The sequence below is a fragment of the Elgaria multicarinata genome, chromosome 9, assembly GCF_023053635.1.
Source record: "Elgaria multicarinata webbii isolate HBS135686 ecotype San Diego chromosome 9, rElgMul1.1.pri, whole genome shotgun sequence".
NCBI lineage: Eukaryota > Metazoa > Chordata > Lepidosauria > Squamata > Anguidae > Elgaria > Elgaria multicarinata.
This window is the reverse complement of record NC_086179.1, coordinates 54,792,441-54,936,619: the sequence shown is the minus strand read 5'-3', so window position 1 is coordinate 54,936,619 and position 144,179 is coordinate 54,792,441. Positions and strand designations below refer to the sequence as shown.

At 41.1% G+C, this 144,179-nt stretch overlaps 4 protein-coding genes across 7 annotated transcripts in view; 3 read left to right on the top strand and 1 right to left on the bottom strand.

Moving 5' to 3' along the window:
* The window catches only part of NUP107 (nucleoporin 107), a 33,110-nt gene extending 5,077 nt beyond the window's left edge, over positions 1–28,033 (top strand). Inside the window, exons 6-29 of the mRNA XM_063133887.1 lie at positions 139–242; positions 796–923; positions 3,055–3,103; positions 3,560–3,631; positions 5,109–5,197; positions 6,565–6,643; positions 8,519–8,632; positions 11,272–11,362; positions 12,194–12,270; positions 14,312–14,371; positions 15,929–16,074; positions 16,182–16,230; positions 17,379–17,448; positions 17,832–17,950; positions 19,212–19,250; positions 19,569–19,719; positions 20,645–20,751; positions 22,757–22,859; positions 23,200–23,360; positions 23,900–24,025; positions 26,137–26,250; positions 26,969–27,136; positions 27,696–27,837; positions 27,889–28,033. Coding sequence (XP_062989957.1) covers positions 139–242; positions 796–923; positions 3,055–3,103; positions 3,560–3,631; positions 5,109–5,197; positions 6,565–6,643; positions 8,519–8,632; positions 11,272–11,362; positions 12,194–12,270; positions 14,312–14,371; positions 15,929–16,074; positions 16,182–16,230; positions 17,379–17,448; positions 17,832–17,950; positions 19,212–19,250; positions 19,569–19,719; positions 20,645–20,751; positions 22,757–22,859; positions 23,200–23,360; positions 23,900–24,025; positions 26,137–26,250; positions 26,969–27,136; positions 27,696–27,803 — 2,324 coding nt within the window. The 3' untranslated portion in view covers positions 27,804–27,837; positions 27,889–28,033. The remainder of the gene's footprint in view (positions 1–138; positions 243–795; positions 924–3,054; positions 3,104–3,559; positions 3,632–5,108; positions 5,198–6,564; positions 6,644–8,518; positions 8,633–11,271; positions 11,363–12,193; positions 12,271–14,311; positions 14,372–15,928; positions 16,075–16,181; positions 16,231–17,378; positions 17,449–17,831; positions 17,951–19,211; positions 19,251–19,568; positions 19,720–20,644; positions 20,752–22,756; positions 22,860–23,199; positions 23,361–23,899; positions 24,026–26,136; positions 26,251–26,968; positions 27,137–27,695; positions 27,838–27,888) is intronic.
* A 4,791-nt stretch (positions 28,034–32,824) lies between these two features.
* Positions 32,825–45,367, top strand: SLC35E3 (solute carrier family 35 member E3). Its single transcript, XM_063133886.1, has 5 exons — positions 32,825–33,251; positions 35,810–35,920; positions 38,172–38,330; positions 38,967–39,049; positions 41,055–45,367. Exons 1-5 carry the CDS (start codon positions 32,862–32,864, stop codon positions 41,239–41,241), a joined length of 930 nt encoding a protein of 309 aa, XP_062989956.1. The 5' UTR covers positions 32,825–32,861; the 3' UTR covers positions 41,242–45,367.
* Positions 45,368–57,874: 12,507 nt separating this feature from the next.
* MDM2 (MDM2 proto-oncogene) lies at positions 57,875–70,437 on the top strand. 4 transcript variants are annotated; one of them, XM_063133885.1, is made up of 11 exons: positions 57,875–57,998; positions 58,547–58,634; positions 59,837–59,911; positions 60,541–60,674; positions 61,732–61,781; positions 63,376–63,443; positions 63,571–63,631; positions 65,664–65,827; positions 67,248–67,403; positions 68,291–68,368; positions 69,704–70,437. In XM_063133885.1, the coding sequence occupies exons 2-11, from the start codon at positions 58,551–58,553 to the stop codon at positions 70,253–70,255; spliced, it is 1,422 nt and encodes a 473-aa protein (XP_062989955.1). In that variant the 5' UTR covers positions 57,875–57,998; positions 58,547–58,550; the 3' UTR covers positions 70,256–70,437. The 4 variants fall into 4 exon arrangements, with proteins under 4 accessions (XP_062989955.1, XP_062989952.1, XP_062989954.1 ...); XM_063133882.1 differs by having other exon boundaries at positions 58,544–58,634; XM_063133884.1 differs by lacking the exon at positions 57,875–57,998 and adding an exon at positions 58,057–58,414.
* A 5,016-nt stretch (positions 70,438–75,453) lies between these two features.
* CPM (carboxypeptidase M) lies at positions 75,454–119,313 on the bottom strand. Its single transcript, XM_063134769.1, has 9 exons — positions 119,275–119,313; positions 118,914–119,070; positions 100,068–100,165; positions 85,579–85,751; positions 84,678–84,862; positions 82,047–82,217; positions 79,952–80,104; positions 77,288–77,436; positions 75,454–75,912 (listed from the first exon to the last, which is right to left on the bottom strand). Exons 2-9 carry the CDS (start codon positions 119,065–119,067, stop codon positions 75,688–75,690), a joined length of 1,308 nt encoding a protein of 435 aa, XP_062990839.1. The 5' UTR covers positions 119,068–119,070; positions 119,275–119,313; the 3' UTR covers positions 75,454–75,687.
* Between the last annotated feature and the right edge of the window lie 24,866 nt (positions 119,314–144,179).

Below are 144,179 nucleotides of genomic sequence, written 5' to 3'. Positions count from 1 at the left end.
AAATGTGCTTCGAAACATAGCACATACTGTGTAGTGTTATAAAAAGTCTAATTTAAATGTGAGCCTGTCTCAAGCTAGAATCATTTGAAGGCAGGCCATTTTAATATCCCTTTTTTTCTTCTTCTCCTGGGATTCTAGCTACTAGGAGCATGTACTCTGATTTTCTGCATTCCTTGTTAAAGCACACTTCAACTACCATCTTTGAACTTATAGATGAGTATGAAGATACTTGCAATAACCAGGTATGTTCAGTTGTAGTCTTTTACTCATTCCTGGTTTAACCAAAATCATTTTCCTTCATTGAATAAGGGTTGAACATTTGTAGTGAATTTGGCATCCAATAAATGCTGCAGTATGTATGGAAGGATGCTTAATTTTTCAGCATGGGGGTGTCTGTAGTTCATCCAGAGAGTTGCTGTGTCCTGACTTGCTTAGGTTAAAGTTAGTGTCTTTCAGTTTCATGTGGTAGTTTGGGATTTACGGCTGAATAGGAAGGATTAAATAATGTGCTCAGCAATAATGCCTAGTGTTGTTCCGGATCCACAAACATAGTCTGTTTAACTGCCTTTGCTTGCATTAATCCCTTGTTACCCAAACCTCTTCCGTTCCTCATATCTGCTTGAATTCTCCTCACTCTTACACTTTTGATTGTAAGCTTCCTTAGACATGGACTAGCCTCACTTTCTTCTGTTTATGAAATAAAGATGCCATTATATGGAAAACTTAACAAAACATTTGTGTATTAGAAGAAAAGAAGATATAATTTTTAAAAAGGTGTTTGTTTTTTTAAATCAGGTAAACATGCTTCAAAAAATAGTGTACCGAGCAACTCCTGGACAGCAGAAATTTTCAAAAACTGCCAGTGTGTTGTGGCTTCTCAAGCAAGAGATGGTAACATGGAGATTACTGTCCTCAATTTACAGGTAACTCTCCTGAAAGGCTGCTTGGTTCCTTTTTCAGCTCATTAATTTACTATATTATGGTTTGCTAGATTGTAGATCTGGACACTGAAAGAAGACTAAATATAGTTGCTTGCATAAATCATATACTGTATGTATTATAAAACATACATTATAAAACAGTGCTGAATAAATTAATGTGGAACAGCAAGAAAAACAGAAATAGATATTTCCTAATGAAGTGAATGGCTTCTCCCGAGTTAGTTTGTGAATTATTTTTTACACTATTCTTTTTTGAGATATTGAGTAGTATGCCTGAAAACAAAACCTAATAGTGTTTCCACAGTAAAATTAGTTAATACTATCCATTGAACGTCAGTTTTTTCATGTTGCCTTTTATGGAGCCTGTTGTCTCAAGGGTCCTTGGTGAGGGGTGCACTTCATGCGCCCAGCCAGCCAGCCATTTTTCATGCTTTTTTCTCTCCCTGTATAAGCCTATGGCGCAATTCTGTATAGGCTTGTATAGGGAGTGAAACAGCACCCTGCTGAAAATCAGCTGGAGGGAGTGGCAAAGTTCACCCTCCACCAAGGACTCTGCTGCCCCAAGGGGTGGGGAAATAGCTTGGCGAATGCCTCAGTGTGGGCATGAGGGGCTTGGAAGACACGCATGAACTCATGCAGGGGCGATAGTTGAATGAATATTGTAACGTCATGTGAGTGATGCATTGTCAAAGAAAACATTCAAAAATATAAAGATATGACCCACCTGCACTGAGTAGTACCTTGCATGGAGGATCCTACTAGGATGCTTGAAAGCCCTAAATAGAACTTGTAGCACAAATATCTTGACAGAGGGAGGCCTGAATGGGAATTTAGGAAGCACACACAGATTTTGCAATTTCCCTAACACTGTATATGTATAGGTTGGGGTAAGAAGAAACCAGGCCATCAGGATCTGTGCATGAGTTCTGTATCCGTAGTGAAAGTGAACCATGCCAGAAACACAGTGATGTGGGTTTCCCAGAAAAAATTGAATTGGGAAATTTCCTAATGTAAATTAGATTGATTTGCGTGGGAAAATTTTCAGTTAGCATTGGAAAATATTCTGATGTCCTATGAGAGCTAATTTAGCATGTTTATTTTACTTTTATTTAGTAAGCAAGGCTAAAATAAAGTACCCCGTGTTTATTTTTTATTCCTCCAAGTATTTGACCTGAAATAGTTGAGAGGGGGAATTAAAGCACATATTTAAATGTTAAATTTTGTAGAATTTTTTTATTAGAATTTGTAAAAAATAAATAAAGAAACCTGATTTACACAGTCATCATAGGCTAAACAAGCGACAGTGTATGCCTGGTGCAATTTGCATAATCACCCAGCCTGCCTGGCTTGTCATGTCATCCAAAAATCCCCGTCGGGGATGGCTTGTTTGAGGGGGAACCAAAGCCATGTCACCTGGGTTCGGACAACACAACAAGCCATGGTGAGGCGGGTGATTATGCAAATTGTGCCCAGCATGCATCACAGCTTAAACAAGCTGTTGTGGCTTGTTTAATCTACCATGATCATGCAAACGAGGTCAGTAGCATGTACTTCCCTTACATTGTTTAAATTTAAGGGGAAAAATCAAAGGTACTGAAAACTGACAGACAAATTAATTTTAACAACCCAAAGAAGTGTGCATCATTATATGTTGACAACCCCTCTTCTATTTCAGCAGAGTTTTGTTCTCTTCCACTAAGGTTGTTGGGGCAACTTCAGTTTCTCTGTCACTATTTATTTGTTTCATTTCATTTTGATGTACGTATGCATGTATTTCAATGGCATATATGTATGCTAGGAATAATCACTTGAAAAACAGTAATTACAGCTTGAAATTGCCAAACATACCCAATATTGTATTGGTAAATTCATTTTTACTAATTAACTTAAGAAATAGATTTTTTTCCACAGAAACTAAAGCACTGGGGAGGGCAGAATCCTGTTTTGGAAACTTTTCTGCCCTGTATCACTGCCTAAATGTTTAAATAGCATGGTGTATACTTTTAATTTTAATTAGCATAATGCATATTCAATATCAGTAAGATATGAGTAGTTATTAAGAAACAACAGTTAATCCTCAATACTGTTCCCCCCCCCTTTGCTTTAAATTCAGGGATAGAATACAGTCTGCTTTGGAAGATGAGACCATGTTTGACGTTGCAGTAAGTTTTGTCATAGCCATTTTCTATTAAGGAATATCTAAAGATATCCACATTGCTTTTTATCCTAATGTTGTAATGCTTGAAATACATAATAGAGATAAAAATCGTAGCTTTGGAACAACATACTTAAATAACTTTAAAATGGTCAAGTACTGTATAAGTGTCCAAAAGGTTTAGAAGGTGGCATCCAATGTTGCACAAGCAGACTTCAACTCACATGATGGAACTTTCCCTCCTCCTCCTTGCCCTTTTATCCTTTCATGCCCATGTAATCTACTCAGCAGCATCCCCTAATCCTGTGGAGCAGATCTTGGCCAGGGTGGGTGGGAATGGGAATATGTTCTGTTGATGGATCTTCTTCCGTGGATTGATCAACACAACAATTGGATATAATCCATAATTTTTTAAACCATTTTTCAATGATTTGAAGATGGACTTATTTTTTTCCCTCCATAGATTATAAATGCTAGTGAAAAGACTGTTGTTAACAACCTGTTCCAGAGAGATTCATTGGTTCGACAAAGCCAGGTATGACAAACAAGTTAGGTTGCAGTCTGAAGCATGTTTACTTGGAATACGTCCCTTGAATCCCACTGCAATTTGCTTCCTTAGTTCAGTTGTGAGCTGAATGGTTTTGCCTCCTTCCTAATTTAGACTGCCTTGTCAGTCACACCTCTATGAGAAGGATATTCTGCAGTCAGGGGACCACTGCAGACAGAGCTCTCTCCCTCTTCATTGCACAGTGCACCTCCCTTAGCAGGGGGACACAACAAAGGTCCTTCCCTGAATATCTTGAGGCAAAGGCAGGTTGGCATAGGAAGATATGCTCTTTCAAGTAATTGGGTCCCAAGCCATTTAGGGCTTTAAAAGTCAGCGCTAGCATCTTAAATGAATAGGCAACCAGTGCTATTCACACGAGAACTGGTGTTATGTGATTCCATCTGGTTGAACCACTTAAAATGCCATCAGTTGCATTTTCCACTAGTTTAAGCTTCCAGGTCATTTTCAAAGGAAGCCCCATGCATAATGCAGTATAGTAATTCAGTAAGGTGGTTACCAGAGTATGGTCCACCTTGGCCAGTCAGTCCCTGTACGGGAATTAACATGGCTGGAAAACCGGCTGAAGCTGTTAAAAGATACTCCAAGCCACTGAGGCCACCTGGGCCTCAAATTACAACCTGTATCAGACAGTGCCCTCAAGCTATTTACCTGTTCTTTCAGTGGGAGTGCAACCCCATCTAGAATAGGTGGCATATCTATTTCCTGGGCATCAGAACTAGCTAGCCACAGTGCCTCAGTCTTGTTAGAATTCAGATAAAATGTATTGGCTCTCATTCAGCGTGTTACCACGCCCAGATACTGGTTCAATATTTGCATAGCCTCAGAGAATGTATAGAGCCCCAAACATTCAGATGACTTCACCCAGCAGTTTCACATAGATATTTAAAAACAACCATGAGGGATAAGGTAGAATCTTTCAGGGACCCCGTAAGTGCCGTGAGGTTGAGCAGAAACTTCCCCAATACTGCTTTCTGGAACTGATCTTGCAAATAAGAGCGGAACCACCGTGTCCCTGATAATTAACCTACAGAGTCGGTCCAGCAAGTTTGCCTGATTGATGGCATCAGATGCCACTGGAAGGGCCAACGAGAATCAGCAGGATTCCATTCTCCCTGTATCTCTAATCAGAGATCATCCTTGAAGGCTACCAAGACTGTCCATCTGCCAAACCTGGGCCTAATTCCAGATTGAAATGAATGGATGATTGTTATGTGTACATCTTGAGACACTGACAGATGAATCTGACTTAAGCTGCAGTCCTATCAATATGAACTAGGGATCCAATGCCATTGAACCTAGTAGAACTTGCCTCTAAGTAAACCTATACATGTTTGGGCTGAAACATCTTTTGATTGCCCTATAGTGGAAGAGGGGTTGAAGGGGGTTAAAAGAAAATGTTTCATCTTCTTTTGTGTTTATATCTAACTTTTAATTTATTTTTCAGCTGGTAGTAGACTGGCTAGAGAGCATTGCCAAGGATGAAATTGGAGACTTCTCTGATAATATTGAATTTTATGCAAAGTCTGTGTATTGGTAAGTACATGACTACTACTGAGTACTCAGGATGTTGGTGATACTTCATATTACTTTATTTATTTATTTATTTATTTATTACATTTCTATACCGCCCAATAGCCGGAGCTCTCTGGGCGGTTCACAAATTCATAAATGTTTGTTATTCATAAACATTTCAAGCAATTGATTTTTCTCAGCCTCTAGCCTTGCTGTTTTTCTCCCCTCAACCTCTTTTCTTCACTGTTTCTGCCCCCTCCTAGCTTCTCTCCTCTTTCTCTCCCCTCTACGCCTTTGCCTTGCTTTCTCTTCCTGCCCACTGAAAGGCTGATCAGCAGCAGGTTCTGGTACAGGAAGGAGAAAAGTTAAAATTTTTCAATTTTTTAAATACCTTTTTTGGGGAAGGGGGCAGAAGGGAAGAGCTGTGTGGGTGCTGTTGGGAGATCCTACGGATTGGAGACCCCTGTTTAAAGCATAATTGCTGGGGATGCAGCAAGGAAAACCTCTTATTTCCAACCTGCCCCAATCCAGAAATAATTTTTTTTAGTTGTTTTCAAGCTTCTTCTGGGAAGTATTAAATTTCTGCTGTGCACAATGGAATCTGCAGGACCCAATGCTTGTGCAAGAGAATCTGCGGGGCATAAGAGGATCAGCAGGGGCAGGTGCACCTCATTGGCTCCAGCCCAACAGGGTTTTTCCTGCCTTGGTAAAGGGCACTGCATTGAGAAGAAGCTGGTGGGACAGATGGGGAACCTCTGCATGCCTTTTCTGTAGAGATTGTAGTAACTCGGGAGCTGCTGTATCTCCCAATGTTTCTGAGCTGAATTTAGATGGGAACAGAGTCTGCATTGAGAGTCCTGCAGTTGAGCCGTCAGGCTGCACTCCTACACAAGCTAATCAGGGAATAAATCCAACTGAACTTGGTAGAGCTTACGTATGAGATTGTGCAGACAGTTGTTTAGATCTAGGTTTGTTTTGAGCAACTCCAAGATGGTTTAGTTGCTGTCAGACTGCGGAAATGGGAGGAGGAGAAGAAGACATTCTGGCCCCTGCCACCGCCCAGAGGAACAAATGCCACTGGAAGGTTACACCCCACCCCAGGAAAAATACCACGGCAAGAAGACAAATGATCCTGCCTTCAGCCATTGACCACAGAATGAACTGGTTCTAGGAGCCTTCTTCCATCTCTGTTCTAAGTAGTCAGTTGCCCTGGGGCCACAGAAGTGTGGTGGTGAATGCTGACTTCTGCCGCTTGATAGAGACTGTTATTTGTATCGTTATAATATGTTGGTAGCCACCTCAAAGATCGGCGCATAAGAGTTTTAGCAAGAGAATATTAAATCTAGTAGCCACTGCTGATGAAATATTGGCATACCTTGTATTTTCAGGGAGAATACTCTGCACATCCTGAAGCAACGGCAGTTAAACACCTTTCCTGGGAGCTTACGGCCACTAGTGACAGAACTAGTAAGCGTGATTTACTCATTCTTGGCTTTACGTTTCAAAGATGAGGGAGCAATTACTGGTTTCCTATGTTTGATGAAACTTCCTCAAAATTCAGGGAACCTTTTTTTCTTTAAATAGAGAACTGTTGCCTTACATTACCAGGCTGTACTCCCTTTCCAGTCAAGCTCCAGTCACTACAGTGTGTTCTGCTTATACGGAATTTGTCTATGCAGCTGCTTTTTATTTATTTATTTATTTATTTATTTATTACATTTTTATACCGCCCAATAGCCGAAGCTTTCTGGGTGGTTCACAAAAATTAAAACCAGGAAAAGCATACTAAAACAAACAACAGTCTAAAAACACAAATACAAACTACAATATAAAAAGCGCAACCAGGATAAAACCACACAGGATTTTTAGACAGGATTAGCAGTTTGTTGGTCAAATATTGACCAAATGTTGTCGTAGTCAAGTTGTTGTTTTTTAAAGAATTGACTTTTTTAGAACAGAAAAGATAATTTAATCAACAGGTTCAGTACTTATGCTAACTATATAAACAAATTGGTTAACCAACGTTAAGAAACAATAAAATTCACTTTTTAACAAATGTAATGAATGATTAGTTTAACAATGTTAGGAAAGGTTTATATAAATATGAAAAATCCACTAACTCTTATGGAGTCTACAAAGGTCAGCCTTCGGTTGTAAATATATATATATATATATATATATATATATATATATATATACACACACACACACACACACACACACACACACACAGTAACAGTCACTCAGTTTTTAAAGGTAGTTGTACTAAGAAGAAGCCATGGCGCTTGAAGACTTGGGTTATGGAATATTTGACAATAGCTGAACATGTTCATATAGCAGTTGGTCAATTGACATAATTGACAGATGTGCCCACCATAGTTTGAGCCTCAATATTATGGCAAGATGAATTAGAAACATACACAGTAGGAAAAAAATGAAAAATTGTATCTTTATTCACATTTTTGCAGAGGTACTTGCCATGAAAGCTTTTACATTTTCTCAAACAGAATCTTGTCCAACAGAACATTGTTTTGCTTTTATTTATTCAAGAGCATCGTACTAATGTACTTCACTGTATCAGTGCTTTTCTAATGTTCTGTCCCTGGGGATCATTTTTCCACCCTTTCTGGCTTTGGGGATGTAACAGAAGAATACATGGAGGAATGATTGACAGCAGGGGCCAGAATGGAATGATGTGTGAAGTTAGTCAGTTTAAAAGGTCAGTTAGAAGGAGGAGTGGGAAGAGACAGTTGGTTAAAAGACAGAGTTGGTTGAGTTAGGATGGAGAGAGACGTTGATGGATTCAGTCAACACGTTATGGCTCATTGTGGGTTATTAACCTATCTGTGCCACCAATGGGTGCCATGTCGCATGTCCAAACCCCACTTGGGATGTCATATCGTGCAAAGCCAGCAAGTGTGGGTTATGCGAGGATTAAGCAACCCTCACATAACACACGCTCACTAGGTTCGCATGACATGACAAGCACAAGCCAGGGGGGTTGGCAGTCTGGGCTAAGCAGATCTTTAAGTGAAATAGAAGGCATTTTTAGGACAAGCAGGGTTATTTTGTGACTGTCTAGTGATGAAACTGAATACTTGAGTTTCAGGTAGAGCTTATACAGAAGTAGAGATTGTAACTGGTAAATAGGTTTGTCACAAGAATTAAAAAGGTATTATATGGCTTCTCCAAAATGAAAGAGCAAAGCAGAAAGGTATGGCAGAAAAGGAAATAAAGAAGAGCTGGCAACAAGAAGTTACTATAATTTTCAATTACTTTCAGTATTGTAAGGGAATATACGCTTTCACAATCGTGAAGAATCAGTGCTGTTTTTTTATTTAGGATCCAGATGCGCCAATAAGGCAGAAAATGCCACTTGATGATTTAGATCGGGAAGATGATGCACGTTTGCTTAAGTTTCTTTTTACTCTTATTAGAGCTGGAATGACAGATGAGGTAAGTCCCTTAAACCTTAAATGTCTCTCCCTTTCTTTAAAGATGTACATGTATGAGCTGACTGCATCTGCTGGACTTCAGCTAGTTTCAAAATAGGGTTTGGTTGTTAGACAAGTTCTTTGCCCTCGAGGACGAGATCCAATTCAGCCCTCAAGAACGACACCACACTTACAGCGACAGAGGGTCCAAAGCGCTTTATTGATTATAATCAAGATCTGAGCGTATTGAAGCAACAGTCAGACAAAGAATTGGAAATTCAGCAGGGCTTTTCAAGCCTGAAAGGGGGCAGTGCCCCACAGCAATATTATCCAATTAGAATGTAACATCAGAGCCCCCCTTATGTCCTGTAAAACATTCCCTTCGCAACAGTAAGCCAGAGCTCCCTTATCTCCTGCAAAACATTCCCTTTGCAACATGGTAGCACCATTGTATGTGTTGTAATTACTGTTGGTTCACGATGTAACCAATATGCATGTGCACAGTTTAGTTATCCCGTTGTACCCCACTATCTTTTTAAATTCTCACTAACTTGCTTAACAGTAATGTTGACAATATGGAAGTGTTTAAGCTTCTGGAAGATTTTTCATAGGCAATATGCATCTCTCCCTTACTCATATATTAGACCAGAAGGAATTTGGAATATAGTGTTCTATTTTCCAGGTGTGTGTAAATACTTGGAAGCACAGAGAGTGGAGCCTCTATAGGATGGAAACATTTGTGCATAGCCCTTTGATCCACAAAATACCTCCTAGGTTCCTTTTAAAGTACCTTATTAGTCAAGGTAGTATGAATTATGATCAGTTCGAAAGAAAAAGTACCCAAAATAAAAGCATAAAACAATGGCTGAGGCTGCAATATGATACACACTTCTCCAGGTTGGTGTGCGGAAGGCATCCCACAATGGGTTAACTCCCCCTATCGCCCAGGTGACTGAGTTTTAAGCCCTCTATCGGTCTGAAGCTCCTCCTAGCCAGTTCCTCCCTGCTTTTCGCCCAGGACAGAGCTACTTCTCATCTCCTCCTATCTCAAGCCTATACTTATCTATTTCTAACATTTTTAAAACTTCTTACCTCTTTTACTTTCTTCCTTACAACCAGCCTTTATTTTTTCCTCCTCTCGTACCAAAAAACAAAACAAAAACAAAAAAACGCTTTCCTACTTCTCTGCCGCTTGCCTATCATTCTCCATGACCCCTCCGGCAAAGAAAACCATTTCGAAGCCTCAAAAGAAAAAAAGAAAACAATGACTCATGTGAGAGTCGTTAGGAAGCCATCAGCAGACAAAAGGATGACCTGCCAGAAAGGTCAGGGAGATAACCAGTTTGCTGGCTTAGGCGGCCTACTGAGTTGCCCAGCCACGGAGGATCAAAGAGATCACCAGCCCGGAGGCCAAGGCCCCTCGCTGAGTCTCGTAGACACTCTCCACTCAGAACACTAGGAGGAAGCCACGGAGCAGCTAGATGCTCCAACAGCAACAAGGGTGAGATCAAATCCGTTTTTTCTCCCCCACGTGGATACTTCCTGCCAAACAAAAGGGGCGGCCATTTTGAGTTGCAGTTTCGATTCCAACTTGCAAAGGGAAGCCCCTCCTCCTTCCACCTCCTCCATTGCTCAGACACAGATAGCCGCGACGCCTATCCCAAGCATGGCTCAAATAGATAAATCTGTTTTAGCACAGATCACTAAGGCAGTACTGGATAGTCTGACTGAGCATTTGTTAGATAAGCAAACCTTGAGATCAAGCCATTCTGCAAAACGCACCAGAAGCTTGCACACTTCTGAGTCTGCCTCCTCTCCTCCTCCACAATTAGAAAACAAAAATAAAAACAATGATAAAACAAAAATAAGGCTTTCAGGTCAAAACAGCCCAATTCTTCCCATAGTCTGCACTCATCAGCAGGCTCTGGGGATGACTCTCCAGACCCACACTCCATAGCCAAAGGTCGCTCTTACAAATCCAAGACCCCCTTGGCTGAGCCCCACCATGACAGTGATTCCTCCATAATGTCACTGCAGGAGTTCTTTTCAGAAGGGCAGGAGGGTCGATGGTCAGACATAGAAATTACAGACCATATCTCGGCTGATTGATTCTTTAACAAAGAGGATTTTTTACCTTTATTGTCCAAAGCAATTGTCTCTCTAGTTTCCTAAACCAGCATGGTCCAAAATAATGGATTATTTTGCCTAAAATGAAACAATTATTTAGACAGAATGAAGAAATTCGCTTTGCACATGCAAAAAGCTCTGCTGCTATATAATCTATTACAAGAACAAGCCATGGCGACCCTTGGACTTGCATATTCCCTTCTTTACGCATGTGGAAAGGAAATCGAAAGCTTCATTTTTTTACTTTTTATAAACCACAATTTCCCATTACATCTGAACTCAGGAAACTGTAGTTCATTCTAATTGTGGTTATTTAGCAAAGCATAGTTTGATACTAATCTGTTTGAACATCCAAGCCCTGAAGGCGCCTGTTCCAAACTGGCTGGAACCCTGAATAATAACACTCCTTCTTGGGGCTTGGGATGTTCTATTGCATTTTGTTTCAGGACCCCACATGTCGTGTTATTTTAAAATGAGTGGAATATGAGTGCTTTTCTCTCAAAACTAACTGAACTCCCCTTGGTTATTTTACAGGCCCAGCGATTGTGCAAAAGATGCGGACAGGCTTGGAGAGCTGCAACTCTTGAAGGGTGGAAGCTATATCATGATCCTAATGTAAATGGAGGTAATGCAAAACACGACATAACCATAGAAATAAGATGCAGGGTGTTCTGCTTGTATATTTCTTCGCCTTGTCAAGTTTCCCCCAAACTGTTCCAGAACTGCATGTATTCAGAAAGGGAAAATAACAGGTATTAAATTAAGTGGGTAGTGTCTGTCTAGCAGCAACTAGTGCTACTACTGTCTATCCCCTCTGGGAATTTTCTCTGAAATAAAAGTCGAGATTTCTTGGATATAATATGTTGAATACCAGTTAGGTCATGATCTTCGGACACTGGCTGCATTCAGACTTAATGTTTCTGTAAGTATCCCTGTGCTCATGTACTTCCTCTTCTTCTCACACACTCGATGTAATGAGTAAACTTTTGGTTTGACCATATCATAGTCTGGTTTGACTATCATAGTCATAGTTTGACCATATCAGATGTAATGTCATAGTTTGACATTACATCTGAACCTGCAGACTGTGGGCATGTCTAGACCAGGGTTTTTTTTCCAGGGTCGTTCCCTCCCTCTACACCCTTAGGTGTAGATGTGCCTTCCAATTTGAGTGAGCCTCTGATACCAGTACTGCAAGGCAAGATTAAACCATAGTTTGCAATCCTGGGTAGAGTGTTCACTCAACCCAGTCTGCTAATTCAGATGTAATGGCAAATTATGACTATAAAATCAGGTGGTTTTCCATTAAGTATTATATCCAAGAAATCTGGACTCTTAACTCCAGAAGTTTCAGAGAAATTGAAATTGGAACTTTTGATGGGACAGCACAGTTCACCTAAATTACTAAACTCTAAATGTCGTGTTATCTGCTTTATAAAATTATGTTGTACAATAGGGACAGAGCTGGAGCCAGTGGAAGGGAATCCATATAGATGCATTTGGAAAATAAGTTGCTGGCGATTAGCAGAAAAGGTAAGAAATGTGTACCTGCAGTAGATTCTGTTCACAAAAATCTTCTGTCATTCGCTTCCATTAAATATTTGTATTTTATTTAATACAATTATATACTACCGACTACTTAAAAACATCTCTAAGTGATTTTTGTCATTAACCTTTTAAGAATATTGTTAATAGTTACTGCAAGGACATTGCATATATGGTACTGAGATAAATGGTTAATTTATGAATGACTATAAAGAACTGGACAACATGCTCTTTGGTACTGTAGACACCTCCTGCACAAAACTTTAATTGGTTAGTCTTACATCTTGTTTACTTCATTAAAATTTTGCCTAACTAATTATATTGGTGGTGGCTGAATTAGATGATTAACTAACAAATGGTATAGATGGGTGTTCTCAGATATTTTTTCAAAGCGGGGAAAGGATGCAGAGAGATCTGATGACTAATCAGTGAGGAGGCCTGGGCACCAGGTCTACTGAGCTAGATAAATCTGGATCCTGAGAAATGCTCAACCCCTTCCTACATGCTAAATGGATATAACACTGAGCTACTTTACAGGTTGGCGTGACCCATTTAGCCTCAACCATAGGCTCACTCTGTGCAGTATGGATATAATAATGGACTGTATTTGCCTTGCTAGGATAACATTTTAAATGATTACAAGTCCAGGAAAAAGAAACATTTTTGTATGAAAGAATATGTGAGTTAGAGCGTGGATTCCTGTCTTCGTTGCCACTTTTGGGGGTGCTGGGGGTGGAGCACAGACATCCTATTGCCCAATCGCAGCTACATTAAAATCTTGGATTTCGGAATTGTTTTCTATGAGGAAGTAATCATTTCTCCACCAAGGAAGAACATTTCAATCTGGCTTCAGGCTTGATTATGGACCAAGACTGCACTGGTTGCCTTAGTAGACTATACACTGGGAACTGGATAGGGGAAGTGTCTCCCTATTGGTTCTGCTGGAACGCTTAGCAATTTATTAACTACTAGCTGTACCCTGCCACGCGTTGCTGTGGCTCAGTCTGGTTAAATTGAAAAGAAAGAAAAGACAAAGCGGATGTTCACTCTCAGCCTGTCGCGTTCATTCTGTTGAGAACAAAGCAGATCTGAAGCTGTAGAACGCGATTGCCGTGCTCGCAACCATGCATCCTCAAGTCTGGCTGAACGTTGCTTGGCTGGTTCCTTGGCATGTATTTGAGGCATTCTTTTTCTTTTTTTCTCGTTTGCTGATGCCCGTTCTTCCTCAGTCTGATTTGCAATTTCTCGTCGCAGTGCTTCCGCTCTGCGAGTACGACAACCTAAGTGTGATCTTCTGTGAGGCATTATTTGGATGAAGTAAAGCAGATTGTTTGGTTTTTAAAAAAGGATGTTTTTACAGTGAGGAGGTTAGTGGAAACTCCTGGCAGTTACCTTTCTTCAGAACGTGTAACTGTCACAGGTGTGACATCTATATTTACTCAGCCAATTGTGAGAGAACATGCAAATAGGAGAGGAGGCAGAGGCAGTAGATTGGCCTACTGGTTGGCGATGTCACAATGACCTATAAGAGCAAATAGGAGAGAAGGCAGAGGCAGTGGATTGGCCTACTGTTTGGCGATGTCACAATGATCAGCAGGAATGGTTTTGAGGAGGCCTATTTCTTCGATTTTAAGACAAACTTTTGTCGCCATATAGAACATAGTTACATAACAACGCTCTCATATTCGAATGCAACGTTGTGTCAAAATTTCAAAGCAATCGGTGAAGAACTTTCGGAGATATAACGTCTGTTTCGAACGAACATTTACATTTTTATTTATATAGATTAACTATGATATCTTTTAATAGTGCTTGGAAATTTTTATGTCTCTAGGGTTCTATGTGGACTAGAAACTTGTTTGTTTTATTTAAAATGAAAGCTTAGTAATGAAACATCACCCAGGTTGCTCCCATTATTAATTGTCTTCTGATCCTTTCAAAAACTAAGAATAGTGAAGTAGCATGTAGACATTTCTCAAACGTCTATAGAATTGAATATAATGACCACAAATCTACTGAATAATTTTAGGAGCAGTTTGACAAGTATGAGAGAGCAATCTATGCAGCACTCAGCGGGAACCTTAAACAGGTATGAAATATTTTATAAAATAATCTCTTGTCAATAGAGCTTAACAGAATAGACTTAGAATGGCCATCACAGGCTGCTTTGCCATCTGGGGCAATTGTTGTATAATAGTGCTGGGACCAGGAAACCCTAAATACAAAGAGTAGCATAGGTCTGGCTATTCCAAGGCTTCCCAAGCAGGCAGATACGTTATATACTCTTTTTTGAGGAAGATCTGATGGCTGAATTTCCTTCTTTTATCTTCATTTCCACAATTACCTCCTTTTTCTTTTTCTTTTTTAACCAGATGATAGCACTCAGAACTTACTAGAACTACACTTTTGCTCACTTGAAATGACAGGCAATAAGCCATTACAGAATAGAATCAGCTTTCTGTGCAGCCTCACAAACAAGTTAAGCTTTATTCATGCTCAAAACTGTTCATTTCAATGAGAATTTGGACATGGTTCTTTTGGATTTCCTCTCAACATTTAATCTTAAGGACAACAGTGATTTCATAAAGGTATAAATAAAATACCTTGAAGACTTTGCAGCCAAAGAAAAATGTTCACAGTTTTAGAACATAAATGTAGTTGTGTACTTGATTATTAAGCTGTTTATGTAATAAGGAATCATGACTTTTTTTAAAAAAAATCAGTTTGCACACATACATAATAGCATAGTAAGCCTCTTGACATGCAGCTGCACGCAAACAGCTCCAAATTGCAAATCATTGTGTGAAGCAGCCCCCTGGACAGCTCAAGCATTCTAACCAGGGCAATACAAACTGAAAAAAGGTGTTGTGTTGGTATTCAGAAAATTGCCTGATCTCTACAGGGAACACTACTCACAAACGGCTTTTTGGATGGAGTTCTTCTGTTCAATTGCTTTTGAAGTGGCTTCCTACATACTGTGTCCATGTATACATGTGCCCTTAGTAATACTCCTTGTAGGCGAAATGTTTTATAACATAGGCGCAGTTTGGGCATCACCCCAAGCAATGTTTTAGCATGATGGGAATGAACTGAGCCTCTCCCTGTACTTGCATGTTCCTCCTTCCCCTCTCCTGCTCTGGCATGGCCATGAGGAGGAGCTCAGAAGCTTCCTCTTTTTATTAACTGCAGCTTACAGTGTCATCTGAACCAGGTAAGCTGAGGCAGATATTAACTGTGGTTAGTTTCAAACAAGCCAGCATTGTACAACATAATTTGAAGTTGTCTTCTTTGAAACTAACCATAATTAACATTACCCACAGTTTGCCAGTTTCGGATGACAGCAAATTATGGTAAAGCAAAAGCTTCTAAACACCTCTTCATGGCCATGTCAGAGGGGAGGGAGGATTGCGCAAACCTGATTCTCACTACAACTTGTTCCTGTCACAATAAACCATGGATGACATGACTGCCTGGGCCATTAATTAAGGAAATGGTGCCCTACATGCACCAGAGATTGAAAGCATGACCATTTCAGCTCTGTGAAATGTCCCACTGTGTCTTAGCTAACTCAATTTTTTTTTAGAGTACCAAACTTTCTCTAGATGTATTGCTTTAGGCTTTTTTTCTTTTCTTTGTATACCTAAAGCTTCTTCCAGTTTGTGACACCTGGGAAGATGCAGTTTGGGCGTATTTCAGGGTCATGGTTGACACACTTGTTGAACAGGAAATCCGTTCATCAGTGATGACCACAGAAGAGACCGAAGAACTCCCTAGGGAGTATTTAGAAACAAAGTGAGTTGTTTATTCGATAAATAGCCATTATGAAATATTGGGAGCCGTCCCTATTAACTGCTGCTTCTCTTCTGTCTTTGCACTTTCTCCCCCCTCGTATTTTGCAGCTGGACTCTAGAGAAAGTGTTTGAAGAACTTCCGGCAACAGAAAAAAAGGTAATTTTGAGGCTGACTCAAAAGAGAGGGAGGATGGACTTCGAACTTTCAGAAGATACCCATCCAGGTTAAAATTGGGATGTGTTAGGCTCCAAGGAAAGAGTGCCTAGCTCTGCTCACCTGAGAGGCCTGGGCTGGGTTACTGTTGCCATCAAAGAGCAGAAAACTGGGCAAGTCGCTGACTGCCATCTGATGTCAGTGCAATCTCAAGGACATTTCTTAGGGTCAGCTGGGAAGCGTAGTTGTGTCACCTGAATTCTTGCAGCAGTACTAAAGTCCTATAGAGAATCGGGAGGGAAGGGGTGAGTCTGCTGGCACGGTTGTCAAAAGGCAGAACAGCATTTGGTCTGTGGGAGGGGTGGGGTTGCTGGGAGGTGTGTGGTAGAAATGTTATGGAATAGGGATGCTGCTGTAGCCCTTGCTATGGTAAGAGAGCCCCCATGGACCTCAGGGAAGAATATAGATTCCACAGTCACCTGCAATAAAAAAGACAAGGTGAATTGTTTATATATGGATGGGCATGGCTTGACTGTGCCTCCATTGGCTACCAGAGGTAGACTCTGCATACTGACTATCCTTGTGTACTGAGAAATTCTTATTGTTAGTGAATGATGTTGCACTCCTGAGAAAGGAATAAGGAAAAATGTATTCATTTATTTATTTACAATATTTATATACCACTCCCCATCCAAGGATTTCAGAACAGTGAACCGCCCAGGGAGCTTCAGCTATTGGGCAGTATGAAAATGCAATAAATAAATAAATAGAATAAAACAAAACAAGGCAGAGTAAAAACATATTAAAATTACAATTTTTAAAAAACAAAGTTCAGGTAAAATTGTGGCCAGTCATTTAGGGAAAGTTTCCTGGAACAAAGACGTGAAAGGGAGTCCTCGTGAATCTGCTTAAGAAGCACTTTTTAGTTTTTCCTCCCCAAGTCGTGAGCAAAGGCAAGAGCCCCTCCTGTTTGTTTCAATACTCTGTGCATATCGTTCAAAAGATAATGTATCTTTGTTTGCTGCGCAGAAATACTGTCCTTCAGCGTAACTGGTGCAGCATCAGCTTTCTCAAACCTACAATAAATGCCTTGAATGAGTAATTTTGTATGGCTATACAGTATGTCATCACAAACTTATAAACTGTTTCAGAGAGTTTTGGAAGAGAACCACGAACATTATCACATGATTCAAAAGTTTGTTATCCTGGGAGATGTGGATGGTAAGTTTGCTTTGGATTTTTTTTTCATATCCCAATTTAGAGCATTTCTTATACTAGCTCTGTAATAGCTTAGATGTATGTATCCTTCCCATCTTCAGTGGCAGACAACAGTGGCAGGGTTTCTAGGAAATGGCTATTTATACTATGTGGGAGAAGGGATATGTAGGTATTTCAAACATTCCTAAATTATACATAAAGAACGGGATTGCAGTTGTTTGATAGCAGGATGTAGCTGTCTCCCCCCTCCCCTTTTGCCTTATGAAGCCTGATGCTATATACTGTATGATTGCAATGCCGGCACAGTACAAATAATGAAACCAGCCCAGAAGACCACTTTAAATATTTCTCACTGCTAAAGCAAATTAGGACTTGTATTTTCTCAGGTTTGATGGAAGAATTTAACAAATGGCTCTCCAAAGACCGAAACATGCTCCCAGGGCACCTCCTTCGGTTCATGACTCACCTCATTTTATTTTTCCGCACTTTGGGACTCCAAACCAAAGTAAGTTCATTTTATAAAGACTTACTCGGCTGTCCTGGGACTGGAGCATATGAATAAGCAAAGGAATCCTCTTCTCTCGCTTGTGCACTCCAGTCATTCCCTTCCTCCAAACTAGTGAGCTGAGTTTAGGAGCTAGAGGGAAAATAGAACAAAGCATATAAACAAGCAGAAGGTTCTTGCTGATGGAAACCTGTGGTGATTTCCTCCTGTCTTCAGTTTGCTCGTAGATAAGTCGAAAGCTGAACCACATTCTGCAAGCCACTGCAGTTTAATTAAAACAGAACGAGCATTAAATATAAATATAATGAGGGGATGGTGGTAAACATTGATATATTTTTGCTTACAGTGTAATCTGTAGATCTGCATTAGGAGTACTCCCTTAGTTAAGGGAATTTCAGGTTCTGTAATATGAATAAAAGTCCAGAAAATAAGAACTGGCTCATTCTTGTCTATAAACGAACCATATGCTTGGGCATGAGCTGGCTTCATTTTCCTGATAGTATTCACCTTTTTCTCCTGTGTCTGAAACACGGGAGCCTAATGTAACAAACATGTTTTTAATTTGACTGTAGGTTTAATTCTATTTTAACTTTTGTAATATATATTTATATGTTGTTTTAATCTCGTAAACCTCCTTGAGTCCCAGTACTGGGGAAAAGGCGGGAAATAATAATAATAATAATAATAATAATAATAATAATAATAATCTTCCAGCTTCTGCTGACAAAAAACTATTTCCCCTCCAAAATAGAGGCTGTTTGATGATCAAAGGTCTGCCTGGCTCCTACACTGTACTCCTTTCGTCGCCAGCTGAAGACCTTTTTATTCACTCAGTATTTTAACACTTAATTTTAACTCAAATTTAAATTACACTGTTTTAACTCTGTATTTTAACCTTATATCAATTGTGCTGCAACTTGTTGGTTGTTTTATGATGGTTTTAATTTTTGTGAACTGCCCAGAGAGCTTCGGCTATTGGGCGGTATAAAAATGTAATAAATAAATAAATAAATAAATAAAACAAAGGTCCCATGCGAATAGGGTTACCTGTTGAGCAAGTGGCTTTGCATTCTTTGTCCCTCATGATACAGGCATGAACAATGCTCAGTTCTAAATCCCTTGGTTCTCATTTAGGCTTAGTCTTAAAAAAATAATATGAAAAAAATGGTTACAACTAGCAATTTTCAGATCTTATACAAAATGATAAAAGAATTTTAGTTGGTGTTAGGTTATTAAACTGAATGCCTGTTTACCCCTTTAGGAGGAAGTTTCAGTTGATGTTTTGAAAACCTACATTCAGGTAAGTCTCTAGACTCATCATATACCCTATGTACTAGAACAGTTTTTCTTTAGCTAAATAGAAATGCAAGCAGTTCAGAAAGGGCAAACAGTGACATTTCGTCACTGTTTTCAGCGCACTTGCATAATGGTGATCAATGTCTGAATAAATAGCCAATGAGTGGTCCTGTTAGTGCAGTGTGTCTGTCATCAAAGTAACTGTTCAAAGACACATGCCCAGAGATGTATTCTGGTTCTCTTTCATGGGAATGCACATGTACATGGGCTCTAATGAAGCAAGCGCCTCATACTGTTGTCTTTAAACCTCTTTATGCTGCAGCAATTAATACTCGAGAAGCACACAGATCTTATAGCATTTTACGTCAGCCACTTGCCTCAAGATGTAGCTATTGCTCAATATGCTGCCTTCTTGGAAGATGTCACGGAGACCGAGCAACGTCATCATTGCTTGGAGCTAGCAAAGGAGGCAGGTAAGGAGTATTGTGTGGAGGAACCCGAAAGGGCAGGTTCCCTTGGTTCGCTGAGTGGCGGTCAAAGACTCTCAAGACACAATTTCTCTCATCTTGGAAAAGTCTTGGAAAAGCTGCAAGGTGGCAAACCCTAGAGGATCTGAAGGACTGCCCACTAGTTGTAGGCAATGCTAAGATACTTATAGGGTAACATCCTCAGAAGCAACAACAGAACTTCCTCATATAATAAACCAATCATAATACAGTTTTGCAATACAATAACCAATGATAAACAAGGCATTTATGCATGTGCAGAGTGGAGATAATTCTAAGACTAGAAAAACAACATGTAGATGGGTATTGCAACCCTGAAACATCTGTTCCTTTGTGGTTACTACTCTTCCTGTCCTCGCTGGGAGGCTCACACTCTGACTAATGTGTCAACACTTCTTGTTGGTTGAACAAGTGTTGCTCAATATATTTTCCATTACAGTTTGGGTCAAATTGCTATAGGACTTAATTTCTAATAGAAAGGGCTCACATCAAAACAGGGTGGGCACAGATAAAACAGCCCATTCACACATTTCCTCGACAATTGAGGTTAATTAATTATTAAGTGTGGCATTGTCCTAGGAAACATTTAATTCACTTTTCAAGGTTGGCAAATAGTTTTAAGCAGCTTACTCACAACAGTTCTAAACATAGTACTTATTACAGCTAATTAAATTTGATCAAGATTGAAATGACTTCTGTGACACCTGACCCTGAAACATACCCATTTAACTAAACTGGGGTTGTATTGACATTTCCGATTAACTGAAAAGTACTGGTAAGACCATTGTGGTCTTTTTTCTTTTTCTTGTGACTATTTGAAGCCAAATCATCTTCCATGTAAATCCCTCCTGTTTCTTCATATCTAACTGCAGTATATTCCTTTCAAATACAGGTTTGGAAGTTGCAACTATAACAAAAACTGTTGTTGAAAATATTCGCAAAAAAGATCCTAGCGAGTTCACTCATCATGATCTTGCAATAGATACAGGCACAACAGAGGTGAGTGAGCAGTGGTGCTAAACGTGTTTTGCTGCAATGCAAACTTTGCTAGATGGAAAATTCAGGCACCAAGATTCTTTGCCTGGAGTTTGTGATCTTTTTTCCCCCCAAATGAAGGTGGCCAGGGAGAATTAGCAATAGATGCCCACTCAAGTTTTTAAAATTACATCCTCATATCATTACGGTAGTATGAGCCTAAATGCTATACTTGTGTGATAAGTAATTAGTCAGTTTGAAAGGTTATCTGGAGGGGAAACAGGATCTCAGTTTAACAAAATTAAAATGCATCGTGAGACCTTATCACCAGGAAACGGATGCTGTTGAATTGTATTTATAACACTCAAAAGGAATACAAGAACCCCAAGAATTTGTAGTCAGATTGCTGATCCTGAGACAAAAAGTCCTGTTTGCCCCACAAGGAGCAAATCTGGCCTTCAGTATGACCCCAGCCTCGTACAGAACATGCTGCTCCAGTCCATTCTTACATGTCTGCAGAGTAATATATGATGCAGCCTTAATTAAATGGCAGACAGGTCACAGATGATATCTTAGTTGAAAAATTGAACATGGTTGTCAGAAAAGAAAGCGAAACAGAAATCCAGAAACAGCCTACACACACACACACACACACACAGAGAGAGAGAGAGAGAGAGAGAGAGCATAAGCTGACCAAATATGTGTCTAGAGATTACTGTTTGTAATAAGCTGCACATTTAAATGTAGAAAGGGGAGTAAGATGCTCAGTCCACTGTAGAATTGATGGGATCGACTTGAACTTCCAATTTTGAAATATTTCCCCTTCTTTTTTGCTCTCAAAATCTATTTTCCACTCTCTGATGACTTGTGTAAACTTCGTAATGTCTAGTAATTGTTTATGTAGACAAATTAGTCATGTCTAGTAATTGTTTATATATCCAAATTGTAGCCTTCTTAATGTGTGGTAAGGAAATGAATTCCTCTTAATTTTTTGGGTGTTGTAACAGCAGCTGATGGGCCAAAAAATAGTATTTGGCATTTTACATTTGTAATATAAGTTTGAATAGGAGAGAAAATCTCCATTTGTTTCTAGGAGTTGACCCAAGATATATATTTGTGGGAAGAGTGCTTTGCTTTGGTGCACATCCCTAGTAATTAGAGCCTGTTTTATTTTTCTGTGAATGTACAGTCTGCTTTAAGTTCTGCTTTTTACTGATGATTAATGTTTTTGGTCCCTTTAAATAAAAACCAGGTTGAATTGTGGAGGACATGGGGAAAGAGGCAGACCCCAGGGCAATTAAACTTGAATTATGTGATGGTTGTACTCTGTTTCTGTTTACCACTGAAGTGGGTCTCGGTAATTTTTTAAAAACTTTTTTCGTATCTCCCTAGACTGGAGTGTACTATGAGGTAGGCATTCAGGCCAAAGCAGTGGCAAAAATATATGGAGACCTGTTTTGTGGTTAACATCAGCTTTCTACTCTCATTTAGCATTTCTTGCTAGGGGGGGGGGGGGGGGGACACTTACTGTTTTATACCAACTGCCAAAAAATATAGTTACATTCAGAATGAAATGTGGGTGATTCTGGGTAATGGTGAAGTACTAGTACTTCTAGTTTTGCAGTTGAACCTGTTTAGTATAGATGTTGATGCCTTGTCATATATTGTCTGAAGAAGACTACAAATGTAACTTTTTACATATGTTTCGATTATTCCAGAGCCACAATCCAGAAAGCTAACTCGGGTGTACCAGAGAGCTTTTGCATGCCCAATGGGACTCTTTGTTCTTCTTGGAACAACAGTCCCCATGACATATTTACAAATTGCTCTTGAAACTTTGGAGACTCAAAAGCATTTTGTCATGTGAGACAAATCCTATTACATAAGACCAGTGCACTGTTGGTCATGCAGAGCTGGTCACAAACTTCTCTAGATTTTGACCAGTGTCTTCAGTTTCTGTTGTATCCTCAAAAGCTGCCTGTAATAAATGTGTTTTTTATGTACACTGACTATGGTATTTTATTTTCAGGACGATCGCTTGAAGATTGATGTGATTGACTGGCTGGTATTCAATCCTGCTCAGAGAGCTGAAGCACTTAAGCAAAGCAATGCTATCATGAGGAAATTCTTGGGTAATGTAATGTTGTCAATTTGAAACTAGAGGGGGGAATGGAGTGTGGTATAGTGGCTAAAGTGTTGGATTAGGAGTCAGGAGACCCGGATTCTAGTCCCCACTCGGCCATAGAAACCCACTGGGTGACTTTGGGCCAGTCAGAGACTCTCAGCCCAACCTACCTCACAGGGTTGTTGTTGTGAGGATAAAATGAAGAGGAGGAGTATTATGTACGCCTCCTTGGAGGAAAAAAGGTGGGATATAAATGCAATAATAAATAAAGTGCAACGAGTCTTTTCCGTTATTTAATTGATCAAAGTGATGATTTACTGATATTCTTTAATTATTATCTTTTGCAGCATCTAAAAAATACGAAGCAGCCAAAGATGTGTTCATAAAGATTCCACAAGACTCTATAGCAGAAATATACAATCAGTGGGAGGAGCAAGGAATGGATAGTCCACTTCCAGCTGAAGATGACAACGCTATTAGAGAACATTTGTGCATTAGAGCATATCTGGTGAGTTTGTGACTAAATTCCAAAGAGAGGTATCTGGAAGACCTGCCTCCTAATCCCAGATATGTGGGGGTGGGCTGATATCACCCAGACATGCGAGACATACACTCTGTTCCTGCATATGGACTCCTTTTTTAAAATTACCTAATCTGGTAGAGCTAAGACCTATTACTATAAACCAGTCTCATTCTGGGACTGAGCCTTGTCTCAGATTAAGCTCTGTTGAATGTCAATCCTAGTCCTTAGGGTTTTTTGTGTGAATTGACTTCTTTTTTAATTGGCCAGTCTTATTTAGATTAGTATCTTTGAAATATTTCCTCTTAAATATAGTTGAGAAGTGAATTTTGATGGAGTTAGCTTTATGGATCATATTCTGATCAAGTATTGAGAAATGAGGGACACAAGTTATCTGAACTGGCTAGATGTTCAAAATGTTTAATAGCAGTTGAGAATCAAGATGTTAAAACACTCCGTCAACACCCTTTAGATGTAACTATTTTTCCAGTGACCTACGTGAAAATGATACCTCTAACCCAATTTAGGAAGCCCATGAAGCTTTCAACGAGTGGTTTAAACACATGAACTCAATGCCACAGAAGCCTGGTCAACTTGTACAAGCAAGTTTCACTGAAAAAGTAGCACATGAACTTAAAGAGAAGAAATACGAGGTAAATATACACGAGAAGATTTTTTTTTATTGGATAAAAGATACTGAAATATAAAGTCTTCGCCCCAAATGTCATATTTTCTCAGCCATGTAGATTATCCAGCCAGGTTGCATATAATTAGTGTTCTCCTACCTGCTGTCCTCTGGATGTGTTGAAGTACAACTACCAGCATTCCCAGCCAGCATGGCCAGTGGAATGACATGTGGGTTATCCCATCTGCATCACCAAATGTGGAAAAACCACATAGGTTTTTCCCATCACTATTCCCTTTTTAAAAAACCTTTGAGACATGGGTCTCTGGAACTCCCTGCAACAAGTTTTTTTCTCATCTATAGTCTCAGTTATAAAACCTGTAACTGTTGCCACCAAAAATCAGTACTCTATACATATTAGGAACCCAGTAACCTGATTCCCATGACATAGGCATGTGTTTACATCACCACTAGAGATGAAATAAACAATACTAATATATTTATTAAGGAACTTATACAAGGCAGTAAACTAATGCTCTTTAATTCGTAGAATCATAGAATAGTAGAGTTGGAAGGGGCCTACAAGGCCATTGAGTCCAACCCTCTGCTCAATGCAGGAATCCACCTTAAAGCATCCCTGACAGATGGCTGTCCAGCTGCATCTTGAATGCCTCTAGTGTGGGAGAGCCCACAACCTCCCTAGGTAACTGGTTCCATTGTCATACTGTTCTAATAGTCAGGAAGTTTTCCCTGATGTCCAGCCGGAATCTGGCTTCCTCTAACTTGAGCCCGTTATTCCGTGTTCTGTATTCTGGCTCGCCTCTGTGTGACAACCTTTCCAGTACTTGAAGTGTGCAATCATGTCCCCCCTCAGTCTTCTCTTCTCAAGGCTAAACATGCCCAGTTCTTTCAGTCTTTCCTCATAGGGCTTTGTTTCCAGACCTCTGATCATCCTCATTGCCTTCCTCTGAACCCCATCCAGTCTGCATCCTTCTCAAAGTGTGGTTATGGTTGCTTAAATGTACTTTATTTGAATATATTTGGTTGCTATGTGCAATAGGAAGAGAGTGTCTTCCCCAGTTAATAAGTTCTCATTAGTTTTCCCCTCAGACCAGACTTCCCTAAACTTCACCCCATTCAGTCTTTTACAATCAGGAACTGATGCTGTACAGTAGACTTCCTGTAGCCCCGACTTCTGATATAGAATGGTTATGTTTCAGGGGCTATTTGTTGAAGTTCCCTTGGTTAGACCTTTTCATGAAACCTTCTGGTGCTGGGCTTTGCTACCTGCTTGAAGCTTCACCACAATCTCACAGCACAGCTTCCTGCCCTCCTCAACAACCAGCTTCGGTCTTTCGATTGTCTTCCAGTAGGTTCTCAGACTGACTCCAAGCCTTTCTCCTTCCTCAGCTCTCCTTTCCTCAGCCATCAGCTGTCTTCCCAATTGTCTCTAACTGACTCTTTTTTTAATTCCCCCGGCCAGAACCTCTGGGGCAGTCATATTCCTTATGGAATTTTTAACTGACAACCACATTTGCGGACCCTCATGGCCAGTCCAAACCAAAGTAGTTTCTCCCCCTAGTTATTTTCAAAGTCTGTTTGGAGACTTAATTCTCTAGGAACTGCAACTAAGTCAGACACAACTGACTTTTTAAATTACTTTTTTTATTGTAAATTGCAACAAACAAATCATAAAAAAGGAGAAATAAAGGAAAAAATGAAACAAGATATAGATAGATATTACATGTGTTAAAAGTGTCAATTTCAATTGGCTACAGCCTTCTAGGAAAAGTGGATTGTACATAAACATCAATAAAGGTAGACAAAATATCTACATTTGTGTCCATTTGCGAGTGGCGCTTACATGCCACCCTTTCAAATGTTGATAGGATTGTTCAGATACAACTGACTTAAATCCCATACAGAGTTGCAAAGCTAGGCTTCTGGCCTATGCAATTACATTAAGCTTACTCAGATGCTACTTAAAAATATACAAACATAACAAAATATAAACCAGCAGTGTTTCTTCACACTCCCCCTTTGGGATTGTACATATATTAATGCCATAAAACATAGTTTTAAAAACTCTGGTGTTGTGTTTAGCATTTTGGATTATTTACTTTGATTTGTCTTTTTCAGGTAGATTATAGTATTTGGAAAGGTCTTTTGGATGCCCTTACAGCTGATGTGAAAGAAAAAATGTATAATGTCTTACTGTTTGTCGATGGAGGATGGATGGTGGATGTCAGAGAGGTAGTACATACGTATTTCAATTAAACTTGTAAAGCTAGTCCTACACAGAAATAACTGGTAAACAACTGCTACTTTCTAACATGCTGCTATGCAATTGCTCACGTTGTTACTTAACTACAAATGGACAGATTGGCTCTAAGCCAATGAGGCTCGCCTGGCGCCAACATTGTTATCTTTCAGGCGCCAGGTCAAGACTTTTCTCCCAGGCATTTGACAAGGCTAAGTTTGTTTTTTAACAGCCCCCAGAACTGTTCTTTTTAAATGGATACTGTTGTTTTTATGTTTTTGATGGTTTTTAAATTTTGTAATGTTTACTGTTTTTAACTTTTGTAAACCACCCAGAGAGCTTCGGCTATGGGGCATATAAATGTAATAAATAAATAAGCAAGCTTAGGAATACTTATAATGTGAACACTGCCTATACAGAGAGAATGAGATGAAGTAACCGAGTGGTCATGAATCCTCTGGTTTTCAAGTACAGCATTAGTACCTTACATTATACTGAAAGGCCAAATTTGAATATTGGGCTAATGTTTGGTGGTCAGGGTTGAGTTGGAATGGCTGTAATGTTTATTATTTTCATGTTTTATTATTTGTGTGCATGTGTGTTTGTGCATATGGTTTTAAAGTATGCACAAACATACAGTTGTGATACAGTTGTACTTAAAATTAATCCACACTTCCTTTTCTTGAAATTAATCCACACTTTCTAATCAAGGATACTGAAGATGACCCTGAGCGTACTCATCAGATGACCATGCTGCGAAAACTCTGCTTGCCAATGATGTGCTTCCTCCTCCATACAGTATTGCACAGCACAGGACAGTATCAGGAAGACCTGAGGCTTGCCGATTTGATTGCATCAGAACGGCACAAACTTTACAGGGTAAATTAAGACCAGGGAGCTCTAGTATATTATGTGGTTTGTGTTTTCATTGCTCTGCTTTTAGTTGAGAGAGTCCACACTGCAACAAGCGTTTCTTTGGTCTCACTGTGTGTATATATTTGGTCAAAAAAACCAAACCACACAAGACGGCTGTCAGAACAGGAATATATTACGCAAAGTTCATTGGGTTAGGGTTTTTGTGTGGTGGGAAGTGTTGAAATAGAGAATATTGTGAAGGAGGGCTGGAATAATGTAGGGCATTGGTAGCTGACAGCATGAATGAACAGAATTACCAACATGGTTAGTGTGGCATTCATGAGAGCTAAGAATCCCTGTGATGACCAGGGTGAATTATTTTCTCTGTAGAGAAGGCACTCAGCAGGGGAGATGGATAGGTTTTTTAAAATCTCCCTTGAACTAGGTTGCTGCAAAAATCCATGTTTTGGGATTATTGTAAATGAATATCATGTCTCTTTCCCATACTTAAACTTGCTTCTCACATAATACTTACAAAGCTACCTCTAACTTAAGTGATGCTTATCTTTTCCTTTTCCTTCAGGTATTTTCTAAGGATGAACTACGGAAACTATTACAGAAGATGAGGGAGTCTTCGCTCATGCTTTTGGATCAGGGTCTTGATCCTCTTGGATATGAAATTCAATCTTAGTGCATCATTCTGAGTAAATAAAATATGTTGAACAGTGGTGCAAGCAAATATAAGGCTGGATCCAAAGTTTCCCTTCCTCCAATAGGAGGTGGAAGGGAACCTTTGGGTTTAACGCCACAGTGTTTGGTTTGGAAATTTTTGTTTTTAAAAATGTTTCAGTGCACTGATGCTAGTAAAATTAATTTTTGTATATGTAAAATGACATGCCACTTTGATAACATTTGTATTTTTCTCAATAAAATTGCAAATGACAGTTTAGTTTAATATAAAATAATATATTTAGCACTTAAATGTACAAAATGAATCACTTCAAGTAGACGCCTGTGGTTTGGCAGGTTGGTAGGGTTGGTCCTAGTTATGTGCTCAAATATGGGTCCATGCAGCACTACAGCAGGAGGAAACATTCTGGTTAAAATCCTGTCTTCTGAGTACCTTTCATTGCAGGTCTCCAACTTGTAAAGTTATCAATATATAGCATTTAGACTAGCTGAACAAATTCCAGAGAGCTTTTTATCATTTGCCTCCCAAAGTGTGTAAGCTGTTCCTTCTTATGCTCCCTAGAATATGTTGATGCTAAGCACCCACTTAGAATTCTGGCATCCCAAAGTTAGTAATTTAGAAAACAGTGCTACATGAGCCCTTCCTTTCACTCACAACTGTGCAATTACAACCTACACACTCCTATACACTCATTCACAGAGAGAACTTAGCCCCTTGACAAATGGCTTGTCTCCCAATGAAGTATTGAAAACCATGGGTTTTAAAAAATAAAATAGGACCATACTTGTTACCATCCTATACCACTGCAGCACAGTCCATCTTGCCCCCACCCATGTTCTTTTGTGGGAGTTGTAGGCATAAGCCTTGGATTTTTATTAAATTCTTTAAAAATATTTTAAATCCAATATTTCACGTTTTTAGATTTTTCTGGTACATTGTACTACCAGACCTATCAGCATGCCAAATTTCAAGTTTCTACCTGGTGTTGCTCGGGCCCCCTAAGATATATGTCTGTGTGTGATGTAGTGGCTAGTGTGTTGGACTGGGATCGGGAGATCCGGGTTCTAGTCCCCACTCAGCCATGGAAACCCACTGGGTGACTTTGGGCCAGTCACAGACTCTCAGCCCAACCCACCTCACAGGGTTGTTATTGTGAGGATAAAGTGGAGGAGGAGGAGGATTATGTACGCCGCCTTGGGTTCCTTGCAGGGAAAAAGGCGGGATATAAATGCAATAATAAAATAAAAAGTAATCATCTTAAAGTAGCAGGCTGGTGCTAAGCAATTAAATTCATTTCTTTTTTTCCTCTCTTACCCTCATGACAACCCTGCAAGGTTGGCTGGTCCTAGGCCTGTGAGGTAATGTTAAAACAAATTAGTTTCTTTTCTCTCTCCAGGCGCTCTCCCTTCCTTATTCACAGACAGAGCAATAGCGGGCAAATCAGCTAATCTATCTATCTTTCTATCTCCTATCTTCTATATAAATAAAAATGTAAATGTTCGTTTGCTCCTAATCTAAAATCTCCAAAAGTTCTTCACCGATTGCTTTGAAATTTTGACACAACGTTGCATTCGAATACAGCGTGATTTTATGTAACTATATTATATATGGGGACAAAAGTGTGTCTTAGAATCGAAGAAATAGGGTATATAAAAGCCCAGAGGCCTCCTCCAAGCCACTTATGCAAATAAGAGAGAAGTCATTGTGACATCACCAACCAGTAGGCCAATCCACTGCCTCTGCCTTCTCTCCTATTTCCATGTTCTCTCCTATTTGGTGCCATCTAGCGATGTTTCTCAGAACTGCGACCTATGGAAGGTCCAAGTTCTGAAGAAAGGTAACTGCCAGGAGATTCCGGCCTAGCAGAGGGGCCAAAACCCACTAACCTCCTCACCACACCTGTGACAGGTAAAAACATGCTTTTTTTGAAAAACAGCGCCATCTGTTGGACGTAAAAGAAACGAATGCTGGTCAGGCTGGAAGATACATAAGCAGCAATGAAGCTGTATGGCGAATTCTTTCATTTCCCATACATCAACGAAGTCCAGCTGTTGTTCACTTAGCAGTACATCTAGAAAATGGACAACGCATTTATTTCACAGCTGCAAATGTGCAACAAATAGCCCTGAATCCACTGGCTACAACGTTAACTGCTTTTTTCACGTTATGTCAAAATGACGTGTGCGTTCGATGTAGAATTGAGTCGTGAACAAAATTACAACACGGGTGATCTTTTGTCGTATGTGCAATCAAATATTCCTAAGCTAAGGCTTGAGCAAAATGGCATTTACGATCAAATAATGCAAACTGTCAATAACGGGGTTGGAGAAATCTTCTTAGATGCGCCAGGAGGAACTGGTAAAACGTTCCTAATTACATTGATTCTGGCAGCAATTCGTTCCCAAAATGACATAGCCTTAGCTCTTGCGTCGTCCGGAATAGCTGCGACATTGCTACCAGGTGGAAGAACTGCTCATTCCGCTTTGAAATTGCCATTGAACATGCAATTCATTGAAACTCCCACGTACAACATTTCCAAAGCATCCGGTATGGGAAAAGTATTGCAAAAATGCAAACTTATTGTTTGGGATGAATGCACAATGGCGCACAAAAAATCGCTCGAGGCTCTTGATCGATCATTGCAACATTTGCGCAGAAACATCAGACCATTTTGGAACGCATTAATATTGCTTGCAGGAGATTTCAGGCAAACATTACCTGTAATTCCTCGATCGACACCAGCAGACGAAATAAATGCTTGCCTGAAATACTCTACTTTGTAGCGACACGTAAAGACGTTAAAATTAACTACAAATATGCGTGTCCAGCTGCAAAACCATCCATCAGCTGAGATATTCTCACGTCAATTGCTGGAAATTGGGAACGGAAAGGTGCCGGTTGATCTGACCTCAGGACGAATTTCATTGCCTCATAACTTCTGCAATTTAGTGACGTCAAAAGAAGAATTGGTTGAAAAAGTATTTCCCAATATTCAAACCAATTATAAGAATCACGATTGGCTGAGTGAACGAGCTATTCTTGCAGCCAAGAACAAAAACATCTACGAACTTAATATTATTCAGTCTAACATTCAAAGCGAGGCAGTCACATACAAGTCCGTCGACACTGTTGTGGAAGCAGATGAAGCGGTTAATTATCCAACAGAATTTTTGAATTCACTCGATCTGCCAGGGATGCCACCGCACGTACTGCAATTGAAAATCGGCGTGCCAATTATCATGTTGCGAAATATCAACCAGCCAAAACTTTGCAACGGCACGCGGCTTGCAGTAAAAAAATTACTGAGCAATGTTGTAGAAGCAACAATCTGGACAGGACCTTTCAAAGGTGAAGATGTCCTCATTCCTCGCATTCCTATGATTCCAACGGATATGCCATTACAATTTAAGAGATTGCAATTCCCTATTCGATTGGCGTTTGCAATCACCATCAACAAAGCTCAGGGCCAATCTTTAGAATTGTGCGGTTTAGATCTAGACACAGATTGCTTCTCACATGGACAATTATATGTTGCGTGTTCTAGAGTCGGCAAACCAGACAATCTCTATATCTACACAGACAATGGAACAACAAAAAATATTGTATATCCACAAGCATTGTGAAATTAAAGATATTAGAAACGTCCGCTTTGTCTTTTCTTTCTTTTCCATTTAACCACACTGAACCACAGCAACGCGTGGCCGGGTACAGCTAGTATACTAATAAAAGACGCTGCCTCCAAGCGCAAGCCAATTGTATTTCCTTTGCCCTTTAACAACTGCATCAGCCTGGTGGTCCCACACATCTACAGTTAAGACAGGCACGTTCAGTGCTGGGGCAGATGGCATATCACAGCCTCCCACCATTCCTTGCCATTGGCCATCCTGGCTGGGGCTGATGGGAGTTGGCCCAACATTTCTGTAAGGCTGGCGTAGCTAATTCAGCTCATTCCCTGCCACTCACATAAGCCATTCCAATTTTCCCTCCTTACCCTTCCTCACACTAAAGTGTGAGGAAAAAGAGAGGGCTAAAGTGTGTGTGTGTGTGTGTACGTACACGCACGGGCACACACGCAAGCTGCAGACGGCCAGCCTGTTCCATCCATGTCCTTTGAGAGACATATTACTGTTTTTGTGGTATTTTAAACTGTTGCATATACATTCTCAACTCTGCAAGTAGCCCAGAGAAGCACATTGATGGACGGCAATAGAACTACGATAAATAAGTAGCACTGCAATCCTATCCTTGTCTACCCAGAAGTAAGTCCTACCGAGTTCAGTGAAGCTTACTTCCAGGTAAGTGGATATGGAGTTGCAGCCTGAGTGCCGCTGCACACCCGATAGCTGGAAAGCGTCTCTCCAAAAGGAAACTCAAAAGACCTCCGCAGGTTCCCGCCGGCCGTCGTGGATCCTCCTCGCTCACTGCTGAGCCAGCGGCCCCCGGACTTGTGCTCCAAAGTCCACTCCTCTTTGATCTGCGTTTCCAACGATCAGAGTTGTAGACGCTGGGTTGAACCCAGGCTTAGTCCTTCCTAGAGCAGAGCCATTGAAATCAATGGAACTCAAGTTAGTCGTGGCTTTGTTGTCCCATTGATTTCAATTGGAGTATTTTAAGCGTAACCCAGTCTGGATCTAACCCAGCGCCTGCGGGGCAGAGGGGGGAGCCTTTCCCCACTCGCCGACTCCTCAAATAACTACAGGACAACGCTTTCCCCAACCTGGTGTCCTCCGAATGTGTTGGACTGCAACTCCCATGTGGGCTGGGAATGTGGTAGTTGCAGTCCAACACACCCGGAGGGCACCAGATTAAGGAACACCGCCCTCCGGAGAGCGCTCCCATTTCTGCCTGGGCGGACCCGCCTGCTCGCGTCACCGGAAGATCCTGCGCTCAGCCACGTGGGCAGGCGACGAGGAAGAGGAGGAGCAGGCGGTGGTGGCGGCTATTGCCGGTGCCGCCGCCGCCGCCGCCGCCTACCAGCCAGGAGCAGTGGCTGCTCCGGCCCCTGCCCCTGCCCCTGCCCCGCTTGTGGTGGACGAGGAGCTGGGTCTGGCGCCCGACATGGGCTGGCTTCCGGAGCGGGGCCGGCTGGCGGCGGGGCTGCTGGTGAACTTGGCGGCCTCCATCTGCATCGTGTTCCTGAACAAGTGGCTGTACGTGCGGACGGGCTTCCCCAACCTGAGCCTGACGCTGGTGCATTTCGCCGTCACCTGGCTGGGGCTGTACGCGTGCCAGGCGCTGGGCGTCTTCGCGCCCAAGAGCCTGCGGCCCCGCCAGGTGCTGCCGCTGGCGCTCAGCTTCTGCGGCTTCGTGGTCTTCACCAACCTCTCCCTGCAGAACAACACCATCGGCACCTACCAGCTGGCCAAGGCCATGACCACGCCGGTCATCGTGCTCATCCAGAGCCTGGCTTACGGCAAGACCTTCCCCACCCGCATCAAGCTCACCCTGGTGAGGAGGGCAGGAACGGGCGGGGGGCGGGGCGCACGAGCCTGCCTGCAGAAAGGGGAGGAGCCTGAAACGTGCCCTCAGCCAGGGGGAGCTGCCCTCGCAGGTACACGCCCCAGCCCGGTGCCTTCCAAATGGGTTGGACTACAAGGCCCATCAGTGATCATCCCCAGCCAGCATGACGTTGTGAAGGTTGTAGTCCAATACATCCATAGGGCACCCGTTTGGGGGAAAGCTGCGCTAATGTTTCCCTGACTAATATCCGCTGTTACCCACCAACAGTGACTTCGCTTCTAAATGGAGAGGTGCTGGGGCTCTCCATTTAGAACGTCCCAGGAAGTCTTGCGCACGCTGGCTGGAAAGCCCTTTTCTTTACTGCCTTTGCCGACCTGGAACTCTCCAGATACGTTGGCTTGCAGCTAGCCACTGCCCATGGTGGCTGTGGATGATGGCAGTAGTACTCTGTACAGCACCATGTACATTAATGGTGCTATATAAATTAATAATAATAATAATAATAATAATAGGCCAACACATTTGGAGGACTCCAGGTTGGAGATGGCTGCATGTTTAAGGGTAAGTAAAGGCACTTAGAGGGACTTAGTATTATTACTGGATATGCCCCCAATGCTGGTACTGAAAAAGGTTCTGGGGCTTGACACCTTGCACAAAACAAATTAAAATCCCCACAGTTTTTTCTGTTTGTGGGGCGAACAGATGCTGCCTTTCTACGTAAGAGAATAGGATACTTTATTTAAAATGCAGTTATGTCCTATGAAGAAGACAGTGTGTTCTGAGATAATAAGGTCCAACTCTATCAAATAAAGGGGAAACTAGAGACTCACCAACACTATGCACACTTAAAATCCTATATTGGCTTCTGAATAAGTTACATTAACGGAATTTTAGAGTGCTGCCAGATCCTAAATGTTAAAGCGATCGGTGAGTCCTGGAGAAGTGTCAGAATCTTTCTGGTCTAACTTTTCTGTTATTGCACAGTCTTCTGGTTCAAATTTATATAAAAGAATGTATCCAGGAAAGTTACTGCTTTAACACTCTTTCTGGTGTAGTTTATCAAAGAATTGCAAGAGGCTGATCGTTCTGAAACTCACTAACATAAAGCCAGCACCAGTAAAGTAAATATAACCCTTGTGTTCAGTTTGCTTTTGATGTTTTCCCTCCATTTCTGTAGTGTTTCATCATTGTATAAAGTATTTTACAATCCGTAGCTTGTTTATATCTTCTTGGCAACCTTGTGAGGTAGATGAGCTTGAGAATAGTCACTTGACTAAGGCTGCCTATTGAGCTTCATAGCTGAATTGGGGGTTTGATACTAGAGTTCTCACAGACTTGAATAGACGCAGGTTTCTAATTTTAGCTGCATGTCCCCATTTTTCATCATACAATGATACTCTGATGCTATATGTTTGGAGTTCCTGCTAGTATACTGGTAGAACCACCTCTGAGCACTATTTTGAGTGGGAAGATGGGATATGTTTTTAATAAATAAGAACCATTCAGTCATCATTTGAGCAGGCCACAGTGGAAATCTGTGTGAGCTGTATGAGAGAAGAACCTCAGAAGAACCATGCTGGAATCAGACCAAAGGAATCTACTTCAGCATTCTGTTTCTACAGTGGCCTATAGGAAGCCCACTAACAACATCCTCCCACATGTGTGATGTAGTGGCTAAGGTGTTGGACTGGGAGTCGGGAGATCTGGGTTCTAGTCCCTTCTTGGCCATGGAAACCCACTGGGTGACTTTGAGCCAGTTACAGACTCTCAGCCCAACCTACCTCACAGGGTTGTTGTGAGGATAACATGGAAAGGAGGAGGGTTATGTACGCTGCCTTGGGTTCCTTGGAGGAAAAAATAAATAAATGTGTTCCCTGCACCTAGCATACAGAGGCATTGTGCCCTTGATGCTGGAGGTAATTTATAGTCATCATGACTAGTAGCCATTGATCCTCCAGTCCCCTTTTAAAGCCATCCAAACTGGTGGTCATCACTACATCCTGTGGTAGCAAATTCCATAGATTGTGCTACGTGAAGAAGTACTTTTATCTGTCCTGAATCTCCATGGAATGACCCCAGGTTCTAGTACTATGGGAGAGGCCTGTTCACTTCCCCACACCATGCCAGTCACTGACACAGTACAATTGTGCAAACAGGTGGTTCTAGCTAAAATCCAGTGTCAACTGGGTGAACTTTATCCTTTCCTCCCCTCTGTGGTCCCCAGATCTACTCCAGAAAGTCCCCCCCAACCCTCCAGGTTTGAGGGTACATAGGGACTTAATTGGATGCAGTCTTCTCCTTCTGTTAGCATCCTGTTCTCTAAACTTGTGTGGCTTTTCTTGAGAAAAATCATGTACCTCATTAAACTTGCCCGTGGTTCTGGATGGAAGTGTTGTGCAGTTAGCAATATCTCTTAATGCAAGTGTAGAAGTTTCAGTTTTCAGCCCTTTGGATAAGATGCGGTGGATAAGAGTTATACATTCTGCTAAATTGTGGTGGCAGCAAATACATAGAAAATGTAACATCATTTTTTTTCTCTTTTACAGATTCCTATCTCATTAGGCGTTTTCTTAAATTCCTATTATGATGTGAAATTTAACTTGCTTGGAATGGTATTTGCTTCTCTTGGTGTTCTAGTTACATCTCTTTATCAAGTGGTGAGTAGAAATGGTCTTTTACCATATACAATTTTAACTTCAAACCATTTTGATGTAATGTTTGTAAGTCTCATCCGCTCTCCCTGCCTTTGTCCAGTCTATCTCTGTTTGTCAGCCTTTTAGGCAGGGACTGTAAAACTAAAAAATGCTTGTAGCATGTAGCACTCTTTACAACACTTAACATATGAAATCGTAGTAGCTGAAAATAACCAAAACAATTTCTTGTCTGCAAGCAGTGGGCAAATCTGTTGTGTTTATATGTCTTTCTTCATTTGGGGTATAATATGCACCCTTTACTTTTTAAGGAAGTACTCTAGGATTGTTGTACAATCATCTGATAAGTTATGAAACTGCAGCTATGCTTGTTTTCTTTTGTATTTCACCAAGAGATGCCAACTGTGCATGCACATAAACCTGAAGGACGTTGATAGCACCCATAATGAAATATTGCATTGCAGTATTGGGGAATGTCTTTTCTTTGAATAGCCTGTTCAAAACCATGGTATTTTCTCTCCATTTGAGGCGCTCCTTATCCCAGTTTGTCTTTGTTTTCATTTTCACCTGTAACAGCTTTTGTGAGGGAGATGGATGATATTACCAGTTTTACAGAATGGGAAATAAATAATGAAATGAAAAGACTTCCACAAGACCTCTCTTCCGTGACTAAGCAGGATGTTTTAATCCAGGTCTCTGCAGGATAAAAATCAATTAAAGTTAGAAATCGTGTTTTTATTTATTCTTAAATATGTATATATAGCAGATGTCTCTTTTTAAAAGAATATTGTTCAAAATGAAAAATCTGGGTTTTAACATAAACGTGATAAAAGCCTTGCTTCCCTTGTCTCCCTCCGTTGCAGCAGGGCTCCTTGACGTAGCAAGTTAAAATCTCTCAGAACTGCATTATGACCATCTCTTAAACTCATTGAATTAAAGACTGCTGTTCTGTGTAAAAAGGAACTATGGGGGAAATATCTGACTGCTAAGGTTGTAATCCTAAACATACTTACTAGGGAGCAGGACCTGTAGGATTCAGTGGAACATGGATCAGAACGAGCTGCAAATCAATTCATATGGGATAGGATAAGAGTATATGACCCATATGGGCTGTCTGGGTGATTCTAGCGGTACATAGAATGGCATTTCCTGGATTGTAGCACCTGTGAGGGCTTGCTAATCTCTAGGTCAATAGGAATACCACAATATGAATACTGCATTTCCTGGGAGTAGTAAGTCCTCACTGGTGCAATGATAATTGTTGGGGGTAGGCAGAAGGTAGATCTCCAGATGTTTTGGGTCATCCAACTCCCAGAAACCCCTGCCAGCATAGTCAATGGTCAGCAAAATATCTGTAGGTCTAATTTCCTGCTATAAGAGATATTGTTCTCTGTATCACTGTAATCATCCATGGAGCACCTATGGGTGATGTTATATTCTCTCTTCTTGATAGCCTCCAACTCTGAGCATTGAATGTGCTCACTTCTCAAATTATGGATATTTATGTTCTACTAGCCAAACATGGTTATTTACTTTCCATTTCATTGAGAAACACCATTCCCCCAATAAACTGCACAGATAGAGCCCAGTTCTATGCATATTTACTTAGAAGTGAGTCCCATTTTGTATGCACAGGATTGCAGCCTTTGCTTCCTAGTAAGATGCTTTAGGGTGGATTCCTGCATTGAGCAGGGGGTTGGACTAGATGGCCTTGAAGGCCCCTTCCAACTCTGCTATTCTATGATTCTATACCTTGCTTAGTGTCTTTTGCATATGTATAGAGAGACTAAAAGAGACACAGATTTCTGATCTCTACATTCAGTTATGCAGCCCATATGAACTGCAGGATAAAAGTTTTTTAGATTACACTCCTAGATAGTATAACAGCTCTAAAGTTGCCAACTAATAGAGTTAATTCTTATATCAACTAGTTCATATGCATGCTTGTTCAGGAAAATATTTGAACCAGTGATTTAAATTGGCCATTTTTCTTGGAGATTTAAATCAATCCACCCTGCATCTCTTAGCTAGGTCACAGAGGTTTTTAATGGTATTGTAAATCTGAGCTGCATTTATTCAGACTTCTGAATTTCCAAATGCTTTAGCTCTCCCCACAAGAGATTTGGATAAAGGAGGCTGTTCTGTTCTGTGCAATAGAGACTTTGATTAAAGTACATCTCAACACAATAATTTAATAGAATATTACGTGTAATTTTCTGGATGTCACAGATGATTAGTGTATTCCTCTTGGTTTCAGTGGGTAGGAGCAAAGCAACATGAGCTACAGGTAAACTCTATGCAGTTGCTGTACTATCAAGCCCCAATGTCTTGCGGTATGCTGTTGTGTGTTGTACCCTTCTTTGAACCAATATTTGGGGAAGGTGGAATTTTTGGTCCCTGGACGCTTTCTGCTGTGGTAAGACTTTTTAAATTATTTTTCATTTTCATTTTGTTTTCAAGTCCTCTTAAAAATTTGGGCATGTGTATTTGAGTAGCATTATTGAAATGAAACGAAGTAGCAATTATGGGAAATACCTCGAAAGTGGGAAATCCTCAGCCAAATAGAACATCTGGAGCAACCATTTCAAATAAAGGCAAATAAAGAAATCCAAACTTGGAAGCACTGATTTTATTGGATACCATGTTCTGAACTAAATCAGTGCATCCAGATGTTAATTTATTAACCACTGGGTTTTGCAGGTATCAGATGGAGAAACATGGGGAATTGGATGATTCTATTCAATAGATTCTAAGGCTAACACTTACTGAACATATTAAGAATAATTGGTCCAGCAAGTGACTAATTACACTGGGCTGGGAGGGGTCGCAAAGAATCCAGCAGCCTTCAGCAACTGTTTATACCCCTTTAAAGAGGATCACAGTACACTTTGAAAACCAATTTGGAGGGATTGTTTCAGAATCCATATTTGCTTATTGGATTGCCAGCTCGTTTTGTTCCTTTGCATTGGGCCTTAGCAGTTCAGCATTTTTAAAGTTGCAACACCTTGAAATGCATTGAAATGCTCATATTTTCTGTTTTATTACTCCACAGTTTATGGTGCTGCTGTCTGGAATAATAGCCTTTATGGTGAACTTGTCTATTTACTGGATCATTGGGAATACTTCACCAGTCACGTATCCTTTTCCATCTCCTTTCACTTGCTTTCGGTCAAAAAAATAATTCTGTAGTATTCAGACTGATATCTCTAATGAAGTAAAGAAAATAGGGTGCAAGGCAGCTAATAGTTAATAATTAGTATTGCCCTAAATATAGGACTGGAAAAACATAATTGCTTTATTGTAATTATCTATTCTGACTGGCAGCATCTTTCCCATGTTTCAGCCAGAGGCTTTTCTCCCATTTAGTTATGGCAGTACAGATACAAATACTTACAAACGGTCAGTCAATACAGCTCACATGAGGGACATGGAAGTTATACATGCACTTGAAAATACATTTACTTTTATAGACAATCTGTACAATGATGCAACTCCTTGCAACCTTTAATTGAAGACAATCAGTTAGACAATTATTCAATTATGACACTCAATGTCCAGGTGTAGAGTTGACCTTTAAGTTTCTGCTGAGTCTTCTGTTCCTCCAGATCCTCAGCAATTAACAAATCAATGGAAAACATAACCAGGATCCATTCCAGGATCCAACAGGGAGGGGTTGCCCACACCCGCTTCCACCCTGCCCCCATGCTTGGCACCCCTGCTTCCTCAGACGAAATGGGGTGCAACTGAGAAGAAATGGGGTGGATGGAAGAGTTTTAAAGACCCACTTCCCAACAGAATCCCCCTTTGTGCTGGGGTGTGGGGACACCCACAAAGGTCCCCCCACTTGGGCATCCCTTTCCTCCCCTACCCCACACCTCCCTACCTCCAAGTAAGCCATTTCCCATGGATCATGAAAAAAGGATTCCACTCGCAGCTTGACTTTTAAAACCAAGGAGTTTACCAGCGTGTAAAAATGTCCTGTAGCATTTTCCAAAGAAAACCGGTTTAGTGAAGGCTATGTCATAAGTACATTACAAGAGTCATGATGGAACAGGCAAAGGGTTCATCTAGTCTAGCATTCAGTTCATAGTGTCCAACTACTAACTAGGAATCACCAAGAAGTACACAAGTTCAGCAGCATCTTCCCACCCATGTTCCCCAGCACCTGATGTACATAGGCCTACTGCCTCTGCTACTGGAGGCAGCACATAGCTATCAAGAATAGTAGCCATTGTTAACCTCCTCCAGGAATTTATTTAACCCCCTTTTAAAGCCATCCAAATTGGTGGCCATCACTACATCTTGTGGTAGTGAATTCCATAGTTTAACTATGTGCTGTGTGAAGAGATACTTCCTTTTATCTGTCCTGAATCAATTTCATGGGATGACCCCAGGGTCTAGCATTATGGGAGCGGGAGAAAGATATCTCTCCCTATCCACATTCTCCATACCATGCATAATTTTGTACACCTCTATCATGTCTCCTCTTAGCCGTTTTCCCCTCCCAAATTAAACAATCGCAGCTGTCGTAACCTTCCCTCAAAAGGATGTTCCAGCCATTTGATCATGTTAGTTGCTCTTCTCTGCACTTTTTCCAGCTCTACAATATATATGTTTAAGTATGGTGACCAGAAATGTACACAGTATTCCAAATGTAATTGCACCATAGATTTGTATAAAGGCAGTATGATACTGGCAGTTTTATTCCCAATTCCTTTTCTAATTAAGCCTAACATGGAGTTTGCCTTTTTTTACAGCAGCTGCACATTGGGTTGACATTCTCATCCCAGACTGGCACAAAGCATGGTATTTATTTAAGGGAAACCCTTGGAGAACACTTATCTCACCAGAGACGGATTTGTTGTAGGGGTAGACAAATTCCCCACAGGACCAAAAATGTTCTTATTTATAGTAACATTTTACCTAAAGTTTTACTTTAGGTAAAATGTTTGTATTGGTTGTATTGTTTTTTATGTGTTTTGGAAGTTAAATCCCATTGTTTGCATTACAATTTAAGCAATCAAACTTGGCACGTGATTTTACATCCTTGGTGGTATAAAAAATAAGTGTTAAAGGAACTCTGAATGTTTTATGTTTGACCATTTTTGGTAAATATATGCTCCTTAACAGAACTTTGTAGCTACAATATGTTTGGACACTTCAAATTCTGCATCACCCTCATGGGAGGGTACCTCTTATTTAAGGATCCTTTGTCAATTAATCAAGGCCTTGGAATTACATGCACATTGTTTGGCATTTTAGCTTACACCCACTTCAAACTCAGTGAACAAGACAAGGGCAAGAGCAAGTTGGTTCAGCGTCCATAAATCAAGTTTTGGGGAAGATGGCAAATGAGTCCTTTTAATATGCACTGACTTTAAAAGAAGCTAGATTAGGAAATAGATGCATCCTACTTGTTAATTAGGTACTATAATTCAGTTCTCTCAAGAAATTAGGCACTACATAGAACTCAACTTTTACAATCTTGGTCCATATTTGTTTCTGTTACATCTAAATAGTTTCTTTATTTAAAGAACTGTTCATAATTGCAATGGCAATTCTAAGAGTACTCTCCTATTTATACCAAATGAACTCATCAAAGGCAGATGTGACATAAATTGCCAAAGGAATTCATTCTGCCCTTCTGATCATGTAAGTGTTACTATTGTTAGAAATATTGTAAAGTCAAATGAACACTGTAGCTTCTTAATCTGGCAAATGATAGGAAACCAATTTTTCATCTCTTCTAGGGATTTTTAAAATGGACTTCTGAATGGGATCTTGTTTCTAATACACCCATGCATGTATATATTTTTCCTATTTTTGAATCTTGATTATGTATTAATTTCAGAAAACTGAAGTTTCTTTATTCACAGTTTAGCAAAATCTTGGCGTGTGTCAACACAATTAAGACTTTCTAGCCTTCCAGAATATTTTATAGCTCAGTGCAGGGCTGGCTCCTGTACTTTGAAATGCTTTTTCTTCTGCCCTACATCAGGGTTTAATAATAGCTTATACAAGAGGGCAGAGTTTGTTAACCTACCATTTTCAGCCAATGCAGATATAGTACTTCCTATCCCTTAGCTGGGTTTGAATGCTCCCTCCCAGCTTGTGTGTAAATTCCCAGTGATTGTGGGTGTTCCAGAAAGTTTTGAATTGGAAAAATTTTCAATGCAAATTGGGTCATTTGTATCGGGAAATTTTCTGTTTGCATCAGAACGTTTTCTGATACCCTAGACTAGAGAGATTTAATTTAGTATGTTAATTTGATTTATATGTTGTAAAAAAAACATTGATTAAAAAAAAGTACCCGTGTTAATTTTTTACACCACAAATACTTGAGTGAAAAATTAATGCAGACTTAGTGTGATTTAAATGTTATGTAAACATTTTTATTGGAATACGTGTAAAAAAATTAAAGACGATGTACTTTCCTTAAGTTGTTTAGATTTAAGAAAAAAATAATGGTCAGTATCCAAGCCTGACTGTCCATGCGCGGAACCTACCACTGCTTCCATTCCATGCAGGTCCAGCCCTGCCAATTCCATTGTGCGCAAACAGCCCCCACCGCTTGCACAATGGCAGACTAGCGCTTCTGGGGGCATGCCTTGGAATGAGCAGAAACACTCGTTTCTATAAGGAGGCAGGGTCAGTGGAGCTCTCTTATGTGGGAGCTCCTTGCGCAACAGAATTGGCGGGACTTGACGCTGTTGGATACTACCCAGAGGTGCTACAAAGGTTGACAACCTAATTAATTTTAGCAATCAAAGTGCATGATATGCTGACAACCAGTGTTTCACTGTCATTACTTATTAGTTTCATTTCACTCAAAGGATATATATGTATTTCAATGACATACATGTATTCTCTCACATACTTGCTTGGAATTATCTCCTAAAAATATTAATTACAACTTTGAAACTGCTAAGCTTGCCTAAAACAGTATTTCCAATTGGCATTTTTACTAATGAACTCATGAAATTTAAATTCTATACGCATCCAACTTTAAACTTGGTACAGATAGATCTGCACCAGTGTCATAACCATAGTTAATGCTAAGCAGAATTTAGTCATATGATGCATAACAATGTTTAATTGGGGTGGAGGGGATTGGTATGTGATTGATGAAAGGGTGGGTGGATGATGCATGTGATCACTTGATATAAATAAAGGATCCATAGGGTGGCACCTACACCAGCCCCTTATAATGGAATGGAACAGGCTTGAAGATGGGAATGCTTTATGAAAAATTCTGCCTTAATTGACAAATGGTGTCAGGTTTCTGTACAATTTGAAAGCACAGTGGCAGGATAATCTTTTTCAGGAAGGGAAAAGTTAAACATCTAGAGTAGTTGGATGTTTTCTAAATCAAACTTTATTTGCTTTTCAAGAATGAGTGATTCATAACTATTTAGTATAATCATACCTTAGAAATCCAACAGAAGCTGTGGGACTTGGCTAGCTGCGAAAGCATGTTGCCCCCACCACAATTCTAGTGAAGAAAGCAAGGCCTGTAATAAACTGGGCGTGTGAAGGTTGCCAAGGCGGGCTGAGGAGCATTGGCTGGTTTTAAATGCTAAGCATTTTTATATGGGGTCCAGATCTGCAACTACAATAAATATTGCAATCCTATGAACTAGTAACTCATATTTTTAGAAATATCAGCAGAGTTGTTCATTTATTTAGAAGCACTGTTAATTCGGGGGGGGGAATGGAATTTTTTTCCTTTTGTGTCTCAAAATGGTTTTGGAGCCTATGTTTTTTTGTATATCCTGACAACTTGCAACTTTATACAGGGGGGAAATTGCAAGAGCTGACAAGGAACTGTGTGCCTTTGCTCCGCTTCCAAGTAGATTCTAATACTAACAGAAGACTGCAACCGTACGTTCTAGCTGTATAAAGCTAGAACACGGTGCTTTCAAAGAGAAATTGGCTTTGGAAAATATGTAACTTCTGCCTCAGAAGCTGCAAAGTTCATTTGACACTCAAACTTAGAAGAACAATGACATTAAAATGCTGTTTGTTTGCTTTGTCTGTGTTTTTAACAACTTGTATGTTTAAGAGCAGAACTTAATGTACTGTCTATATTGTATGTTTAATTTTGTCCATGAGGTTTTAGGAAAATGTAATATGAGCAAGAACAAATAACCGAATTCAGCAACTCCTATATCTCTTCCAGTAAATTGTCTTAACAACTATGATCCAGACTTCAGATCCCAAATGTGTTCAGTGATTTGACCAGCGCAGTATAGAAAAATGAATCTCACGAATGTGACTTGTGCAATGTTTTAGTTTACTGATTGATTCAATTCTCAAAACTTTTCAGTTGTGTTCAAGGCCAAATCAATAGCCCTATACTATTTTTGTGGATTTTTGTCAGTATTATGGTAGAACATTTCATCTCATGACCAGCTAGATCTTAAGCATTATGCAAACTGAAGAATGCTTTAAATACATTGTTAGCTAGCTGTGATTTGTATTAAAAATAGGCTGCAGACAAAAAGGTTCAGGACAGTATGATCTTCAAGTGCATATTGTTCCAATGTGCATTGATAAAGCAATTTGCACTAATTTTGTGCTGTGCACAAGCTTTTCTGAAATGTAAATCTATCACAAGGATCTGTTTAGTTAGAAACAAAAGACTAATTCAGATGCTTGCATAAAGACACAAAATAGCTTCAATCAACAGTGTGGCTTAAAGAGCTATAACGTTCCTACAAGCCAGTCCTGTGTTTGAAAGGGTAACAAAAAAGACAAATATACTAAGTCGCAGTTCAGCATATTCTTCCCTCCCCACTGAAACGTTCTCAGACACAGGACAGAATGGTAAATCTCTCCATATCATTCAACTGTGACACAGTTTGCTGTTGTAACATAATAATGTAGCATAATAATAGCTGTCCAGCTGCATCTTGAAGGCCTCTAGTGTGGGAGAGCCCACAACCTCCCTAGGTAATTGGTTCCATTGTCGTACTGCTCTAACAGGAAGTTTTTCCTGAAGTCCAGCTGGAATACAGGAAGCCATATTCCAGCTGGACATCAGGAAAAACTTCCTGACTGTTAAAGCAGTACGACAATGGAACCAATTGCCTAGGGAGGTCATGGGCTCTCCCACACTAGAGGCATTCAAGATGCAGGACAGCCATCTGTCAGGTATGCTTTAAGGTAAGATTCCTGCATTCAGTAGGGGGTTGGACTCAATGGCCTTATAGGCCCCTTCCAACTCTACTATTCTATGATTCTGTGAAATACAGTGTACAATAAGAATGTACAGGGTTCAACTAGAATGGTACAAATAGTCTGCACTGGAGTTGGTCTCAGTGGCAAGAATGTAAATGAATTACACAAGGTTATTTAATAATGTGCCACCCAAATATTTGCATCCTGTAGTAACAATGATTTTTTTATGGAAAGACTTGGTTTTGCTTATGAATAAAATAGTTCTTAATATTAGACTTGCTTGTGGAATCTCTGAAGTAGTATAATTTCTCTTGCTGGTAGGTTGGAAAAGATCTCAGTCGCTTAAGAGCTTCGAGGGGGTCTGATGGTGCTGCTTCTTTCATTTAAGAGAACAGTATTGTTAATTGTTGGTCCACCTCCAAAGCAAGACCAACTCTACATGCGCTTCCATAATCTCATGTCTTGCCTTCACCTATATATACATGTATTTGACATAATTTAGGCGAGTTTCTTCCATTCTCTCTCCCTCCTCTCTATAATCACTTTGAGAGGTAATGAATCTATTATGCAGTTAACATTGATTTCTCACTACTATATTAGTGGTAACCCATTACCAATAGTATAATATTCTATCTCCACATAATGCATGAGGACCAGGAAAATGCCCTTCCTATCAATGTAGTTATTTGTATAAACTAGAGTGCATAATAAAATGCTAATCTGGAAAGGCCCAAGGAGAAATAACAAGAGACCAGTTATGTAGAGGGATCTGAATAAAGGCCTTAATTCATTACTGAGAAAATATCACTAGCAATTTCTAATTACGATTGCATCGACTTAAAAAGAGTGAAATTAGCATCTGCCTTCCCAGACTTTATGAAAAGAGCCATGCACCTCAGTTCTCTTCATTGCTTTAGTAATAGAGTTTCCATAAATAGTTCAGAAGCACTACCTACTCCAGTTGAATAAAACCTCTGTCTTCAAGATAAACAAGCCTTTTTCATAAAAAGAACAACCTACATTCCTTACTGTCTCGCTGGCCAGTGCAAATGTTTCTGATATATGAAGCAAAACATACACTTAAGGTGCATTGCACATATCCCCTACCATAATTTATCTAACTTCTCACGGCCACAAACACCACCAAATTAGCTCTGAAATATCTTGATATTTGAGATGCTTAGTGTAGCGCCTAACATATGAGCTAGGGGTGTGCACGGACCCCCCACTCCGCTTCATTTTAAGATCCGCCATTTTCGGATCGGCCCGCTCCGCCCCGCCCCCACTCCGCCTGTGCCCACTCCGCTCCGCTCGGAGCTCCGGTCCCCCCCCATAGGGGGGGTTACCGGGCCCTGCCGCCATCGCTGCCCATGCGGCGACGGCGGCAGAGCCCGGTAAGGAGGAGGGGACCTTACCTGCCTCCGTCCGTGGTCCGTCGCCGTCTTCAATTGAGCCCGTGGTTCCACCAGGAAGTCTGGGCCGCAAGTGCGGCCCAGACTTCCTGCTGGAACCACGGGCTCAATTGGAGACGCTGACGGAGCACGGACGGAGGCAGGTAAGGGAGAGGAGGGCGGGGGGGGTTACCGGGCCCTGCCGCCATCGCCGCCCATGCGGCGACGGCGGCAGAGCCCAGTAAGGGACCAAGGGTGAGGGGGGCCTTACCTGCCTCCGTCTGCGGTCCGTCACCGTCTTCAATTGAGCCCGCGGTTCCACCAGGAAGTCTGGGCCGCAAGTGCGGCCCAGACTTCCTGCTGGAACCACGGGCTCAATTGGAGACGCTGACGGACCGCGGACGGAGACAGGTAAGGGAGAGGAGGGCGGGGGGCGTTACCGGGCCCTGCTGCTGTCGCCGCATGGGCGACAGCGACAGCGGCAGGGCCCAGTAAACCCCACTTACCTTTCCGGCGGAGCTCCGGATCGAGGCGAAGGATCCGCCTTCACCTCGATCCTCTTCGCCACGCTCCGCCAGCCCCCCAATCTTCTTCGCCTCCGCCTTAAGGGCAGGCGAAGCCCCCCGCTCCGCTACTGCTTCTCCAGTCCGATTAGAAGCGGAGCACATCCCTAATATGAGCTACTTATCACATTCTAGCAATAGAACGGTCACACCTCTTATATCTGTCCATGCTATTCAGCTGGCCTCAGTAGTCACTGTTACTTATTTCATTTTTATAGCACCCAATAGCTGAATCTCCATGGTTTACAAAAATTAAAACTATGAAAACCATTCAAAATATAAAACAACACAGTATAAAAGCATAGTATAAAATGGGTTTTGTGGAAGGAGAACAACTGTAAGTTGCACAGATTGCTTCTCCATAATTCTCATGGCTGGAGTAGAGAAGACGCTTTCAAGTTCAATTGTCGCTACCTTGTCATATCCCTGTTGGGTTACCAGTGTTTCTAACCATAGCTTTTATTATGGCAGTCCAGAGGTTGCATCACTTGGGATATTCTGTCAATCTTGCCAGTAACATGTTGCATTCTATTTTTCTGCATCGTAAGAGTAATTCAGGTGTGTATGCGTAATCCTTTTGTCCCCGTCCCTGAGAGCTGCTTGCAGCAGTGGCTGATGACTCGGGCTCCATCCTCACACATGCGTCCAGAACTTCATCAGGATTATTAGGGAGAAAGGAGTGGTTTGAACTTCCCAACCCTCACCCCCACTTCAGCAATCCTCATCAAGATCATGGTTTCCCTTCTGCCGCAAACTGAGGAGGCAGTGATCTTGATAAGGATCAATGGGAGGATAGAGCGGCCTTAACTTCACACACAGTAACCTGATCAGGAGTGCAGCGGGGGTAAGACTTTAACCTCTCCCCACAGTCATCCTATTCAGGATGGCTGAAAACTGAAGTGGGAAGATGGTTGCTCTGTTCCCCAACATGCGGTTGATGGCTTATCATCTATGGGCTGGGATTTCTTGTAGTCAAACACATAGAGAACAGCCAAGTGTTGCAGATTGTCCCAAATTAGGATTTTGTGATCTACAGCTCTCAATTATTCTTCACTACTGTTCCTTCACTTGCACAGCTTTATGCTTTCCATTATGGATTACTTAGACTCAAGAGTTTGCATTGGTTAAGTTCAGATGCTACGTACCATTGTACAGTTTCCTATGGCAACACTTCTAAAACAAGGACATTGAGTTGTTATATTAACAGGCACATTGTGAACCGCCCAGAGAGCTCCGGCTATTGGGCAGTATAGAAATGTAATTAATAATAAATAAAATATTTTCTATGGAGAGGCAGTGTGCTAGGCTGAGAAACATTTGTTACAAGGACTGTCAGTGTTCTTGTATCTGGAACAACCGAAGTGGAAAGTGAACCCAATGTGGTGAAGGCACTTTAGTGCACGACTGTCTCCCTCTCTCTTAGTCAAACACGATGTCCTGATCGCTAACATATTATGCTCTGGTATACTCTCTGTGTACTGAATGTGCAAGGAGCTAGTGGATCACGAAGATGGTCTATGGAAACAGTACAATTAGTCACTGAGCTAATTCACGCAGTGATAAATGTGGGATTTTTTCCCCCAGTGATGTATCAGTGGCTATGGAACCTGCCCAGACAATAGTCTGAAGATGATTGCTTTTGTAGAGCTGCCATTATCAACAAAGATTATTTGGCTGTAATCTATTGACATAAGTGATTTCTCACTCCTCAACCTAAGGAACTCCCAATGGAAACAGTGAAGAACAAACTAATTCAAATCAGTGGCAAAATAGTAATCACTAATACAGCTTTAACAGGACTCTCCAACATTCAATTTAATTGAAATCGCAATTCAATTAAATATGATATAGATAGAATTGAAGTTGGCCGTAACTTTTGTCCAAGATTTCAACACAATTTGTGGGGAACTGAGCTAAGGTTAACTAGTGCTTTTTTCTTTCTGAATTCATTGCCTTCTATTAAGACAGCCTTCCCCAACCTGGTGCTCTGCAAATGTGCTGGACTACAATTCCCAGCATGATGGGATTTCTAGTCTCCAATAGTTCTAGAGGGTACCCAGTTGGGCAAGGCAGCCTTAAAATATGAAAATTATTTGTTTCTAAAAGATGCCATTGACAAGAAAATTAATTGTGCAATCCTGTACATGTGTACTCAGAAGAAAGTCCCATCAAGTTGAATGGGGCTTACTCCCAGGTAAGTGGGTACAGGATTACGGTCTACACTAGTTTACTGGAACCTAAGACTTCTTAAGAATTTCTAGAATGCAGTTTACCTTGGTAGATGACCTAACTAGGGCAGCACTTTTTCAAGGCCTTGTGACTTCTTTCACAAGCTGTAACCTCTTGCCTTGTATCCCAGAAGCAATATAATTTACTGCCTGTCTTTAAAATCTGGTTTCACAATTTGAACTAGTATTTCCAAACTGATAAAAATCCTAAGCACTGCTTAACATCAGTTAAGACTGGAGAAATCCCATTTTCTCTGCAAATCTAAGCAGAAATTTAAATCTATGCTAATAAATACAGCTTGTTCATCCAGGTTCTGAAACCATATGGGACAGAGAACCCCAGAGCAAGAGTGGGCAACTTGTGGGCCTCCAGATGTTTCAGCTTACATCACCTATGGTTCCTCATTATTGGCTATGCTGGCTAGGACTGATGGCATTTTTAGGCCACAAGTTGCCCACTGCTGCCCTAGAGAGTATTATTATTATTATTATTTATTTATTTATTTATTTATTTATTTATTTATTTATTTATATAGCACCATCAATGTACATGGTGCTGTACAGAGTAAAACAGTAAATAGCAAGGCCCTGCCGCATAGGCTTACAATCTAATAAAATCATAGTAAAACAATAAGGAGGGGAAGAGAATGCAGGCACAGGGTAGGGTAAAACTAACAGTATAAAGTCCGCACAACATCACGTTTTAAAAGCTTTAGGAAAAAGTAGAGGATTGGCTATGCTAAATTTAGTTGGGGAACTTAACACACTGCCCTGCTCAGCCTGAAATGAGTGATCCAGGAAGACTCAATTTCCAGAGGCAGTATTATTTTCCCTAGTAAATCACACAGAGATCCAAATGGACATATGTGGTTCCTTTCTGGATGGTTGCTTTGGGTTAACAGGCACATTATTTATTGCAGTACACTTGTGTGTGTTTTCTACCACCAAGACCAAACCTCCCCAGGCACACACTAGGAAATACGTTCTTATAAGGGGGTTGGGTAAATTCCTGGAGGAGAAGGCTATCAATGCCTACTAGCACTACCTCCAGTATCCAAGGGAGTAAGCCTATATGCACCAGTTTCTGGAGAACATGGGTGGGAGGGTGCTGTTGCACCGTGTCCTGCTTTGTTGGACCCTGGCCAACAGCTGTTTGGCCACTGTGTGAACAGAGTGCTCAACTAGATGGACCCTCATTCTGATACAGTGTGGCATTTCGTCTTATGTTCTTAATGACCTAGAAAGCAAGAGGTGTTAGTGACAGGCTGTCCATTTGTCTGTCTGTGATGGGTCTTGGGGCCTAACTCCATGTTATTAATAATGTGGCTTGTAGCCACAATCGTAGGTATGGGAGAGCCCAATTACTATTATATAACCTCTCCCTCACCTACCACAATCCTGACAAATACCCCCCATCCCAAAATGCATGGCAATTAGCAATAAACAAAGTGCTTCTCCATGCATTGTGTAAGGGGTGTGTGTGTGTGTGTGTGCCCATGACTATATTTTTAAAATATCTTGATGTGGCTGAAATCTATTCTTAATATAGTATGCCTTCAAGCATGTCCAGATGGCTCTAATTTTGTGTTGAGGAAGGGACAGGGGTCTGTTGCCCTTAATTGAGACCTGTGAGATATTAGCTGAAAAGGGCTTGTATAGATTGTGCTGTCAGCAAGAACATTTTACTACGGAAGGCATGGGAATGTCCCTAGGGTAAAAGCACTTGCCTTCCTCTGGGTTTCCCATAATGTTAGTTAAGCACTACAACAACCATTAGCCAGCTGGTATTACTGTTGTCAACCACCAATGAAATGGGGAAGCCCATAAAAATCAATCCCTTTAATTAATTGCAGACACTACCAATGGAGTTGTCGTGGAGTTGTAGGCCAAAACGTCCAGAGGGCCACAAGTTTATAGACTAAAGGGGGGGGGGGAGGAAGGTAGGGACTCTATGGTTTCACACAGCTAACTGATTATTTGAAATGTCAAAGTGGATGCAGATAGTTTCCTAGGCTTCTTATTAACTAGATGAAGCTTACATGAAAACATCTCTCCATTCTAGGTATGATCTTTGTTCCTGGTTCCAAATGAAGCAGACTTAGCAAGGCTTATTCATGACCATAGCAAGTAAAACAGAATAAGAGCAAGGAGAAAGAGTTAGCAAATAATGAGAGATCAGGGGAGAAAGATGGGAGAGGCCAAAGTGCATTTAATGATTTAAAATCAACAATGAACCTTATCCTGAATGTGACATGGGCTCTAAATGTTCATAGCCCACAGGCTATAAAAATCACAAACATTTATTTGGCCCATTGGTAGTTTACCTGCAGAAAGTATTTACTCTTTCAAAAATATGTTCTTCCTAACGATGTAAGTTAACAATATAATGTATTGGTAATAGCAGGATACTTGCCAGTTAAGCAATGAAAAACAGAAGTAAGCAGTCATCACCACTTGATTTCAGAGTGATTTCATGGCAAATTAGTCATAAAGAGGTTTTAAACAACTCCCAGACAGCTACAAGTACAAGTTATTATTTGTTCTAACTTTGCTACCCATCTCCCCTCTATACATATGGTATCCTGTCTTTGATAGAACGGCTGCTATAATGCTTATTCATACAGTATTCATTTTTAAGTGAATTTACATACAGCCTTCTTTGAGAATTCTTCCCTTGAGGATCAGCTGTTGATGAACATTAGCAGCCTTTACTGGTTGAAGTATGCTACCTGCTACTGTTTGATTGTAGCAAAATTACAGTGCAAGCCTCAACATGTCTACTTAAAAACAAGTCCCATTGAGTTCAATGGGGCTTACTCCAGGTGAACCGTATAGGATTGCATCCTTAAAGCTAAATAATGAGCACTGCAAGCCTTAATTATTAATCTACCACTTAAACTAATTAAAGTTTGTAGCCTTGCTTGCTTAATTAAGTAGCACTTTAGTTGACTGATCAGCATTGGTGCATTTTAATTGAAGGTTAGGGACACAGTTGTTTATTTTTTAAGACTATTTTGGTTCTAAAATGTTAATATGATAGGGAACTAAATAAAATATTAAAGTTTACCTTCTAACAATTAAATGGTAGTTTGTATTTCTTAAACTGAAAATCCTACATTCTTCTTGCAATATTTGACATGACACTAATATTGAAATGTTGATATGTGTGTTTAATCAAATTAAATTTGATTGGTCAATAGCCCTTCTAATAATCCATAGTAAGTAATCCACTTCATGAATCTGTTGAAGTGGGCTGTTGTCTGCAAGTGCTCATGATGCAATAAATATGTTTTGTCTTCTTGCTTCTTATAACTAAAACAATGAAGTCCAACTAATTAAATTTATGGAACATCATGGAAATGTTTTCATAGGAGCGAATCAAAGGTTACTCTGAAGGCACTTGTTCTGTCACCTATAGGTCAGGGAGCATTCCCCCCAACCCCACTCCATAGAAATTCTGGAGATTTATTAATTTATTTTTAAAAGCATTCAAACGTTTATTGAAATGCTATGTATTTTGTGTGCTCTTAGTCATGGCTGTGAGGACAATCGATTCAAGAGTGACTCTATAAATTCCTCAGTGAAATGCTCATCATTGTTTCCTTGCTGTTTCTGCTCTTTGGCAGAGGGAAAGCCTAGGCAAAGATCAGCCTCCTAAGAATATAAGGCCAAAGTCTTATCTAATCCAGTATCCTACTTTTCTTATGGCCAAGCAGATGCTCATAGAAAGCCCACAAACAAGGCATGAGGGAAAGAGATCTCTCATGCTGTTATTATTATTATTATTATTATTTATTTATATAGCACCATCAATGTACATGGTGCTGTACAGAGTAAAACAGTAAATAGCAAGACCCTGCCGCATAGGCTTACAATCTAATAAAATCATAGTAAAACAATAAGGAGGGGAAGAGAATGCCAACAGGTACAGGGAAGGGTAAGCAGGCACAGGGTAGGGAAAAACTAACAGTAGAAAGTAACAGTAGAAGTCTGCACAACATAAAGTTTTAAAGCTTTAGGAAAAAGAAAAGTTTTTAGTTGAGCTTTAAAAGCTGTGGTTGAACTTGTAGTTCTCAAATGTTCTGGAAGAGCGTTCCAGGCGTAAGGGGCAGCAGACGAAAATGGACGAAGCCGAGCAAGGGAAGTAGAGGCCCTTGGGCAGGCGAGAAACATGGCATCAGAGGAGCGAAGAGCACGAGCGGGGCAATAGTGTGAGATGAGAGAGGAGAGATAGGAAGGAGCTAGACCGTGAAAAGCTTTGAAGGTTAACAGGAGAAGTTTATATTGGATTCTGAAGTGAATTGGAAGCCAGTGAAGAGATTTCAGAAGCGGAGTAACATGGTCGGAGCGGCGTGCTAAGAAGATGATCTTTGCGGCAGAGTGGTGAACAGAAACCAACGGGCTGATGTGAGAAGAAGGAAGGCCAGAGAGAAGAAGGTTGCAGTAGTCCAACCGTGAAATAACCAGTGCATGAACAAGCGTCTTGGCAGAAGAGACAGACAAAAATGATCGAATCCTGGCAATATTATACAGGAAAAATCGACAAGATTTAGCTACTGCCTCAATATGAGGAATAAAGGAGAGCGAGGAGTCGAAGATAAAGCCAAGGCTACGAGCTTCCTTGACCGGAGTAAGCGTAACATCATTGACAGTAAGAGAGAATGAGAGATGAGGAGAAGGTTTAGGAGGAAAAACAAGCAATTCAGTCTTTGCCATGTTAAGCTTCAAGCGACGATGAAGCAGCCAAGCTGAGATATCTGAAAGACATGCCGAGATATGATCGTGAACATCAGGAGAAAGTTCCGGAGATGACAGATATAGTTGTGTATCATCGGCGTACAGATGATATTGGAGACCATGAGATTGAATAAGCTTGCCCAAGGGCAACATGTATAAGGAAAACAACAACGGGCCAAGCACCGAGCCTTGCGGAACCCCTACTGAAAGGGGAAAGGAGGAAGACGAGCTGCCATTAGTCAACACGCTGAAAGAGCGACCCGCTAGATAGGAGGCAAACCAGTTATAGACAGAGCCACAAAATCCAAGGTCATGAAGGGAATCTAAGAGAAGATCATGATCAACCGTGTCAAAGGCTGCAGTTAGATCAAGGAGAATAAGAACGGAATAATGGCCTTTAGACTTGGCAGTAAGGAGATCATTGGTGATCTTAGTAAGGGCTGTTTCGGTGGAATGCAGAGGACGGAATCCAGATTGAAATGGATCCAAAGCAGAGTTACTAGAAAGAAAGTCAAGACAGCGAGAGTAGACCGCACGCTCCAGGATCTTTGAAACAAACGGCAACAAAGAGACAGGTCGGTAGTTAGACAGAGATAGCCTATCAAGAGTAGGTTTCTTGAGAATGGGAGAGACTGTAGCATGTTTAAAAGCAGAAGGAAATGAACCAGAGGACAGAGAAAGATTAATAATATGTAGCAAGGAAGGGAGGATAGCAGGAATAAGATTAATAAAGACGCGAGAAGGAATCGGATCACGAGAGCAAGTGGAAGGCTTCGAAGAGCGCAGTATTGTAGACAGTTCATCCGCAGAGACCGAAGGAAACGCAGAGAAATTTGCAGGAGGAGCTGACAGATGAGGAACAGGAACTGGAAGAGGAGCAGAGCTGGCCAGATCAGAGCGGATAGTTTGGATTTTAGCATTGAAAAAAGAGGCAAAGTTGTTAGCAGACAGAGAGGCGGGGAGAGATGGCGGATTAGGCTTCAGAAGAGAATTGAAGGACGCAAAGAGCCGCTGAGGATGCCTAGCATTTGACTGGATCAGCGTTGAGTAGTACTGCTGTTTGGCCAGTGAGATGGCAGAAGAGAAAGAGGAAAGTACAAATTTGTAATGGACAAAGTCTGCCCGGTCCCTGGTCTTACGCCAAAGGCGTTCAGCTGCCCGGGAACAAGAGCGAAGGTAGCGGAGGGAAGAGGTGAGCCACGGTTGGGGTTGAGAAGGGCGAACTATCCGAGTTGTAGATGGAGCAAGATTATCAAGAGTTGAAGATAAGGAGGAATTAAAGAAGGAGACAGCTGAGTCCAAGGAGACAGCCGAACAGACAGAAGGAAGGGAGGAGGCTAGGGACTGGGAAAAAGCCTCGTAATTGCAGCTGGCATTCAGAGGCACACTTTATATAGCCATCATGACTAGTAGCCATTGGTATAATCTTAACCTCCATGAAATTATTTAATCCCCTTTTAAGGCCATCTGAATTGGTGGCCATCATTCTTGATCAACTGATGTAAGATTGCATACTTAAATTAAATGTTCTGGAAAACCTGTCACAATTTAATGGCCTGTGTGTCTACCATAGACATTTATATCAACTTTGCCATTAGTCCAGGATCCTGTATTTGAGCAGAAGCACAACAGAAACTCAAGTATCAGCCAGGCTGGTTTAATGAGGTGGGGGAGAGATTTCCCCTCCTTCGCAATCCACCCTAAAATTGATGGAAAGTGCTTTCCCCTAAAAAGTAATCCTCACTCCATCCACACCAGATTGAGCATCTCCACTCATGAGTTTGCTGAAAGTAGATGACAAACATCCAATATGCTGGTGGGAATCCACGCAAGTACATTGTTGGGTTTATCAGCCTCTCCATAGGTATATGTGTGTGAATGTATAGCCATGAATGAGTATACAAGTCAATCAATCAGAACAATCATGGCAATCAGAACATGCTTATTAACAAGTAAGCACCATGGGAGATAGCGGGGCTTACTTTTGAGTAAACATGCATAGGATTGTACTGTTAGTGCAATCCTTTGTCTAGTCATGAAATTTTATTTCAAAGAATTTAACAAAATAAAGGCAACAAAAAGAATGTACATAATAAATCAAAATTACTAAAAGGAATTCACTAATTTTGCATCTTAGCCTATAACTGATAAGTCATTTTATTTATTTATTTATTACATTTCTATACCGCCCAATAGCCAGAGCTCTCTGGGTGGTTCTTTACTGTAGATGTTCCATAAGCAGAAGTTGAAAGTAAAAAATGCAAATTATACAGCATATAAAAGGAGTGTGTGTGGTTGTATATCATTTTGTGTGTATATGTGTATTTATCAGAAAAACATAGACAGCTGAACTTGATTGGAATTTGCTTGCTGGGCTTGCTGAGTAAGTTTATACATATTCATCTTCTCCCAAATTTTATCAATCTACTGCTCTTTAGTTAGTTGCTTTGGAGACTTCCAATTACATGCTATACATCAGTTTGCAGTGGAATACAATTGCTTAAGAATTTCTTTATGCAGTAATCTAGGATCATTAGGTCCAAAAGAAGCAACATTGCTTTAGGAGTTACCAACAGCCTAACATGAAAAAAGAATCCTGACAGCAATCAGCAATCATATTCCAAAACTCCCACACTGTAGAACATTTCACCTAAAGATGGAAGTATAAACCAATGTGACCACACCCCTTCCAACAATATTGACTATAATTTGAATATATTAGGTGAAGCTTTACAGGAGTAATGTACCACCTACTCAGAACTTTGTATTGTGCTTACTTTATATTAGTGTTGATTTCTAAAGAGGCAAACATCCAAACTGCTAATGATCTTCTTCCAAAACTCACCTCACTCTCCCATGCCCGCACATAGGATGGCTTGTCATCCAATAGTGGTAGTTGGAAGATTTTATAAATAGATGATAAACCTTTATCTGAAGTAACAGCAGCTTCTTTAAAAGATTCAAAAGCAGTAAGTGGGCACTTGGCTGCCTTCTTAATGAAATTCCGGCTAAGAAAGGCCCGATCTACACTAAGCAGGATACAACACTTTAAAAACTGTATATGTAATGTGTCCTGGGTTTGAACAGTTGTCATAACCATTATAAACCGTTATAAGCAGTAGTGGAGATCCTGCCAAAGTGATGCAGTTGCAGACATTGATAAAAAGATAGCACGGTTAGATCAGTTTTGTTTTGTTTCCAAAACATCTGTATAGGAGAGAGGTTTCCCGTTATCAATAAAGCAAAACAACTATAAACTTTTGCTCCTAACCAAGCACAAAAACCTTTGGAACTCTTTTGTATGTCTACTCAGAAGTAAATGCAACTGCATTCCACCCCCCCCCCCCTTGAATGTATATAGGACTGTAGTCTAACGCTGCCATTCTGGGACGGGGAACATGTGGCCTGCCCCATATTGGACTGCAATTCCCATCATCACTCACCATTGGCTATGCTGGCTAGGGCTGATGGGAATTGCAGTCCAACAACACCTGGAGAGCTAAAAGTTATCCACCACTGCTGTAAAAGTCTCTATACTTACTTGGGCGTAAGCTATATTGAACATTTATTTATTACATTTACCGAAGCTCTCTGGGCGGTTGTGAGAAAGCATGCACAGAACTGCATTAAATAGACTTAAAATCTGTATTCAATGTACACTGAAAGACGTTCCTCGAGACCTACCGACCCAAACGACTCCCACCTCCCACTCCAAAGCTCTTAAACGACCATCAGAAACCTCCTCAGAGACTTGTTCACGCGCAGCTGCAGAGAAGCTGGGCACAGCAACGGCTACCCGGGTAGGCACCGCTTGGGGGCGCCCAAGAGGCCAGGAAGTGCGTCCTGTTGCCTCTGCAGCGAGAGGCCTTAGTATGGCGCGCCCGAGGCCTAACGAGAGCCTTCGTTTCGCGCACCCGAAATGGCGGCGCTCGGCGTGAAATTTAGCCGCGGCTGTTAAGAAGAACCAGCCCGTTCCCGAAACGGGGTGCGTGGGGCCGGAGTGGGTTGGGTGGGAATTTGAGGGGCCGAGTCGTGAAGTGGCTCCGGAGTTGGAGGACTGGTCGGGGTCTTTTTCTGGCTTCTCGGGAACCCGCCGTGGTAGAAACCGGCAGAGCGTTAGGCGGAGCAAAAGGCGCTGCGCCGCCGAAGACCGTGGAGGGGCTCGTCGCTCTCCTCGTCCCTCCCAGCGCCGCGCCCCGCTGTTGACTCAGCGTCGGTTGCCGTGTCTCCGTGGGTCATGTTCGGACATGTTAGGACGCGGTTAGCGGTGGAGTTAAGCCCTGACTTGCCCGTGGACGAACTCGCGGCCAGACAGGCGACACTATTTATACTCGGGCCCCGCCAAGTTTCGAGGCGGACCAGCATTTAGCTCACTGCTTCCGGAGGTGCCGGTTTCCACGGGTGAGAAGGCCGCGAGGGGACATCGGTGGTGGGGAATTTCTGCTTCGTGGCTGGGACTCTTACGCGCGCAAGAGCAGCCCGCTAAAGCTCGCAAACGCTTAACCTTTTTCAATTTCTCTTCCTGCCCAGCAGGCAAATGTGCAATACTGAAATGGCTTCTACTACCGAGCAGTCGGCTGCGGGTACCTCTGGCATCAGCCGTACGGATCAAAAAGGGCTGGTCAGTATTAGGGGAGCCTCTGGGCTGTCTTCTTTCTCCCACCCCCACCCCCGTCCCCGTTAAAATCTTAACTTTCTAGGCTTGCAGGTTGTACGAGCGCCCAAATTGTTGAATCAATTTGCTCTTTTGTTACAAGACTGCGGGTAGCTGTTGGACTTGCAGAATTGCCCTACTCCAAAGATAGTTGGGGTACTGTCTTTTTCTAAAACCCATGGAAAATTAGGCTGCAATCCCATACCCGTTTACCCATTGAATTGAATGGGTCATACCTTTGAGTAGGCATGCAGTGGTTTGTGCTGTTAATGTGGCGTGGTGATCCTAAGCTCAAATTTCCCCTTAACCATGAAGTGTGCTGGATGGGTGACCTTGGGTTAGTCCCACTTCTTCTTTCAGGGTTATGAGGATAGAAGGGGGTGTATATCACTTTGAACAATTAAAAGGAAAAGCTTTTTATTTTCTCAGTATTTTAACACCTAATTTAGCTTAAATTTAAACTTTGCTGTTTTAATTCCTTATTTTAATCTATATCAATTTCTGCTGTGTTGGTTTTTCCTGGTTGTGCTTTTTATATTGTATTTTGTATTTGTGTTTTTAGACTATTTGTTTGTTTTATTATGCTTTTCATGGTTTTAATTTTTGTAAACTGCCCAGAGCTTTGGCTATTGGGAGGTATAAAAATGTAATAAATAAATAAATAATAATCTACATAATAATCTGTGCCTGTAGACTAAACTATTTGTCAGAGAAGGTGCAGACCATATTCATGTTTATTCAAGTATGAATCATGGACACAGGCTTACCTGCCTGAGAATTCTGTTCATGTGGCATAGGAACTGGTGCATGTACCATCAAGGCTGTAGTCCTGAATGGTCATAATATATTGGTATTTATTATTGTTAGGATAAAAAATAACTTAGGAACTGCAATCCTAGAGCCTCTACACAGCATCTATGGAGGGCATAGGATACTTTGGATTCCTGGATGCAAGGTTGAAACAGTGCTCCAAGCTCTCCTCACAGCTGGGGTAGAGAGAACCGCACCAGCTGCCTCTCTGAGCTTAGAGAGGAGGGAAAGGGGGCAATTCTGTGGGTGGAGAGGGTTTGGAGGCTGATAGGCATTCTTGCTGGACTGGATCTTTGGTTTCTGAAATTTTTGCAGCTTCTTAAGCAAGAGCAATTAACTATCTTTATCTATGTTTTCAGGTTAAACCCAAGCCATTGCTGTTAAAGCTTTTAAAGTTTGCTGGTGCTCAAAAGGATACTTTTACTATGAAGGAGGTAAGTAACATTTATTGCAGTTAATATAGGATGGAGTAAATAGGTACTACTTGGGGTTTGTTTTTCATGTACTGAACCAAACCTCTTGACTACTGTAACACTACAGTTTTCTTCATTCTTGTTTAAAGTTGGGAGAATGAGTTGTGAGTTTCCTCAGAACTATATGTGAGGACAGCCTGTTTTCCCAACTTAACTGTTTCCAATGGTTTGTTTCAGTCTTCAGTGAAGTTTCATAACTTTGAAATGGGTATAGTTCTAGAACTGTAAGTAAACTATTGTGTAAAATGTAAATGCAGATAATTATTCTAGGAGTATTACAAACTAGACTATTCCTTATTTCAGGAATATAGATTAGATTATAGACCATCATGAAAGTGTGTGTGTGTTTGTGTTTGTAAGGACAGTGTCTCTAAACTGCAAGAAACTCCAGAGGTTGAAGTGCCTATCTGAATGCAATGTGCAGTACTGCCTCTTCATCTACATATTTTAATCCTTGATCCAGTTTCTTGATGGAATGTTGGGAAATGGTTTACAGTTTTTTTATATAGTGAGCAATCATGCAATAAATATAAAAATCCTGCTATATTGAACTTGTATTATTAAACTGTCTTTATCTTTGCTTGTCCTAGATACTATTTTATATTGGTCAATATATTATGACGAAACATCTATATGATGAAAAGCAGCAGCATATGGTCCACTGTGCAAATGATCTTCTGGGTGATCTTTTTGGAGTGCAGAGTTTTTCTGTAAAAGAGCACAGGTAAAATATTTCCTGTAACTTAGAATTAAATGCTAAGTCTACATGTTAGGTTGCAGCTTTGTTGGCATGTCCGTACATGTCAAATGTGTGTGGATGGTGGAAAACTTGTCTGAATGTTTTCACTAAAGTTATTATGCTGAAGTCAAATATAATCTTTTGTTTCTGCAACTGACTTCAATAGTTCCATATTGGCTATAGGTCTACAAGAAAAAATGTCCAGTTTTCCTTTTGGAAATGGCATAATTTGATACTGTACAATGGTCTGTACCATTAAGAAGACATTGTGAGCTACAAGATAATAAGTTTTATGTTTATTGTAGCGGTTCTTTGTAAGTATGTGTAGAATCTTCACTATGCCCACAATTGTGATACTTCGAGATTTTCTTATTCATTGCTATGTTGGCCCTGAGCCTTGCCATGAATGAAACAGCCCTTTTGTGATTTACCCGTTGGAGAAGGCATATCCCTCCTTTGACAGCATCCTAGGAGTGTCTGGTAAACTGGATCAGGATGGGAAGTCCAGTTACTCCAGCTTTACCACTGGGACTAAATCCTGCTTAATTTTGCCCCAAATACTAAGGACAGCATGACTGACTGGAAGCTTCCAGAAGAGTCATGACTCTCTAACTGCACAGCTTACCAAATAGTTATACTACTAATTCTTAGTATTTTGAAAAGGAAAAAGGCATTAATAAGTAGTAAGAGAAGCCCATTAGAATCCATTTTTTAAATTAAAAAATTTTGTGCTTTTAACGGGATCCTGAAATATGAGTTAGCCAGATGGCATGAAGATAAATAAAAAGAAAGTGATATAGGGTGAGATACAAATGTTTTAAATAAATAAAGGTTTGCCTTATTTGTGTTTGTGAACTGCTGTTAATAGGCCTAGGAGCAGGGCCATTTTAAAAACAACCTGGTGGTAATCCTGACTTCCTGTTTGACAGTTCTGAAGACATCCTAATATCTTTTAGCATAATTTGTTTATTGTTGGTTCATAATAAATATGAATGTCTAGCTTATATTCTTTAAACATAAGATCTTTTTTATCTTTTAAAAGGCAATTATATTTGATGATTTCCAAAAACCTGATTACAGCCCGTCAGCAAGGTAAGCTAGTTTGCTGTAATGGTGATACTGTTTATCATTGATTAGGGGAAAGACTTGTTGGGAGGTTTTGAAGTTATTTTATGGTAAGAATTTGTTGGCTTTGGCAGCAAATGTACTGGAGCACACTGAAAGTGCCTTAGATGAATCTATTGCAAACCTGGATCACCATTTGTTATCAATAGGTGTTTAAGATGTGTAGGAATTAAAGCTTAAAATAACATTATGCTAAACCATAATGCAATGTGCCTGAGCAAGTCTTGGACTCTTGCGCTTTCATCCCTCTTCTCCCACACATGTGGGAGGGTGAGTTTGGAAGTTTTTGCTTTTAGTGAAGAATATAAGAACCACGCTGGATCAGATCAAAGGCCTATCTAGTCCTCCATTCTGTTCATACACAGAGGCCAACCAATGCCCATGGAAAGCTTGCAACAGAATATAAATGCAATAGCATCTCACTAGTTTCCCCAGTAACTGGCATCTAGAGGCATACTGCTGCTGGTCCTGGATCATGACTAATAGCTATTGATAGCTTTATCCCCCATGAATTGCTGCTGTTGGTGTCATCCAGACTGAAACTCTGATTAACATTAACTATAGTTAGTTTAAAATAAGTCAGCTTCGGAGAGCACAGTTTGAAGCTTGTCTTCAATTAACCATAGTTAATGTTAACAACAGTTTATTGGTCCAAACAACACAATAAACCATGGTTAACTAAAACCATAAGCTTATGAACTTCTCCTGGTTGTGCTGGGGGAGGGAAGGAGTGTGCAAGTCCAACAGTTGCTTAACAGTGCACATCATGTTAAGCTATGGTTTAGCATGACGGGCAAATGTGGCCATTGCAATAGCATATAAAGGAGAGAATCCATTTGTCTGTTACCAAATTTAGATAATGTGACTTGATGTTTTGTTTTCAGCACATTAGTAGAACAATTACGTGTGTAAGCGAAGCAGTTTAAATTATAAGATGACCCAAACCATATTTTGTGCTGCCCTACATAAAGCATTTGTTAGGGATAGGATGCCTATTTGCTAGGTTATTCAAATAGCTATGTATTACACATCCGTATTTAGAACAGTTATGTGTCTTGTAGGTGGCTACTAAAAAATCTGATTTACCGTAGTATGGCTTTGAGAGAACTAGGATTTGACTTCTAAAAATAGCAAAACTAAGGCCTCAAAGATCTCCAAATGTCTGGATGGATCCAGGCTTCCAGAATCTGCCACCTGTCACCATAGAAATGTTGTCATCTGAGTCAAATATACAAATGTATGTGTGGCTCACCTGATAGCTATGATCGTTTCTATCCCAAGTGCTCTCAGCATTAGTTGGCTAAATATGGATTTTTAAATTATGAAAATAGAGTAGACATTGAAGTTCAAAAATAAACCATGCATGCAGGGTAACAAATCTAAGCTGGATCAATTGTGTTCTGTAGGCTATAATTTTTTACTTGTTTAAATGTCTGAATTTCTTAAATATTTGTTACTGAATTACGATTTTGAGAAATTCATATTTATAGAACAGTTGTTAAATGTATATTTGAGCCACCTTCCAGCCCTCTTTGACTTCCAATATGTATTTCTTTTGAAGACTCTAATAATGTTAACACATCTGTGAATCAGTCCAAGGGCCAACTAGAAAATGGAAATACTTTAAAGGTAATTTTAATTATATGGTATATTCTATTTTTCTACTCTTTCAAGTGTAACATCTGGAACAGTGAAGTTAATCTCTGTGTAGAGTTTTGCTTATTTAATTTTTATTATTATTATTATTATTAAACAGGAAGCAGTGCAAGAATCAAGTGAAGCAACTACTTCTAGGAGGAGAGCACACAGTGAAACCGGTTAGTGGAGACTTCTACATTGCATAGGTTTCCGTACTTATTGTTTCAGTATTCAGACCGCAAGTCATTGATGAATAATGCATAAAGTTATAGACTGTAGAGGAGGGGAAATGTTTACTTCTTCAAGTGTGAGGATTGGCTTCCCTGGTTCCTCAGTGGACATGGAAAGTTGCCTCAGCCTCTCCTTGGTTTGTTAATTGTCCTTGACTACTTTCCCTAACTCTTGTGAACCTGCTTTTATCCCTGGATCTGGAGAAAGGAGGAGTCACTTCATGAAAACTCATTACTAGGGATGGGCACGGACCCCCTGATCCTCTTCGCGCCTGATCCACAAATTGCGGATCGGGCCCACTCCACCCCGCCTCGATCCGCCTAGGGGCTGCGGAGCTCCGGCTCCCAATCGGAGTTCTGCAGTGGTGGGGAGTGGCGCCCTTACCTGTGTCCGTCTGCGGACCTGCGGCTGCTTCAACTGAGCCCAAGGACTCAACCAGGAAGACCAGGCCGCGGCCTAGTCTTCCTGTTTGAGTCCTTGGGCTCAGTTGAAGCAGCCGCGGGACCGTGGACGGATGCAGGTAAGACTCCCCTCCCCCTTACCTGGCTCTGCCACCGTCGCTGCATGGGCGGCAGCGGCAGGGCCAAGTAAACCCCCTTTACCTTTTTTGCGGAGCTCTGGATCGAGGCGAAGGATCCGCCTTCACCTCGATCCGCAACGCTCCGCGGCTCCCCCGATCCTCTTCGCCTCCTCCTTAAGGCAGAGGCAAAGCCCCCCGATCCGCTCCTGCTTCTCCGGTCCCAGGAGAAGCGGAGCACATCCCTACTCATTACAGCAACCCTTCCAGCCCTGATCTGTGCTTATGTCCTAGCCCTTTTAACTTGCATAGTTGCTGATTACTTACCATAGTTTGCAACCCTTTATGAGCAGGTGTATTGCTGGTACCTGTGCCCCAAAGGATTCTCCAAGTTGGTTAAAGATGCTCTCCATCTGCTCATAAATAACAGCCTTCAAAACTGAAATCTTGGCAACAAATGTGCTTTTAAAACTAACACTTGACATTTGAGTTGAGTGTCACTTCTCTTCAGCACTTCAAAATGTTATTTTTAAATCCTGCAATATTTTTGTGGTGCATAGTCTTTATTGTCATTTGTCACAACAGTGTTGTAGAGGCGATAGTTATTTACATTTCTCAGATAGCTGCAGCTCAAAGAAGTTTGTAAAATAGCTATGCTGAGGGTATGGGCCCCAGATTACGTTGGACCTTTGATTTCACACTTGAGACATAGCATTGGTCTGTTTTCTATGACGCATTATATTATCGAAGTCTCAGGTAAGTGGGATGCAGGCAACTTCATATGCAAATAATTTCTTTATTCTACTTTGGATATACACCATCTAAATGCTGCTCGTCCTAATATCTAGGGAATTTATTATTTTGTGCTTCTGAATTTGTCTTACTGAAAAGAAAACTTTACTGCATTAAGAAGCATTTTAATTTATCATTAAGGCTAGATGCTCAGAAATAAAATAGATATAAATATTGTGAAGTATATGACTGCTATAAAGTTGTCACTGTTGTAGTACTTGTCTATTGCAGGCTTGACTGGGAACTCTCTGAATTATTACGGTCTTGAATTCTTTTGAAATAATGTGTTTTCTAACTCTTAAAAGGAAGATTTCCTTGACATCTAATACCTCAATTTTGTGCCCAATCATATGAGAGTTTGTCCCATTTACCTCTAAATAACCCGGTACAAGATTGTACTGTTAATCAGCTGAATTTGTTATCTTTGGTTGCCACTCTCTCCTTTGTGAGTCTTACACTTTGCAGTTACATTTTAGAAACTACCTGGTGATTTCCTATCCATCCAGTGTGGAAGGATGAGAATCTAATGGTTATAGTAAATGAAAAAAGCCTTGGGGGCATGTGTTTTTTTAAGGTTAGGGATCGCAGAAATATTCAAGAAGCTCCAAGACAAAATTGGAGATTGCAAAACCTTTACAAGCAATTTTCTGTGTTTGTGTTATATCCTGCAGAAGAAAATGTTTCAGAAGACGTGAATGATGAAAGACAGAGAAAACGGCATAAATCAGACAGCATTTCCCTGACATTTGATGAAAGTCTTTCATGGTGTGTAGTAAACGGTTTATATTGCGACCGAAGCAACAGCAGCACTTCCGCAGGCTCTCCATCAAGTCCAGTAAGTAGAGAGATCATAAGGGGAAAATTCTATAAATCTCTCTCATGTCTTAGGGAGTACCTAAATGAAAAGCTCATTTTGTGTTAAAACACTACCACTGCAGGTGATGGGTGGGGGTCTAGCATGACAGAATGCTCCTGTGTAGACAAAACATGGCATGTCCAAGAAAAGGCATCCAGACTAGTCTTCCCTGTGACTTGCTAGTTTTCTCTGTGTAGATTCTTCTTTCCCCCCACCTCCAAAAAAATAAATAAAAAATTAACCAGAGTACATTCATTAATTCAAGTTCTTACATTTGTCCTGAAATAATAAAGTCCATGAACAGTTTTGTTTTGTTTGATGAGCTGTTTCACTAGACTAGGCTTCCCCAACCTGGTGCCTTCCATATGTGTTGGACTACAATAGCTAGCTGAGACATGCTGGGACTTGTAATCCAATATATCTGCAGGGCACCAGGTTGGGGAAGTCTGGTCTAGAAGATACCTTGAGCAAGTACTCAAAACAATTAGATCTCATATCCAGTATTGTTTGGGTCATAGCCTTTGAATCTTTTCTCTTTGATGTTTGTTTTGGCAGTTTTAAAAGAATTTTTAATATGCTGAGTAAGAATATAGCATCAAAAAGTATATAGTCAGCTTGATGTGCATATGATTAGCTGTTAAAGTTTGAATTTGTTTTCCTGTGGATGATCTTCAACTAGTTATGTGGCAGAATCACCATTAAGATCTGTTGGCTCATGGCATAACATAACTGATGCTTAAACCAAGTTCCTATCTCCCTCGGCCTGCTCACTGCTCCATGGCCATGCAATTTTGGAACTGTTTGAAAAGGATTTCTTTCCTTTCTTTTAATGTAATGGTAGAAAGGTCTTTTCCTTTCTACCATGTGAGTAGCTTTTTTTAAGGTGGGGAGGGGAATTAAAAACTCTGCCTTTCTCTACAGCTGTGCCCTCTGTATTTTAAGAATGGCAATTGCCCTGTTCTTATTTCTTTCTAAGCATCTTCTTTTGGAGTGATACACATTCCATCACGTCAGTGCAAGGGCGGGCATGTTTCCAGCCCCTCCACTCCCTCAATAAGGTTTTCCTGTGCTGCAAGACATTGGCACTGCAGCAAAGCTTTTTACTTGTGGCAATACACATTTTTGCGATTTATAATCTGTTCATATATGAACTAATATGCAGAAATATGTATCCCAACATATAAAAACCTAGTTTCACAGAATTTTACTACTACAAAATAATCCCATCTTATTTCTGTTATTTCAAGAATTTTTTGTTTCATTTCTGTGTGTATTAGTTATTTCTGTAGAATACATTAATGCAATCTCTTTATGAACTTCAAAGCCTTTACTGAACAGTAATTTAGAATAGCAATGTCGCAAACAAATTGAAAGGGTGTTGCATCTTTGCCTCTTTTAGGATCATAATGCCAGCTCGTTAAGTGAAAACTCAGACTGGTTAGATGATGATTCAGTTTCGGATCAATTCAGTGTTGAGTTCGAAGTTGAATCTATCTATTCTGAAGACTATGGTGCTAACGAAGAAGGACTAGAGCTTACAGATGAGGATGATGAGGTATGTTTATTTAAAACAGAATTAGTGGGAATGTGCTAAATTGTTTAGAATTCCATCTGAACATACACAGCGGACTTATAATTGAGTCAAATTGTTCAGCTAATCAATCTGACTGGCAGCAACTTCTGAAATTCAAGAGGCTTTTGCCATGATATTCTTATAACTGGAAAAACCAGGGGTTGATCCTAGCACTCTTTAAATGCAGTGTTCTCTGCCATTGGCCTCTCCAAATAAGATTGACTTCTGCTTTCTTGTATGTCTCTTTTCCAAACTTCATACCTTCTTAAAAGAGGTTTGGATGTTGTTGTTGTTGTTATTAATTTGTATCCTGCCTTTTCCCCAAGACTGGGGCTCAAAAATGCACAGTTTATCTTATAAAAGTTTGAACTTATAAAAGTTCAATGTTTGAACTTATAAAAGTTCAAACATGGAAAAGTGGTAGAAAATGACTTGAATCCAGCTTTCTGTCTGTCTTCCGTAGCTGCTATTTCTGCAGTCCTACTACTGCCACCTCCAGTCTTTACTGTCAGTTGTCTTTTCCCAATTTTTTTTTATCATTTCAAAACAGGGTAAACCAAAAACATCTCTACCATATGTTTGTTACAGGTACAAAAAGTGTTGTAAGTACTTTTGGCCGAGGCTTCAGTTCAACACAACATCTATTTAGGAACATCCATAATGAGGCCATTCATGAGTCAAATGATTACAAGGGTAGAGTGGGCCATAGGGAATAATTGCAGAATGTAGGAGCCAGCTGTGTCACATCCAGTTATCAGTGGAAGAGAAATAAAATGTTTACACAAGTACATTTTGCTTCTAGAGTTGTTACAACTTGCATTTTGTATCAATTTTAAATTAATTGGAAGCTAAACATTTTCTTCCATCAGATATATCAAGTAACTATATATCAGACTGAAGACAGTGATATGGATTCATTTGACGATGATCCTGAAATTTCAGTAGCTGTAAGTAAATTCTTGGCTTGAAATAAATTGCAGCTTTTAATTGTATTGCAGTCTCTAGTGGGTGGACTATGGTGGGAGATAGGTACATTTTGTATTTTAAAAAAACACCAAAAGTAACAATTTAAAAAGCATTGAATATAGTAGGGAAATGGTTACTGGGTTGTAGGGACAAGGCTATTCACTTTTCTCAAATTCAGTGGTGTTATTTCAGTATTTTGGAGAGTCACACTTTGACCAATCATTGCCTGGGACCGAATTCCTTTCATATACTTTCCCAAAAAAAGGCAGCTTAACACCAAACCATCAAGTCAATTTGACCCTAAAGTTGGAAACAAAAGGAGTTATCTTATACCAGATAACTATTTGTTAAACATTTATAGCATGAACAGGATGAAAAGGGTACATGCAGCAAGGAAACAGCGTGTTCTGGGGAGGGGGAATAGAATTGCTCCCATCTTACAAAGCTGGCCATTAGCCCGTTAAATGAGGAATGAGCATTCTCACAATAATACCATCAGTGCCATTGCATTCATGTAAAGAGCAGGGCAGTAGCAGAGGATCACAGAAACAACTACCCTTTTCCCAAAAAAGTCAGCTATCAAAATTGAGAAATGAGCCTAGAACATGCAGAAAAAAATGAGATGAAGTATGTCTGACTGCAGAGTGCATTAGACTTGACATTGAATATACACCATTCCAGGTTTGAAATTCTGTCAGATGTCTTTCCCTGCTTAAAACCTGCACAATGAAGCCACTTTTTCTCCATCACCTCTAAATCTTTCCCCTATGCAAGTCGGTACTCAACACCGTAACCCAGAGACTAGGAGTTCTAGGGTTAAACTCTGGACAAATCATAAGGGGTAACAATTAAAAAAAAACATTGTCCATCAAAACCCTCCATCCAGCTTATTTATGCCTGATATGCAGTCCCTCTTCCCTTCTTCCACCAGACTGCATTTTTCCTGCCAAAATCTGTTCACCTCAACTAGTTTCAGGACCTGGGCACTTGGCAGCAGTTCCAATCACCTGCTATCCAAGTATGTTTTTATAGGCCTGCAATGTTCTCAGCCATCTTCATGCAGGTATGTGCTGGCCTGCAAAGTCCCCATGGCCAGCAGATACTTGCGTGATGGCTGAGAGTATTGCAGTCTGTCCTGACGACCCTGAGCATCCTTTCCTCTTCCTACCTAACCCCAACCCTAATGATGTAGGTGCAGTAATGGCTTTTTTACAAAGTTCTATACATGCCTTCTGTGCAAAACAGAATTATTGATCTTAGCTTTCTCTTTAAATTGTTTCATGAATGCTAATTGTTTCACATCTAATTCACTCAAGGATTATTGGAAATGCTCAAACTGCAACGAAATGAACCCTCCTCTTCCACGCCATTGCCCCAGATGCTGGGCTCTTCGGGAGGACTGGCTCCCTGATGAGAAGACGGAGAAGTCTAAAAAGACCAAACTTGAAAATGCCACGCCACTTGATCCTGAGGAGGGCTTTGATGTTCCTGACTGTAAGAAAGGGAAATTAAATGAAGGTAAAGAAGCAGAGGACAAAGAACAATGCTCTGAATCTCAGGAAAGTGGGGTATATTCTCAACCTTCTACATCTAGCAGTTTGCTTTGCAGCAGCCAAGAAGAATGTAGAGAATCAGGGAAGGAGGAGACTGAAGTCAAAGAAGAAAGCCTAGAATCCAGTTTACCTCTCTCCAGTGTCGAGCCCTGTGTCATATGCCAAACCCGGCCTAAAAACGGTTGCATAATACATGGAAGGACAGGACACCTCATGTCATGTTTCCCATGTGCAAAAAAACTGAAGAAGCGGAACAAGCCCTGTCCGGTCTGCAGGCAACCAATTGAGATGATCATACTAACTTATTTTTGCTAACTGGAGTCCAAGCAGAATTGTTCTCTGGATTTCTATAGACTGATACAAAATGAAATATTTTGAATGTTTACTGGTGTTTATAGTTCTGAAAAAAGTCTTTTAATGCAAACATTGCACTATAATTGATGAGTAGTCATAATGTTTTCAAAGTCCCTTTTGGTTGATCCAAACAGGTATATCTATACCGGGGGGGGGGGGGGGGGGGCGGATGAAAAGAGTGAGCTTGGTGCTTGTGGTGAGATTTCCTTTTAACTATTCTTATTCCTTAGTTCAATAGAGTAAAATTGGAATTCAAATCTGTTTCTATAAATCCTGTATTCAGAAAAGAGACTGGAACTACAGCATTTAAAAATAAGGCGTACTTGCTTCGAATATATTTTTTCAATCACATTTTAAAATTGGAGACTACTACAGTGTGTATTTAATGAGAACTGCTCTGATCCAGAAGGTGTAAACCGAGTTTTGTGTGCAGTGTATCTTCCACGTACTCTCTTGGACCACTCCTGATGTGTAATACCGAGGCTCTTGTAAATGTCGTTCAAGATCAGGCACAAGCCATGGAAGTTTCCTCCCCACCCACCCCAATTTCCAGAACATTTTTTCCGTTTCATTTCAACTGTCTATTGGCTTACACAGACCAGAGTTCTGTCAAGTAGCTAATGAGCAAACCCTGGGTAAAAGGAATCCAGTGCTGATGCCTTAACCAGGAGAGTTAAGAGGGAGGAAATTAGGGCTGGACAGGGAGGAGCCCATGGCTTGCTCCCAATCTATTAAGAGATCTTTAGCTTTAAAGCAAAACTCCCTTTTTAGAAGTGCATACCCTTTGCCACTCCTAAAACTCAGGGATGCTTTAGAAGTGGTCGCTCATATAATGAAGGAAAAACTGCTCTCTGGATGGTGGTGAATAAGGCCTGGTGTACAAAGTCCCTTGAGTTATGCCTAAAGAGGTGATTTAATTATATCTGCATTTCTATGGTGAAGTTATTCATTGAAATGAATTGTTTTTAAGTTTTGTCTTCAAATACGTGGAATGTTTGCTGTTTTGTTACAAGGCAGTTTCTTCAAATGCATATTCTTGTTCTCACTGTTAGTAAAATTCAGCATTCTATACTCACCAGGATAATAAGGATTGGCAAAAATATGTTGCAGATTTTTTATTTAACATACCTAGAATGAACAATTCATAATTACTGAAGTCCAATACAGAAGCAATATTGTACAATATTTGAATTATAAATGCATAGGCATATAATGCCCAGTTTTCACTAAATTTATCAGTCAGTGATTCATCTTCTCTGACTCTAACTTGTTTTCTTCAATATTTTAATTTGTTGACCAAAATATTTGTTACCTTTGCAACCCCACTTCTGAAGGCAGCTACACAATTGGAAGACTGTAGCAATATGCTGTTAATAGTCCCCTTCTCACATGATGTGTTTGGGAAGCAAAAGGAAACAATGTGGAGCATTGCCAATTCCTCACCACCCCAATAACGCAGCTTATGGGGTGGATATTGTGGAAGTTTCTTCCTGTCTTCCTGTAGGCCATGTTTGATTTCAAGAACACAAACTCAGATTTCGGTACCTGTATCTAGAAAATTGTATTATCACATGTGGAGGACAGAGGTGTAACATTTCCAGAAATTTTGAAGCCATGGTGGGGAAACAGGCTTTTTTCTATAATAATAAAAAGTGGACATTTGGGGAGTGGGGGAGCTGAAATATGCAGTCACTTGGTTAGTTTAGGAATATGAAATGTATTGTGTATAACTAAATTTGCTCGTAAATTAAAGCTAAACATTTAAAAGTAAGCTCAGTAAATTTGTAATTATTTTCTGCATAAAGTGTACTTTTAAATTTAATATACCAAGCATGATAATTTTATGAGCAAACCAAACTATACATAATAAACTTTGGGATCAATCTAGATAGTGTCTGGGGTGTGCTATAGGATATTTCGGATTCCTGGATCCAAGGTTGGAGGCCGCACTGAGACCCAGGATTCCACACTCGCCACCCTTTCCCTGCCTCAAGATAAACACGGAGAGAACCGTGCCGCTGGCTGCCTTAAAGAGAAGGAAAAGGTGTTCCGTGGGTGGGGAGGGGACTGGAGAGTCTCTCCAGCTTTTTCCCCTCCCCCTCTAAGATGTCCCAACTGGATGGGTGAAAAAGCCTATCTATAGTAGCTGAAATGCAAAGTGGAAAGTGCAGCGAAGGAGACAATCGCTCCCGCCACACCGTCTGCTCTACACTGTATACTCCTAAACCTCTCAATGTGGGTGGAGGCTTATGAGCATCAAGGGCACAATCAATAGGATCTTGCCATTTAAGAACTTCAAGTAGTCCCTAAAACATCTGAATCAGAAGAAGCAAGAGGAGCTGGAAACAGGAGGACTGGTGTACAGCATCTGTTCCTGAGGAATTGGTTGGGGTGTTTAGGAAAATATGATCTGAAGGGGAAAAAATATTGAGAGTTTTTCAAAGATCTCACTGAGTGGCTTTAGGCACTAGCCATGCAGGGTTGGTGTGAGGCTACCACCACCTGATGCTAGCCTGATGCTAGTATGTTTTCTCAGGAGTTCAGTGTAAACTTCCTAGTAAATGTGTTTAGTGGATGGCAACAAAGAAGACGATGGGCCTGCCCAGGCAACACGCTAAACCATGGTTAGGCCGCTCACCCTTTTGCAGAAAATGATTAGTGAGCATGTTTAAATCATGGGTCTGTAGCCACCATGGTTAGGAATGGTTCACACGACACGCTAAGCCAGAAGGTTTAGCTCAAAATGCTTAACCACCATGGCTTATTGTGTTGTCTGAAGTCCAAAAGGTGCTTGTAAGATAGTTTATTAAGGCCCAACATGTTTCAAGTGAGATGACTCTTTTGGAGGGGCAACGGAATCAGTTTCACCAAGATAGCCGTATAGTTCAGTTGTCTATAACCAACTATAGTAGTTGCAAACTAGATTTACCTATTCAGTTTCAGACAGGTCTCTGGATTTCCACTGACCTTCCCAGGAAGGGTGATGCACTGTGGAACCAGTAACAGTGAAATTTCAAGTGTTGTACAATTTAGTTAGGCCTTATAAGATCATCCTCATGATCTGAAAATGCTGATCAAAATAATGGAAGTTGAATTTGTTCATTCAAGTAATAGAAGAGAAATGTATTATTTTATTGCTAAGGATATGCCAGGTTTAATTAGACAAATGTTTGTGTTTGCAAGAATGATTTTTTAGTATACTAATTTAGCAGCCCAATTAATTAGGAGGACTTCATGCAATGTCAATTAGTTAATTTAGAAAGATTTTGAAATGAAAAAACTAATTTAAATTTGATTTCAAAAATCCAGTTTCTGCATGTTGCCAATGAATTGTATTGAATTCCTGAGCAAAGAGATACACCATTACACAGTCTGCATTTCTGAAACATTAGAATCATAGAATAGCAGAGTTGGAAGGGGCCTATAAGGCCATTGTGTCCAACCCCCTGCTCAATGCAGGAATCCACCGTAAAGCATACCTGACAGATGTTTGTCCAGCTGCCTCTTGAATGCTTCTAGTGTGGGAGAGCCCACAACCTCCCTAGGTAACTGGTTCCATTGCTGTACTGCTCTAACAGGAAGTTTTTCCTGATGTCCAGCTGGAATCTGGCTTCCTGTAACTTGAGCCCGTTATTCCGTGTCCTGCACTCTGGGAGGATTGAGAAGAGATCCTGGCCCTCCTCTGTGTGACAACCTTTTAAGTATTTGAAGTGCTATCATGTCTCCCCTCAATCTTCTCTTCTCCAGGCTAAACATGCCCAGTTGGTTCAGTCTCTCTTCATAGGGCTTTGTTTCCAGACCCCTGATCATCCTGGTTGCCCTATTCTGAACACGCTCCAACTTGTCTGTGTCCTCCTTGAATTGTGGAGCCCAGAACTGGATGCAATATCTAGATGAGACCTAACCAGGGCCGAATAGAGAGGAACCAGTACCTCATGCGATTTAGAAGCTATACTTCTATTAATGCAGCCTAAAATAGCATTTGCCTTTTTTGCAGCCATATCGCACAGTTGGTTCATATTCAGCTTGTGATCTACAACAATTCCAAGATCCTTCTTGTTTGTAGTATGCTGAGCCAAGTATCCCCCATCTTGTAACTGTGCATTTGGTTTCTATTTCCTAGATGTAGAACTTGGCATTTATCCCTATTAAATTTCATTCTATTGTTTTCAGCCCAGCACTCCAGCCTATCAAGATCACTTTGAAGTTTGTTTCTGTCTTCCAGGGTATTAGCTATCCCACCCAATTTTGTGTCATCTGCAAATTTGATAAGCATTCCCTGCACCTCCTCGTCCAAATCATTAATAAAAATTTTAGAGCCCTGAGCCCAGGACTGAGCCCTGCGGTACCCCACTCGTTACCTCCCCCCGTTTGAGAAGGTTCCGTTGATAAGTACTCTTTGGGTCCGATTCTGTAGCCAACTGTGAATCCACCTAATAGTTGTTCCATCTAGCCCACTTTTAGCTAATTTGTTAATCAAAATATCTTTGTCAAAAGCTTTGCTGAAGTCAAGATATATTACGTCCACAGCATTCCCACAGTCCACAAGAGAGGTTACCCGATCAAAAAATTAGATCAATGAGATTAGCAGACTTTATCTGTGTTTCACAAGTGCAGCAGTGGAGGGAGAGCCATAATTAAAAAGTAATCGAGTGTGCTTATGCAGTGATTTTTTTTATTTGCTTTTCATTGAGGGTTGGTGTGAGGTACATGGTGAAACAATACTTATATCAGGTTTGTCATAGGTTTGTCCGGTTGCTTCACTTTGATCTCTAAAAACCAGCATTACCTGCACTGTTACCCCAATCTGAATACCCTAAGTTATTTTTCTGAGGACCTTGCAACCTCTGCAACTCAGTGCAAGAATTATGCAATTGATGGATACCAATGGGCAATGGAGATCGTTGCTTAGTCCAGACTGGGCTGGTAACTAATCTACTTTTAGAAGTTTTATACACTCAAACCAGCAGCTTCATATAATGTGATCCTTGAATGTCACTCTATTCTAGAGTGATCAGATACAAAAGAGGGCAGGGCTCCTGCAGCTTTAACAGTTGTGATAAAGAGAGAATTTCAGCAGGTCCTGCATGCATACAAATGACACCTGCTAAAATTCCCTTTTCTATACAACTCTTAAAGATACAGTAAGCTCGGTCCTCCTTTTCATATGGTCACCCTATGTAACATAACTACTGAAAAGTTAATAATCCTGTAACTAGTTTGGCTTGAGCACACACATTGACTTTCCCTCCACTTCAAAAAGTGATGTAGGCTATATAACATTCCATTGAAATAGCCAATAGTTATTGCTAGGGAATATTGTCCAGCCCATTTTTACATCTTACATAGTCAGGTATAGACAAACTTTGTTCATGTACTTTCAAAAGCATACATCACCTGAACACTACATATAAAATATTAATTAAAAACAGGGAGTTAATCGGCTTCACTGTGGTTGATGTATTTGGAGAATAAAACGGCTTTGTTGGGCACGAAACAGACATTGCTTTGGTAGGTACGCCGGGGAAAATGAAGTCATGCGTCGAGGCACTGAATTTTTCTGTGCTGTTTGGTACAAACATTTCCTGTAGCAATGACATATATCCAGGTACTGTTGCCTAAAGATCAATAGGATGAAGGGAGAAACATGTTTGTAATTTGTCAGTATGTAGATTAATATTCCTTTTAATGTCACAGTGGGCATTGAACATATGAAGCTTCCTTCTACCCAGTCAGACCTTTGATTCACACAGCCTGACAGTGACAAAGGTCTTTCAAGCCTTGCTACACTGATATGGCAGAGACCTTTTGCATGCATGCCCCAACACTGAACTATATGTGGAGTGCATCTCTTTACAATTATCAAAACGTCTTCAGACTAACAAATGCACTGCACACACATATGTAAATACACTGAAATTAAGGAAAACTTCTGTTAGACATTTACAGTTGAAGAATGCAGGTTGTAGAACAAAATCAAAAGGGATGATATAATGATTTGGCATGTTAACATGCAAAGAGGTTTTTTGTTTTTGTTTTTACTAAGGTTGGCCTTTTTAGGCTTGTCTATTTGATTTTGGAAATCCTAATGTAAAAATGATCTAGGGCCATATTTTATGAAATTATATTTGTTACCGCAGACAAAATTCTTGCTCCTATTCCCACAAGTTACACTAAATAGTTACACTAGCAGCCTGATCCCATAAAATGGATTTAACAACTACAGCAGTCTAAACTGGCAGAGTCATGTAGCATCACCAATGCCAATGATGTTTTGAGTACAAGAATTAACTCCCTGTGACAATAAAGCCATTCCGGGAGATATTTATGCATCTTATTTCGTATACCAATGGAATTAATGTCCAGGTTACAACTCATTACAAACTAAGATTACAATCCTATACCCACTTAACTGGGAATAAGCCCCTTTAAATGCAATGGGACATAGTTCTGAGTAGACATGCATAGGATTACGCTGTAAATTACCAAAAGAAGATCTGCCCAGTACAGTAGAAGAGTCCTATTAATTGGCCTGTGACTCTGTTGTAATTTGTGAGAATGTAAGACTACAACTCCTACAAATATCAGGATAATGTTGGAAGGATGGCCAAAAAATATATTTTTAAAAAAATATAATTTGGATTTTGGAAGTAAGTTTGTTGAAAAAGGCTTGGAATGTTGGATTTTACAGGCATGTTTCAGAGAGGCACTATTATGAAGTAATTCAAACTCAAAAGATTTGGGGAGAAAGGTTTGGGATGTTACATCAGGACAACAATCACCCCACCCTACTCACACGTTTTGGGGATCCAAAGTGATGTGCAAGGGTTTTCAGTCCCTGCCCCCACCCACCCCCTGCCCTTTTCAGGCAATAATTTCCCCAAAGATCCTAGGGGCAGTGAAGTTTGCACCAGAAGGGGAAAAAAGTCACATATGTATCCTGGCCACATTTACTGAAACAGTAGGCTCATAGAACTGAACAAGAAGACTTACATTAAATGTGTAGGTTCCAGGCAGGAGGAGAAGATAGTATTCTCCATTTCTGTTGGTTTTATAAGGACATATGTGCCTTCTTCCTGTAACCTCAACTATTGCATCTGCGATAGGTACTCTATTGTTATCCAAAACACGGCCTTTAACACCTATGGGGCAAGAAAGAAATTAAGGTGGAGGGGGGAAAGCATTTCTTTTCTTCTTCAGGGAAAATGCCCCTTTGTGGCCACTGTAGTTTGTGGCCGTAGATGTACTAAAACAGAGCCCCCCTGCAGTATATTGAAATCACAGCCTGGCTCTCAGGACGACATCGTATCTCCTGGTGGAGGCGATGATGCAGCAGTGGTGGTGATGCAGCAGCTGTGGGTTGGGGGCAAGTGGGTGACGAGGAGGCAGTGAGGGAAGGAGGGAGCAGGAAGTCAGGAGTCCAATGGACTCCTGCCCAGCCTTGCAGCTGGCACCCAGGGATCCGCAAGGCCGAGTCGCCTCAGGGCCCCCGAATCTTGCCTCAGCTTTGGCACTGAGACAAGATGGGCAACCCCTGAAGCACCTCGAGTCAAATCAAGATTGTTTTGGGGGCTCTGAAACAGCCTCCAAGGTGAATTGGGAGGACTGTGCACATACGTGAACATTCACCACAAGAAGTGCTTGCTTTAATTCTTTATTGGGGAAGTAAATTTCTCTCCAGTTATTCCAAGTAGAATAATGGACATGTGTTGAGAAATAGGGGTAGGGGTAGAAAATAAGAACAAAAACAGCCCATCCCCACAGCATATTTACACAGAGAGAGCTAGTGTGATGTAGTTAGCATTGGACTGGGACTTGGGAGATCTTGGTTCTAGTTCCAAATCGGCCATGAAGCTCACGGGGTGACTTTGGTCCAGGTATTATTTAACTATAAAAGATAAATAGAGCGAGTCAAAAGTCTCTTCTCAGAGGATGGAAGCAGAGCACCTATATTCTCTCTCAGAACTCAAGCATTCCGAGCTGTGGCTTATGCCTAGGCAATTTTGCTGTATGTCTGCACAGAAATCATGACAAAGCACATACTCTTTCATGAAGCACCAGAGTGGAAGAATCACCTTGAGTGGAAGTTATGTATGTCTAGCTGTATCTGCAAATCAGGATGGCTATCCTATAATATTGTGTGGGGTATCAATTTTATTGTTGGTAGATTGAAGTTTATGGGGAGGGGCAGAGAGATACATAGACCCAAAGCACAAAACCATAAGACAAAAGCTAGTTTTAAATTAAAAGAACTTGAGAGAACCTATTTTTGTGGGAGAAGGAAGTAACCTTACTCTGACCAACGGGATCGCCAAAACTGATGGTGTGTGTGTATGTGTATGTGAATATGAATGAAACCACTTTCTCACTCTACTTGTAAGTTCTTCTCTTTGCAAGCCATGTGAGGGCACTGTTGCTTCACTACTCTACACACATCCACCAACTATTCAAAGGGGCCCTTACAAGAAGTATTGCTGCTGGCCTGTACCCTTCCTAAGATGCAGTAACCTTACTTAAGACAGTGGGGCTACTAAGTGTCCTGTTTAGTGTAGCTTTTTCTGTTTTTCCTGAATGGGAACTGGAAAGATCTAATTAAGGGCAAAATTACAAGAAGCATTGGAGGTGAGAGGAAGCAGATTTTTTAAGAGGAAAATCAGATAGTAGGAGACACATAGTTAAGCACCCCATCCTTTTCCTCTACTCTTGATTTCAGTTGTAGTGGCAGCTTTCCATTCAATTAAAAAACAGTCAAGGAAAGTTACATAAAGTCCTTAACATGCATTTTACCCCCAAATTGCTCTGCAGTTGAGTATCACTAATTGTTTGCATAGCTGTTTTAGTATACACTCAATTTTATTTTTACAAATTTATTTTTACTTTCATACTGACTCAGTCTAGGTCACTTCCTGAGCTTCATGGCAACATGGGGGTTTGGATGTGGGAGATGCAAGTTCAGAGTGACATTTATTCTTCCATAAACACATGAAATGCAGAAATTAAATTATTTTGAAATTAAATGCAACAGGATGGTATCAGCACAGTTAATGTTTTTAAAAGATAATAACTGTTGTATATTTGTGGGGAGAGGGACTTCATGACAGAGACTCAAAGTAGTTTAAGCGCACCCTAATACAAGTAAGGTGTTTCTCCTGCAATTCCTTCCTTTTTGCAGTGAATCTTCTGTCAACTTCATTTCCTGTTTTTCTTCTTTTTCTTCGTAATACTTCTTTCTTGGTATCATAAACACAATGAAAAACTTCATTTCTCCTAGGATGTAAGATGCACAACCTCTTCTGGTTGGTAGCGGGATGGAGCCATCAATGTCACTTGAGGCTCAGGTGGCCTCAGTGGCACGGAGTGCCTTCTACCATCACTGGCTGGTAACCCAGCGATGCCCCTAACTGGACAGGGATAACCTGTTTTTAGTAATCTATGCTCTAGTAACATCAAAGGTAGATTATTGCAATGCACTCTATGTGGAGCTGCCCTTGAAGACTGTTCAGAAGCTGCAGCATTTGTTGTAATAAATGGAGCTCTGAAAGGGAAATTGCTTGAAGAAGTAACATTCACCAGACATGTTCTATTAATTATCCTTTCTGAAATTTATTCCACAAAATGCGAAGTCTGATAAATTATAATTCATCAGAGTTGACTTACCTAGATGAACTTGTTTTATATATTCAACCAAAGCGATTTTATTGGCATTCCAGAAGGATGGAAGTTTTTCTTTTGGTGGATATTTACAACAGGATAATTCCAACGTAATTTCAAAGCACTGTCCCCAGATGTAGTTATAATCCTGCATCCCACCTAAAGTAAATATTTAGTTATGACATGCTGCCATAAGCCAGAAATTTGCCTGCAGGAAAGTGGACCAACCACCACCATTGAGTTCTGTCATTTTCACCTAGGCATGCTAGCCATTATGTTCCCTACTGCTGGTTATTTCTCCAGGGTCTGTGCCAAAGCACAATTATTCAACTGTGTTATATCCAGTAATGCACAGCCATAAACAAAGTAGCATCCATTTATAACTTAGACACCCACATAAGCTATTTATATAGATTATCCCCAAATGTCTCCACTGTTAAAAAAAATTTGGAGTTATCATTCTGTGAAATGTGCTTATCTTTAAGTTATGACAATGCTTTTATTCTCACATGACGATTTCAGAAGAATATGAGGAAACTGGAAAAATAAAGACTGTGGTACCAAAGGCGGGTTTGCATGTCACTTTAAGCGATGATGGCTTATAAGCTACTCACAGTAGCTTATTTTGAAAATTAATAAATAATAATAATAATAATAATAATAATAATAATAATAATAATATCCCACCTTTTGCTGGGCCTCAAGGTGGCTTTACAAAATTAAAACATACGCAGTTAAAATAAGCTACTGTTAACCCCCACACCATGGGACAAATAAGCTACTGTGCATAGTTTATTTCCCCCGCCCTCTCCTCTCCTCACTCTACAGTCCTCACACTTAGCTGGTATGGTATCCTAGCTTCCTTTGCATTGGAAACCGAATCCTGGCATGCCCTGTACCACCGCTATGTCACCTGCTTACTTCCCAGCTGGGTTTCCAAACCCTACCCACCTGCATCCCTGCCTCTCCTCACACTTCCATAGCAGTCTGTAGTGTAGCCATCCGTGGAACATCAATTTTCTCTCAGCTTCTATGAACACTGATTAGGGACAACTAAAACCTTGCACGATTACAAAGATGCACAAACCCAAAAGAGGGTGGTGGCTGTAAATCCTTGGAAGTTTATAGGAGAGGGACAATCCTTCATGCACAGTATCCCCTCTTGGGATGCATGGCAAAAACCCTACCCAGGTGCAGCTGCCCAACTAAAAAGGTGTTTGACACTTGGGGACTTTGCAGAGTGCACCACCAGGGGAAGAGTGAACTGCCCAGAGAGCTTCGGCAATTGGGCGGTATAGAAATGCAATAAATAAATAAATAAATAAATAAAACAGGGTTGGGCAGTGAGCACAATCTGTTCCTAGACAGATCTTGGAAACAGAGCTGCCAGTTGGAGCAGAGTTGCAGCAGCAGGTTTGACCGTTCTTGCCAAGTGACCCTGTAGCTGATCTTTAAACTACTCTTTAAGCCACTGTGGAGTGCCAGACAACACGATAAGCCACGATGGTTTAAATAAACCTCACTGCAGCCCATAGCTTATTAGAGTGGCTTATTTTGGCTAAAAAAGAGTCTTCCCAAGCAACTCTAAAGCCAATCTTTAAACTACTCTTCAAGTCACCATGGTTGAGGAAAACCTCTGGCAGACGAAACGATAAACTATCATGGCTTATTCAGAAAAATAAACCAATGTGGCTTATCATAATATGTGAACCCAATCCAAGAAAGAATTTGGGGGGGGGGAGAATTTCACCAGCATGACCACATGCAGAGAAACTGAGTTAATGGGCTATTGGTTAGAACACTGCTGCATCTAAACAGGAAATTGCTGAGCGTGCTTTGAGTGAAAGAACTCAGTTGATCTCACAATCTTTCCAAACAAAAAAACATTCCTGGTTATCCCAAGCTTTCTCTGCTTCAACAGTCTAATTTGAGGGGGGCAGAGGAAGAGTCGTTTTCATCTGCTATTGTTAAATTACTGGGAGTCAGAAAATTCCTGCTGATCTACTGCAAATCACTCAGAGTTCTACCAGTACATCCCCAAGTATATTCTGCCCAAAGCAGAAGTGATTAGGAACTGCAGGGAAAGAGAGGAAATTCTTACCTTGCAGCTTGTACCATGCATACCCATTTGTAATGCCATTTGGAAATTCATCTCCATAGCCACATGAAGTCCCTTTAGACATAGCGGCATGGTTTCTAGCATATGTGCTTGCAAGGTGCACAAAGACATCATCATCCAGAGTTTTGCTAAAGCGAGGTGACATAAATGTAACTGTAGAAAGAAGGTGATCACAGTAGAAATCTAATTAATATTTAAATGTGTGCCGGGACACATATATATTACAACTAATACATTCAGTTTGCATGATACAAACATTGGTAAATTCCTTGGCTCCATTAGAAATCCTTCCAAATTCAAGGACAGGCTGTAATCCTATAGTCCCTGAGAGAGCACCCCGGGGCCAAAGGGTTTTTCAGATCTCCCCTTCTGAGGACAGAGAGAGAGAGGTCCACCCTTAGAGAGGGAGACCCAACCTTGCAAGTTTTCTTCATGAGGCTTGGCACATTTTCAAAGTTACATCACCAGCTGGCACAGTAAATTCCCCCTCCACCAGTCCAAAAACTGTTGAGCTGTGTGAAGGGAAAAGTAACACAGCTCTGCTTTCTATGTGAAATGTGCTTGATTTGTTGTCTGTAGGGGTGTTTGCTGAGATTATAAAGTAAACTTCTACTGGGTTTGGATGACACGATGACCAACAGTGGGTTAAATAGTCAACAGTGGGTTATCGTATTGTCTGTCAGGACTTTTTCGCACCACAGCTGGTTATTCGGCTGAAATAACCAACACAAATGACCAACAATGTGCAGAGTTGATTATCTGAACAACTGTTGGTTATTGTGTCATGTGTCAGACACCGTTGACTATTATGTCAAACACAGTTGGCTATTTCCAGCGACTAGAGTCCCCTGGCAAGAGTGACCAAAGAGGCAGCTGCCACTCTAGTTCAGCCAGCAGAACTCACAATGGCTGATGGGATACCAGTGGGAGGACTGAGGGGGAAAGAGGGTAGGGGATGTATCAATCAAACACATCATTGACTAAGAGTCAACTCGATGCTGGCCTTAATCCACACCACGGTTGATTATAATCATGCCATGTGGGGAGAACCCCCTCAACAATCAACCGTGGAGTTGACTATTAACCCACCGTTGACTATTGTGTTGTCCTTTATGTTGTGAAATTCAGATACATTTTTAGACTTCTCTAGTAATCAGGATGAAGACACATGTACACATTCATGTATATATGCATACATACAAAATGTCATCTTTCTACTTCTTTTGACAGTACTTTATTTTGATACCTGTGGTGCTAAGTGAGTGAGACAACAAATCAAAGAGGAATAAATGTGGAGATAAACTGATTTATTTTATTTTATTTTATTCATTAATTAATGACATTTCTATACCACCCATTAACTGAAGTTCTCTGAGTAGTTTAAAAGACCAAATTTAAAACAGTAAAATACAATAACATATAAAATGTAATATAAAAAACATAAATAAAACAGAATAAAACCAAAGTAGTAACCAAGATAAAAGTCAGTAGCCATGCAAATACCTAAAATGCACCCACACAATTTTTAAAACTGAAGGGTCAAAAAGCTTGGGAAAATAAAGTTTAAAAAAAAGACTACAATGTAGATGTGAGGCATGGTGGGTAAATAGGTGTGTGTGTATGCATGGCAATATTTCTATCATTGTATGAGACCAGAAGCTTTCAATATTTAAAGGAAATGTGCTACGTAGTATCAGTGAGCACCTTAGAACACAGCAAGGTACCCTGCCCAATTGTGAAAGAAACAAGTCCACTCTAAGTTTGGATCAAAGGTGTGTCAGAGATGTTATTTTATTACAAGCGACATTGCAGGGAGAGTTAGAGCAAAGCTCACAGTCTCTGTAACAGTTAGTGATTTCTCTCTGGCTCCAGACAGAGTCAATGGGCCTGTTCAGACAAAATGCTAAGCCATGCTTAGGCCGCTAAGCCTTTTGCAACAAGTGGTTAGTGATTGTGTTTAAACCGTGGTAATGCAGCCACCATGGTTAGGAATGGTTCACATGACAAGTTAAGCCATAATGTTTAGCTCAAAATGCTTAACTTCTGTGGCTTAGCATGTCATCTGAACAAGGGTCAGTAAGCGTTTATAGACATTCATTATCGATCATCCAATAGGAAAAGCTGCAGCTTGACATGAATAACACATTTATCAGTATTTTTGCGATTTCAGTAGTAACAGTTCTTGGAACATCCTTCTTCCTCTTACAACCCCTGCCCCCACTCCCATCAGGACTTGCCATTTCTTGACCAAACTTTGAGGCCTTAAATATTTGCTTCAACAAAATGTTTTCCCAAAACTTAACATATTTTCTTACTGGTAGTTGGGATTCAAAGCAAAGTGAGTAGGTTCCTCTTGGCATTGAAAACTGTAGATAAGACTCACCTCTGCCTTGTACTCAGTATTTTGGAGCAGATTATTTCTCTGTGACTAGCCACACCTCCCATGGAAGCCATTTTGTGGTGGTGCCCATGAGTGTTTATCCAATTACCAAGTGTGCCCATGGGCCCAAACAGGTTGCCTACCCCTGCTTTATCTAAAGGTATATCATGTAACATTTGCCATTAGTTGCCAATAAATTATGTTCATATGCTCAAATACAAGCATTAGGTTACCTGAATTGCCATTATCAAAAGGGTAGCTCGCAACTAATGATCCACCATGCAGATTAGCAGAGAGGACAAACGTCTCCTTTTTTATCCAATCCATCACTGCTTGAGTCTCCGGTTGCACTATGGCATTATTCTCGACAAAGGCATCGGGAAAGTTCCTGTTCAGATCTTTCAGATTAGCATTCCACCTTAGCAGAATAAAATGAATATCATTTAGGCTTTAATCTGAAACATACTTTCAAATTAATGGGTTTGGGATCGAAGTTTTGGGTTGTAATCTGACCACTTAGGGACTGTACCTCTTCTAGTAAGGCCCTAGCATACTGTTGGCTGTTCAAAAATGGTTTAAGCTCTTTGTGGTGTTCCTTGTTCTGCAAGTATACCAATTTGTCTTAATCCGGACAATGTAACAGATGCTTTGAATCCTGGGTTTCATTTATTTAAAATAACAAATAAGATATAACAAATAACATAGCCGCAGCAGATAAAACCTTTATTAAAACCACACCACACTAAAATTAACCAAATGCAGACCAGAATAAATAAGTGTTTAAAATCCATGCTTTTAAACATGTGGGAGGAATACTTTTCCCCAGAGAAAGCTTGCAGGGAGGCAGAGGAAATCATGCTGGAGTGCAGGGCGGGCCACAACCAATCAAGGAGAGATAAGGGATGGAAAAACAAGTCTGATGAGGCTGATTGGACCAGAGACCCACACAAACAGCAAAGGAGAAGTACTTAACAGACCAGATCCTAGAAAGACCCAGATTTAAGACTCTCTGTGGTTGAAACTCTTAGCAGGCAGTAACAGAGGCTAAAAACCAGTATGTCTAGGTGGATGTAATGTGGGGTTCAGGAGTACATTGAAAGAACTCCACTCCATCCTCACCTGCGTTCTTCCTACCTGCCTTCTGGGGGGAAACAGTCAAACTGTTTCGTTGCTTCAAATCCATCAGGGTTCATTGAAGGCATGATGTGTATCCTGGTGCTGTCAATGAGACTTGTAATGACTGGATCGTGTTGATAATAGGTCACCAAAAAGTCTATCAAATGGAGCAGTAGCTCCCGTCCGACTGCCTGTGTGAATAAGAGCAGGGTGGCTGTTTTTAGATGCAACTAATGATAAGAAGCAACACAGATCTTAGTTGGCCAGTGGTACAAAGATAATACATGATGCAGATCTAATCCAAACCATTGTGCATGTAAAACAAGCAAATAAAATATGATGATCAATATTGCTTTGTTCTCAATTCCACCACCACCCCGAAAAAATCCAGACACAGAGAAAAAAAATATGACAGTAACTTTCTGATGGTTTTTGCACATTTGTGCCAGCGAATGCTTTGTGATCAGGCTAATTCACATATTACATTCCCTACAAAATCACAGGTACACATCTGGCAAAAGCCAACTTAAACACATGTACATGTCATGCCTAGAGTAGACCCATTGATATGAAATGGGACAAGTTAGTCATGAAAGTCCCTTTGATTTCAGCACTTCTACTTAAATCTAGATACAGCCCAGTTTTCATGGTGATGACATTCCTATATCTGTCCTAATTTTTCCTATAGCATTGATCCTATGCCAAACTGCAATAAAATCAGAGATTGAGAGCATCACCATCCTATTATTTATTAGAGGACCAAAAGTGTATTAGGGCTCAGTACATGAATAATATACTCAGTACATGAATAATAAAACTGCACAGCTCACCAGTTTTTTTAAAAAAATGAGACAAAAGTTGACTTAAAGGAAGAAGTAAAATTTTGTACTTGCTAGGTGAGACTAAACGATTCCAATAAAACCTCTAGAACAATTAATCTGCCAGTAAGAAATCAGAACCCTATCAAGAGAAAAATGCAAGAGAGGACATGAGCTCTTAAAGGAGGACAGAGACAAATGTCTATTTCTTTATAAATAATGACCCTTCAGCATAAGCTCCCAAGGCAACATATAATTACAAGTGTAAAACCATATAATAAAAACTAAATAGTAAGGCAGCATAAAACAGCAGCAACCAACAATTAAATATAAAAGGCTGAAACATAAAACAGCAATTAAAAAGATTGTTCAACATGCTGAAACGCCTGAGCAAATACTAAGGGACAAGCCTCAGACATAAGAAGCCATGAAACAGAGAAGGTATAGAAATGAGAATAGCACAAGTGAGAGGAGATTTGCTAAGAAGGTTTGTATTCGATTAATGGAGAGACCAAGGAGTTTATAGAGAAATCAGCAAAGCTAAGTAACATGGGAAAAACTATAAAGGGACTAAAAAAATCGCAAGAAGATGTTTAAACTTAATAGCCAGTGGAGAGAAACACAGAGAGGTGTAACACAATTAAAGTACAAATAAGGAAAAGTGAGCAGAAGAATTGAGAACAGAGGTAATGGGTCTGATCCAAAGGTTCTCTTCCTCCAGCTGAAGGAGCTCTCTAATGAAGGAAGTTTCCTTCATCAGAGAAAGGGAATGTTTGGGCCAACCCAATAAGTTTAAGCTGGGAGCCAAGAAGACCAGTTACTAAAGATTGCAATAGTTGGCAGTTGATAGAAATGGAGTGTAATTAAAAGTTTTAGTGTAATCAGAAGATAAGGACAATATTAGAGAGAACTGACAGACCTTAGCTGGAGCAGTAAAATGTTAAGAGGAAGAATAAAGGAAGTTCAGAGATGATCCAGGCTCTGAGAAGAGTTGGGTGTGGGTGGATACAATAAATTCAGTCTTCTGCATACAATAGGCAGTATCCAACTATTCCTCTAGTGCAGGTGTTATTAGAGTGATCAACCATCAGTCTCTGCAAAGAGGCTGGCTTTTACTGAGTGAAGATCCCCAGAAAAAGATCCCTTTAATCCTGCTAGAGCTTTCCTATATAAAAATCTAAGCGGAAGCCAGATGCACTCACTCACTCTCTCAGACCATCCTGTCTGCAATAAACTCTCTGCAATATGCTTTGGGACCCAAGACTCTACTCAAGTGTGACAAGATAAGTTAGACTGACTTTTTGATTTTAATTTGGAATTTTGTATATGTGTGTGATTGTTGCCTTCTTGGGCTTTTTCCTCCTTATTTTTCTTCTCTCCCCCCCCCCCCTAAATAGGATGTGGACATTTCACTGTGCTGTTTTATAAGTGATTCCTCACTGAACTCTTACCCATGTGAAATAATGCTTGCTTCTAAAGCTACCACTTGTTTTTTAAGTTTTTAAAAGGGGGTTGATTACATTCTTTGTTTCTGGGCTTTGGGAAGGAAAATCTAAAGCATCTTTCATTTTTCTTTCTTCCTAAATCTGGGCTGAAAGGACAGGTCCTTGACAATAGGGCTGAGAAACTCTCCAAGCAGGTGAGCAGATTATGGGTAGATATACACCTTGTGTCAAATCATTACAAATGTGGAATAACAAGCAGGAAATAACATGATGAAAGCAATGTATGGAATGTGTAATGTGCCCCACCAGTTACCAGTGCACTTCAACACTGCTATATCTAGCCCATGGTGTGTCAGGAAGTTCATCTTGAGTGATGGCAGCCAAACATAAATTCTTTTTTGGAGAAGCCATGTAAAGAAGGGGTCCATCAGGAGGAAAAATTATCCCCCTATCAGTCTCGTAACAGAGGGGCTGTAGTAGGGCAGAGAAGTCCACATCTACCAGTGCAGTTGATCCAGCTTAAATCTGGATCCAACCTCCAAAAAGGATTAAATACAAATCCAGCTGTGTTACTAAGTCAGTTTATGGACTTCATTCAATTTACCTAGAGCTATATTATAGCTTTAAACAGGTACATGCCAAAAACGTTTTTTAAAAATGTAAGTAATAAAATTAGCTTTCTGAAAACACTTTAGACATTTAAATTTAAATAATATTTATTAACTATTTTCTAGGAGAGAAGCAGAACCCTCCCAGATAGCTTGCAGTTGTTGTTTTCTCCAGGAATGATTCATAAGCACCCTTTAAAAGTTGTTTTCACATTGGCACTGTCAATTGCTGCTATAAAGAATGCTTCTTTGTCAGCACAGTAGAGCCCAACTATCAACAACAACTTGAAACAATGCTGCTTTGCTGCTGTAAAGAAAGAGCAACAAAGAGCTCCATCAGAGGAACGTTTTATTGCCCGCTTGTTACTGGACACGGTTTTTTGAGGGTCCCTCTCATGACGTCATCTGCCTTCCACCCCTTCTAGCCACCTTCATGTAACAAAAAAACACCCCAGTAAGTCCGACTTATTTTTAAAGACGGAAGTTGCCGCTATCTCCTGCTGTGTGCAGGAGAAGCAGAGAGATCAAATTGGCCCACTGAATGGGCCATGTGCAAGCTGTTTACTTCCTCTTTCAAAAGAGGAAGTAATGAGGGACAAACACACGGGTGGAGAAGCAACGGTAAGCAAATGTGATTTTCCCCTGTGTGATGACACTCAGAAAGTGCTATTGGAGCATACTTAAACATGAGATTAAAGCTGGATGGTTGGAGTACACATCTGAATACCTGATTTACATACTAGGCCTTCCTTTTTCAGGACTTAATGGAAATCCTTCAGTCTTTTCTTGGAAGAGAAGACAGCTACAACCCACAGCCCACTTGTTAAAATTTGAATTTGTCATAGTAACAAGTTGTTGCTGTTGTTCAATTATTGTGGCATCTGCCTGCATAAATTCATTTCAACTCCTTTCCTTAAACTAACCAGACAAAATACTCTTCTATTCTCTGCTGCCTGAAAACTTCCCACAGATTATTTCCCACCCTGAGCAGAAAGAATTTCCAGGATTCTTTTCTCCTCACTTGAAGCAGGCCACCGTGATTGCTGCCATTTGCAGCCTCCCAGAAATTATTCTTCCTCATGGAAGCCTCCTAGCGCTAAAAATTAAAAGACATTGTGCAGCGATTCTGTCTTTCCCTCCTTAATGGATATTTTATGATAAGAAAAAAAGACAGGTGAGAAAACACGGCAGCTTTATGCTGGAAGACAATGATATCTGGATTCCCTGTAAAATTGATATCTGGATTCCCTATAAAATTTGGAAGCGATTGCACAATTAATCTGGAAGTATCCTTTTTATGGTGATATCTGCTCCCAGAAACAGACCTAGGGAGGGTCCATGCCCGGTGTGCAAGAATGCCAATTTCCACACACATGGTTAGAGTCAAAACCAGCAAGGCTTTATTATTTTCTGCGCAGAAAAGAGAGAACTTGGGCTTTACAGCAAAAACAAGAACTCTGCCTAGTTTAGTTTCCAGGCAGCTTTTATAGGCACATTATACATATAGTTATTATGGTAGCTCCAAAACCCACCAATCATCACTCAAATACAACGAAAACACCAATCATTACTCAGATCCAAAAAGGCATCAATCATAAGTCTTAGGTAAATGTCCAATCACAGCACTCATACAAACTCAGAATATCGAATCAGGTATAAGCTGATGCAATGGGTTGTTTGTGTCCCCTTGTGGTGCGTAAACACCTTATACAACTTCTTATCTATAGAATACATATGGTTCTGGCAAGGTTGGGTACAAGGCAGAAGCTAGCAAAACATCTCCTATTTTGCAAAGTCCTGGTGTTTTGACAGTTTAGGGTACAGTTAGTATTGCTCTCTGTCTTGGCCTTAAAAGTCAAGCTCATATTCTAAGTTCTACAATTGTCCCACTGCTGTTCACAACCAGGAATTTTAACTGTATCAATGGGGTTTACCCAGCTAGCTGTGTATTAAGCTAACCACATCTGGTGAAATTTTATCATGAATTTTATCATATCTACATCATAATCTAGAGCAATATCCAAACATGCTTATGCACTACTGGGAACAACCTCTAGTGAAATGGGAAGGTCGCAGTTCCTAAAACAACCAGAAATGAGACGAAACGCTCATTTCCAGAATGCAGCAGGTCACCAGAGCTCACAAAAGGTCTACTGACCTGTCCTGCTCCAAATACAAGTGCTTCTGCTCATTTCTAGTTGTTTTAGGTGTTTCCTGTTGTGCGAGCAGTATGTCCAGCTGGCACAACAGAATGAGTGGAGGCACAGCAGGAAGTATTGGATACTGCTCCTACTATTTAGCGTTTAGGTATCATTTCAACGGAAAAAGCTCAGAGTGGACCTAATAATTCAGATTGGTTCTCTCCTTACATCGAATGAAGTGTCCATTGCATACATGTTTTGTCCTAATCCAGAGTTTTGTGGGTTTAGAGAGTGGACATAGTCCAACAAGCCTTATATGTAGTTGTGTCCTGTTGAGTATGAAAACAAACAATGAGTACAAAGCTGTTCCACAGCAAACTTTGGGAAAGCTCTGTCAGTGCTTGTTTTAATCACTTGTTGGATAATGGCCAAGGCCTGGTTGAGGCCCAAAGACTAGAAAAGGGCTGTTCAGAACTTACAATGATAATTTTAAGGGTATTATTAGTGCCTGCTCAACTCTCAATCCTTCTCCCATGGCTTGTCCTTAATGGTCATCTAACCCCAACTGCCTTTCCTTGCCCTTCCTTCCTCCTTGCCACATTCATTGCTAGAGGAGCTGGCTGCATGTAGAGTATTTCTGTTCGTGGCTGTGGTGTTCATGTGGAAAATATTGTGCCTGCCCTTCCAGCATTACCAATGAGTAAACATTAGGCTTCTTCTACCTGCAAACACATCACTTCAGCCAGGTAACTGAATTTAGGTTGAAACTTGAGAGTGAGTCTAGGATAGATGAAGAACCTATTATGCAGCTAAAATGTGTAATTTATAAATTATTTCTTTTTTCCTGGACATTTGACTGTTATACTTCATCCCAATGCCAAACATTTACACATTATGCAGGTAGGAATCTAATACTTGATATTTCCCCCTGGCATTTTTATAATTATGTAAACATCTGTCAAACAATCTTTATATCTATGCCCAGATGACTAGCTTCACCCATTCTTTTCATGATTGTGGTGACGTGGTGTAAAAAAAAGTTCTCATTGGACTAAAAGAACAATGGGTGCTTCATCTATAAGCATTCCTTTACAGTACAAAAATGTTTTTAAAGAAATAAGTTATTTCAAATGGATTAAAGCTAAGGAAACTCAAGGGTTACTGACAAAGCAAATCAAGATAAACATTGCTGGCAAAGGCCCTGTCTTGATGAGGGTTTTGCCCCAGGGTGGATCCGCAGTGGCGGCAGGTCATCTATATGACGCTGCCACCATTGCGGAGCCCTCCCAAGACATTCCCCCAAAGACCTGCTTTTAAAAAAGTCTGGCACTTACCCCAACTTTTTCAAACCAGCGAGGGGCAGACATTATCTTATGTCTATCCCCCTCCTCTAGCTTTGCACCAGAGGTGTGTCCCTGGCCACTGTTGAACCCTGATTGGGTCGCCACCGGCAGCGACAGAGGAGGAGGTGGTGTAGCGAGCCAAATGGCTGCTGGGCCGGCTAAGTGCCTTTGTGGGCCTGTGGAGCAGCACAGTTAAAGAAAAAAACTAAAAAACAAACAAAGTGGAGCCAAGCGTTTGGGCCCGGACAGGCGGGAGTGGGCGGCCGAGCAAGCCAACTGGCCACTGGGCCACCTCTGTACAAAACCATAAAAAAAAAACCAAAAATGGATGGGGTGCTGACATGCCAGGACAGGAGGGAGCTGTCTCCTCCTTCCCCTCCTGCCACAACCCCTGTGCTCTCTCCTTCAGCCGCCAGGCTGCCTCCCCGCCTCCTCCGGGGAGAGCCAAGATCAGTTTTTAAGTAGAATAGAAGAGAGTTGTAGAGCACTAAAGATCTTGAGCCAATGGTAGCCAACTGAGAATACAAATGTACCCTTGTAAAATACCTATAGCAGCGAGCAAGGTAAAGGGAGGGATGGGGAGAGAGGGCTGAGCCGCAGTGGTGGCCATCTGGTGGCGTGGCAGAGTGGCTCCTCCCTCTTCTCCTGTCACAGCCCCCATGCTCTCTCCTTGCATGGGGACAACGTGAAGGAGAGGAAATGTGGGGGTTTGAGGGCTCGTGGCATCAACACGCTGACGTCAAGACGTGGCCCTGACTATCAACAACAGCAAGAAAAAAATGCAATAAAATGCAATTGCAGCTCTAGAGCTCCAGTGAAGACAGGTAAAGAAGAATTAAGGGTGTTTCTTTTATTCTGAGACTCTGTGAGTTTCCATTTTGCAAGTTCAGCTGTGATCACTTCCTGTTGATCACAGCTGAGGTATAAGTGTGTGAATTGCCCAGACATGTTTCTTTTCTCATGGGTGGGGGTCTTTTATTACTGTAATACTATAATAGTGTGATTTTACTATTTATAAATAATGAGAGGAAATCAGTAACTAAAGACTTCCAACCCACCCATCTTCCATGGGAAAAGTAACTGACTTGGACGATTCATAAAGAGGATGTTCAAAGAGGCGTCATGCACTAATTCCCCAGTCAGGATGCATAAGCAACAATAAAACTAGTTGAACCTGAAAGCAAAAAACCTCTATTTGAAGTTGTCAGGGACCCTTGCTGAATGGAACTTATTGTGAGTAGACATTAAAAAATAATCCTGGCTACGGAGGAGGGCATTTCTAGTAAATACAGTACTATATTAAATGCTCTATGGAACCCACACTTTTGTTCTATATCTAGCTAATAGATATAGAATATCTTCTATATCTGAGGCTAACCAATGCCTCAGGAGACTCTAGAGTAGAAACAAGTTTAAGTCACATTGGCCTGGTTCAGACAACACGCTAAACCACAAAATGGTTAACAGAATGCATTGACCTTAATGCATTCCATTAACCATTTTGTGGTTAAGCAGCATGGTTTAGCCTGTTGTCTGAATGGGGCCATTGTGTAACCTCCCTCTCTGCATAATCTGCCTGTCTTCCCCACCAACTTTACTGTCCACAGAGCAGCCACAGTGCAGCCAATTTCACTCTGGTCTTTGGTGAAATTGACAAGATTGGGGAAAGACAGGTATATGCACATTAATGTTAGTGTACAAAGTAATGTTTCAGGTAAAATAAGCAACCTGATGAGATGTTGGTGAAATTAATCTGAGACCAGAATTGGGGGGGGGGGGGGCAAGGAGAGACAGATCCACCCAGCAACCACAGTTCATCTGCAACATTGACAACATTGACACCGTCTCCTGACAGTGGCAGTTGCAATGGCGACCAGAAAGGATGATTGGTAACGGAAATGATCATGTGGCAGAGGCCCACAGTCATGGATAAAAGGAGAAGAAAGTCTCAAGTAAGAGAAGTGAGGCAGGTGCTTACATGAAAGTGGATTCTTTTCCATGTTGGCTTCCCATCTGTGGAATGCCAAAAGGGGCATTCCTGTGGCGGGGAGAGATGGGAGGAGCCTGAAGAGGCCCATGTTAAACAGTATCCCCAAGCCTCTCTAGCCTTTTCTCCCCTCCTCCACAGCAGGGAGGACAATTGCCCCTGCCGCATCTCTTGCTCCATACTGGATGCTCACAAGCCTCTGAGTTCAGAGCATTCAGTGTGGAGCATCTGAGCATCAAGGACGTATCTCACAGGATTGTGCCCTAAATGAATAGATTTCAATACACTATACAAGGAGCAGATATTGATATATATTTTTAAAGCCATCCCCAAATGTGCATGGGTTTCAGGCCTGGTTTTGGCACAGAAACAGCCTTGGTCACCCTGTATGATGACCTATGTCAGGAGAAAGACACGGGGAGTGTGACTCTGTTGATTCTCCTTGATCTCTCAGCGGCTTTCGATACCATCGACCATGGTATCCTTCTGGAACGTCTGGCTGAGTTGGGAGTGGGAGGCACTGCATTGCAGTGGTTCCGCTCCTACTTGGTGGGTTGGCCCAGAAGGTGGTGCTTGGGGAATATTGCTTGGCCCCGTGGACTCTCCAGTATGGGGTTCCGCAGGGGTCAGTCTTGTCCCCCATGCTGTTTAACATGTACATGAAACCGTTGGGTGCGGTCATCTGGAGTTTTGGAGTGCGTTGTCATCAGTATGCTGATGACACGCAGCTCTACTTCTCCTTTTCATCTTCAGCAGATGAGGCTGTGGATGTGTTGAACCGGTGCTTGGCTGTGACATTGGACTGGATGAGGGCTAATAAACTTAAACTCAATCCAGACAAGACTGAGATGCTGCTGGTGGGTGGCTCCTCTGACCTGATGGTGGGCGTTCAACTGCTTCTGGATGGGGTTGCACTCCCCTTGAAGGAGCAGGTTCGTAGCTTGGGGATTCTCCTAGAGCCATCTCTGTTACTTGAGGCCCAGATGGCCTCGGTGGCACAGAGTGCTTTCTACCAACTCCGGTTGGTGACCCAGCTACGCCCCTATCTGGACAGGGATAACCTAGCTTCAATTGTCCATACTCTGGTAACCTCTGAATTAGATTATTGCAATGTCCTCTACGTGTGGCAGCCTTTGAAGACGGTTCGGAAGCTGCAGCTTGTGCAAAATGCAGCGTCCAGATTGATAACTGGAACCAGAAGGTTCAAACAAATAACACCAATTCTGGCTCACTTGCATTGGCTGCCTATACGTTTCCGAGCCCAATTCAAGGTGCTACACAGCTTGGAACCACAATACCTGATGGAACGCTTCTCCTGACATGAACCTACCCGTACACTGCGCTCAACATCTAAGGTCCTCCTCCTCCTACTTTGAGGGAAGCTCAGAGGACGGCAACAAGGGAGAGGGCCTTTTCAGTGGTGGCCCCACCCAATTAAGGAATGATCTCCCCGATGAGGCTCCCCTGGCACCAACATTGTTATCTTTTTGGCACCAGGTCAAGACTTTTCTCTTCTCCCAGGTATTTAACAGCATTTAACAACACTAAGTTTGTTTGTTTTTTAACGGCCCCCAGAACTGTTGTTTTTAAAATGGATACCATTGTTTTTATACAGTTGTTTTTATGTTTTTGACAGTTTTAACTTTTGTATACTTTTTTTAATGCTCACTGTTTTTAACTGTTGTAAACTGCCCAGAAAGATTCGGCTATGGGGCAGTATATAAATGTAATGAATAAATAAATAAATAAAATAAAATAAACTATTGAAAAAAATGGTTGTGGGTGAGGTGAAAATCCACTTCTGATACAATATCTATTATAGATTATACTAAAACAGAGGAACATTGAAATGAGATTGTAAATCTACCCTCCTGCATCACCATCCATTAATTTTAAAATGTGATACAAACAAATTTAGAAACTGTGTTTCTATCTGTCATTCACACATACTCCAAAGTCCTTTAAGTGGCCTGTGTGGATTTGGTCTAAGAGCTTTACGAATAATGTGTAGTGGCTAGTGCCCTCATTGTTTTGATTATCTAGAAAAGGGGCCTGCCCATGCAACACGTTAAACCATGGTTAGGCCACTAACTTTTTTGCAGCAAATGATTAGTGATCATGTTTAAACCTTGGTTATGTAACCACCATGGTTAGGAATGGTTCTCACGACACACTAAGCCATAACATTTAGCTCAAAATGCTTAATCAAAGTTAACAAATTCTTTTTTGTTTTCAATTCTACCAGAACACGCCAATTAGACTGAAAGTATTTTCCTGCTTACCAGCTGACACAAGACAATGGAGGGAGGAGAAATACTTGGTCAATTTCCCCCCATAAAACAATTCAACCTTCTCTTCAAAGAAAAATAACAATAGCATAAGACACCCTTGTAATCCTCCCCTCTCCAAAAGGATTTGCTATTCAACATCATTAAGATGTCAGCTAATCCACTGGGAAACTTTCCAAAACCCCAGGAGCTAAATTACCAGATAGCAGAAATGCATACCATCAAATCATCATTCTCTTGAGAAAAGTGGATAGTGCATAGAAATAAATAAGGTTCCAAGGAAGCAAGAAGAGGCTAGATTTCATCTTCACTGATACAACTCCCTAAAATCTTTTTATATAGGGGCAGATGTCATGTGAAACATCTTTGGATATTGGTATGGACCCAGAATACAACACAAAGAAGGGCATAATACACACTACAAATTCATAACACCAATTTTAATCCTAAAGTGATGTAGGAGGCAATATTATGCAATATAAAAAAGATGCTATATATTTAACAGCTGCCTTCTTTAAAGATTAAAGGTGAAAATGACTGACCAATGAAGTTGAACAACTACAGTATGGCTCCCTGATAATTCACAGTTCCCACAACCCAAACTCCATTTGTGGCCAGAAATGCAAACAACCACATGTGAAGCTAAATGTCATCACACCTATTCCAGAAAGCAGAACAATTATGTCAGGGTACCCCTGCGACACAGGAAATATCAACGACACTGGCCCAGGCAAGTCCAATTATTCAGGCAATGAGTTTAAAACATTTTTCTAATATTCTGTTATTGCCTGTTTGGAGTCAGGAGAAACAATTTATTTTCATTCACTTTTTGAATATCCCCTGTGTAGACACTATTGTATTTCAGTGGTTAATCAGCTGTTTGGAAGTCAAGGCAACTGATTAGCTTAAGGGCTGTGGTGGCTTTGAGTGAAGTCACATTAAAGTCTGCAGTTTTCTAAACACTAACAGTGCAGTCCTATATATGATCACTCAGAACTAAGCCCTACTGATTACAACTAGGATTACTCCCAGGTAAGTTGGTATCAACCCGCTTACTACAGAGCAAACCCTACTGAACACAGTGAGACTTACTTGTGAACAAAAATTCTACACTTAGTTTGAGGTATTGTCAGTTAGTCTGCACGTCTATCAATATTACTTTTGCTCCTACATGCAACTTTGCTCTTATGAGTACCAAAATTAATGCTCTTTATAGATAGGATCTGCCTACAGTGGTCAGAAGAGCTCTGCTCATGGAAAGTGCCTCCACCTGATTTTGGGGGATCTCCCTCTCTGCTGTACTACATCTTACCCCATTTGCCAAGGTCCCCTGAACTTCTGTGCATCATTTTCAGGGGGCTACTGTGGGGAGGAGGGGCAGGGAAGTCTGTTCCCACTATATCAGCTGCATGTTTCTAAAACTGGATCCAACCCAGAATCTCCATCTCTTACTTTGGTCAGCCGAATAAAACAACTAGTTTGGCAAGAGATAGCTTTCCTGCTTTCTGTTTGTTTATCTAGATTGGCCGTTCCCATGTAAGAGTAGCAAATCATGGATTAATTAATCCACGATTTGCCACGGTATGTACCTGATTCTTGCCATTTTATCACTATGGATTAAATGACCCACAATTACCCTAAAAACTAATTGCAGGTTAACTGTGGTTATTTAGTATATGATTAATCCATAGTGTCCAGATTTGCACATCATAAAATAACCTCCAATTGTGTCAATCAGAGGTTGCATATTCAAAATGGTGGTGACATGTAACCCTGGCAAATCGTGGGTTAATTAAGTCAGGCCAACTAGATGGGAACAGATTCCCAGCATAAGACAATATCCCAGTTCACATCTAACAGTGGCAAATCGTGATTTGTCACTGTTACATGTGAACTGAGATATTGTCTTATGCTGGGAATCTGTTCCCATCTAGTTGGCCTGACTAAAATATGGAATCCATTGAACACATACATTGAACCGCCCAGAGAGCTCCGGCTATTGGATGGTATAGAAATGTAATAAATAAATACATACATACATACATACATACATACATACATACATACATACATAAAGCATGGGGTTGTCATCCTTTGTTTCTAAACAAGATCTGGAAGAATTAGAGCAGTTTCCCCAAAACTGGTGCCCTCCTGATGTGTTGGGAATTATGTAAATTGAAATCCAACATATTTGGAGGGTTACAAGTTGGTGAAACCAAAAATATATCTGAAGAGAAAAAGAGGTAAAAGAAGAAAAGATGGAGAAAAGAAAAGCTGCAGGCCATTCCAGGTTATAATCCTGTAAGTGCATAGAGGTAGCATTGGCTATTAATACAGTCCTACCACAAAGTGCCTACCCTGCCCTCATAATATGCAGGTAAAATTAAAGGCACAATCCTAGGCATGTTTCAGCAGAAAAAGGTTCTGCAACCCCTAGCATCCCCCATTGGCCAGGGAGTGCTGGGAGTTGTAGGATGTTTTTCTGCCTAAACATGCATAGAATTGCACCCTAAATTGTTAAATTCTTAATGAACTGAAATTACCTCAGAGAAAAGGGTGGTTGCAAAAATGTTTTAAAATAAATTAAATAAAAACATGTCTTGAGATGTTGTCTCAGCCATATCTAGGCTTCAACATTCAGTTTTGGTTACAAGATAAACTGGCTAGGAGAATTATTGCCCCACACCTGATTTGGAATTACTATCGATGACTGCTGATAAAGCAAAAACAATTGCCAGACTATGGCCTGGTTCAGACAACATGCTAAACCACGCTGCTTAACTACAAAATGGTTAATGGAATACTTCATTTATTTATTTATTAAATTTATATACTGCCCCATAGCTGAAGCTCTCTGGGTGGTTTACAAAATGGTCAATGCATTCCGTTAACCATTTTGTGGTTAAGCAGCATGGTTTAGCGTGTTGTCTGAACGGGGCCTATGACTCAGTTTGGACGACACAGTAGTCAACGGTGGACTATTTAAGCAACATTTGCTTAAATAGTCCCCCGTTGACTATTTTGTCATCTGTCGGGGTGGGGGGAAATGCCACGGTTGGTTATTTCCATGAAATAACCAATGCAAATAATCAATGGTTTGCAGAGTTGATTATCTGCAGAACCATTGATTATTGTGTCATGTGGCAGGCTCCATTGATTATTTCTCTTGCCTACAGCGTCGCAAGGCAAGAGCAGTAGAAACCCCTGCCACTCTTGCCTAGCAGGGATCTATAAGCAGAGGAAATAATCCCATTCCAGGAAGCGCTTGGGGAGCCGCCGATTATGCCTTCCCTTGGTGGGGCGCCACGATTGGAGGCACCCCACGCACTTCCCGGGATGGGCACATGTTGTCCCTGGGTGGAGCACTGCCAATTGCAGTGCCCCACATGTTCCCAGGGATGTGCATGGGGACGCTGAATGGAAGGGAAGATGAAAATGAAGTACTGTGCCTCTAGTGGTCTCCCTCTGCTGGTGGAACAAAGAATCTGGACACAACCCGATATATATAATTTTGTCCACTATTGTATTCTTTAGGAAGTATCAATATCCAGTGTTGAGGCATGATCTTAAAAACTGGTTCCTCTAAATTTTATATGTGAAAGGCCCCTTGATCCTAATTTGAGTATTTAGCATACATCTCTCTCCCATGGCACTTCACATCAATAGAGAAACAAAAATTGTGCCAGCTCTTTTAGGGCGAATTCATCTCTAACAATCTGGCAGGACTTAAGTGAAACAGCCCTCTCCTTTTCTCTTTCTTTCTTTCTTTCTTTCATTAAAGGGTTTCTTCCCATGTATACGTGATCTGGGCTTATTCCAAAATACCTGGTAAACAATGCTGTAAATGAAACCACAACAATTGAAGTTGTAGACGTACCTCATCCCCATGCATATTACCAACATACTTGAACTCTGGTATGCCAATCTTATGTTGGGTTGGAAACCTTCCCAGAGCAAGAACCCACAGGTCTCTACCTTTAAGTGGAAAAGAAATGGTTTTTATATACAATGGTGAAATAACACAAAGTAAAACAATAGAGGGTTGGAACAAATTCCTATGGCTTCTTTGGCTTAATTGATTCCCCATGTCACATTTCACCACCACCACTACCCCCAATTCCTAGAGTAGTAGTTATTAGGTCAATAGCATCTCCTGATTGATAAGTAGCTGGGCTTCAAACGACCACACAATTACACACATTAGTGTCCCAAGGAAATCACTGGGATTTAAGCATTTCAGCCCAAACTTGTTTGTTTAGTTAAAGCTAAATAAAATGTAAACAGTATAATTTAAAATACTTTAAAATGTTTATTTGTACTAACTAAAGCCTTTTATTTAAAAGAACAAGACCTTTAAAATATATTAAGAGGAAACCTGCTGAAAAAGAAACTGATAAAAACAAAAATTAAAACGAATAGGAGCCTACAAAAGGGCAGCAGAGTACATATAAGGCACAAGCACCAATTTTCTTAACAAGGAAAACATGGAATGAATTGTTGGTCAGACATTGGGCATAAATGCAAAAGCAAATTTATGTAAGGGCAGCTGGGATAAATATTGGACTTTTTGATCCAGTTCACATGATAGATCAGTTCACCATGACTTATTTAAACCATGTAGGCTAAGCATGTGCCAGTGTGTGCAGGCAGCCATTTTGAATATTCAAGTTGCAGCTTGTCATGCCACCTGAACGCAGGCAGCAGGGGTTGTGCAAGGATTAAACAACCTTCGCATAACCTATGGCCTGTTCTAGGGTTATCTAACCTTCTCACAACCCCCACAGCCTGGGTTTGGACAACATGACGAGTTGCAACTTTAACATTCAAAAACTGCCCAGCATGTGGTGGCATGGTGGGCAGTGGTGATCATGCGAACAGGATCATTAAGACAACTACATTTAAAAGACCTTTCAATGGATTACTTTAAGTCAGGGCTGCTCCAAGATAGTTTGGTGGAAAATCTAACTGACACTCCACCTACTAATTAATATGGAGCACAAACCACTAGGAGCTCTCTATTCAATACAATGGTGCTTGTGAAGGAAAGCTTCCTACTGGATTGTGTTCCATTCTACCCTCCCAAAGTCTACTATCCAGAGCAGCTACCACATCTTGTCTTGGAGTAAGGATGTCTCTTCCTTAGGTTTAGTTCACTGAAAGAAAGGACAGTTAGAAGATTCATTGGAAAAAGTAACCACCTACCCAGAGGAGGCAATCTGATACACACAAGAATTTAAGTTATTTCCATAGTTATGAATAGATGCACCCAGAACACATAAGAAGAGTCCTGCTGTATCAGACCAAAGGTCCATGTAGTACTGTGTGCTATTCCACAGATTGGCCAGCCAGATGCATCTGTATGAAGGCAATAGCCCTTTCCTTTTGTTGTTCTACACAGGAATAGGTATTCAGTGCCATTCTGTCTCTGAACTTAGAGGTTGCATACAGTCATCATTTTCTAATTTCCTAATAAATAAAATCATGAGTAACAGCCATTGATAGACATATCTTTCATGAATTTATTAAATCCCCATGTAAGCCTGGGCTGGGTAAAAGACAGCTCTGAATCTGCTAGGTAATTTGCCATATATTGGCAATGATTTCCAACTCCCAACAGATTAATAATAGCAGCAACAAAATCACACACACACACCAACTTACACTGAAGTTTTGGCAAAACCAGGAGTGCAAGGACTATGAGGTCCATTCAGTCCTGGAGCTGAAAACAAATCCCTGAGCTCAGAATTCTTTAATTCTAAGTGCATGTCTTTTGCAGCAGACTTAGTGGATCTCACAAGCACAGGAGCTGCCCAACCCTGACTTAAACTATTGGCCTTCATCGCATCTTGTGACAGTAAATTCCATAAAGTAATTATGCATTACTTTTTGTGAACCTCCCAGAGAGCTTCAGCTATTGGTAGTATAGAAATGCAATAAATAAATAAATTGCAGTTTTAAAAATTAAATGTATATCCTGCAGTTTCAGCAGGGTTGATAACAAAACATATAAAAACAATAAAACCATTCAATAAAAATGGCTGAAATGGCAGCACCAGCAGAAAAAAAGCCCAGGACAATCAATACATAAATAAGGAAGAGCTTGCATGAAGTTTTGACTTTTTCTGTCCTGCTCTCCTGCCAATCAATTTCATTTCTAGTGTTTTGAGAAAGGGAGAAAAACTTACCTATATCTACATACTCCACACTGTTTATAATTTTTATAAATCTCTGTCGTATCCCTCCTTAATCCCCTTTTTTCTAAATTCAAAAACCCTAAATGCTTAAATCTTTCCCTTTGGGGAACTTGTTCCACCATCGTGATCTTTTGGCTTGCCCTTTCCTATACTTTTTCCAGCTCTACAATATCATTTTTGGAATGGAGGCCACAGAATTATACAAAGCAGTCTGGTGTGGCAGCATCGTAGATTTGTATAAGGGCATTGTGATACTCAGATTGTCATAATAGTTTTCAGTCCTTTTCCTGATGAATCATAACACATTTGTATGTTTTAAACTTGAAAGTCTTCCCCGTTGCTATTTGTCCCCAAACTGTGTTTACTGCAAGCAGCACTTTCAGGGGCAAAGAGAAGAACTTTTCAGCAGCAAACTGGTGCTGGCCCTGATCTGGATTGGGAGCACATTCTGAATCAGGGTCGCAAGAGTGGCAAGTTTGTGCACTCTTTTTTTAAGGCCTTAGCTAGAGCTAAGGTTTACCCCGGGATCGTCCCAGGGTCATCCCTGTTCATGTAAATGACATGCAGGATATCCCGGGAGCAGGCAGGGACGACCCCGGGACAATCCCGGGATAAACCTTAGGTCTAGCTAAGGCCTGAGAGTGAACAACATCACATGGAGTTTAGCCTTTAAGACTTGTCACCATAGTTCCCAGTATCTAACTGAGGCTCCAATCTGATGCAGTTTTACTGATTCACAAATGCAGCCACACCGGAGTGCTTTGTATAATTCTGTGGTCTCCATTCCAAAAATGAAATTGTAAGTCCCATTGTACAGAATGGGCTGATTTGCATCATCAAAACAAGGCACTGTGGCTTGTGGTGAGCCATGGTGATGCAATTTGCACATTCACCACCTAACCATGGCTTATTGTGCCATCTGAACCCAAAAGGCATGGCTTATTGGAGGATTAAACAACCCTCAAATAACCCTACAATAGCCCATGGGTTATTTGAGGGTTGTTTAACCCTCCTACAAGCCATGCTGCTGGGTTCCAACTATATGACAAGCTGCAGCCCAGAGGTGATTATGCAAATTGTGCCTGGCGTATGCTATGGCTCATAAGAAGCCACAGTGCCTTGTTTTGATCATGCAAACTACATCAATGGGGCTTATTTTTTAGTAAACATGCATAGGGTTACAGTGCATATTACTTAATCAAGGAGGAAACCAAAACGTTTAGCTAAATCATTTAAATCCTATATCTGTTGCATCAGTCATTTATATATGTTTAATTGTTTGTGTTTGCCTGCTACTAGGATTACTTGAATGCTGCACTGTTAAGTGGTTTTTCTGCATACAAAGCCTAGCTGTTGATTTTTAAAGTTCATATTCAAGTTGGATTTGTAGTGAGAAACCTGAAACGTGATGTTCTTTCAATGTTAGAACAAACTTTGCTTTCATTCCTGGTGGTATAAAAAGCACTGCAAACAGGAATAAATCAATCTACCAGTTAAGTTCTGTCTGCAACTGAAAAGAACTATAGATCGTTGTCTGTGCAGTGAGAATGTTGTGCTGGTGTAGTAGAGAACGTTGCAACCTTCCTAACATTTCAACTACTTTTAAAAACTTTTTATTACTAACCTTTCCACTACTTAAGTCTCAATGAAACCACCTTTCCACAAATCAGCTTGGAATCTCCAGAGCCCTTCATGATGTTTTTCCATATAAAGCCTATTTCAACATGTATTTGCTTATCCCCAAAACAGGAATTTCTTGTGCTAAGGAAATAGAGACATGCAGAGAGATGGTCATAGGGACAGGGTTGAATTGTTTCCATAAATGACACACACAGTGGCCTGAAATCCGTATTAATCCTAGAACGGATACTAATAAGATTTTTTTATTATTAATACTAGAAGCTTACTGACCGGAGAAAAGGAGGAAATTGTAATTGACTAGGGGTACAATTCTATGAATATTTAGACAGAAAAAAGTTCTACAACTTCCAGATTTTCCTACCCAGCATGTTATACAACATTTTTCTATCTAAATATGCATAGGATTGTGCTCTAAATTGCTTTAGAGCAGCCTTCCTGAACTTTCTAGTTCCCAGGTGTTTTGGATTTCAACTCCCATCACCTGCAGCCAGCATGGCCAATGATCAGGAATGCTGAGAGTTGTAGTCCAAAATATCTTGAATGCACCAGGACAATAAAGGCTGCTTTAAGGCTAAAATAGACATTATGTTAAACATGTTATTAGAAAAAAGGTTGGGGGTTATTAGGAGGTGTGTGTGTGGGGGGGGGGTGATTGTCATCAGGGCTGCAGTGCATAGAGAATCTTTTCCCACCAGCTGTGATTCCTGCAAAAATCATCCCTCCCTCTCCTGTTGTGGCTATGAACCTTAGAAAAAGGATTTTCAAAAAGGGGATTTTCATTGGGATTGCAGCTCAGAAGTGAAGGGTTAAACCTCCCCTCCTCACATGTTGCAGAACCAATGAAATCCCATCCCTCTGGTTTGGAAGAATGGTGAGAAATCACATGTGAACTTGCAGAGAGTCACATGCAGTATTTAATAGCATATGTAACACACACACACACACACACACACACACACACACACATACCTGCCTTTTAAAAAAATAATATGCTTTCTAAAGATACATTTAGCATTAAGTTTAGGTTGGCTCTTAGTTTTAGATCTGTTCTCCTTTTATTTCTGACTCAGTGGGCTTGAGAAATCTCATGCAAAAACAGACACAAGCTATCACAAGGAAAACAAAGGCAGAAGAAAGGAAAAGGCTGCAGAAATGAGTGTTTTGGCTAGGAGGACTTGTGCATTCTGAAGAAATTGCTGACCCTTGGACAATTATCTCCAAACAGGCTACACTCCTAGAATGAAACACTTATCCCTGTCATTTCCAGGAAGGGCTAGGAAAGATTTCTGCCTAAAGCCCTGAGGGCTGTTTATGCACCCTATTTACCCTGAGGTAGCTGTGCAGTGGCGCTGTGTTGGTTATATGATGCAGCAACCAATCTGCAGCCACCATGGGGCTTTTTCCCGAAACCGCACCTTTAAAAGTCCTAAACTTACCACAACATTTTCCTTTCCTCTGAGGTCACCACAGTATTTCCACTGTCTGTCACTTTACCTCACTTTACATTGATGCAGAGAGCATTCTGGGGGTGTAACAAGGTCCACAATAGGTTGCCTGGGGCACGGGAAGGCGGGACGGAGGGCAGGGGGCATGCTCCATGAGCACAATGATCATTCCCACCCTGCAGCTATGGAACTCATGGACGAAGCGCTGCCGTAAAGGCACCCCCTGGAAAGCAGCTGCCAGTCAGAGTCTAGACAATGGTGAGTGAAATGGTCCAATGGTCTGACTCAATATAAAGCAGCTTCCTATGTCCTTGTATTTATTCAGAACAAAGATCCTTGAGTTCAAGTGGAATTACTAATAAGTAAGAATGAATCAGTCTCTGGACTTAGCTCTTTCTTTCTTCTTTGGCACAGAAGCCTCCATCAATGTGCCTTGTGAAGACCTTTAGACAGACAAGCCCAAGGACAGGTCCCTGCAAGTGCTCTGGACATGCCAGGAAATATGTTGTCCCTCATCAAGTATTATGCCTGCTCAAGTACAAGTGAAAGTACTTTTCTGTAAAGGTAAATGGGACCTTCTCTCTGAAACCCACACTATTATGTTAAACTCATAGTTTGCCATTGTGCAATTCTTTTTAAATTTCAAATGCAAGTTGAGGCAGGGTGGGGAGGAATCAGGACTGGGGCAAAGGTAAGTTTTATGTTTTGTTGTTGTTTAAAACCTCTCCCCACTCCCACCCCCACCCCCTCTATCCATGCTGCAATCCGGATTAAAACAGCAGCTTTCTTCTAGGGACAAATAACAGTTTGGGTTGGGGATAGGCCCAACTTTGTTGGGATTGTGGTGAAGAAGGAAAAGATTAACCCGGTTTCCCACATACCATAGTTCTAATCCAGCCAGGACTAGGAGAAAGAAGCTTCCAGCCAACCACACACCAAGGGCTGTTCAGACAACATGCTAACTCACTGTGGATCACTCAAAAATGCAATCCACAGTTCGTTAGCGTGTCATGTAGCGGGAGAATTCCCTTCCCCACGGTGGGAAGAGTACCCACGTCTGCTACCCATCTTTTACAAAATGGACAGTGGGCTTCCACAGTGGTTCACAGAATGGGAACCCTGTGGGTACTTCTGCTTGTTTCAGTGTGTGTGTGTGGGGGGGGGGGAATGGGGCTGGCCACACAGTCTGCCGGCAAGAGTGACTACCACTTCTGGTGATACTCCTGCCACTGTGGACCCTCTCTATGACTGGTGGCCTTTCACACACACACACTTTCCAAATGGAGTGGCTGCCATCTGGCCATCCAGTTCACAGAGGATAGTGGGATGCATTGTTAAACCATGTGGTGGTAAGTACTCTAACCATGGAGTTCGGGTAGTGGGAACACAGGATGTGGTGTGGTTTCACAATCATACAGTGCCCCCCTTTGTTTATATCAGGGTCATATCTGTGACAAACCCAGAGCACACATAGGAGAATAAATTGGTTATATGCATTTTTCCTAGATGCATTTTATTAGAGTAAAATTATTAAACTGGCAAGGCCTCCAAAAACAATAGCTACAAAAGCAAATGATTCAATTGAATAATTAGAACTGCAGTAACGCTTTGAATCCAAGGTCCTTTCAGCTGGCAGAATGATTGCTTGGAGATGCAGTGTCTTGAGCGTTGCTGTCTCAAACCATGAGAATTGATAGGTGTGTGGTGGGACCTTGAGCCAGTAGCATGAACCTTTGAAGTCTACTACATTAGCAGTGCCAGTGCCAAATGCTACAATGGGACAGTTGCTAGGACCCAGAACATTAAGGGAGAATAGCCATGGTTCAGTGGTTGAGCATATGCTTGGCATATAGAAGGTCCCTGGTTCAATCCCCAGCATCTCTAGGTAGGGATGGAAAAAGCCTTGCCTGAAACCCTGGAGAATTGCTGCTAGTCAGTGTCAGCAATAATGGTCTAGATGGACTAATGTTCCTATGTTCCTAACGGTAACATCCAGCACTGCCATCTTGGCTAGGTCTCTTAACAAAGTCTTCAACCATGCAGAATACAGCATATAATGGCTGGATTCACACAACATGACAAGTCAGAGTACTGGTTGTGTATGGGTTTTTGCTGAATCGTGGGTTGTTGTATTGTGTGAACCCAGCTGCACTAACAAACCATGGTTTGTTAACCACAAACAACCCATAAAGAGAACCCATGGTTTGTTGTTGGATTGTGAACGGTGGGTTGGTTATAGTTAATAAACCATGATTTGTAAGTGCAGCTGGGTTCACATAACACAACAACCCATGATTTAACAACAACCCATACTTTTGCTTATGGTGTTGTGTTATCCCAGCCATTGTCTTGTATGAAGAGACTTGATAACATAACAATGACAACAATATGTAACACTATGTTTATGCACTACACCCAATTCTTCCTGGAATATAGATATGTCTATATACACAGGTAAATATACCCAATGTCATATCACATATTCGTTCACCCCACTCTCATGAAATAGTAATAACCAAGCAAACTGGTGTGTGTGAGCGGGGACCAATCATACCTAGGCTAAAAACCTAATATCAAGAGGGGTGCCCTTGCTCTCAGAGCTCTTCACCAGGTTAGATCTTAAACAAAATGTGTGTCTTCATGGCTATGTGTTATCTCCATTAACTCCAGTACCAGCAGTAAGCCAATATACACCAGTTGCTGGGGATCCTGGGTGGGAGGGTGCTATTGCACTCATGTACTGCTTGTGGGTTCCTGGTTGACGGTTGGTGACTGTGTGAACAGTGTGCTGGACTAGATGGAACCTTGGTTTGATCCAGCACGGCTCTTCTTAAGTTCTTATGTGTGTATGTGGGGCAGGGGGTGAGGAAGAGCTGTCATGCTCTTAACATCACAAAGCCTGCAGTTTTAAAAGTTTAAGATGAAGTCATAGGAAGAGTTTTTCAGACTTATCAGAGGCTAATCCAACCTCAGTAAACCTCCTCCAAGAGTCCAACGCCAACTTTATGATTTTAATGTCATGCCAGCTTTCTCTCTCCCCTCCCTCTGATTTGCTTAAGTGAGATGAAGAATTCTGAAGAATCTGAAAGCTTGCTCCATATTTTGTGGCATTTGGTTGGTCCTAATAAATGTATTGTACTACTGTAAACATTGACTCCCCACCCCACTCCCTGTTACTAGCAAACACATTAACCTATAAGTATCAACAGTAACTTTCACAAGAAAATTGAAGGAGAGTAAGAAACTGTCACCTTGTAATGATGATTCACAATCAACACTGGTTATATAAAAAAATCACCCAGCACTCCAGAGCTAAACAAATGAATTTTGAAGTAAATCCCATCAAAATAAATGAAACAAAGCATGCTAAGGATCACAGCCTACTTCCTTGTAATTAGATATCACTACTGAGAACTGGAGGCTGAGATGTTAGCTTTCTCCAAATTCCCTTTGAGGAAAGAAGAAAACTAGTAGTAAATATTAGGTGCTCCTGAAACATTTCCAAGCACGTTGCTTACTTATCAGCTCATTCTGCCTCAAGGATACAGCAGTAATAAAACGCGGTCTTCATAAATCATGCATCTAAATGCAGCAGTAACAAAGAGAAGCTACAAAGACGTCCTTTGGTGAAACAGTTAAGCAGCCAGACAACACCCTGTTCTTAGCAGAGACATAGTACTCTTCAAAAGTTATCTGGGTCAGATTGTAATTGTTGCCTAAATAAGGGTGGTAGAGAAGTAATGCTGTGTTTCCCTAGCCAAAAAAAAGGAGAACTAATATTTACAGGCAATAGAAAGCTGTAGATTTTAAGCTCTAAATACTAAATTAATCTGAGTAAGCCCCCCAAGTATATCCAACTTCTAAGACTATGTCTAGACTAGGATAACAGAGGTATGTTAAAGATAGGTTAAAGAATCTTTTTACCTACCCAGGCCCCTTTCTGAGGTTCTTATCTCCCAGTTAATCAGCTCAATCCAAACACCACTGAGCACAGAAGATTAATAGAAAGGGATACCTGCAGTTCCCAACCGAGAGTCGCAGAAGGTTGATGCACTCATTGATACCTGGATCAGGATTCCCATAATGCACACCTACAGAACTGCTAGATGCTAGGCATCCCCTCAAATGGGGTGTGTGCTAGCTCCCCTCCCCAAACACATCAGCCTCATGCATGGGTGATGGACAGGACCGGTGCCAGACTATTTTGCGCCCTAGGCAAGGAGAGCTACTTGCACCCCCCACCCCAAAATTGCCAACTTCGATTCAGTTGTTCAAGAAGAGTTTCTGAACTATTATATTTTCCTTTTATTATGTTTTTTCTTAAAACAGCTAATTTGTATAAAACTGTGACCCTTAAAGGTCAGTACTGCGCCCCTCTGAGGTCTGTGCTCTAGGCAGCTGCCTAGTTGGCCCAACGGTAGTGCCGGCCCTGGTGATGGAGGTGATCTGAGTGTAGAAACCTAGCTCACTGCATGAGTCACCCTTCCATGGACTAGTCCTACCTTAAATATAGTGTGCCCTGTTGTATCTATAATGGTATCTTATAATTCTGAGCTACTTAAATTGCAATCTTATGCATGTTTAGACAGAAAAAAATTTCCAGGAAAGGCTGGAGTTCTAGGGCTTTTTTCTGAAGGTGCATAGGATTGCACCTTTAGTTGTACATTCAGTTATATTAGGCAGATTTATTTATTTATTTATTTATTTTTAAAAATGCCAACATGATAGAGACAAATAGACATTTCCTTAAAACAAAAGTAACATTTGTTTAATACCTTCAGACTGAGGCATTAATAACTACCACTCACACCTCAGTTACATCATTTTTCTCCTATTCCAGGGCCCAGCCAGGGTTGCAAGTTGTTTGTTTATTTATTTTTATTCATTAAAACATTTATTTAACAATAAATATACAATCCTAAAGCAAATTAAACCATTAATATATTAAAATCAGTATGAAATTTTAAAACTGCAAAATCAAAATAAAACAAGACAGTGTGTAGGCTGGTGGATTTAGCCATCAAAGTCTTTGTTAAAAAGCCATGTCTTAACCTGGTGCCGAAATAAAGCCAGTGCAAAAGCCAGTTGGGCCTCCAGGGAGAGGGCATTCCACAGCCAGGGTGCCACAACAGAGAAAGCCCTCTCCCACATCCCACCACAACGTATGTCTCACGTTGGTCAGACACAGAGGAAGATCTCAAATCTCCAACAGATCTCAAACCTCAGGCGGGCAGATATAGGGAGAGGCGCTCCCTTAAGTATCAAGGTCTCAAGCTGTTTAGGGCTTTAAACGTCATTACCAACACCTTGAATTCTGACCAGAAACATATTGGCAGCCAGTGCAATTCTTTTAAAACCAGTGTTATGTGGTCTCTATGAAATGTCCGTGTCAGCAGCCTAGCTGCTGCATTTTGCACTACCTATAACTTACGAGTCATCTTCCAAGGCAGCCCCAAGTAGAGTGCATTGCAGTAGTCTAATCGGGAAATTACTAGTGCATGTATTACTGTGGCTAGGTTATCCCTGTCCAGGAAAGGCTGTAGCTGGCAGATCAGCTGAAACTGACCCCAAGTACTCTGGGCCACAGAGTCCACCTGGGACTCCAGTGACAAGGATGGATCTAGGAGTACTCCCAAGCTACGCACCTGCTCATTCAGAGGGAGTGAAACCCCATCTGGAACAGGTCGCTTACCCAATTCCCAGACTTGGGAACCACCAACCAACAGAGCTTCCATCTTATCAGGATTCAGCTTCAGTTTATTAGCCCTCAGTCAGCCCATTACAGCCTCCAGGAACTGGTCCAGCACCTTCACCGCCCCAGCTGACTCCGACAAGAAGATGGCACCCAACCCCATTCTGATGGCACCCAACCACAAAAACCCTAACGACCTCTCCCAGTGGCTTCATATACTGTAGATGTTGAACAGCATGGGAGATAGAATAGAGACCTGTGGCACCCCACAGTTCAATAGTCAGGGGGTGGAACAGGAATTCCCCAATATCAGTCTCTGGAATTGGCCCTGCAGGTAGGAGTGGAACCACTGTCACACAGTGCCTCCTACTCCCATCTTGCAGAGCCAATCAATCAAATACCATGATTAATGGTATCAAAAGGTGCCGAGAGACCCAGGAAGATCAACAGGGTAGTGCTCCCCCTGTCTTTCACCCAGAGTAGGTCATCAGTCATCAAGCTCTGAGCGAATACGAACAACGTTCTCCTTGAAGTGCCTAGCAAATTTATTACAGCAGATGACTGAGAATTCCAATCCAGGTTTCTCTAAACCAGAGCCTGATCCCAGGAGGCTCTTGGAATAATTTTGTTGGGAAACATTTTGAGCACGAGATAACAGATGCAAAGTAGGAATTTTTTTGCTGTCCTCACTGCTGCATAATAGGCAATACTAACCTCACTGGCATCTCAATTTAAGGTGTAGATTTGGGGGGTGGGTGTATAAAAGAGGGAGAAGGTGATCAAACATCAATGTGAACTTTGCTGGTTACTGATTTATATTTTCTTCACTGAATGAGCTAGAAGTGAGGCCTGAAATGTAACATTGCCATGGGGAATGCTCTATTCAAGGTTCCAGCCCATCATACCCTTTTCCAGGATATTCCATTCCATTCCCCTCCCCCTCCCAACAATCAGCTTAGCATTCTGTGGCCACCAATGATGTGAGGCTTTATTTTTCTTCGAATTTTTTTCCCCATTTCATAAGTTCATTTGTAAAAATGAATGTATACCAATTGCAAATACAATATTAGGCAAGCCTGGCAGTTCAAAGTTGTTTTTCATGTGATTATCCCTACAGCTGACATTAGTATTTGGGATATGTATCTTTATAAAGGTACGGGCTAGTTTAGGGTCATCCTTAGAGCCTTTCTACACAAGACATTTATTGTTGCTTGAGTGATTCCTCATTCAAGATAGTTTGCAGGTACTTTACATGATGTTGTCATCCTCCAGGGCCATTCCCATTCTTTGCAACCATTAGTGTGTGTGTGTGTGTATGTATTTCTAATTAGGAAAGTCTGGCATTTCTATGAATGGCAGCATGAAACCCTGTGTATTTGCACAATTCTGCAATACCACAGTGCAACCTAGTGGTTGTGTAATGGAACATATAGAAAGGCAGAGAAAGGAAAAACCCAGGGGGGAAATGTGTAAAATCGCTCAGATTCGTCATGAATTGGACACCACACTTAATGCAGCTCCACTAGTAGAGGTGTTCAGAGCGCCGTCCGGTTCAGTTTTATTGGATGAGTTTCAGTTAGTGAGGCCCGAGGATGTGGACAAGGTGCTTGGCCAAGTCCGGTCGACCACCTGTGTGCTTGACCCTTGCCCCTCATGGCTCATTACATCAAATAAGGAAGGGATCGCCGGCTGGGTCCAGGAGGTTGTAAATGCCTCCTTGAGAGAGGGAGTGGTGCCGGCCTCTTTAAAAGAGGCGGTAATTAGACCACTCCTGAAGAAGCCTAATCTGGACCCGGAAGATGTTAACAACTACAGGCCGGTGGCTAATATCCCTTTCCTGGGCAAGGTGCTTGAGCGGGTGGTTGCAGGACAACTCCAGGCACTCTTGAATGAAACGGATTATCTAGATCCATTTCAATCGGGCTTCAGGCCTGGTTTTGGAACGGAAACTGCCTTGGTCGCCCTGTGGGATGACCTCTGTCGGGAGAGAGACAGGGGGAGTGCGACCCTGTTGGTTCTCCTGGACCTCTCAGCGGCCTTCGATACCATCGACCATGGTATCCTTCTGGATAGGTTGTCTGAGCTGGGAGTTGGAGGTACTGCGTTGCAGTGGTTCCGCTCCTACTTGGATGGCCGATTCCAGAAGGTGGTGCTGGGGGATTATTGCTCTGTGCCGTGGCACCTAAGCCATGGGGTTCCACAGGGCTCTATCTTATCCCCTATGCTGTTTAACATATACATGAAGCCGCTGGGGGAGGTTATCCGGAGATGTGGACTGAGGTGTCATCAATATGCAGATGATACCCAGCTCTACCTTTCCTTTTCATCAAACCCAGGTGAGGCAGTGGCTGTTCTGAACCAGTGCCTGGGCACGGTAATGGACTGGATGAGGGCTAATAAACTGAAACTCAATCCAGACAAGACGGAGGTACTGTTAGCGGGTGGTTCTTCTGTCTGGCGAGGTGATGTTTGCCCTGTCCTGGACGGGGTTGCACTCCCCCTAAAGGATCGGGTCCGTAGTTTGGGGGTGCTCTTCGATCCAGAACTGTCACTTGAGGCACAGGTGAACTCAGTGGCAAAGAGCACCTTTTATCAGCTCAGGCTGATATACCAGCTGCGCCCTTATCTGGACAGAGATAGCTTAGCTACAGTTATCCATGCTCTGATAACCTCTCGTTTGGATTACTGCAATGCGTTATACGTGGGGCTGCCTTTGAAAACGGTCCGGAAACTTCAACTGGTGCAAAACAGGGCAGCAAGGTTATTAACAGGGACTGGCCGGCGAGATCACATTACGCCAGTCCTTTTACAACTTCATTGGCTGCCAGTCCAGGTCCGGGCCCAATTCAAAGTGCTGGTATTAACATTTAAAGCCCTAAACGGTTTGGGGCCAGGTTATCTGAAGGAACGCCTCCTCCCATATGTACCTACCCGGACCTTAAGATCATCTACAGGGGGCCTTCTCCGTGAGCCCCTGCCAAAGGAAGTGAGGCAGGTGGCTACTAGGAGGAGGGCTTTCTCCGCTGTGGCACCCCGGTTGTGGAACGAGCTCCCCAGAGAGGTCCGCTTGGCACCTACACTGTACTGCTTTCGTCGCCAGCTGAAGACCTTTTTATTCACTCAGTATTTTAACACTTAATTTTAACTTAAATTTAAATTTTACTGTTTTAACTCTGTATTTCAATCCTATATCAACTTTGCTGTGTGGTTTTATCCTGGTTGCGCTTTTTATACTGTATTTCGTAATTGTGTTTTAAACTGTTGGGTGTTTTACTGTGGTTTTAATTTTTGTGAACCGCCCAGAGAGCTTCGGCTATTGGGCGGTATAAAAATGTAATAAATAAATAAAAATAAATAAATAAAATAAAGAAGCCAATATCAATCCCACAAAGAATCCAGAAGCCTTGGTAAAGTGTAGGGTTAACAGCTTCATGTAGAAAAGCCCCTAATTCGATCTCTCCCTGTGCCTTGTTGTAACTGCACCATCAGCTGAAATGCATAAACAATACATTAATCCACAGATTGAAACACTGATTAGCAAAGGCCTGTAATAGTTACTTTATAGAAGTTGAACAACACTCATGACCTCCAAAGCATGATCCAGGTCTTGCTTGTTGCCAAGGAAGTTAATAAAAATGTGTGTTTATGTATGTGTTTTAATGCTGTGTGTGTCAGTTGAATTCTTGACACTGAATAATAACTTGAGACTGAATAAGTTTTTATCACAGGAGAGACATTTGTTACCTATGAGTTGTCACTCTGAAAGAAAACATATTTTAGTTAATGTTTTCACTGAAATATGAGAAACAAATTATTCACTCATGTATTTAATGTATGATGTAACCTAAGCCATGGTTACTATATGAACACACACATACACAAAAACTGCTGGAAAGAACTACAACTGAAAATATTACAGTCATTTTCAAAAGAAAAAGTGTTTCCTTATCAGGGTTTGTGAGTGCATGGAGAGTTCTACTCATATTCAAGCAAATGTGAATAGAACTCCTTTTCAGACCTTGCCAGGCAAGGTCTGAGGAGACTGAGGGAAATGGGTCCAACACACCCATAGACATAGAGGGCAGGGCCAGAATGCAACACTTTAAACACGTATGCATTCAAGCAAAGATCTGAACAGGACTAATGACTAGGGTCTAATCCTGCAATGAACTCCTTATGGGGTGTGTGGTGTGTGTGTGTGTGTGTGTATGCTATAGTGACCTCAATAGACTGTAGACATAATTCAGTAAGTAGAAGGATTCTTTATTACAATTAACGAAAATATTCAGAATCCTCAATGTACATTACATCTGATATCAACCCACTTCTAAATAAAGGAGTTTAAAATGAGGGGTAAAATGCAATGCTGCTCCGCCACTTATGACATTGATGTTGTGTGAGCATAAATGACCTCTAGAGCAACTACAATATTGTATCCTGGAGAGACAGATTTTCTGGGGAGACTCCTTGCTCCAGCATATGTTATCGGAACCTCACTATAGGTTTCTAATGCTAGTGATACATCAATGGCATGAACTACAGCATTGGATACTGCTCCAGGTCATTCGCATCATTTGTAACTGTGAAGTCAGAATTATTTCCACCACAATTATAGGATACGAACAAAACCACTAATAGGAGCACAGAAGAGCCACAGTTCTACTACACTCAAACTCAGCCTGCCATTTTGCCAAGTATTAGTTCAGAATTAGCAGAAGAGGCGTCAAGAGCTGGGTATCACACTGATCTGCATACCTGACACCATCTGTGGCAAGCACATTTTATAAACTTACCTAAAGATATAAGTACTCTGCATTGCTAAAGAACATCTTCTGTTGTAGAAATACACATGTAAAAGGTTTGCTTAAATATACTCTCTTAAATGATGACTGGCATCGCATGCCTAAAGAGTGACCTGAACGTTCTCACTTTAAATCAATTAGATCCTTTATTTCTTCAACCTCTTTTCCCACCACGGACTGAGTAGTCCAAAGGGAACCCAGATTTCTATTATAAAATTTGTCTTGCATAAGTATTCTTGCAGTCACAAAATATGAAGATGTGTACAAATGCTTTCCTTTAATATTTTCTACCCCAAATGATAACAAAATCACTCTAGCTAGTTCTTGTTGAAAGGCCTCCTTGCACGCAATTAAAAATTGTTCCTAGCAAACCCAGATTAAACAGGATTATGTGGACAGATTATGCACTTCTCAAGAAAGTAACTATATACTGTATTTCTAAGAATAACTGCATAATTCAGTAAGCAAGTAAAACCTATTTGCACTGTAATACGTATGCATGGAATAAGCTTGTCCAGGAATCAAGAATTTGGTCCTTTAGCTATAGCAGCACAACAATAAATTATTCTACCAGAAATCATCTGGTAGATTTGAAGTATATAAAATTTGAAGTATATAAAAAGGGAGGAAAGGGGGGGGGAAGGTTTTACTACCATATACTAGCTGTAGAATCTACAGTGTTGTCACTGTTATATAAGCCAAAGGCTAAACCTATTAAATATGTCATTACCTAACACTGAGCAGTTGCAGGCAAACCTACTGATTATAATGTATAGTTTCCCCAAATTTGAATGTACTGTTTGTTTATTTACAAAATTTGTATACCACTCCATGTCTGAAACAGACTCCGGAGCAGTAAACATATGAATTAAAACAGTAAAAGACGCAAAAATTAAAATACCATTATTATGCTAAAAAGCACAGGACGGCAATAAAAATTTTGGCTGTCAATTAAGGAATGCTTCCTGGAATAAGACTGTATTCAGGAGGTGCCAGAAACGACACAGTGTTGGCAACTTGCCTGAACTCTCACAGAAAGGGGGCCACCACACTGAAGGCTCTTCTGTTGACACAATGTAACACTCTTATAACTTACTGTCACATCTACGGCCAAGCTAGATATTAAACCAGAAGATCTGTGACTGAATCTCCTGACTTTAAAAACAACAAAGTTACAAGGTAGGGCTGCTAATTTTTTTCAGAGCAGTGAAAATATGTGTTTGTGGGCAACCCTGCCACTGTTCTGAACAAATTCAAAGCCTTCTACAGCCAAATTTCAATTCAAACAAGCACACATTAGGAAATCAGTAATGGGTCTCCCAGAGAAATGTGTGGTTTGATCCTTATGTATCTGTATGCTAGTGCAATTCATATGTTTGCTCAAAAATACTTTATACAAAATCCAATGAAATGCACTGTGTAATAAGGAGTATGGTAGATTGCTGCAGCAGTGGAGCAAGTAGCCATGCTGGTGTTTACCAAGTACTTTCCTCAACTTCTTTCAAAAGGGTACATGAGTTCACCCATGCTCAAGTGGTATAAATGGAAACAAGTAACTTCTAAACAAACATACATATAACTAAACAATCTTCTTTTGTCACTTGTCAGCAGTAATAACATGGGCATTAGACAGTAGATCCCATGCTATTCAATTCCAGATAGCATGTCAAACCACAATAGACATGCTTGTTGGTAAAATAAATTAATAATATTTAGTAGCCAAGAAAAATACTTCTTAAGTATTTGGAGAATGTTACTTTATTCACCACAAATGTGCTAGCTGCAAGAAAGCTGTTCAGATCCCTCTGAAGAGCTAACTACCAATTAAACATTTATTGCCAGATAAAACAATAAAGTAAAAAGGTTCTTAGTCAAAAGAAACTTTTATCTTCGTTCAATATTCTCAGAGTATAACGTGTGTACTGTTAAATGCATTTCACACAGTTCCTTTATAACTCCAGTTACAAGCAGACTGTTAACATCCCATCCCAAAAGTTTTGGAGGTTCCCTGGCTTATTCAGATAAATGAAATTGCACTGTATTAAAGCATGCATCTCAATCCTAAATAGCAGGAAAACTTGAAAATTGGTTTCATCTAGACTTAAGCACAGCTAACTTCCTCTGAACTGGAGCCATTATGGGGAAGTAAGGGTGCTTCTAGATCATGTTACCAATCCAAAGAAATTGTGCAGCTAGTCTGTCTTTCCTCCTTAACAGTTTATTTGTGGAAAGACAAAAAGATAGAAGACATGGTGAGAAAACATGCTACAAGTGGAAGATGATGGCATCTGGACTCGCCCAAAAATTCTGTAAATGAGGCAAAGAGATTGCTAGTTAAGACACATTTATTTCGCTGTCGTCCTGCTTCGTTCACAGAAATTTATGAGGATGGTACGGGGGTCCAGACGTAAGGTGTTGAATTGGAAGTCGGGAGATCTGGGTTCTAGTCCCCACTCAGCCTTGGAAACTCACTGGGTGACTTTGGGCCAGTCACAGACTCTCAGCCCAACCTACCTCACAGGGTTGTTGTTGTGAGAATAAAATGGAGAGGAAGAGGATTATATATGCCACCTTGGGTTCCTTGGAGGAAAAAAGGCAGGATATAAATGCAATAATAAATAAATTGCTAACTCTCCTTTCCCCGGGCTTCTTCAGCCTTTTGGTGTGTTTTTTTTGTTTGTTTGTTTTACTTTAGACAATCCATGAAGAAGGACAAGACGGAATAACTGCACGATGCCTTGTAATGAGTAGCCTTAGGCGCCCTCGGTCTGGAGAAGCACTCAAAATCCCATTGGTTTCCTTCCACCAAACGGTGCTCAAGAGTCAGCCCCAGGACTGATGCGCTGCTGCTGCTGCTAACACTTCTCACAGATTTCAGTTCTCTGCCCCACAAATGCATTAAGGGGAGGGAGTGTGGGTGGGAGATAGCATGCAAGAGAGCGACCCTACCTTCCACGGACTTGCCAATGCTATACAAGTGCGTGATGGAAGCGTAACTCCTGTGCACGTCCTTCAGAAAAGCTTCCAACTCCTTCGTGTGATGGTAGCTGAAGTCCAAGCCGGCCACCAGCGGCAGCAGGAAGAGAAAGCTGAGCGGGTCCATCTCCTAGAAAGAAGCCGAGCAAGCAAGTCAAGGAGGGGCGGGTGTTGGGGTCGAGAGAGAAGAGCCAGGAGGAGGGGCGTTTCTTTCCTCCTGCTCCTCTTTGCTCTGATACAAAAAGTGATGAATTGGCCACACAGGTAGCAGTCGGCCATTCAGCGCCGCGCGAAGGCGCGAGCTCCGTTTCGCTCAGAGCCTGCTTTTCTTTACCTCAGAAGCCAGCCCAGAAGCCTCCCTTGCTGCTCGGACTGGAGCGGTTGCTGCGCCCGCTGCTGCCTCAGCGCGAGGATGCTGCAGCTGCTGCTGCTGCTGCTGCCGTCGCCGCCGCTGCTTCTCAGGGCAGGCGGCGAGGGGCGGCAAGCGCGCGCGCGTCAAGCCTGATAGGCACTGGGCCGGCCCCCCAGCGCCAGCCTGGCTCCGGCTCCGGGCGTGACGCAGGAGACATCCCATCCAGTGAGACGACACTCGCCCAGCCGCCCCCGCCCCCTGGGTCCCCTCCTCAGCCCCAGCTGGAGGATCAGAGCAGCAGGGACTGAGTCAAGCACACAGAGAGGGGGCCTCGTGCGGGATCATTTGGCTGGGGCTGGGCAAATTGTGCCAGATGGGGTTCAGCACCATGGTAGCTCATTTATGACTGGTTCTGACTAAAACCTAGAGGGGAATCATAGCCCCACTGACATCGGAGCCACCAGCCTCCACTGGACCTTTCTCAAAACGTTCCACTCATTGAGCAGTGAGCTCTGTTGACAAAACCAAGCTGAACTAGACCCGGGCTATCCTCAGTTATCGCACCCCTTTCTTTTCAACACCAACACCAACAGCAAAGCCAGTCTCCCAAACTGCCATAGGCATGCACAAGGGTTGTGCCAGGTGTGCCAAGGCACACCCTAATGTCTCAAGAAATAAGTGCTGAATTGAGGGGCCATTGAGTAGGGATCCAGAGGGGGTCCAGACACAGTGGAAATGGTTCTCCAGCTGCTCTCTGGCTGCTTCGCTGCCGCCGCCCCCAACAGCACACCGTTGCTCCTGGCAGCAAGAGCAAAAAGGAAGAAGGGTAATATTGCCTCCTAACCTCCTCCTGCAGCCAGTGTTACACAAAGCCCCACCAATGCTGGGGTTTGAGCAGCAGCTCCTCATTCCCACCAATGTCCTTTATGTACATTGATGGTGCTATATAAATAAATAAATAATAATAATAATTATGACTGAGTATTCAATTAATGTTTAAACTGCCTGGGTGCACACCCTAATGAAATGTGCTGTGCATGCCTATGCAAACTGCACTGAACCCGCAGTGACAGGAAAATTTGACAAAAAATGAGTTGGGGCAAGAAACGCCACACTAGCTATGGAGAGGGGTGTGTGTCATCTGACATGATCGATTTGGGGGTGGAGTCAAACTGGAGTAAAAGTTCCATGTAGATGTCCCCCAGTATCTAGCAAAGCAAAAATGGTCAGTGCATAGTATATATCCATTTATCCGAGGTAAGATCTATTTAACTCAATGGGACCTTTTCTGTGTAGACACTGAGAGCATCATCACATGGAGGAAAATCATGTTTGCTTACTGCCACTTCTCCGCCCACACATTTGTCCCTCATTATTTCCTCTTTTGAAAGAGGAAGTAAACAACATGCACGTGGCCCATTCAGGGGGCCATTTTGATCCCGCTGCATCTCCTGCACACAGCAAGAGATAGCAGCAACTTCCATCTTTAAAAATAAGTCAGACTTATTGGAGTGTTTTTTGACATGCAAAGAAGGCTAGAAGGGGCAGGAGGCACTCAGGAGGCAGATGACATTGTGAGAGGGACCCACAAAAATCCATGAGTGCCCAGTAATGAGTGTGCAATAAAACGCTCATCTGATTGGAGCTCTGCGTATGATTGTGCTGCAAGTAGTTTTGCTATCCACAGAGACCTGTATGAGTGAGGCTGATTCTCTCTTTTCTTCTTCGGAGCTTGAAGAAGAAGCAGAGCAATCCTTTGGCCCTGTTTTGCCAGTGGCTGCTGTGTCACATCTATAACAATCTTATATGGCATGATCTATCAGTAAAAACAAGAAGTAATGCAACAACACCAAAATCCATTCCTACAATGACCACAGAAACTCCAATACAACTCACCAATCACAATGTTGTTTACTGATGATGCCCTCATTTAACCCATGCACACCGTGGCAACTGCAGAATTCTCCCATGTCATCATAGAAAAATCTTGTGGCATTCCACTCCCAACAGGCAGACAATCCTTTAGATGAGTCCATAGGAGCTCGCATGGAGACACAATACAGACAACTGCCAGAAAATGCCACAGTCATTGAGTTCACATGACATCACAACCCACCATGGGCAGCCAGAGATGTTTGGTTGTCATGTCTTCCAAACCCTGCATGTTTTCTCTGGGGTGGCTTATTTTTGTGAACAAGCCACACAGATCCATGGCCTGTTATAGGGTTGTTCATATCTGTGGTGGGTTGTCATGTGACCCAGACCCGATAAGTCGAATTTATCATGGGTTGCCATGATTGCCACTCTTACAGAGCAGCTCTGTAGCCAAAGAAGCCCATGCTCCTTGCGATTTATGATCTTGCCAGTGACAGCTCTTTCACTAATGCAGAAACAGCACTTTGAAGGACTGTCACCCATTCCCTGGCTTTTTATTTTTGGTGCCTCAAAAACGTACAATCGGAGTCATATTAGTAGTAGCAGCAGCAATAGAGATAGTAGTAATTTCCTTGTTTCAGCTCTCAGATGAAGTGAAGTAGATAACATACAAGGAAACTGAAAAGATGAGGTTTCATATAGGATAATTTCATACAGTTACAAAGGACTGGGGTGGGTGGGAATAAGATGATGGTGGTGGTGGTGATGATGATAAACGTATCCCCACTTGTGCATTTTTGAGGCACCGAAAATAATAGAAGAAAGCTGGGGAACAAAAAGGGTAGTGATTGAGACAGGAGGGGGCAGACAAGTTTTTTTTTTTGTTTTTTGTTTGTTTTTTGCCACAAATCCCCAAGGATACTTGCCAGAGTCAACTGGAGGACTGAAGGGAAAGGAGGGGGAGAATAAGCCATTGCAAGCCCAATTGTCTGATGGGTATGCCATGAGTTGTTCCATGAACAAACAACCCACTGTGGTTTATTTGCAGGGTGGCTTAACATGATGTGCGAACCTGCCCAATATGTGCTCTGCTCCTCACCTACTCTGCAGGAAGCTGTTCTGAGCCTATGAGCTGGCTATATATCTAATAAATGAATGAATAATATGTGTTTTGATGTCTTTGTGAGGGGAGAAACATTTTTCAAGGAGAGGGTCATATGTTAGACAAGGAAGAAGAGACATGACAACAGTGAGTAAGGCTGTAAGGCAGTGAGTAGTTCAGCACAAAGGAATATTGGTTTGTCCATAGCTCAGTGGTAGAGATGATGCTTTGCATTCTGAAGGTCCCAGGTTCAATTTGGCTGGAAAACCTCCTGCCTGAAACTCAAGAGAGCCACTGTCTGTCAGTGTCAATGATACTGGGCTAGATGGACCAGTTATCAGACTCATTATAATGCATCTTCCTTTGTTCCTATGGTGATGGGCAAAAAGACATGGAAAGGAGTCCATCCTGGTGGAAATAGTGAAATCACAACTACAATTCGTAGCCTTTCTTTTGGGGCCCCTGTCAGCTAAAATAATATTCGAACAAGTTGGCCAGGCAGAATTCATAGTCTGTATTTACTCTACTTCCCATTGTACTATGACACTTGGAGAATAGCAATACGTAGGATGTTTAGATACAATTTTGCATTGATTAACCCAATAAGCATCCTTGGCATTCTTTGGAAAAATGTTCCCTTCATTCTTTCACACTCATTCCTCTTAAATTGAACTTCTAAGAAAGAAAAGACAGCCATAAATTCCTTTGCAGCACGTACTATGACAAACACACAGAGATTAGTACATGACAATGAGGAGCAAACAAATATAAGCAAACAGTGTTCCCACACCGAAACTCTAAAGACCAGAAAAGATAATGCTAGTGAGGAAAGAAGAACCTCTTCATTTCAATCCAGCACTAAGAAATGAACTTTAATAGTATCATCCTTTGCTGTGGCTAGGATAGTGCTGAATGACTTGCAACTGAAAGTGTCTGGTATTCAGAAGAAGAAAAAAAGGTGGTTTTCCCCATTTTTTTGAATGATGGATCACTATTGTGCCATGCACCAACACGTTAAGGCAAGCAAACATGCTTAGAATTATGTGTATGACACACACAACACAAAGATAGCATAACAAATCATTCTCCAGATGAACCGTCACAAATGTACAGAGCATACATTTTGTTCCAGGAAAATAATGTAATATTGCTAAATCTAGACTAGGAACTTGAGGAGTTCCGCCCTCCCCTTGTGATAGTGAATCTGGCCATCTAATTTTTCAAAAATTGTGGTTGGAATGGGAAGCAAGGGTAATCTGCCACACCATTTTGGCTGGTCAGTTACATGGAGATAAGTACATGGCATGGATAGAACACACTTGAAGATCGCAACACATTCACCTGATAAGCAGAAGTAAATACTATCAGATGTCTTCCCACATTCCCAAAGTTAGACAAACATAGAAGTGGTGTGTGTGTTATTGGAGGGCCAACACAGAAACATGGGGTGATCCTGGCAATGATGTTGAGATCTTAGAATCTGGAGGCAAAAGCCTACAGGATTCTGACTTCAGACTCAGACACTTTCAACAATTCTGCTGAAGAACTAGAATGACTTTTCTAGTAGTACCACCAATACCTGTTCTTCCTTTGGATTTGTAAATAGCATTTGCACAGACCTTCCAAGATTTCTCAAGAATTGCAAACTATGTCAGTCTCTGTTCTCAAGGGGAGAGGCTTTAGCCACCACTTTCCTGTCATTGGGTTTTGTCTATTGAAACTATTTCACTATACAAATGAAAAGAACAAAAAAGGTCGGAGACCCCCAATTGCATATGCATGTGTGGGCCTTAACTCTCAGGACTGTAGTATTGGTCTTCACTAGGATGCAATCCTATGCGTGTTTAGACAGAAAAACGGTCCTACAACTCCCAGCATGCCCCAGCCAGGGCATACAAAAAAACCCCAAGCATCTTCTTAAAATTATTCTTACATTTACAGAAATGCACAATCCAAATGGTTCGAATATATTGAATGCTGCAACATGTTTACATAATTGTTCCTAAAGTTTCTATTCATCAGAAATGTTTCTCATACTCATTTCTTTGTTCTGCTATCTGGAAGTACTCAGTAATGAAATATTTTGGCTTGACTTTAGAAGAATGCATGACAGATTTTATTTGTCGCCCAATGTTTCAGTTTTAAAATATAGAGAACACTGTGTGGGTTTTTTTAGAAGTTTTATTTAATTTTTGTACTCGATGGGCGCATAGAGTAACTTCACAATCTAGAAAAAAATTGAGTCTCATTTATTTCAGTTGAAGAGATAGAACATGGGATTTTAAAGTGTGTTACTTAACCAGCCATATGACAGTGCAATCCTATCCATATCTACACAGATTACTATTGCATTTAACAGGATTTACTCCCAGGTAAGAGTATATGGGGTTGCAGCCAGAATTAGGGCTCCATCCAACAAGCGTTTTATTCCATGCTCGTTACTGGGCACTCACGGATTTTTTGCAGGTCCCTCACATGACGTCATCTGCCTCCCTCTGGCCCACTATTGGACACCCTCAGGACCCAAAGGTTTGTGCACCCCTGACATTCAGCTACTGTTCCATCAGTGTAGCAGTGCTCGCTCGCTCTCCCCCCACCCCCCAGTATTATCAGTGTATACCATTGCTGGTTTCCGTCATTTAAAAATGTTATTGTCTTCCACTGCACTCACTAAAAGTCAAGATAAACAGAAGTTATGGAAAAAGAAAGCAAAGAGTTTCTCTCTCAATCCCCTCTAGTTTCATTTTAGTTAAGTAACCAGTTCCTACCCTATCCTAGTGGAAATAGCAGGAAGCACCTGATTAGATATCAAATCAGATACATTTAAAGATGGATGTTAAGCAGGTGAGATAAAAGGTGAATGATTACCATGAGTACTTCCAACACTGATCAGTGGAGGATATTGTAGTTTAGGAACAGCAGAAGCAAATTTTAGGAGAGAGACCCCTTAATTTTTAACCAGTTAGAATCTGCCAACATTTGAATGTATGCAGATTTCACCCCTGTAGCTTATTGTGTTAGGGACTTGAGTGCAAGCTTCAAGGGATGACCCAGAGGATGCAGTTTATATCAATTATTGGAGCTCCTCTTGCTCACAAAGCTTTGTCTTTCCTAGCAGTGGTAATCCATGTGCTCATTGTCACTGGTGTCCCAAAGTACTTGTTAAGTACTGCTGCCTCCCCAGTAAACCAGGCATGTTCCTAACAGAGGTGAGTTCATGCTTTGAAAATTAATGACATTGCAAATTGTACAACAGTCTTAGAGCGTCATTACACAGGGGGAAAGCGCATTTCCTTACTATCACTTCGCCACCCCCGCTTTTGTCCCTCATTACTTCCTCTTTCTGCTCGGAGGGAAAGACGTAAACACCATGTGACCCATTCAGGGGCTGTTTTTATTGCACCGCTTTTCCTGCACAGAACAGGAAATCGCTGCACATTCTGGGTTTTTTTTTTTTTTTAAGTCAGATTAAAAGAGGTCTATTTTGTGACAGACAAACAAGCAGAAGGAGCAGGAGGCACCTGAGAGTGTGCAGAAGGCGGACATCATCATCTGTAAGTGGACTGTAGCGAATGTGCAATGAAACACTCATCTGATAAACCTCTTAATCGATGTCCACGAGGCTGTGATTCAGAACCAGTCAGAATTCTAAAGGAATAATCTCAAAGGACTTGCAAAACCCCAAGGAAGGAGATGGGTGTGCAGGGCCCTCAAACACCTATGGCCACAACGTGTCTCTCCTCCCGCTCTCCCATTCCCCCAGAATGTGATGAAACGGTATGCTAACCCTTCATTGTTCAACCAGCTGTATCAGTGTATCCCACATAGGGCACAGAGGATAAAGACATATGGTGCAGCAAAGGGGAGGGGCTGTTCGCCAACACATCCCCCAAATCCAGCTAAGCTTACACCATGCGCAGCAGAAAGGAGACAACAGCCACTTATGCTAGCAAACAAGGTTGTTTGCGAGCTGCAGTAGCTGCTGCTCCTGCCTTTTCCTGTTGCTGACTATTTTGGGGCTTCCAGGACATTTGAATCCCTTTTTGAAAGGGGATCTAGAGAATGTGCAGTTGCAAGAATCCATTGTTGTTCTTATCCCCTGGGCTATCTCTGACACAGGAGGTGCTCCATGTGCAAGGGAGTGTGGATTGAGAGCGGCAACAGCATTGTGGCTTTCATGATGTTGACACAATTTGATTGTGCTTTCTATACATGTCATGAAGGGTTTTGCTACATAAGGCTTTTAACCCATACCTTTACCAAAGCTTCTGCTTCCTGATTCTTTGCAGGATTAAGAATGACTCCTTTTCGCCTGTTTTTTTCCAGTGCTCTTTTCTCTCTGCTGCTCTATATCATGATTCAGAAAAAAATACCACACTTTCCTCATTAGGAAAAAAACACCACATGATAACAATTGCAAAGAACAGGAAAGGTTCTGGAGAATGATGACATCATGTAAAGGGCTGCAAACCACCACGAGTGAGCAATCACAAGCAGACAATAAAAGCATCATGTGGAAAGGCTCAATATTGTCTGTAGCTAAAGTACTGTTTTTACTTTGCTGCTGGGAAAATGTAGGATTTTGGTTACATTACACTGGCATTCGTGAATCCATAGAATCAGCTCTTTCAGGAAAGCAGAAAATACAAACCAGGTGGGGCTGGGGGCAGTATTAGCAATATTATTCAAGATGGGATAAACATAGTTTAGCTGCTATTAACATTTAGCATTAAAAGAATCCTTGTTTTAAAGATTTGCCTTTCAAATACCATTTGCTAAAGCTTCTCATAAAATTGAATTAAAATGTGTGCTACACATAATGCAAAAAAGAAGGTGACTTTACAAGGCATCAGTAAAACAAAGAATGTTTTCAACCAATGTTTGGGGCATTCTGATTACTTTAATGACACAAAACAGGAAGAATGCACCAAAGGAGAGTTCAGAAACAATAACTATAATTGCAGGAATTACTGCAGAGTTGCTCATACTTTTTCATGCTTTAAATAACACCTCAATTTGATCCAAACCTTATCATAAACATATACACAAACAGAACATACTTTATTCCTATTGACTTTTACAATCTCGTATTACTATAAATATATAGAAGAATCCTAGTGCTTGTACATTATGCTTTAGCATTTTTGGTTCCTATCATGTAGCATAAATGCACGTGAGTCAGAAATGAAGGCTGGATTTTAGAAAATACAGAGGCATGGCGTTTATACTCACTAAAAATCTAGAATGACACTATGAACATTCAATTCCCAGTTGGGGTTGGGAATGATCGAAAAGTCACATATCCTCCTTAAAATGACAGCTTTTGTTTCTTGCAAGGACAATTTCAAGATATGCTTTTTAGTTTCCACTGCTTGGAGGAAAGTGGAGAGGGACAGAATGTTGCTTTGGCTCAAGTCCATTCTTATTATAGGCATGCAGTGGGAATAGTGACCATGGGAAAATCCACATAAATAACTTGTAAAGGAGGTCAAGTCCCCCTAGGAAAACATTACTACTGGGATCGTAGAAACTAAATTGGGTGGGTGGGGGGAATCTAATTCTCTAAACAAATGAGCACAGAAAGAATGACACGGATGGTGTCCATTGAGAATGTTTTCTCATGATAATCGTGTTTTCATGATAGATGTTCATATTGTTTAGTCTCTTCTTCTTCTTCTTCTTCTTCTTCTTCTTCTTCTTCTTCTTCTTCTTCTTCTTCTTCTTCTTCTTCTTCTTCTTCAGATTGCTCTGTACTGGAAGATACCTACATTATTTTCATGAGGACATGTGAGATGAATCGCTTGAAGAAATCTTAAGACATTGAAGTGGATGTCAGCCATTGAAACCAGCAGTGGTATGTTTTAAACCAGAATAGCCAACGTCCTGAGCAAATGGGGAATGGGTGGATCATTGCAGGCGATGGCATCATGGTCAGATTTATAGGAGAGGACTTTAGGATAGGAGGATCAGTAGTTTCAGAGTAGAAGATTCTGGCCTCAGCTTCCTTTTCTGCACCCATATTTACTGCCTTCAACTTCAAGCTGGATGCCAGGCTGGGAATTATGGGAGTTGCATTCCAATACATCTGAGGGCGCCAGGTTGGGGAAGGCTGCTCTAGAACACAGTGGTTGCCAGGTCCTATCTCTTCACTTAACACAATAAGTCAGCATGTTCTGCAGCAAAAATTGGACATGTTTCCATGTAAAGAAATGAGTGGCAACAAAGTAGTAGTCTTCTTTAGTGGGAGGCTACATCTGCCTGCCAGATGAAAGAAGCAAAGGTGTGACTGAGCTGGCAGAAGCCTTATTCTCTGCCTCGGGGAATTGCACATAGAAAGGGTATAGTACTGAGTTTACATGTTGATTCAACTCCAAAGCATGCCCTGACCAGAAAGCCTTGGGAATATGCACCTATAAAAGATACAAGGCTGCTGCATGAGAATAAATTGCTTATTTATTTTAAAATGGGGGCCACATTTGGCTGAGAGGCAGAATAGCTATACAAATATGAAATAAATTTAAGTGTTCTTAACTGCTAGGTAGGGGTGTGATCCGCTTCGCTTAGAATCGGAGAAGCAGCAGCGAACCGGGGTGATCCGCCTCCCCCTACAGGCAGAGGAGAAGTGGATCGGAGGGGCTGGAGAAGCATGGTGAAGAGAAGCGACCATAAGCAGAGCACTCCACTTTTCACGGAGCGCTCCACCTGCCATTTTGGATTTTTTCGCCCATAAAATTGCATTGCGGAAAAGATTAGTGGATAACTTTTTTGTTTTTCAAGCTAACTATTTGAAACTCGCTGTGCTTAGAGAGTCGTGGGTGGGGGTCATTTTGAGCCTATTTTCAGCACTTTGCATGCTGCGATTTGCTTGCTATGATTTTTTTTAAAAATAGGGTAAAAAAAGCAGGAGAGGTACCTTTTCGAAGTGCTGAGAGGCAGATTCAACTCCCAGTCATGATCACTGGGGCGACACAGGCTCTGAACAACAGACCCGGCCGCAGCTACTCCCTGTTCAAGCCAAGCACCACCGCTTGATACGCCTGAGGCAAGGGATGAAAACCCACCTTCCTCCAAACTATGTGGAGAAAGGGGTTTAAAATGGAGAATGGATTTTAATATATATAATAATGCGCTGTGAGTTATATCTGCTTAGGTGAATGATTGTCAGAGTGGGTGTTATATGTGTAAACTTAAGATGATAAATGCCAAACAGACACGTGGACTTTTTGTGGTAGTTTAAAAACAAAACAATCAAAATTTATTTTTAAAAGTTCATAAGCTTTGTTTCAAATAACATTCAAAAACCTTTTTGAAACCTTTCATACAATCCTGTCACTCCTTCACATACGCGCTTTCCTTTTTCTCACACAATCACTCTTGAACTGTCTTTATTATCAGTATTGATTGATATACATCCGCTACGGGCACACCACACTCTAAAGACACCACTCACTACACTGACTCTCAAATTTCCCAGAACTTAAGTACCATAAACACAGAGAGCACTACAGACTCTAAGAGTACCTAACAAGTCCCCCTGAAAAGATTTTCTGAAAAAGATCTCCATCCCCTCAGTCATTCCCTTATATATCACTCCTCCCCCCTCCCAAGACATTCTAACTCCGCTCACTCAGGCCAACATTCTAAAAACCACAGACTTACAAACCGCAGACATACATTTGGAATTGACTTGTGGGGTGTAACGCCACAATCACCTGATGAAGCATCCTCCAATCCCAAAGTTGGAGGAGGGGATAAGCAAAATGAGATACTTAGTAACTTGGGATACTGGGAAACTGTTCTTTCTTAGTCTCTGAACGGACTTTTCCCAGTGTTTTTTTTTAAAACAGTAGCCCCACCAAATGCACAAACACAATCTGAAATCATATACTAAGCAAATAAATAACAGATACGAAACACAGCACTGCTACCCACCCTAACCTTGGTGAACAACTGAATAGATGTGGTGCAAGGGGATGAGGTCCCCTAGGGCATGTGGACGTGCCCAGTGCACACACTCCTGCCCTTAGAGGGTCATCAGAGCCCTCCAAAGATTAACCAGTGGATACTGGAGTGGAGAAGCTATGCCTGTCATGAGTTGAAGTGTCAGGTAGTTCTTAAAGACCGGTACTTACTTAGGGCCAGTCAAATTGGCATAATTCCCCCTCCCCCTGGGCACGTCCACTTTCCTCTTACTGGTAAAAGACAGATATAGCCTTTTTTTAAAAAAAAATCTTGTTGTTGTTTATTCAGCAACACTGCTGCTTTTAATTCCACCCCTCCTTTGTTTATTTATTTATTTATTACATTACACACCCCATAGCCCAAGCTCTCCTGGCTTTTCCTCTTCAGTGAAGTCAGGCAGGCTTTCATTGTGGTTCAACTCCTTATTGTTGTTATTATTATTATTATTGCTATTAATAAGTACTGCTATTATTAACGTTATTATTTTGTTGTTGTTTAATAATGGCTGTGATCACAAAGCGGTCAATCAACTCTGACGCAAGGATCACAAAGCTTTACTCTTATCCTCCTAGCCTCCTAGTTATGGGATGCAAAAGAAAAGGCATCTCTCTGTGCTGCTCCCGCCTCACAGGGATGGTTTGCATTACTGGCTTTGAAACAATCCTTGGCTCACTTCCTTGTGCCCCCAGAAATGACTGCTCCATGCCTGCCTTCCCACCTCAGCCTGGGTGCTGTTGTTTTGAGGTATCTGCTGTGACTGACTTCCCCATAGATCTTTGGCATAGTCGTACATCTCTGCCTGCCTCTCTGCCTGCCTGGTGCCTGGGAGCTGTAGTACATGATGGGCTTTGTGGTTCAACCCCACAAGCCTCCGGCATGCTTGCTCCCATTGCTGCCTGTCCTCCTCCTCTGTGCCCGCCTCGCAGGGATGGTTTGCATTACGGGCTTTGAAACAATCCTTGGTTCACTTAGTTGTGCCCCCAGAAATGTCTTCTGCCTGGCTGCCTTCCCTCCCCCGCCTGGGTGCTGCTGTAGTGGGTTTGTGTGTGTCTTGCTTTGACTCAGGGGATAAGTCCTTCCTGCACTCACTTAGACTTTTTGAAGTTCCAAATAAATTTTTCAAGTGTGGAAGAAGATTCATATTTAGATTTATCTACTCCACAATTCATGGCATGTTGGGATTTCCTTTGAAATGGCCATGAATAAAGCCCATTGAGCTGTCTGCAGCTTTAAAAATCCCTGAGATACTGGGGTGTCCAATTTTCAAAAATCCCCCAAAGTCAGGGGAGGCTTGCATTTACTTGAGGCTTGGCATGCATGTGTATACATGCATGAGGTGTCATGGTGCCTAATTTGACATTACTAACGTGAAAATTGAAGGAGTTCTAGCATGGGACTTGAATTGGGGTAAGTTAAAAGGTTAAACCCCCGCCAAAAATCAGGGGATGATGGGATTTGCTTGAAACTTGCCATGAATGTGGATCTAGATGGCATCTGTGAGGGTGCCTGCTTCAATGTTTTTTATCTGTCAAAAAGTCAGAGTAAATCCCATGTCTGAAAATGGGGTGTCCGTTTTTCAATAATCCTCCAAAAATCAGGGGAGGCTTGGATTTGCTTGAGGCTTGGCATGCATGTGTATACATGCATCAGGTGTCATGGTGCCTAATTTGACATTACTAACATGAAAATTGACGGAGTTCTAGCATGGGACTTGAATTGGGGTGAGTTAAAAGGTTAAAGCCCCGCCAAAAACCAGGGGATGATGGGATTTGCTTGAAACTTGCCATGAATGTGGATCTAGATGGCATCTGTGAGGGTGCCTGCTTCAAAGGGGTTTTTTTTTTCTGTCAAAATGTCAGAGTAAATCCCATATCTGAAAACGGAGTGTCCAATTTTCAAAAATCCCCCCAAAATCAAGGGAGGCTTGGATTTGCTTGAGGCTTGGCATGCATGTGTATACAGGCATCAGGTGTCATGGTGCCTAATTTGACATTTCTAATGTGAAAATTGACGGAGACATCGAAAGAGGTGTGAATTGGGGTTAGGGGTGATGCTTTAAAGGTTAAACTCCTGCCAAAAATCAGGGGATGAAGGGATTTGCTTGAAACTTGCCATGAACGTGGATCTAGATGGCATCTGTCAGGGCACCCACTTCAAAGTTTTTATCTATAAAAATGTCGGAGTAAATCCCATGTCTGAAAATGGGGTGTCTGATTTTCAAAAATTCCCCGAAAATCAGGGGATGCTTGGATTTGCTTGAGGCTTGGCATGCATGTGAATATATGGCTAAGCTACCATGGTGCCAAGTTTGAGGTTTCTAACATTAATAGAAAAAAAGTTGTAGGCTTTTTGGATTTCAATGCAAGTCTATGGGGGAAAGCAGAGCTCCGATCCAGATCCGGAGCTTCGCAGTGAAGCGGAGCGGACTATAGGTGGAGCGGAGTGGACCCTATCCGGAAGTTGCGAATCAGCTTCAGAACCTCCAGCACTGTTAGAAACACTTATAACAGCTGAACTGACACGTCAATCCATGACTACTGTATTGAGTAGCAGTAAATAAATATGATACTCACAGTTTAAGACAGGATTGAAATAGCAAATTGGAATGTCCCATTTTATTGATTGATTGATTGTATTTTTATACTGCCCAATAGCCGAAGTTCCCTGGGCAGTTCTCAAAAATTAAAACAATTCAAAGTATAAAACAAACAGTATAAAAATATGATATAAAATACAATATAAAAGCACAACCAGGATAAAATCAGCAGAAGTGAAAAAGTGGAACAGCACTGCAATGTTTCAGCAGGTGTGGACAGGAAAATGCTCCATTGAGACACAATGGCAGGAATTATCCTTGGGAAATTTGGATGGCATATTGGGGATGCTACTCCTTTCTCTACTGCTTGCCCTACATTTCTGGTTGCAAGTCATTTTGTATCCTTCTGTAAGCTTTCAAAGCAGGATGAAATCTCACTGAACAAAGCAGTTATTACTTCTGAGTAAACATGTGTTTGATCTGGCAGCAAGGCTGCAATCCTCTTAGTGGTCCTCAATTGATTTTTATTTTTATTTATTTTTAAATCAAAATTTCACTATGCTGGAATAGGGGTGGCATTTTGAAACTGCACAAGAGCTGCCCATTTTTTTATTTATTAAAAAGAGAGACAGGGAAACAAAATTGACACACAGCCTGTCAATTTCAACTGCTACCTTCCTTTCCCTCTTTGAAGAAACAGATTTGGAAACGATGAATCCAAGGTGTCCCTTGAAATTTGAGAAGGGCAGGGTGGGTGAGTTGAGGAGGGAACAAAATTATGTGGTTTTGTAGCCTAGTTGCAAAGCTGATGAGAAAAATCAAGAGGTTGATTAGAAAAACAAGCAGGTAAGTTTCCTAGTCAGTGTCGTGGCAACCTATCTCTGATTCTGGCATAATAAGAGTATAGGGTTGCTCTGTTAGACTGTAGTGATGTAAGCTATACAATAATGCTTCATGATTATGCCAACATAAGAGATTGTGTTTTAACATATCTTTTTGGGAAAGCCATTCATGGTAGTTTGGAAACCAGGGCCTGGAAACAGTAGAGACAATGTTCTACTGATTCCCTTATAAAAGACACTCTGTGATGTTGGGGTGACATATTGCATACCCCTACATTTCATTAATTACTTACCCGAACCCTTTTGGACATATTTCTTCTTCCTCTGAAGGGGAAACTTTCCTTCTATTTCACAGTTCACGGCTTCTTCGTTTTTCTCCTAGCAACCTTGTCAATACCCTTTCCAGAAATTGCAGGATTGGAGCCAAATCAGACTTGAGACATCATATTCGTGAAAAGTTCCATTCTTATACAACAATCTCCCAGTTGTTCGCCTTAAAAATGCAGGCACCGTGCCTCCATAGAAGAGGTGATGACTTATTATAACTGATTGACCAAGACTAGCATTTTGTTTCTAGGATTAATAAGCCATTTGTTTCTGGTTCAGCCAGAGGTTCTTCTCTACTGTTGTATGTGTAATAGTTGCCAACCCAGGAAAAAGTTTTGCATTCTGATAACTTTTATACTGGCTAGAATTTTTACTTAGGGTGCTTCTAGATGTAGATTTTATTCTGTTATTTCTCTGCCTTTTTCATGGAATTTTATTGGAGTTCCAGATGATGTTGACTTCCATTCACAGCCCTCCCTTGTTTTCTCACCAATTCTGTCTTGTCTTTTCTTACAGCCAAAAATTCATTGAGAAGAAAAAGATACAATGCACAATGCCTTACAACTGGTAGTGCTAGGAGCTGCATATTTGGAAGCACCCTTAAAGAAAGAATGCTGACTTGCAAGAACATGGAAAGCTGCTCTATAACTAAACTGGCCTAGCAAAACACAGTCATGATGTTACCTCTCAAGCAGAAAGTCTCTATTAGCCCTGCTACTGTTTCCCCCCACCCCCTGAACTAGAGATTTCAGGGATCTATTATAAGGCCATCTCCTTGCTCCCCCATATTTCCACGTGTCATAGAGTCATAGAATAATAGAGTTAGAAGGGGCCTACAAGGCCATTGAGTCCAACCCCCTGCTCATTTGCAGGAATCTACCTTAAAGCATACCTGACAATGTCATCCTCTTCCAGGGTCTCTCCCATTAGTTGGACCCATTTTAGCAGATTAGAATCATAGAATAGGAAGGGACCTATAAGGCCATCAAGTCCAACCCCCTGCTCAATGCAGGAATCCACCTTAAAGCATACCTGACAGGTGGTTGTCCAGCTGCCTCTTGAATGCCTCTAGTATGGGAGAGCCCACAACCTCCCTAGGTAATTTGTTCCATTGTCGTACTGCTCTAACAGTCAGGAAGTTTTTTCTGATGTCCAGCCGGAATCTGGCCTCCAATAACTTGAGCCCATTATTCTGTGTCCTGCACTCTGGGAGGATCGAGAAGAGATCCTGGCCCTCCTCTGTGTGACAACCTTTCAAGTACTTGAAGAGTACTATCAGGTCTCCCCTCAGTCTTCTCTTCTCCAGACTAAACATGCCTAGTTCTTTCAGTCTCTCCTCACAGGGCTTTGTTTCCAGACCCCTGATCATCCTTGTTGCCCTCCTCTGTCAACCATAGCACCCATTCACCACTGAGAATTCCTCACATCTGCCATGCACAAATCAGAGGAGATTATTGTGGAGATAGCATTCAACAAGCCTGCAAGAAAGGCTGTTGGCCATGCCGTCTCTTTTCTATTTTTTTGCCACCATGGTTGAAATTGCCCTTTGGCTTATGGGGTGAAAGGAGACACCCAAAACTCTTAGTCAATGATGTACCGCCAGCTAAATTCACAGATACCACTGGGAGGCTTATGTTTGCCCTCCTCCCCATTCCTTCTAGAGGAAACTATGTAGTGTAAATTGAGTCACTTGGCAAGTGGGAGATTATTCCTTAGGAGCTTAAGTAGGCTGCTAGACTCCAATTAACATTTTACTAAACTTGAATTGGAGAGAAAAAGGTGCAGAATATCTTTCTATCTCTCTATCTAATGATAAACAAGGTAACTACTACATAACCTGTACAAATCCATTGTCACATGGAGTTTCTGACTTGCATGCAAGCAGCATGTGTTCTCATAGATGGTCCAGTGGAAGACAAAAACGTAGGAAAATTGCTCTATTTTTATTCTTTGTAGTCAAGAGAGGGAGGGGAGATTGATAGGGGGAGGGAATCCCTCCAATTGGAAACCGGCAAAAGGTATTTGATCTAAACCTCATGTAAGCAGGCGGTAGCTGATTAACATTTGCCATCACAGTAAGGAGAGGTGAGAATTGGGGAGATATTTCCCATCTGCCATGAAAAAGTGTAAGAAAAGAAAGATCATCCTGTGAATACGGAGGGAAATGGAGACAGGTGCATGCCTGGACTGTCATGGGGTAGGTCCAGGGATTCTTAAAAGGACACACCTGTTATGGTTTAGGCTGTTCTTCACAGTTGTGCATTGTCTTTCATGGTTTTTTTCATCTAGTATAAGATATCCAAAGAAATGTTTAGGTATTACTGCTGACTAGTACTGCCTCTCTCCTGTATAGTTTCTGAACAATACTATAAGATAGATATAATACTCACACTATTGCTGGAGCTACTCTTATTAATCTCTCTCATTTTTCTCATGGAGTTGTAACTTATGAAAGATTTCTTTTTATAACAAATTAGTATGTGAGGAAGTACAGATTTCCCCTACCTCATCGAGGATATGTTTTCCAAACTACTCTACTGAAGTATTTAGCCTTTCAGTATTATGTGATTTGGGTGTTTTAGCCTACGTTCAAAGAAAGAAACTCCCAAGCATATTTAGCTGAATGAAGGGGAGTGACTTACGTTGCAACATACCAAACTGGCCAATTTTTTAAAATGAACATTTCAGCCTGCCATTTAACTGAAAACATTACATTTGGAGAGGCCTCGGTTCCATGTGTTTGCCCTGTGAATGGGTCTTTGTTTCTTGAATTGAGCAAGCCTTGAAAATATTTATCAAAGTTTACCACTAACTCACTACAGTTTATTGTTTAAATTGCCACAGGGAGGGAATGTAGCATGAACCAAAGCTTCTTATTACATTTGCCCAAATAAATTATCTTCACTAGTTAGACTGCTGACCTTAAGTGAACTTACACATTAACTATAGCCAGACTCATCCAAGTTGCAAACACAAGAAACCACTGAATCATTGTGGCATGCCAAGCTCCATAGCACTGAGTGGGGATTCCACTGGCTTCGAAGTCCACAGCTTTGCAGTCTCAATGAGTGTCTATATGATGTTTAAAAAGCAGTTTTACTGTTGGTACCACTAGAGAAAGAGTAGGCATAAGATGTGGTTATCAGGCAGATTTTACCATCACTTTGGTATTGCGCATAGCAACTGTCGTGGATCTTATCTCTGCAAGCTGCTCTGGATGATATTTTGGCTAAAGGGTGGGGTATAAATGCGGTAAACATCCTCTGAGTGAATCCATGCAAAAATGAAGGACATCTGTTCTAGGGGGAGGGGCCAAATCAATGCCACAGGGAACACTGCAGGGACGTGTGTGTTTAGTTTGCAAATAACAAAGGTTTTGTTCCCTTAGTTCCTGGCACTAAAGAGTTTCCACACTGTGCTTTGGGGGCAAATACAGTCCATTAAAGTCTCTGAACGTCATCACCCTACCAAGGCGCAAGAGGTTGTTAACTTTCCTTCAACCCTTCGCCTTACTTCACTTTCTGGAGTCTCCCCTACTTTCTTTATAGTCACTTCGTGCTTCTCACATTTCATCTGACTAGGCAGCGGCTGGCTTTTAGTTTTCCCCGAGAATAGGGGCTTGACAGGGTAACTGATATCCCTCTTGCTTCCTCCTTTCAGCCCCACTTAGGCAGCGCTGTGTAGCACGTTCTCTGTATTCTCTTTCAGTCTTTCTCCTTTGCTCTAGCTTCCACCTCCACTAACGTGATTTGGCCCCACTCCCTGCACACGCTTTCTGTTTCCACTCCCTGTCCTCTTTACTTTTTCTGCTTTCAATCCTCCTCTCTCTCTTTCCTCCTTTGCTTCCCAGCCAGGATTTAAATAGCAGGAGGAGGGTCTTCTCTGCTGTGGCACCCTGGTTCTGGAATGAGCTTCCCAGAGATGTTCACCTGGCATCTACATTACATTGTTTAGATGCCAGGTGAAGACCTTTTTATTTTCTCAATTTTTAACAGTCTATCAGCTTAATTTTAACTTTGCTGTTTTAAATTTGTATTTTAAATCTGTATTTCTGCATTGCTGCTCAGTTTTACCCTGGTTGTGTTTTATATTGCATTCTATATTATGCTTTTATACTGTTTGTTTTATATTTTGAATGGTTTTTATGGTTTTAATTTTTGTAAACCACCTAGAGAGCACTACCACTAATCTAAATGACATTGCATGAGCATATGTGACCTCTAGTGCAATGCCAATAGCACTTGCTGGTGTGACAGGTTTCCCTGGAAAATCCATCACACCAGCAAATTGTATTCATGTTGCACTAGAAGTCACTTAAATCTAGTGCAATGCCATTTATGTTAGTGGTACTGTCAAAGAGGATATTGCCCATTATTAATAGGTTTCATTTTGCTTATTGTTCCAAAGTAGCACACAAATTGTAAATACACAAGCAAATCTCACCTGAAAATCCAAATGATTGAGTTAAAACTAAGGCATTGCCTGAGTACTTACCAAAATATCTACAAGCTCTCCCTTGAGAGAAAAAGATTTATTCACAAGAGTGCTTATCTATGATCACAATTTGAAGGATGAAGGAATTCGGCTATGGGGTGGTATATAAATGTAATAAATAAATAAATAGATAAATAAATTGCACAAGATTAGGTTTTAATCTGGTAATTTTTACTTTAGCAATAGTGACATCTACTGTAGCAACAGTGTATGACAGGGGTAAGCAACCTTTCAGGGCCATGGGAACATTTGGCAATTTGATAAACTGTTCTGGGGACCATCACTAATGGCTGCCTTGGGAAGCACGGCAAAGGGCAAGTAACCTGCACAAAAGACTGAGTACAAAGCAGAGGTGGGGTCTGAAGACACTAAACAACTCCTATAACCCCATATTCAGCACTAACAAAGACCAATTCACAGTAATACTGGCTGCTCATAAGAAAATGTGTTAATTTTAAAAAAGTGGGAGGGGTATGGCACCTTCGTGGGTGCAAAGAAAGATGTCAGAGGGCACCACATTCCCCCCCTTTTTTATTGTGAATATCAACAAACAGAACAGAAAATACATTGTGAAAATGGGGGGGGGGGGGACCCATACATTGTGTATATAAAATTATTATTTTCCATCATATGTACCATTCAAAAAAAAGAGTTATATAAAGGTTTCAAGGTTTATCCACTTGCAAGTTGCTTCTATACAACACTCATTCAAAAGTTGGTAATGTTATTAGGTCCTCGATCCATTGCATTATGGAAGGTGTGAATTTGTCCATTCTATGTGATAATATAAGTCTTTTGGCTGTCATAAGGTTCTGAAGATCCATCTGCACTGACCATGTGTTAACTTCCAAGAAGCCGGTAGGTAATTTAGGAGGAGATGCACATTATTCCATATTATAGATTGTTTCAGTACAAAGTTCATTCTTATTATAACCTCCTCCCAATAAGGGGCAACCAAGGGACATTGCCAAAACATATGAGTTAAAGAAGCATTAGATGCATTACATCTCCAACAATTATGCAAGTTAGATAAACCCTTATTGAAAAGGCGCTGTGGAGTCCAATAGACACGATTTTTTTTTCTGAATAAGTGTTTCTAACAATGCTGGAGGCTCCAAAGCTGTAAAAGCAGCTGGGTAAAACCTAGATTCCAGTAGGTGTTGCAATTGTAAGTATTGCCACTGAGCCATAGCAGGTAAATTATATTTAACGCACAAGTCTGAAAAGGACAAAACTCATAATCTGAGCCTATTAATTGATCCAAAGTAAACATAATCTTATTCATCCATGTCCTCCACAGAAATGTTTTCTTTCCAATTTTTAAATCTGAGTTTCCCCATATAGTCAATTTTGCATGAGAGAATGGATCAAACTGTAATTGACGTGATATTATATACCATGTCTGTCTAGCAGCCAGAATTGTAAGAGGGGGGTTACTTATTCTGATATAATGAGAACCGAGTGCTATCCATTTGGGAAGTGGTTCTAACCATAAGCCTTCCAGAACTGACCATGGTGGCAGTTATGAGGGAACAGAAGGTGACCAGAACTTACTACAAGCCAATAGGTACGCCTGATGATACAAAGCTAGGTCTGGAAAACCAAACCCATCTTCTTTAATTGGAAGCTGCATAAGTTTCAGAGATATTCGAGGTGGAGAAGAACCCCAGAAAAATTTACGAAACAAAGTATTAAGTTGTTGAAAATATTTGCCAGGTATAAGTAAAGGAATCCCATGCATAACATAAAGAATTTGAGGTATAAGGTTCATCTTAGGTGTGTTGACTTTACCCCACAGGCTCAACTTTAACGGTGCCCCTCTATCTAGATTTCGCGTAATCTCACTAATCAGTTTATTTAAATTTATTTTGATCAATTGAGATATATCTCTTGGAATGAGTATTCCCAGATTGGTAATAAAATTGAGGCACCACCAAAATTGACCATTAGCCAACACACTAGGAAATATACTATCTCCAATCGGCATCAACTCTGACTTTGACCAATTAACTGAGTAACCGGAAAGATCACCAAAGGTGTTGATCAATTTCATCAAAGCAGGAATAGATCCCTGGAGTTTAGAAATAAAAGATCATCAGCATGAAGAATAATTTTAAATTCTAGGTCAGCATGTACAAACCCATAAATATTACTATTCTGTCTAATTACACAAGCCAGGGGCTCCAAACATAGATCAAATATCAAGGGGAAAGTGGACATCCTTGTCTAGTACCTTGCTCAAGCATGAAAAATGCCAACAACCAACTATTGATCATAACTTTTGCTCTTGGAGTCAAATATAGAATTCTAACCCACTTCAAAAATTCTATTGGAAAGCCAAAACGACTCAGTGTAGAAAGCATAAACTTCCAATGTATTTTGTCGAAGGCCTTCTCAGCATCTAAAGAGACAATGGCCACCTGATCCGTTCTTTCTCTATTTAAAGCTATCAGATCCACAACTAATCTCAAATTATCACCCCTTGTCTGCTTTTAATAAATCCCACTTGATCTGGACCAACCAATGTTGTAATAACCTGTTGCAATCTATCAGCTAAAATTGCTGTTGCTGTTTTAACATCAATGTTTATTAGTGAAATTGGTTGAAAATTACCAGAGTTAGTGTGGTCCTTGCCAGGCTTAGGGATGATTGTAATATAAGCATCATTTAATGATGAGGAAAACAAACCTGTATCAAATATATATTTGTAAAGCTGATAACATTTTGGAGCTAGAAAAGTAGAAAAGGTTTTATATCACTCAATTGGGAACCCATCTGGACATTGCTAGCCTCATGGAATTTAGCAGAGTTAAGAAGTTGTTTCATATTTGGTACTATAACCTTTAATTTCTCTCTCTCTCTAGAATAGAATCAAGGTCAACACAAAAGCAGGAGTAGAATAATACTTTACAAAGTACTGAGCAAGCTTTTCAATTTAGTACAATTCTTCAAACTCAATATTAAACAAAAAAGGGGGGATACGTTGTTGGTCATAGTGAAAAAGTCCCAATTTGCAGTTTAAAAGAGGTAGTGCAGGTGTTATGCAGTTTTAATTGTTAGGCTCTGCTAGGGTCAAAAAAAATCTCGGAGTGGATGGAAATCTATTTGGAAAAAGAGGTAATGGCTGTTTGCTTGCTTATTTGTTTAATAAACATTACCCTCCAAACCTCAGAATGAGGGGGCACTTGAATGTTTTTTGTGGATAACCTTAACGCATAGGTAGGTATAGCACATAGGTACCCATAAACTTATGGGTTTTCACTTTAAAGATATAAAAGCTAGCAGTTATTTGGAACTATGGCCGTAGCTAGACCTAAGGTTTATCCCAGGATTGTCCTGGGGTCAAACCTGTTCATCTAAGTGCCACACAGAGCATCCAGTGCTCAGGCAGGGACGAACCCGGGATGATCCTGGGATAAACCTTAGGTCTAGCTATGGCCTATAGCTAATACTATGAAATAGCTGCAAAATAGAATCCTTGTAAGGCAGAGAGCAGAAGTATAGAAAAATGTTGTACTCATTACATTAACAAAACTGGAGATTAGTTTTAGGTGTTGCACTAGGTAAGGAGTCATTAGAATCTCAGTTGGATAAAGTTTCCTAGTGGACAGAGGACAAGTTCTCCCTACAGACAAAATGCCACCATTAGGTCTTGAGGAAGAAAGAGCTAAGCTGGCTATTGCCCAAAGCCCTGTTTGTGGTGTTAGAAACGCGATTTGAAATGACGATTTCTTGGACAAAATGGTGAAAGTTAACACTCTGTTTTATTAATACAAACATGCAAGTCTGGGTGTCTAAGCAAGGTAGGCACACCCACAAGCTGGTGCAAAGCCATTTCATCCCCTAAGCCCAGCCAAAGCGGTCCCTCCCGTTTCTCCATTGGTCAGAGACTCCAGGGTTTACAGCATATCCCTGTACGCCTAGTAACTCCTCCCCTGTTTACCTCTCTACCTCCCTCATTTGATATTCCACCCACTCCTGTTTACCTGCTCCCATATTAAGCCTTAATTTCCTATAATCAAGACTTCTTAATCAAGTTCCCCTCCCATTAGTCTAACCACAAAGTCATGAGTTTCGAAAGTTAACAGATGTGTTTCAGTTCCTCTTCCATTAGTCCAACCACAAAGCCATAAGTTCTGAAAGTTGACAAATGTGTTTCAGTCCTTGCTCATTTTATCTAACTCTTCTGACCACAAGTCTGACCACAAATTCCATGTTATTCTTACTATTTTAACTGAAAAGTCCCTACACCTGCTGTACTTTCTTGCTTAACTATATTGCTCCCGTAGCTATAATATTGCTTTGAGCTGACCAGCCCCCATAGTATCTTTAATAATGCATTAGCTATTATTACATTCCCTCTTATGCCAAGCATTGCAATATTGAAAAAGCAACATATTTATCCATTTCTCACAGTGGGCACATATTGTATCGAAGTTACAAGTGCCCTGTAATATGTTGCAACAAAAAAAGCATAGGGCCTTGTGCTCCCTTAGAGCTTTATCACACTAGTGTTATACTGTGCAATCACTGTGAATTGCATGCAAAGGACTCAGAAGTTTTCCACCTTGTAATCTGCTTTGATTGTGAAGTACTCCCATGCATCCTACCTTAATTGTGCAATAAAGCAAAAAGATTCGCCATAATTAGCCCCTATTTTTTTAGCGTATCTTCCAAGCCCCCACTGGGGCACAGGAGCAGGATTTTAAAGAAATGCTTACCTCTGCGTAAGCTTTAAAGATAAAGACACCAAAATTGGCACAGTAATAGATATTAGGGATAGCTTTAAGCATACCAAATTTGAATTGAATTGGGTCATCCGTTGATTTTTATGATTTTTTACATTTCCCCCCTTAAACTCACTTCCTAGTATGCAGATGATCACTGTCGCCTGGTAGCAAAAACAACAACAACCGCGAAAGCTTAGCACTATGGGGATAATCGAGGGAAGCAGGTACGTGGGATGAAGCTTTTAGACTAGTAAATTTATCGTGGTATAAGCATTTGAGGACAGCATCTGATGAAGTGAACACTAGTCCAGAAAAGCTTACCGTATTTCGATTGTAAGACGCCATCGATGGTAAGACGCACACTAACTTCAGTACCACCAACAGAAAAAAAAACCCCTAAGACACACCCGCGATTCTAAGACGCACCCCATTTTTAGAGATGTTTATTTATTTATTACATTTCTATACTGCCCAATAACTGGAGCTCTCTGGGCGGTTCACAAAAATATGGGGGGGGGGAAGTGTGTCTTAGAATCAAAGAAATAGGGTATGTCATAATACAGTTTAGCCTTTAAGGTGCTACTGGACTGTTGTTTTTAAATGCTGTTTTGACATGATTCTCTGTGTGGTATCTAGTCAGTTCTTTTATACGTTCTGAAGAACAGAGGCCCAACTCATTCATTGACAAGTTCTAGGGCTTATAAATCCTATCATAAGTGCTGACTTCTGCTGTCCCTAGGATCTCAACATCCCTGTCTATTATAGTTTGTTCCTTCCTTCTGCTGCCTGTCACTGGCACACCCTCTTGCGCTCCTCCTACCTGTGCATGGGAATCAGGATTAACTCAGGAAACAGTCCTTGAGAGCATGTCACATTGGGTTGCATACTGGTCTCAAGTGATAAGTCTGAGCGTTCTCTCCTCCTTTCTGTCCTAAGAGAAGGGTCTGGGCCAGCAGCTAACTTCTGCTGGACTCCAGCAACCCTCAGAAAATATATGGACACCCTACACACAGACTGAG

Bases quoted from the DNA above. Each gene is read 5' to 3' on its own strand.
- SLC35E3 (XM_063133886.1), top strand. From the start codon at position 32,862: ATGGGCTGGCTTCCGGAGCGGGGCCGGCTGGCGGCGGGGCTGCTGGTG. The intron at 35,921-38,171 runs GTGAGTAGAAAT...TCTTGGTTTCAG, and splicing joins TTACATCTCTTTATCAAGTG to TGGGTAGGAGCAAAGCAACA. The intron at 39,050-41,054 runs GTATCCTTTTCC...AGAACTTTGTAG, and splicing joins GGGAATACTTCACCAGTCAC to CTACAATATGTTTGGACACT.
- MDM2 (XM_063133885.1), top strand. From the start codon at position 58,551: ATGTGCAATACTGAAATGGCTTCTACTACCGAGCAGTCGGCTGCGGGT. The intron at 58,635-59,836 runs GTCAGTATTAGG...CTATGTTTTCAG, and splicing joins GTACGGATCAAAAAGGGCTG to GTTAAACCCAAGCCATTGCT. The intron at 59,912-60,540 runs GTAAGTAACATT...TGCTTGTCCTAG, and splicing joins ATACTTTTACTATGAAGGAG to ATACTATTTTATATTGGTCA.
- CPM (XM_063134769.1), bottom strand. From the start codon at position 119,067: ATGGACCCGCTCAGCTTTCTCTTCCTGCTGCCGCTGGTGGCCGGCTTG. The intron at 82,218-84,677 runs GTAACCTAATGC...TTCTTTCTACAG, and splicing joins TTTTGATAATGGCAATTCAG to TTACATTTATGTCACCTCGC. The intron at 80,105-82,046 runs GTAAGAATTTCC...TATTTACTTTAG, and splicing joins TGCATGGTACAAGCTGCAAG to GTGGGATGCAGGATTATAAC.